At 46.3% G+C, this 104619-nt stretch overlaps 2 protein-coding genes across 3 annotated transcripts; one reads left to right on the top strand and one right to left on the bottom strand.

Moving 5' to 3' along the window:
* The first annotated feature begins 9481 nt into the window (after positions 1-9481).
* RXRG (retinoid X receptor gamma) lies at positions 9482-86417 on the top strand. Of its 2 annotated transcripts, none has more exons than XM_081914912.1 (10): positions 9482-9607; positions 52849-53105; positions 60489-60633; positions 69104-69283; positions 70258-70427; positions 72036-72165; positions 74033-74165; positions 77149-77240; positions 78811-78916; positions 85919-86417. In XM_081914912.1, exons 1-10 carry the CDS (start codon positions 9541-9543, stop codon positions 86064-86066), a joined length of 1428 nt encoding a protein of 475 aa, XP_081771038.1. In that variant the 5' UTR covers positions 9482-9540; the 3' UTR covers positions 86067-86417. The 2 variants fall into 2 exon arrangements, with proteins under 2 accessions (XP_081771038.1, XP_081771039.1); XM_081914913.1 differs by lacking the exon at positions 9482-9607 and adding an exon at positions 31915-32184.
* Positions 86418-98283: 11866 nt separating this feature from the next.
* LOC309373353 (delta(14)-sterol reductase LBR-like) lies at positions 98284-100895 on the bottom strand. The gene is given in 4 exon segments (XM_081917481.1): positions 98284-98503; positions 99054-99584; positions 99588-100454; positions 100458-100895. Coding segments are annotated over 4 exon segments (1815 nt in total). The 5' UTR covers positions 100728-100895; the 3' UTR covers positions 98284-98356.
* Between the last annotated feature and the right edge of the window lie 3724 nt (positions 100896-104619).

Raw genomic sequence — 104619 nt, 5'->3', positions numbered from 1 at the left:
GAATTCATGGTTGCAATTTCATTTGCCCCACACACACTGAAAACTGAGGTTTTGCTGTATATTATAAAATGTTTGGCTAAGCGAGGAGAATCTTGCCATTATATGCTTTACTAGTCCATTTTCCAACTCTGTATTTAATAGTTAAGATAATTAAAACAGTGTGACTAAATGCCCAAGATTGTATGGTGGTGTAATAATCCACTGGAGCTATGAATGTCTAGACTGTCTATAGCTTGCCAGATTAAAAGGTGGCAACCCTACATGAGCTACCCATCAGCTTTGTTGCCAGTGCTGCTACTTTTATGTCTCCCCAGCTGTAGAAACATCTGGCGGAGAAGAGGAAAAGAGCAAGACAGAAGCTTTATGCTGCACTGCTGAGAAAAATGACCTCACTGACATGTCTCTGTTTATGAGATCGGCCGTGCCATTTTAACAAACCTTGCATGCGCAGGTGCCAAGTTTTCTGATCATGTAATAATTTCACAAACGTCTTAGTATAAGAGTGGTTATTTCCTGTAAATAGTTACAGCCGTCCTTTCTTCTGTGTAGATACCAGGGCAGCGTACAATGCAAAAGAGGACTGGGCTCAGGCAGCTTTTTAACGTTGTCTAGAAGAGGGACTTTCCGTTGGCACAGCTTTCCGCAAGTTATACCTGCTGAAATTCCCTCTTCATTCCCTCTTCTGCAAGGTACGGAAATCAGCCCGAATAGAAAAACTGACATATAAACTGAGAGCCTCTAGAGGTCAAAAAAGTAAGGACAAATTTATTTCTGTTTGGCATGATTTTATTGTCTAGATCAATAATGAAGAACAGAACCATTCTCTCTCTCTCTCTCTCTCTCTCTCTCTCTCTCTCTCTCTCTCTCTCTCTCTCTCTCTCTTTCCCCCTGCCCAATAAATGGCTGGGGATGATACAACAAATAGGAATATATATATTTGTATATATTTTGTATATATTTTTTGCAGAAGGCCTTCTCGGTAATGGCACCCGCCCTGTGGAATGCCCTCCCATCAGATGTCAAGGAAATAAACAACTACCTGACTTTTAGAAGACACCTGAAGGCAACCCTGTATCAAGAAACTTTTAATGTCTGACAGTTTTTTATGTGCTGTAAGCCGCCCAGAGTGGCTCGGGAAACCCAGCCAGATTTTTTTTGGGGGGGAGGATAAATAATAAAAGTGTTATTGTTATTGTTATTAGAGCTTTACAAACTAAGGTTCACTGGAAATGCAGCTCGCCCCACTGCAAAATAAGAGATATCCATTGTGTTTTTATTTTTATAGACTTGTTATTGCTGGGGACCCAACTCTTTTGCCCCCCTCCCTGATATTTTTTTTGGGGGGGCACTCCCCAATGTTCCAAAAAATCAGGGCCAAGCATGGAGCTCTTCAGTGGCTGGCTCCTTGTCCTCCTGGGAATGAGGGAGATGCACACTCACACACACACACACACACACACACACACACCATGAACCATGTTATCTTTGTGGTTCTATCTGTTACGATAATGAAGCAATGCTGCTGCAAAGTCCTAGCTTGAAGAGTAAACATGATGGGAATATTGGGACTGCTGTGGGAACAGAGGGGCAGTCATTTCACAGTGCGAAGCACCGGAATTACCTCAGAGTGTAATATGAGCTGTACAGGGAGTACAGGGAGTTTTTGTCACAACACTGCTGGAGTATGGAGAGAGCAGTCATGTTTTTTGTAACGCTGCAAAGACAGAAATAAAAGCATGTAAATACGTTTCTGTCTATCTCTTTCCCCTGCCTGGGGGGGCAGGAAAGAGGGGTGTGTTCTTCTCACGTTTGAGAAGAATCGCCGATCGACACCCTGCCTGCGCTTGCTGGGGAATGCAGCCAGGGAGGTCAACAGGGAATCAAGCCGGGTGCCTGGGACTGCTGCCAGCTTCTCCTGAGAAGGGCTTGAATTTCCCGACACTATCATCACATGGAGGCCCGGCTTATGTGATTTCCTCATCCCTTATTTGGAGGGAGAGAGATCATTCCAACCAGGCCTTGATGTCAGTGGCGTAGCGTGGGTTGTCAGCACCCGGGGCAAGGCAAGTAATTTGCGCCCCCTAACCCGTGGATTTGCGCCCCTAACCCTAACCCCCAGATGTTGCGCCCGGTGCGGCCAGCCCCACCTGCACCCCCCACGCTACGCCACTGCTTGATGTGATCAGCTTCCAGACTCATTCCAGGTTTAACGACCAACGTTCCCTCTGGTGAGACCCTTCCTCTACTAGTGGGCTTACTTGGTTGCAGTGGTAGTGCTGTAAGTGGAGATGCGGGTGGCGCTGTGGTTGAAACTGCTGAGCCCCTTGGGCTTGCTGATCGGAAGGTTGGCAGTTCGAATCCCAGCAATGGAGTGAGCTCCCGTTGCTCTGTCCCAGCTCCTGCCAACCTGGCAGTTCGAAAGCACACCAGTGCAAGTAGATAAATAGCTACCGCTGCAGCGGGAAGGTAAATGGCGTTTCTGTGCACTCTGGTTTCCGTCATGGTGTCCCATTGTGCCAGAAGTGATTTAGTCATGCTGGCCACATGAGCGAGAAAGCTGTCTGTAGACAAACGCTGGCTCCCTCGACCTGAAAGTGAGAAGAGTGCCGCAACCCCATAGTTGTCTTTGACTGGACTTAATCGTCCAGGGGTCCTTTACCTTGACCCTTTTTTGTGTTCTAAGTGGGAGCTGGGTGTAGCCTTCTTTTGGATAGTCCACAATATCCCAGAGTGATGCTAGTTGAGGGCATTGTGGGAAATTTAAAGGGTGTCCATATCCAGTTGCCTTGTGTTGCTTGGAATGGTGCGCCAGGAAAACTTGTGGGGTGAGCCAGGCCCAATTTCCCACCCTCCCCATATTCTTTTGGCATGGTGTAGAGAAGAGCCAGTGCTCTTTGACAGGTGTCACACGGCGTGCTTGAGAGGTGAGCATGACTGCTTGATGCTCTGACCTCTGCAAGCCGTGAGTGACATTAACTGGGAGGCATGTTTGCCCTTTCACACAGCCAGTCACCTGCAAGCAGAAGATGAGATTTCCGCAATGCTTTCTCACATAGCCCAGAATGTATTTTGGTTATCATGACCTAGTAAGCAATTTGCCTTTCTGCTTCTTGATGTCCCTACAGTGGGAATTCCCATTGCATCTATATACGCTACTAATTGTCAGTGCCTTTCTTGCCACAGAGCCTAGGACTTGCCAATCAGAAGGTTGGCGGTTCGAATCCCTGCGACGGGGTGAGCTCCCGTTGCTCGGTCCCTAGTCCTGCCAACCAAGCAGTTCGAAAGCACGCCAAAAAGTGCAAGTAGATAAATAGGTACCGCTCCAGCGGGAAGGTAAACGGCATTTCCGTGCACTGCTCTGGTTCGCCGGAAGCGGCTTAGTCATGCTGGCCACATGACCCAGAAGCTGTACGCCGGCTCCCTCAGCCAATAAAGCGAGATGAGCGCCACAACCCCAGAGTCAGCCACGACTGGACCTAATGGTCAGGGGTCCCTTTACCTTTACCTTTCTTGCCTGGTAAATCGGGTCCTCCATTAAAGACCATTAAAGTATTGCGGTGAGACCTGGAAAACCGACACCCTGTGTTGTGGGTGGGTACGATTAGTCAGCTACAACACTTGATTGGTAGCTCCTTCGTAGCTGCGCCAATGGGACGCAGTCCAAACGGTTCGAGGGACCTATTTATGCCCATGCACGTGACCCAGAGCTTCCTCTTCGGAACACCTGCCCACCTCTCCCTACTTTTAGGGCTTTGCGCTTGACCTTGCTATGCCATCATGTGTCATCTGTCATTGGGACAGGGGCACAGAAGGAATTTTCCCCACTTGGCTGATTGGCTGTTGCCATCTGGGTTTCGCCTGCCACGTAGCAAATCATCACAACTTGTAAGGTTGCGGATAGGCTCTGGTTCAGGTGATAGGGATGGGAGAACGCTCTCGCCATCCCTATGTGAAGGGTATTTCGTTAAAGGAATCCAGGGACTCGATGGTTTGGTCAACCCCTGAGAGGGGGTTGTGCCCGTGCCTGAGTCCAGGGGGACATTTGGGTGGCAGAGATAGCCTGTTCCTGGCTTTTTGCCTAACCAGGTGTTCACCCTTGGCTGACCTGTGCTGGTGCCCTGGGTCAGCGCCACCTGCAAGGGTGCAGGGAGCTAGTCGAACCAGAGCCTATGCAACCACTCACCTTCTGTAATCAATAAAGTTGTAGCCTAAATTCTGCCAAAAATCAAAACCAAAATTTGAGTCAAGTGTGAATTTATTTAGGGGGGAGGTCTCTGGGTCTGAACACGCAAATGGGGAGTTGCCTGTTCTTTTCCCTCGTGGGACACGAGCTGGGATTAGGAAGTCTGGGTACTAGAAACTGGTGCACTGCCTCCCTCTGATGGCCCCTGCACTGGGAGTTAACAGTATATTAAAAGGGAATCCCAGAACTTTGGCTACCAATTCTTGCTTTTTCCTAGTGTGCCTGTTATGTACTGAAGTTCTCACCCTGAGCCAGCAGGGGGATACTGTAGAGAGTTATGCAAATGAAGGATCGAAAGTGACGTTCAGTGATTGGATAGTTTTAGAAAGTTGCTACAGTAACGTTGTACTGGAGCTCTATATAAGCAGGCTGACTGAGCCCTTCAGCTCAGTTCTGTTCTGGCCTCAGAATAAACAAGAGCTGTTTGAAGAATCGCTGTGTCGTCTGATATGTTCACCCCCAACTTAACAGTGCCCCTTTACAATGTGCCTTCAATACACATTGCCTGAGATGGCCGAGTTCGTAAATTATGCAAAATTCATCAGGAAGGTGAAAAAGAAAGCTGGGGTGCCTTTCCAAACTGGATAAATAAGTGTACACACACAAGAGTCTGAACTGGTGGTAATGCAATGGGAAGGATCTTGAGATCATTGTGGATATTGATCTAGAAAAATAGGGGTGGTTGTCTTTTGCTGCCCAACTCCCCAAGGGACTGAGTCCATGACTGGTCAGAGATGAATGGATGGAGGCAGGATGCAGTGAAAGCAAGGTAGATCTTTATTTTTCTGTTGCAACAGAGTTCCCTCCCCTCCTAGCAAGGAGGCAAGAGAGACCCAGAACCAAGAAGAAACATCACTTTTAAGGGTTTGCATCTTGGCGTGGAGGAGGACATCCCTTCTACAAACAGCCATAAATTACATCACATATAAGGTGGGGTTGCTGTGGCTCAGGCAGGCCGAGGTGTGATATTCCTGAGGATTTAGCAAGTTTCACAAAGATCCAGACACAGTTTACACAGAACACTAGCTTTTGATAAGACAATTGGGATGCCCAGTGGCGTAGCGTGGGGGGTACAGGGGGGGCCGGCCACACCGGGCGCAACATCTGGGGGGGCGCGCTCGCCGCCTCCGGAGTCGCCGAAGAGCCTCGGACGCAGGCTGTAGGAGAGCCCCATGTCTCGCGGAACCGACGAGCTGTGCGCGCGTCCGGGCTGAAGGCGTCCGGCAGGCAGCGGCTCTCAGCGCTCGCCGCAGTCCCCGCGCATCAGGGCTGCGGAAGGCGCGCCAGGCAGCCCCTCCTCACAGCCCCGCCGCCGCCGCTGCAGCTGCTGGACCATGTTGCATTTTCCTCGCCTCTCTGCCCTCCTCCTCCTCCGGGCAAGCGGCGTCGTTTGGGCGGCAGCGCCAGCGGCAACTCGCCTCAAATCACCTGACACGGACCCGCCGCCATGGCTACCTTACCGTAAATACCCCAGCCCAGGCAGCAGCAAGAAGAAGCTGGCAGCGGCTGCAGGTTAGGGGGCGCAAATTACTTGCCTTGCCCCGGGTGCTGACAACCCACGCTACGCCGCTGGGGATGCCTGTCAGACATCCCTCAGTGCAGAGTATCTGAGCAAACAATGACAATACCAAGGAACTTCAAAGATATAGGAGAGGAATCCCTTCAGGAACTTCCCCTGACTACGTGTTGTCAGGCAAGGGAGATTAAGGAGGCAGAGGAAATATTGAGTCTTTAGGAGAGCCAAGATGGCTTTTGGGTTGCTCTCCTGTACTACAGTGGATGCTTGGGTTCCAAACGTGATCTGTGTGGCAGGCACATTCGCAACCCGCAGCATTCACACTCCGCAGCGCTGTGTCTGCGCACGCGCGGTTTGCGATTTGGCGCTTCTGCGCATGTGCGACCGCTGAAACCCGGAAGTAACCTGTTCTGGTACTTCTGGGTTTCGGCGTGTCCGTAACCCAAAAAAATGCAACCTGAAGCGTCTTTAACCCGAGGTATGAAGGTATTTCAGACATGTGGTTTATATACTTACGTATGTGTGCAATTATCTTGTGTGCAGTTATCTTACCTTGTGCAATTATCAAGATTGATTCTACATTTGAGACCTTAGAATTCCTATAACAGTACTGTAGCTTCAGGGAAACGTTAACCCTGCGTGCCACAGCGGTGAAACAGCAAACCCATTGCCAGGGAATGAAAAAGGAAGAGGAATAAAAAAGAAAACTGGTTTGCCACAGTCGCAGGGAATAGGTTCCTGGGCCAGACGGATCTTTAGCCTTTTCCAGCAAGATCCTTCTTCTGTTCTTACAACAAGGAAACAGAGAAGCCTGAAGAAAGGGTCAGCTGGAGATATATATAGAAAACAAATTGCCCCACAGTAGCCGTGCTACAGATTCCACTTGTTAAAAGATTCATGCATCTTGCTGGCCACATTACCTGTGGGAAGAGCGTCTTGTTCCTGCAGCCTTGGTTGGTTTCCACTTGGAGCATTTAAATGCACAGCCACCATCTCCAGAGGGGCCTAGTCATCCTATAGTATTTCCAAACAATGGGTGGAATAGCAGTGGTCTCTTCTGAGAAACAAAACCACTGCCCCCATTTCCACCAGCTCTTTGCTGCGTTTTCCCAGAGCGGGATTCGCGTTTTGGTGAGAAGTTACTGGATGTTCAAGTCCCTTGGTTCCCATAGCAACCCATTTCCTCCCTGCTCCTCCACCCTCCGTCCTGCCGAATTGACCTTTTGGAATGTGCTGCTTTCAAACTCTCCCATCTCAGATGAAAACATCGGGGGTTTTTTCCCTCTGAAACCAGAGCTACTTGACATATGAATGCTTTTAACAGTGCAGCTCCAATTGCCGCTCCGTAGAAGAGAAACTATTAGAGAGAGACTGCAAGGACAAAGGAAAAGCACCGCAGGCTTGGCTAGAAAATGATGATTATTGAGAACGGAGGGAGCTTGTTATTATTGCTGGGGGTCTCTCTGGTTTCATAATAAAGTTCTGAACCAGGCAGGTTTCTGCTCTCCAAAGGATACTCCATGTATATAGCTCATTCATTCACAGACTAATATATAAGCTCCAACCAGCATTCCCGTCTCCTCCAGAACAAGGTTGTGTCAGGTTTGTTTTTGTTTTGTTACATAAGGAAATGAAACGAACAGTGGAGTTTGGACATCAGCAGCCAAAGCTTCTCCAACGGCATTTGCACAAGATATTTTGCTCTTGTTGTTTAGCTGTGTCCAACCCTTTGTGACCCCCTGGACCAGAGCACGCCAGGCACTTCTGTCTTCTACTGCCTCCTGCAGTTTGGTCAAACTCATGCTGGTAGCTTCGAGAACACTGTCCAACCATCTCGTCCTCTGTCGTCCCCTTCTCCTTGTGCCCTCCATCTTTCCCAACATCAGGGTCTTTTCCAGGGAGTCTTCTCTTCTCATGAGGTGGCCAAAGTATTAGAGCCTCAGCTTCAGGATCTGTCCTTCCAGTGAGCACTCAGGGCTGATTTCCTTCAGAATGGATAGGTTTGATCTTCTTGCAGTCCATGGGACTTTCAAGAGTCTCCTCCAGCACCATAATTCAAAAGCATCAATTCTTTGGCGATCAGCCTTCTTTATGGTCCAGCTCTCACTTCCATACATCACTACTGGGAAAACCATAGCTTTTACTATACGGACCTTTGTTGGCAAGGTGATGTCTCTACTTTTTAAGATGCTGTCTAGGTTTGTCATTGCTTTTCTCCCAAGAAGCAGGCGTCTTTTAATTTCGTGGCTGCTGTCACCATCTGCAGTGATCATGGAGCCCAAGAAAGTAAAATCTCTCACTGCCTCCATTTCTTCCCTTTCTATTTGCCATGAGGTGATGGGACCAGTGGCCATGATCTTCGTTTTTTTGATGTTGAGCTTCAGACCATATTTTGCGCTCTCCTCTTTCACCCTCATTAAAAGGTTCTTTAATTCCTCCTCACTTTCTGCCATCAATGTTGTGTCGTCTGCATATCTGAGGTTGTTGATATTATATTAGACTTGGTTTTTCCAGAAATCATTTTATTGGCTCTCTGAAGAATCTAGTGGCTGTCTGAAAAATCCAGTGCCTATTTATTTCAGAGGTAGAAACAGAGGTGGTCTGCCCCGTCTTACCACTTGAGGTGAAAGGGAATTGCCGTCTCCTGCTCCATCCCCCCCACCTATACTACTGATCACAGTCTCCACTCCTCTCAGTCTCCTCTTGTTTAGTGTGGAACTCACAGCTGATAGAGATCAAGCACTGTACTCTTTCGGTGCCTGCTAAAAACATTATTATTTAGACAAGCCTACTTGGGTGCTTGGAAACTAGAAGTAATTTTAATCTCTTTTAGTATTTTAACTTAAAATAGTAAAAATAAATAAATAAAAAGTCACCATAACAATAATTTTATTTATTTATTTAAACCCAACCCAGGAAATGAAACACAATTTTAGGGGATATCATACAGCCTGAATCTCCACATGTATTTTTAAAAAAGTTATAAAAATATTTGTGGTTTTGTTTTTAAAACTGTTTAAAAATATATATGGAATTTACCAGTAGCTTACCATCGCCATCTAGTGTCACATTTGTATGATGCACTTAAAAAGTTACATTTGCAGCTGTATAGGTGAGTCATGGGATGTGGGTGGCGCTGTGGGTTAAACCACAGAGCCTAGTGCTTGCAGATCAGAAGGTCGGCGGTTCAAATCCCCACGACAGGGTGAGCTCCCGTTGCTCAGTCCCTACTCCTGCCAACCTAGCAGTTCGAAAGCACACCAGTGCAAGAAGATAAATAGATACCGCTCTGGCGGGAAGGTTAATGGCATTTCCTTGTGCTGCTCTGGTTCGCCAGAAGCGGCTTAGTCATGCTGGCCACATGACCCGGAAGCTGTACGCCAGCTCCCTTGGCCAGTAAAGCAAGATGAGAGCCGCAACCCCAGAGTCGTCTGCAACTGGACCTTATGGTCAGGGGTCCCTTTACCTTTACCTAGGTGAGTCCAGAGATTCTAATTAACTCTTTGCCAAAATAATAATATACTTTACATAGGAGACACTGCGTTGGTCAGACAATGTCTCTCTTGTGTTAGAGTCGAGAGAGGGAGAGAGAAAGAAAGACCCCAACGCAGGTATATCCACAAACTATTCCAGGCAGGTCAAGGTCTGAAAGATAAATTTGTAACTTGGATGAGACTGCTGGGATGTGTAAACATGCCATCATACTCTTTGCCCTTCCGTCAGCGTTGTCTGTCAGAGTTGTTCTGGTCCAACACAACTCTAAAGAAGTAGTAGATTGAAGATGGAGACACAGCAGCAATACACCTGGATGAACCTCTCCACGAGGGCTGATCGGTTTCCTTGTTTCTGTAAGTTCTTCTCGCAGTCTTTGAGTTTATGAAAGGTTATGATTACTTCCCCTTTGTGCTGAAGTTTTTGGCAGAGAGAGATGTATTTGCAAGGTGACTCAGGGAAAAGGTAGCAGCTTATGAAAGCAGTCAGAATTAATTCATGGGGGAATTTCTTTCTCTTTCTTTTTATTGAATTTTGCTTCTTACATACATCCACGAGAGAAAAAACAGCCCAATATTCGAACCACAAATAAAACATATATTAACTAAATATTTTTTCCTCCACCAATTACCAATAATTGATCTTCTAACTTATCAATCATGAACATTCTATTCTTTTGAGATGACTTCCGTCCACCTCAATGTGAGTCATACTTTCCCGCAATTAACTGACTTCTTATATGTTTCTTATTTCTTGGTACTATATGATTCAATTATAGTAACTGTTTTGTATTTTTCAAAAATCAGTCAAAGCATAATACAGGTTTTACTTGCGAACAATGTTTTTTTAAGTAGATTTTATAACACTCCCATTCCTTACGGAACTTTTGGTTTGTTCGATTCCTAATTAATTCTGTCATTTTAGCAAGCTCAATGTATTCAAATAATTTTATCTGCCACTCTTCCTTTGTCGGAATCTCCCTTCCCTTCCATTTTCTGGCATTAAGTATTCCTTTTTATTTTATTTTATTTTATTATTTATTTACGTTCTTATGTTACACCAGTAAAGATTATCATATTGCATTGCAATGCTTAATATCATATAATTTTCAACATGTATACAAAATTTATATATAAAGTGTATACACCTAAAGATATCAAGAAAAGAAAAAAAACAAGGACAAAAAAAATCTATTCCAAAGTCATATCTGTACCAACACTTCGGACTTCCTGTCTATCCCGTTGTATATTCCTTGTTTACAATTGAATGTACTATTATTCTTGTATATTTCTTTACATTTTGTCTAATACATTCCTATAAGTATTCTTGCCACTGTTGTGGCATATAAAAATATCCTTCTTTTATCGCTTGGGATATCTGGTGCTAGAGAAATGCTTCTGGCTTTTAAACAAATGTTTGTTTAAACTTTTTTAAAAAAAATTCTTCATAGATACTATCCCAAAAGTTTCTGATTTTCTTACATTCCCACCAAATCTTCCCAGTTTGAATTTGTTTGCAAAAAATTCTAATCCTCCTCATTTGATTTTGTACCAGCTGTTTGTTGGATTTAGTAATAGCAGGTAGGAAATAGAATATGAAACTTGCAAGTTTGGCCATCTGATGTGTACAAATTTTTCATTAGGGTAAGTCGTCAACGAGAATGGAAAATTAGGCTTTCAAAAAAGTACCTCTCAAAACGTAAACGGAAAAGTGTCAACTTTTTCCAAAACTGAAATACCGTATTTTTCCATCTATAAGACGCCCCCATATTTTGGGGGACTCAGATTTAAGAAAATGGGGAAAAGACACTATCCGTGTATAAGACACACCCTCATTTTTGACATTATTTTTAGGGGGGGGGACCTAGTCTTATACATGGAAAAATACAGTACTTTAATTTTGCTGGATCTCAAAATCAAACCCTTTGCAGATTTAAGGTGAATTGCTACATTATTGTGGGATCGTCATCAGGGAAACATCTAGAAAAATACGGTAGGTTATATGGACCGGCAGCTCTCTGCTCATTTAACCAGGGAAATTCAAGATTCCAAGCCTGCCCACCCCCCATTCAAAAGCAGGGACAGGAAGGCTGGAGCGAGACTTCTGTTTTTATTCCTTATTATCAGTATTATGTTAGTATCCAGTCCACCTTTTCCGAAGGAGCCCAAGGCAGCACCGCACCCATGAGTCTCCTTTCCCCCATGTTATCCTCCTAACCACCTGGATGAGGTAGGTTAGGGAGATGTATAATAATAATTTATTTATCTATACCCTGCCCATCTGGCTGGGTTTCCCCAGCCACACTGGACGGTTTCCAGCAAAAGATTAAAATACAGTAATTCATCAAATATTAAAAGCTTCCCTAAACAGGTCTGCCTTCAGATGTCTTCTAAAAGTCAGATAGTTGTTTATTTCTTTGACACCTGATGGGAGGGCGTTCCACAGTGCGGGCGCCACTACCGAGAAGGCCCTCTGCCTGGTTCCCTGTAACTTTGCTTCTTGCAGTGAGGGAACTGCCAGAAGGCCCTTGGAGCTGGACCTCAGTGTCCGGGCAGAATAATGGGGGTGGAGATGTTCCTTCAGGTATACTGGGCCAAGGCTGTTTAGGGCTTTAAAGGTCAGCACCAACACTTTGAATTGTGCTCAGAAATGTACTGGGAGCCAATGTAGGTCTTTCAAGAATTATGTTATGTGGTCTTGGCAGCCGCTCTCAGTCACCAGTCCAGCTGCCGCATTCTGGATTAGTTGTAGTTTCCAGGTCACCTTCAAAGGTAGCCCCACGTAGAGCGCATTGCAGTAGTCTAAGACCCATACTGATGGGCCCAAGGTGGCAAAGTGAGCTTCAACCCAAATTTACAGGGGGAAAGCATGAAGACTGGTGCTGTTTGAGGGTAATGGCATGTAGACAAATGCAATTTAAATGGGAACACCAACAGCTGCAGAAACACAGTATGCTCCAGTGTGGCTAAGCTCCATAGCACTGGGGATCTGTGTGGATGAAAAAGCAGTCATAGAGTGCTAAGCTTGAACATTTTTATATGTGGGTCCACACAGTTTGTTATGTACTGAAGTTCTCACCCTGGGCCAGCAGGGGGATACTGTAGATAGTTTAGGTCCACATATGCAAATAAGGGATTGAAAGTGACGTTCAGTGATTGGATAGTTACAGAAAATGGTTACTGTTGCGTTCTAGTGGAGCTCTATATAAGCAGGCTGGCTGAACCCTTCAGTCCAGTTCTGTTCTGGTCTGTGAATAAACAAGAGCCGTTTGAAGAATCGCTGTGTCGTCTGATATGTTCACCCACAACTTAACACAGTTGCTAAGTGTGAGACCATCCCAGCACGTAATGTTGTCCTGCCACGACCAGATTCTCACCCTGCGTTTACGGACCACATTGTTGTTCTTTAAGCTGCTGTTAGGGCAAAGCCTAAAAAACACTACATAGCCCAAACGAACAACAGAGAGTTAACCTGACATTTAGATCTGCAGCACAAATCCCCCTTTGTCAATAAAACCGTGTCTTTTCAAGACTGACTTTTATCAGATAACCTTTCTCCATAATTTTAAGTTGTGCTCACTTCGCCATCTGCAGGTCTAAAGATTGGTTTAACTCATGGGTAGGCAAACTAAGGCCCGGGGGCCGGATCCAGCCCAATTGCCTTCTAAATCCGGCCCGTGGACGGTCCAGGAATCAGCGTGTTTTTACATGAGTAGAATGTGTCCTTTTATTCAAAATGCATCTCTGGGTTATTTGTGGGGCCTGCCTGGTGTTTTTACATGAGTAGACTGTGTGCTTTTATTTAAAATGCATCTTTGGGTTATTTGTGGGGTATAGGAATTCGTTCATTTTTTTAAATTTTCAAAATATAGTCTGGCCCCCATAAAGTCTGAGGGACAGTGGACCGGCCCCCTGCTGAAAAAGTTTGCTGACCCCTGATTTAACTGGTATATATTTATTTTTGTTTCTGTGAGGGTGTTTTTTGGGGTTTTTTTACTGCTGAAGATGGAGTGGAATTGGATATACAGTGGTACCTCGGGTTAAGTACTTAATTTGTTCCGGAGGTCCATACTTAACCTGAAACTGTTCTTAACCTGAAGCACCACTTTAGCTAATGGGGCCTCCCGCTGCTGCCATGTCGCCGGAGCACGATTTCTGTTCTCATCCTGAAGCAAAGTTCTTAACCCGAGGTACTACTTCTGGGTTAGCGCAGTGTGTAACCTGAAGCGTATGTAACCTGAGGTACCACTGTACCCTGTTGAGACTGACAGATATGCCTTGTTTATTGTCCGAGAGTCCAGTCATATTTAAAAACACTGCAAGGACAAAACCAAACTAAGTGGCTTAACCAAGAGATGAGAAGGAACATAGATCAGATGCGCTCCTGAGGAAATGGAGTATTTGAGGTTCTTTACAGGTGTGCTAAAGGAGGAAAGGAGACTGCAGAGATGCTGAATGAAGTCTTTGTAACTGGATCACTGGAAGCAGGCTGTGTATGAGGGACACAGAACAGAGGGGATCCATCTGCTCAGGCAAGGCATGTTCTGGAGGAGTTTGTCAAAGAGGACCAGGTTCGTAGTCTGGATTTGCTCATTGATCTTTTTCGCTCAAGACTCATACAACCTCTGTGGCGTGGAACATCTTCTATCAGCTTTTCAGCTGTTTGTTATCTTAGCTGGCTCCCAGTCCATTTCTGTGCCCAGTTCAAAGTGCTGGTTCTGACCTTTAATGCCCTTTACAACTTGGGCCCTCTGATGTATCTGATCGAACACATTTTCTCTCCTGTACCTCCCTGACCCTTGAGACTGTCATCTGACAATCTTCTCTAAGTGCCCCTGCCAAGTGGGGTACAAATCATGAGAGAAAGGGTCTTTTCAGTAGTGGCCCCTCCATTGTTGAATGTTCTCCTATGAAAGACCCAACTGACACCATGGGGAAAGATGCTGGCAAGTTCAACTTGGAAGGAAGGAAGGAAGGAAGGAAGGAAGGAAGGAAGGAAGGAAGGGGTTAAGATGGCAGACATTTCAATCCATCAATCCCCGGAAATGTTGGCTTCAAACCCTTCCGGAGATAATTATTAATGATTTCATGTATCCCCCAATTACTATGACTCTAATAGCAGCCACACAGGGATTGTGAAAGGGTAAATGATAAAAAGAAAATATTATTATCTCCCTAATTATACAACTATATTTTAATCAAAAAATTTCAAGATGGCTATTTTGCCTGCAGCTTGATGTTCTCTCTGTAAACGGTGCATCTCCAGCAGCAGCAAAAGAGTTAAATCCAGATTCAAATGGCCAGATAAATCAATACGACTGTCATGCAAAAATTAATTAACACAGAGACAATTGTGTAAATTCCTTCCAGTAACAAACTGTTAAATTAATGAAGCTATTTCTGAATCTAGATTAACTCTCCTACCACTATCCATGATTTTATCATCCAGGAAAACTGTCCACAAAAGAAACAGTAGTTAATAAATCTTTGCTTAGGAAGCAACTATGGGGTGTGCAAAGGTCCAAATGCAGATTGAAATAGCTCTTAAATCCAGCTCTTTCTTAGTACTTGTTCTCTGCTGTGCTTGGCATTTAGCTTTCTTTCTGAACCGGCTGCATGGCTGATTTAGCTCTCTTCTGCCACTTCTCTTCTTCCCGATTATCCATTCATCTCTTCCTTTACTTCTAATTACAGTATACTGCTGCATTTGTTCCTCCTCCTTTTGTTGCTCTTGTTAGTTTAGCTGGGCAATGTAGTTCAGCAAATTGTTAAACCCATCCATGAGGCCACAGTGAAGGGCGCATGCACAGAAGCTGGTGAGCTGTGGACACACTGGCTGAAATCAGACCGTAGTGTTCGAAGCTGTGCGGCACAGTACAGCCATTGTGGCTTCGGTGGATACAACTCTGTTGTTGTTGTTGTCCCACTATCATCTCTGGTCAGGCAGGTTTATTTTTTTTGAAAATAATTTTTATTCATTTTCCAAACACATAATAAGAAACAAACAAAACACAAAACAAAAACATACAAAACATTTAAACATGTATAATTTCATAATCTTATTTTCGTACACCTTCTTTCCCCTGACTTCCCCATACCTCCCTTTCGCTGCATCCTTATTTTACAATTCTTTAGCAACTCCTCTGGTCAATTATCTATTTAGTTCCCTTTCATTAAATTTTCTTTAATTTGTTAGTTACAGCTGTAATTGTCTGATTCTTACCCCTTGACTTCTTAACACTCCTCGACTTTACAACAATTTTTAAGATATATTTTAAATTTCTTCCAATCCTCTTCCACTGTCTCCTTCCCCTGGTCACGGATTCTGCCGGTCATCTCTGCCAGTCAGGCAGGTTTATGCTATCTGGTCAGGCAGGTTTATGCTATCCTCCCCAAGCCTGTGGATTGCTCTTTGGTCCAATTCAGTGCTATAGAGGGGGTTTCTGCAAGAAAAGTGCCAAGGCGAAAGAAAGAAAGAAACAAAGAAAGAAAGAAAGAAAGAAAGAAAGAAAGAAAGAAAGAAAGAAAGAAAGAAGCTCGCTCGGACATGAACCTGCCTAGAAATGCAGAGGGAAGGCAAATGTGGATGAGCACTTCAAGTTGGTTCAAAGTCTTTGCTCTGCCTTGTTCCCTGCTGTGGAAGGTCATCATACTTCAGCTAGCATTTTGTGAACGTTGGCTGAGTTTGTCTAAAACAGGAGTCTCTTAGATTTGTGCCTTGCTGAAAGCACCTGTAGCAAATCCAACCGGAGCCTGCATAAGAGACACCAGAGTTCACATGAGGTTTTGCTGTCGTTCTTTGGTGACCTTTCTCGGTGACATTCTGAGTTGTTCTTGGAGCCCAGGCAGGATGACTGAGTGCTGCATCTGCAGCAAGAGAGGCCAGCTTCCTTTTCTTTGCGTAACAGAGGGTGAGATGATGGCAGTGTCATTTCTGCCAATAACCATCTCCGCAGACGTCTCTAATGCTGGCCACTTCCTTACCTGTGTGTCTCCATTCAGTCACGGTCCAACTCACAGCCACTTGCATATTGATTGCAGCAATTGACCTTTCCTTACTTATTGCTCCCTGCAGAAACTGGAAGAATGGGCACTCAACAGAAATATCTCTCCATTATTTTCTATTAGGAGAAGAGTATAAAAATCATCTGGAATCACTGGCCCCGTTCAGATATAACAGCAAACAATGGTTCTCCGGTAGGTGAATGAGCTGCAGGCATCGGGTTCCCCTACGCCAACCCATGCAAATAAGAGACCAATGAGACTGGTTTTAGGGTCAAAACAGGCCACAACTTTATTGAATACAGACGAAAGAGCTTTGGCTTGGGCATGGGGCAATTGGAATACTTCTGGCCCACCCGCCGGAAGTGATGTGTGGTCAATCCAGATGGGGGTTCTAAGACTTAAAGGTAAAGGGACCCCTGACCATTAGGTCCAGTCATGACCAACTCTGGGGTTGTGGCGCTCATCTCACTTTATTGGCCAAGGGAGCTGGCGTACAGCTTCCGGGTCATGTGGACAGCATGACTAAGCCGCTTCTGGCGAACCAGAGCAGCGCATGGAAATGCCGTTTACCTTCCCACCAGAGCAGTACCTATTTATCTACTTGCACTTTGACGTGCTTTCGAACTGCTAGGTTGCCAGGAGCAGGGACCGAGCAATGGGAGTTCACCCCGTCGCGGGGATTTGAACTGCGACCTTCTGATTGGCAAATCCTAGGCTCTGTGGTTTAACCCACAGCACCACCCGTGTCCCTGTTAAACAGCACAGGGGATAGAATTGAACCCACATTGAAAGCTCCACAGGGCTGAAAAACACTCCCTCTGGGAACAGCCATCCAGGTAGGACCAGAATCACTGCAAAGCAGTGCCACCCACACCCAACTTGGACAGCTGCTCCAGAAGGATACCATGGTCAATGGTCTCAAAAGCCATGGAGCCTTCACTGTCTAATTTTATCTCCTATGCCAGAGCTTTCCAAACTTTCCACATTGGCGACACACTTTTTTAGACATGCATCATTTCACCACGCATTAATTCAGTTTTACTAGCAAACGAGGTTAAACTGATTGCTTTCCAGGAAGAGCAGGGAGCGTTTGCACAACACACTTACGCACTGCAGCCAACACACTAACATGTCGCAACACACAGTTTCAGAAAGCTCTGCGCTAGGCTGTTTAAGATCTACATGGAACCACTGAGTGGGGTTTTCTGGAGGCTTGGAGTACTTTGTCAGCAATATGCTGATGACACGCAGCTCTACTTCTCCTTTACACCTTCAGGTGAGGCAATGGATGAGCTGCACTGTTGTCTTGCTTGCGTAATGGACTGGATGAGAGCCAACAAACTGAAGCTCAATCCAGTTAAAACTGAGGTGCTGTTAGTGGTTGAATGGATGAGAGGTTGTCTGCTCTCCCCAAGCCTCACTCTCTTGACACTTCCCTGCAAGTAGGACTGGAACCAGTGCAAAGTGGTGCCACCCACACCCAGCATGGACTGCATTTTCTGAAGAATACTGTTATGAGAATTTTAAGTTCTCAGATATAGAATAAATATTCATAAATGCACACATATCTAAATACATAATCTCTGTGTCTGAAATAGTACGGAAGAGCAAACCTGAAACCATTTTGACTCTCCCAGTGACCTCAAACATTCCTCAAATAAGGGAGGCAAATGGGGAAAGCCTTCCCAATGTCTTTTTGCTTGCAAATCCTGTCTTAAGGGCACATTTGTGTATGAATAGAGTGAGCCTGTTATGAACCATTACAAAAGAATGGCCAGGCTGCCTAGGTATTGCAATCAGTAGCCATTATGAGGTATCCTGGCAGACAGGATTTCTATTGCAGACCCACTTCCTATGCTGTATGTATGATGATTTTGGGGTGGTCTTTGGCTAAGGGGGTTGGGCAATGTCAAAGTCTTTAAAGGTCCCTGCACACTTTTGTTCAGGGTCTCTCCCTCCTTGCAAGGAGGGGAGGGAACTCTCTTGCAACTGGAAAAGGAAGATCTGACCCATCATGGACTTAGAGCCCCATGGAGAGTTGGGCAGCCAAAGCCAAACCCCAAATTTTACATCAGTACCATGGTTGATGGTATCAAAAGCCACTGAGAGGTCAAGGAGAACGAACAGGGACACATTTCCCCTGTCTCTCTGTACTGCTGTTTAGAACAGTTTATGGCAGCTCCACGGTTGAACATTGTCCAAAACCTTGCTCTGGCCTTGATACGTATCTGGCCAAAGGACCCTGCCTTTTACGCCTGGGTTGTGATATTTCCCATGCCCATGCCTGGAAGAGGTTCACCCAACCCATGACCCCCTCCGAAAGCCAGGAAGTGGAGGCCTTCCCCCCCCCCCCAGTTGGCTATTTTCTCCTCTTCTTCCACCCGCCCCCCTTCCCAGGGAAAGTTTGCCACACGCTTTTCCATTACATGCCTGTTCATGACCTTTCCGCTCCAACAAGAATGAGTTAGCGAAGCACATAGGCTCCGATTCTTCTGCTAGCACAAAAGATGGGATTGTTGGCAGCCCTGTGGCACAGAAAACATCTAATTGACTCAACTTTCCCTGCTTGGGCTCTGAATGTGTTTTCTGCCCGAGGGTATATCTCAGCATTATAGTGGCCATCTATGAGGATGGGAAATGTCTTGTTCTGTCACAGGCTAGGGCTATGTCCATGTGCAGGGCTGTCTCTGGAATAGCTCGGATCATTTTCGGAACAAGCGCCCCTCACACGGGGCTGGAGAGCAAAACAGTGAGTGGGTGAAGGGAACGACAAGCCTGGCACGAAGGACTGTTTGATGAGTCAGAGAAAACCAAGATGGCCACTGCCTTTCCTCAGTGCATGAGCCAAAAGAATGGAAAGGGAGGCACACCAGTCTCCAGAAAGAGCTTTCAGATGTCAAGGAGATAAAGAATTGCACAACTTTTAGAAGACATCTGAAGGCAGCCTTGTATTGGGAAGTTTTTTATTGCTTGAATTTTAAAAATGTTTTTAGATGCAATGTGGACCCTGCAGGGTGGCTGGGGAGACCTGGCCGGATAGGCAGGGTATAAATGGTACAATTATTATTATTATTATTATTATTATTATTATTATTATTATTATTTCAGATAAATTTGGGGTAAATGGTGAAAAGGGGGACCCAGACTACCTATCCTTTCATTTCACATTGCTACCTGCATTTTGTGACAATGTCCCTCTAGACCAGGGGTCGACAATTTTTTTTAGCCACGGGCTGGTCTACTGACCCTCAGACCTTGTGGCGGGCTGGAGAAGGGGCACCAGGGGGGGGGAGCTGGAAGAAGAGGCAAGGGGGGGGAAGTAGTCTTCCTCCCCACACCCAGCCCCAGCTGCTGCACTTACCTTCCCTGGGGCTGCCACCACCACCACCACCAAAACTGCTTCTTCTCTTGGGTAGATAGAGCAAGCTCATCCGCTCTGCTATCTGGCCTGCAGGGTAGTGGCAGCAGCAGAGGGAAATTGAGCAGCGCAAAAGGGCTGGCTCCGGAGAGGGGCTGCTTAAAATGGCGCTCAGCCAGCTCAGCCCAACCCCCTTCCTCCTCTAGGCAGGGCAGGGAGAAGCCAGGAGGAGGGAGGGAGGAGACGTCGCCATGGTGTGTTTGAGGGAGAGGAGGGGAAATGGAATGGCGCAGGAGGGGAAATGGCGCAGCTCAAATGAACAGAATCCCCACACCAATCCACAGACAGTCCGTGGGCCAGATCCTGAAGGCAATTGGGCCTGATCCGGCCCGCGGACCTTAGGTTGCTGACCCCTGATCTAGACAGCTGCCATTCTTTTGCCCAAATGCACAACACAAACATCCCATAGAGGAGGAGCTTTGGGGTGTGGAATGACAACTGCTAACTGGTGACCACTGAGAGATGTGTGGGTGCTGCCACCACCGAGCCCCAATTTGGACCCCTCCCTCCTTTAAAAATCACCCAAACACTTCTGTTTTCATTGCCTGTGGATGAATCAGTTAAAATGGGGAGGAGTGTTTTGATCCCGAGCAGTTTCAGTTTTGTAAATGGATTATTGTTCAGTCTGCTCCCATTGTTTTAACCGCTTGCATTTGTTTGATTATTTTAGTACACTTAGGAGATTTATTTCCTGATCTGGTTAGCTTGAGCTGTCCAGGGCTGGGCCGCCTATGAGGTGGACGGAGGCAGCTGCCTCAGGCGGCAGAATCGAAAGGGATGCTGCTGCCCATGTGTTCCCCACCTGCCCAATCGCAGCAGAGAACTGAGAAGAAGCGGAAGCATCTTCCAGCAAAATCTTGTGAGAGCCCTGTGAAATCTCAAAAGAGCAGTTCGACAGGGGAAAAGGCTCCTTCTGGAGGTGGTGGACTCTTCTCCCTTGGAGGTTTTTAAGCAGAAGTTGGGTGGCCATCTGTCTTGGTTGCTTTCGTTGAAATTCCTGCATTGCAGGGGGTTGGACTAGGTGACCCTTGGGTACATAATAATAATAATAATAATAATAATAATAATAATAATAATAACAACAATAATAATAATTACATTTGACAGCTGAAGTTCCACTGTATGTATTATCTGGATTCTGTGTTATTAGGTTTTGTAATAAATACACTGTAATAGTAAGAAAAGGACAGCAGGGAGACTGTAGACTACAATTTTCAAAAAAAAAATTATGAAGGAAAAAGGTATCTTTTCTAGTTGTTTCAAATACATGTGGAGCTTCAAGTAAAAAGTTGGCTAGCACAGATAAACCTTGCAGCTGTGGCTTCTGAGTCGGCGTCCGAAATAGCCTTATAGCACCACCTGTGTCATTTATCATGGAGATAATTTGCTGGGAATAATAGGCAGCTGCACACACACAATGGGGCAAATCTGCTGGAGGTTCTTAGGCAAGTATAAGACGACTCAGTGACACAACTCATTAGCGCCCTGAGGATTCATTAGGGAGTTAGTATTCTAACCAAAGGTCCCCTAAGGTTTAAAGAAGCTCTGAATTATCCGGCTGTCTTCCTTGATGGAATGGGTGCATTTTGCAAGGTAAGAATTTCCCTACATCTTCGTGGAATCTTGCTTTGTTGATGTGCTTATAGAAAGGAAGGGACTTTGCTCTGAACGGTGGTGGGGAGTCAAGCAGATATTATTTTCTGAAAATAATGTGCTTCAGCAGATGGGGACTCTGGGGGAAGCGGACTCCTCCGTTTACAGGTACTCTCAGGATGTCCTTGGTTTAACATGCAGCACTTGGTAATTGAATTAGCTCCTGGGGTTTCTGGTGCTAATTTCATTAATGTGTTTCGAGCAGGTATCTCTTTAACACTCATGCCCTAAACACATTCAATAGAAGGCAGAAGGCTTCTTTGAAATCAAACTCGGAAGCACAAATAAACGCCACACCCTGCTTACTACTACAGCAGGTCCTGTAGCATATGGGCATCTAGAATACCTCTGCTCTTTTCTGTAGGTTCCAGGATATATTTATTTAACACAACCCCGCCGCCCACATACCTAGGACTTGGAATGATTGATATAGCGCGTCTACTGTATTATTGGCTTAAAACGCAGCTAGGTCATTCCTTTCCTCAGTTCTGATGGAAGCTGTTTTGGGGAGAAATGTATCAGAATACAGTACAGGCAGCAAGCGAATTGCATGGGGGTTACCTTCCGGCCCCCTGCACACATTGGCGGGGTGCATGTAAGGCCCCTTTCCGCTCCCACTCTTGCCCGATTCCACCCCCTTTGTGACATTTTTTTGGTGACATTTTCAGGTCACGTCTGGGTTCCATATGATGGTTGTGTGTGAGGTTCTGTACATATCAGATGTGCCTTATACAGTCGCTGCCTGTATTTTGTAAGAAATGACAGGATAGAAACAGGATAGCTGTGGATTGTGGCTAACCATATAACACTGGTCCTGAAATACCTACATTGGTTCCCAGTACATTTCCGAGCACAAGTCAGAGTGTTGGTGCTGACCTTTAAAGCCCTCAATGGCCTCGGCCCAGTGGTACCTCGGGTTACAGACGCTTCAGGTTACAGACTCCGCTAACCCAGAAATAGTACCTACGGTTAAGAACTTTCCTTCGGAATGATAACAGAATTCATGCGGCGGCAGCATGGCGGCAGCAGGAGGCCCCATTAGCTAAAGTGGTATCTCAGGTTAAGAACAGTTTCAGGTTAAGACCGGACCTCCAGAACAAATTAAGTTCTTAACTCAAGGTACCACTGTATACCTGAAGGAGTGTCTCCACCCCACTGAGGTCCAGCTCTGAGGGCCTTCTGGCAGTTCCCTCATTGTGAGAAGTGAGGTTACAGGGAACCAAGCAGAGGGCCTTCTCGGTAGTGGCACCTGCCCTGTGGAACGCCCTCCCATCCGATGTCAAGGAAATAAACAACTATCTGGCTTTTAGAAGACATCTGAAGGCAGCCCTTTTTAGGGAGGTTTTTAATGTTTGATGTTTCATTGAGCTTTTAATATTCTGTTGGGAGCCGCCCAGAGTGGGCAGGGTATAAACAACAACAACAACAACAACAACACATCCCAAACAGTGGTGGGCATTCACTAGATATGAAGTAAATGGGAGTGTGTGGGGTTAGAGGCATTCTCTACAACCCCAAATAACATCTACTTGACCCATTTTCTTCATTGGACTCTTACGCTGCATACTAGATTTGAAATCTGTGTTCTAGATTTCCTCTAGATCCCTTACTCCTCACTTGGAGACCTCTGGGGCTTCATTATGTCCACCAAGCTGCCTTTATTACTATGAGTTATCACCAGTTCCTAGCTGCCATGCATTTATGCTCAGACACTTAAAAGCAGGACAGGGCAGGACAATGGTCCATGGTAGCAGATCAGATGGCGGCGATGGAAGAAGTAGCCTCTCAAAGCTGTAGTTTCGATAACTCTGTAGAAGTTATTTATGATTTGCTGATCATTTTAGAATATGGTCAAGGAACGCATCTGAAATGCAAAGAGCCTGATGTCATGGACTGGCTGGTGGAAGGCACCAGCTGGGCAACCCCCAAAGGAGGAAGGGAAGATTGACCAAACCCAAAGAGGGCTCATTAATGGTTTCTCATCATTCTGGAAAAAGTGACAAGGAGGGTGCTGCAGGGTTCTGTCCTGGGCCTGTTGTTGGATGAAGGAATTGGATGAAGGAATTGAGGAGACACTCCTCAAATTTGCAGATGACGCCAAACTGAGAGCTGTAGCTAATGTTGCAGCAGACAGTATCGGGACTCAAGATGACCTTAATGGATTGAAGAACTGGGCCAAAACTAACAAAATGAATTTCAGTAGGGACAAATGCAAGTTTCTGCACTTAGGCAGGAAGAACCAGATGCACAAATATAAGATGGAGAACACCTGGCTTACTAGCAGTACACGTGAAAGGGATGTTTGGGTCTTAGTGAACCAGAAACTCAACAGCAAAAAAGGTAATACTATCCTAGGCTGCCTCAACAGAAGTATAGTGCCCAACCAATGTAAGGAATAGAACTTGGTCAGACCATATCTGAAACATTGGTTCAGTTCTGTGTGCCACAATTTAAGAAGGATGTTGACAAGCTGGAACATGTTCAGAGGAGGGCGACCAAGATGATCAAAGGTCTGGAAACCAAGCCTTATGAGGAACAGTTGAGGGACTTGGGCATATTTAGCCTGGAAAACAGGAGACTGAGAGGAGATCTGATAGCCATCTACAAATATCTTAAGGGCTGTCACATGGAAGATGGAGCAAGCTTGTTTTCTCCTGCTCTGGAGGGTAGGACCTGAACCAACGGTTTCAAGTTACAAGAAAGGAGATTTCATGTAAACGTCAGGAAGAACTTTCAGCCAGTAAGAGCTGTTGGATAGTGGAATGGTCTCCCATGAGAGGTGGTTGTCTCTCCTTCCTTGGAGGTTTTTAAGCAGAGGTTGGACGGCCATCTGTCATGGATGCTTTAGTTGAGATTCCTGCATTGCAGCAGGTTGGACTAGATGGCCCTCAGGGTCCCTTCCAACCCTACAGCTCTATGATTCTGTTCTATGAGATAATGTACAAAAGGCGTCCTATTTGTTAAAATGTGAATATTGGACAATATTGCATACAGAGATGTGTAAGCACTGAAATGCTGATTAACTTTTCAGGCTGACAACAAGGAGCAAACTGAGGCAGAAATGGGGCAAACTGAATGGAAAATTGAAAAATGGAGAGAAACCAAAAGCAACAGATTTATTCATCCCAGTGGAGAGATAGGGAGAGGGAGAGAGGGAGAGAGGGAGGGAGAGAGAGAGAGAATTAATAGAAATAGATTCTGCCTTGGGCATAGGTAAAGGTAAAGGGACCCCTGACCATTAGGTCCAGTCGTGACTGACTCTGGGGGTGCAGTGCTCATCTCGCTTTACTGGCTGAGGGAGCCGGCGTACAGCTTCTGGGTCATGTGGCCAGCAGGACTAAGCCGCTTCTGGCAAACCAGAGCAGCGCACGGAAGCCCCATTTACCTTCCCGCCAGAGTGGTACCTATTTATCTACTTGCACTTGACGTGCTTTTGAACTGCTAGGTTGGCAGGAGCAGGGGCAGAGCAACGGGAGCTCACCCTGTTGCGGGGATTCGAACCACCAACCTTCTGATCAGCAAGTCCTAGGCTATGTGGTTTAACCCACAGCACCACCCACGTCCCATATGGACATAGAAGCCCGCAAATTGTGGATCTAGTTCATTTTAGGTGAGGTGAATAAAACTGAATGGTTTTGACTTGAAATGTAATAAGTGCCTGATTTCTGCAGCATTTGTGATGTCGTGGATTTGGAGTAACTTAATGGAGAGGAGTGTGTTGAATCATTATCAATCATATTTGATCTGGTGCAGCCAACCTTTCTGGATGGAGAGCAAATCCGAACGCCTTAAAGAGGCTGATGTGTCAGGGAAGTAAGTGGATTACACTGGGCTGCTTTTTGTTTTTTTTAAATGAATCTAGGTTAGCATCTGCTTAGTGACCTGCACACTCACACACACAGCGAACAAGACATTGTTGATCTAGGTTGGACTGCCCAATTTATATAAGCTCTATGCAGCTGACCCCTCCCCCCCCCAATAAATTCAGCAAACAAGTGGTGAGGAAGCAGGAACATGCAGCTGTGCATTTGGTGCTCGGGCACAGGCAAACTCGGTCCTTCGGGTGTTTTGGGACTACAGTTCCCATCATCCCTGACCACTGGTCCTGTTAGCTAGGGATGATGGGAGTTGTAGTCCCAAAACATCTGGCTTGCCGAGTTTGCCTATAATAAATAATCATAAATTTTTATTATTTTTACCCCGCCCTCCTCGGTTCAGAAACCGGGCTCAGGGCGGCTAACAAATTTAAAACACTTAATCGTAATACAACATAGGAGCAGCATAAAATACAGTATAAAAACATGAATAACAATAAAATTCAAAAATCAGTTTGGGGAAAATCCATCCAATAAGCATTAGATAGTCACCAGGGCTAGCTGGCTGAATTAGTCCTACTTGGGCCAGCGAGGAGGCCAGGGGAGAATTAGATGTGAGGTCTCAGAGCGGGTGATCTTCATAAAAGGGGAGGGGGAGGGAAGAGAAGGGAAAGAAAAGATCAGGCTGAATTAAAATTAAAGGCCGGGCGGAATAGCTCTGTCTTACAGGCCCAATGGAAGGAGGTTAAATCCTGAAGGGCCCTAGTCTCGTGGGACAGAGCATTCCACCAGGTCGGAGCCATCACTGAAATGGCCCTGGCCCTGGTGGAGGATAGTCTGACTTCCTTAGGGCCCGGGACCTCCAAACTATGGTTATTCATGGACCTTAAGGTCCTCTGCGGGGCAGACCAGGAGAGGCAGCCCCATAAATATGAGGGTCCTAAGCCACAAAGGGCTTTAAAGGTCAAAGCCAGACCTTGAACCTGACCCTATACTCCACCGGGAGCCAGTGCAACTGGTAACGCACTGGGTGAATATGCTCCCATGGCAGAGGCCCTGTGAGGAGCCTCGATGCAGCATTCTGCACCCGCTGGAGTTTGTGGGACAGTTTCAAGGGCAGCCCCGCGTAGAGTCAATTACAGTAGTCAAGCCTGGAGGTGACCGTCACATGGCTCACTGTGGCCAGATCAGGGCAGGAAAGGTAAGGGACCAACTGCTTAATGTGGCGAAGATGGAAAAATGTTGCCTTAGTTGTTGCTGTAACCTGTGCCTCCACGGAAAGGGAGGCATCAAGGATTACACCCAAACTCTTAACGGAAGGCACTGGAACTAATTGGGCTCCCGCAAGAGAAGGGAGTTGGTCCCTCATCCCCATGCCATCCCAACCCAGCCATAGGACCTCTGTCTTTGAAGGATTTAGCCTCCAAGCATATGGTCAGTGTGTCCGCTGCTGAGTCAGTGTGGCCATCCATCAGCGATAGAGCTGAGTGTCATCAGCATATTGGTGACAACCCAGCCCAAAGCTCTGGACAATCTGGGCAAGGGGGCGCATAAAGTTGTTAAAAAGCATCGGGGAAAGGATTGCGCCCTGCGGCACTCCACACACCAAGGAGTGGCGCGACGACATCTCCCTCCCTAGCGCCACTCTCTGTCCCCGACCAGAGATAAAAGAGCACAGCCATTGTTGGGCTGTGCCCTGTATCCCCACGTCAACGAGGCTATATATGCATGCAGAGTTCTTGCATGTGAGCAAGGACTCTGGTTGTACATTCTATGTATTTAGTGTCTGCAGGTCAAGGAATAAAATCTCTTGGAAATGACTGGCAGAATCTGAGACCGGGGAGAAGAGTTGGTGGAAGAAGATTGGAAGAAATTTAAAGACTATTTGCAGAAACATTGTAAAATTAATGAATGTTAAAATGATGTTGGATTGAAATGAAATGGCTTTATAGCAATAAGGTTAAAAAGAATATGTAAAAATGGATTGATAATCAGATGAAAATACGAAGCTATAATATATTAAGATATAGAGTTAAGACAAAAACAAAGAGGGAAAGGATTTGCTGAATTAAACATGTGAACTGGAATGCAAAAAAGGGAGGTGTGAGGAGGTCAGGAAACAAGTAAATGAAATATAAGACACGAAAAGATTGATCTGTTTTTAACTGTTTTTTTATTTTTCATGTATTTTTGTATTTTTTTCTTTTTCTTTTCTTATTCTGTAATTTTCTTTTGTTTGTAAAACTTCAATAAATATCATTTTTTTAAAAAGGAATAAAATCTCTTGTCAGCAAGAGGCAAGCTGTTTTTCTTGAGATCTCATCCCCTTTGCAGCACCACACTCCCAAAGAGGTGAACCGAAAGAGCATTCGAATCATGCAATACTGCTGGGCTTCGGCTTGTGCTCTTGGTTCCACCTCCTCCAGGCTCCGTGCCTGTCTAAATTGTACCCACTCACTGCCCGCCCAAACACTATCCCTCAGGTCCTGTACTGAAGCCCTTGTCTAATGGTCTTAACACCTGGAAACCCAATTGGATGAACATGGGTCACATGCTGCAGAGCACTCACGCAGTTAAATTAAGGGTGAAATGTAAAAAGTCCAAATGCTTGCCAGGCTTCCTTAAAAAAAAAAAAATAGTCATAAGAAACAACATGAAGCATTGCCTTACTGATGCCAAAATGATTTTGGGGAGTCTATATGCTTATAGGTCAAAAGAGCGGTTTCAACCATTTTCTCTCTCCTTTTCCTGTGTTCTCTCTCTCTCTCTCTCTCTCTCAGACTACTGTAAGATATACCATAGGTAAAGGGACCCCTGACCATTAAGTCCAGTTGTGGCCGACTCTGGGGTTCCGGCACTCATCTCGCCGAGGGAGCTGGCGTGCAGCTTCCGGGTCATGTGGCCAGCATGACTAAGCCGCTTCTGGCGAACCAGAGCAGCACACGGAAACACTGTTTACCTTCCCGCCGGAGTGGTACCTATTTATCTACTTGCACTTTGACGTGCTTTTGAACTGCTAGGTTGGCAGGAGCTGGGACCGAGCAATGGGAACTCACCCCATCACGGGGATTCGAACTGCCAACCTTCTGATCGGCAAGTCCTAGGCTCTGTGGTTTAACCCACAGCACCACCCGCATCCCAAGATATAGCATAGTTTATGCCAATTTACAACTGACAGTCAAGCAAGATGGGATGGCTGTGCCAGGTTTATGAGATTATAATGAATAATTTGTTTTGACACAAACAAGTAAATGGGAAGACGATGACCATAGGAAACTGATGTTCACTGGTCCATCTAGTTCAGAATTGGCTATGCTCACTGGGTGAGCATAAAACCACTGAGCATCTTGGGCTTGCCAATCAGAAGGTCGGCGGTTCGAATCCCCACAATGGGGTTAGCTCCCGTTCAGTGCCAGATTTACATATAAGCTAAACAAGCTATAGCTTAGGGCCCCACACTCTTGGAGGCCCGCAAAAAATTTAAAGGAAAAAACACCTGGATGTACATTTCCAAAATATAATATAAAAAACAAATAAAACAAAACCTACAGACAGCAACAGTGTTTTGTGTTGTGTAGGCTCCTATGATGTAAGTAATGGGCCCTGCCTGCTAGCCTGCTCCCTAAAATATCACTGGTTTGCTCAACAAACAGTGACAATCTGTTGTTGACAAAGGACAGCTGGACATATAAAGGGCCCCATTACCTTCAGTAGCTTAGGGCCTCATCAAACCTAAATCCAGCCCTGTTCCCGTTGCTCCGTCCCAGCTCCTGACAACCTAGCAGTTCAAAAACACCAGTGCAAGTAGATAAATAGGTACCACTGTGGCGGGAAGGTAACAGTGTTTCCATGCTCTCTGGTTTCTGACATGGTGTTTCTGTTGCACCAGAAATGGTTTAGTCCTCCTGGCCACATGACCCGGAAAGCTGTCTGTGGACAAACACCACTCCCTTGACCTGAAAGTGAGATGCGTGTCGCCGCCCCATAGTCACCTTTGACTGGACTTAACCGTCCAGGAGTCCTTTACCTTTTACCTTAAATGAGAGACTTTAACAGGGATTGAACCTGCAACCTTTCACTTGCAAAGCCTGTGCATTACCTGCCCCTGCCATCATCTTAAAGAAAAAGGGACCTCAGCTCCAACAACTGAGGCTGGAAGGGACATATGAAAACTGTGAGACTCACCCTATTTTTAAAGCACAATCCGCTCCCATAAAGAATCTTGGCAACTGTAGTTTATCCTTCACAGAGCTACAATTCCCAGCAGCCTTTCCAGGTTCTTGGGTATGGGTGGGTGTGCTTTAAATGTATGGCGTATACGCAGACTTTAGTTGGAAACCTATATCTTTGATTTGGGATACAATCTTTGGAGGATATGAATGATAATGGCACTATCTTGGCAACTTTTAAGTTTTGGCAGATGGGGTTCTTTCTCATATCAGGGGAAATTACATTACTCGCAAGTTTTTCTTATATTGTTTGCTTATTTCAACAATTTATTCAACACTTATCTTAGTTTCTAAGTGGCTTACAATGAGGTTGCAAAAGAGATAGAAAAGATAAAATCAGTCAAAGATGTAAGTTTAATATGCATAAAGTGCTATGCTTGAATGCACTGTATTTAAAAAAAATGCTTTGCAGAGAGGTTTGCATTGTCACTAGAATCCTGAGGGATCTCTCACAGCAGGAAGGTGAAACCTGAGAAATCAGCTCCTTTGTCAGTCAATTGAGCTCAGCTCAGTGCTCTAACAAGCAAGTTACTTAGGATCTCTGTCTGGTACCAGAGAGAGAAAACAATATTGAACTGTATTAAGGACCAAAAAGAAGCCTGGACTGCATTGGTTGCTTGTTTAAGAGCAATGTGTTACTTTGTATTTTGGAACATTTGTTTGTAACTATTTTAAGACTGTTTCCAGCAAAGCTTTGAAACTCATTCTTGTGGTGGGGAGGAAATTCACATCTACTCTGCACAAGGTCTAGATATGGGACTCCACCTGCAGCAACGGTAACAATGTGCAATCCTTTGGTATCCTACACCAAAGTTGTCAAGGGACTAGTACATCAATCCAAGAACGTTGAACTTGGCCTGGTGGCAGTAGGGACCTGCTGATAACAAAATGTGGACTGCAGAGTTTTGGAGACTCCATCAGCGTCTATTGTTGCAGGACATTTCGAAGCTACTTCTCTCACTTTCAATTATTATAAATTTCTGATTGGTGGTAGCATGAAACCTCTAGGGAAGAATATAGAGGTTTGGAATAAGGACTTTAATAAGGTCATTCATCCTAATCAATGGAGGTAAATATTACTGCTGTTGATGAAAGTCTTGATATAAGACTGCAATGAATATAGTTTGAAATTATTCACAGAGTTTATTGGAGGACTCAGAAATGCATACAGTTGAAATTACTACAGCTGAAATTGGAAGTATGTTTTTGGATTATTAGACAATTTCTTGCTTATTTTGGCAAAAAAGTGCCTTTCCCCCTTTTTTTAGACGTTTCTAAATGTCATTATTTATTTTATCTTTGTTATAGTGTATCATTAATAATAATTTGTCTTTGTGACATGTTTAGGTATTTTTTTTTTTTAAAAAAGGTTTTATCTCAATAGGGTTTATTGTGGGAGGGCTTGAGATGAAGTAAAGGTAAAGGGACCCCTGACCATTAGGTCCAGTCATGGCCGACTTTGAGGTTGCAGTGCTCATCTCGCTTTACTGGCCAAGGGAGCTGGCGTACAGCTTCCGGGTCATGTGGCCAGCATGACTAAGCCACTTCTGGCGAACCAGAGCCAAAGTAAATGGCGTTTCCGTGTGCAGCTTAGTGATGCTGGCCACATGACCCGGAAGCTGTCTGTGGACAAACGCCGGCTCCCTTGGCCAGTAAAGCGAGATGAGCGCCGCAACCCCAGAGTCGGTCACGACTGGACCTAATGGTCAGGGGTCCCTTTACCTTTATCGTACTCTTTCTTTAGATGAAAATGAGCTGTGTTTCCATTTTGCCCAATTCAGAATAGTAACATAAATACATGAACAACTGGCTAATAAAATCCATTTTCCTTGTTTGCATTCTACCAAATTTTAGATTTCCGTGTATCACGTTTTAATGTAAATCCACAGAAGCACTTTAATCTCCACTTTTTTTATATATATGGACAGGATTCCTGCACTTTTAACACCTGAACAGTATATTAACACCTCCAACAGGTCTGCCTTTCCCCCAAAATGGAGATGGCACAGGAGAGACTTCTCTTGTTCAATTTGTGCCTTTCAGGCCTGTGTCAAGGACATAGGAAAACATGCCAAAATAAAGGCTGCAGCCATAGGTGGAACTCACACAATGCATGACATCAAGAAAAGTTTGGTTTAATCATAACTGATAAATATTGCCAATTTTGTATGACAGTTGTTCTCTGACATCAACACAGAAACAGCTGCCTGTAACTGTAGCCATATGTCGCCCCCTCAATTAATTACTCCACACAGCATTGATTTTTTTTTATTAGTACATACTTCAAATAATACCCTCACCCTCCCCTTCCCCATTTAATTCCCCCAGCTTTTGATTTGTGACCTATACCAGTGCTGTGATGCATTGATTGGTCTTGTCGCTGATGGATTAAGCTACCAATATAACACACTGCAAGTTTGCAGAGAACACACACACACACACACACACACACAGAGAGAGAGAGAGAGAGAGAGAGAGAGAGAGAGAGAGAGAGAGAGAGAGAGAGAGAGAGAGAGAGAGAGAGAGAGAGAAGCCCTGCCCATAACAGAATGGAAAAGGAACAGCAGCTGAAAACTGCCTGATTCTTCCAGCCACTGTCTTCAGGGTATGCAGAGCTTCTCTCCACGATTTCTTCTCCACTTGAGGAGGCAGCAAGCCTGGAATCGCCGGAGAGAGTTTCAGGTTTGCTAAGCAAAACGGAACACTTTAAGGATCTTGCAGGCACCCTTTGCCATTGCAATGAAGAGATGAACTGAAGATTAAAGATGTACGGGAATTATCCACACTTCATTAAGTTTCCCACAGGCTTTGGGAGTAAGTATTTCACGAATGGTTTCAGATTTCTGGTTTTGGATGCAAAGAGCAATTGAACAACCTAGGCACAGGGGGAAAAATGCCGAAGTGGCGGGAGGAGGAGCAGAAGAGAAGAGAATTAAATTTATGCATTGTTAAATCAGAAGCTGCTTTCTAACTGGGAAGGCGTGGAGTGTTTCTGTGGGGTTTCTTTAAAGTTTGACGAGAGCTTTTGGCTTGTATATGGTGAGTTTGTTATCCAAATAGTCAGTGTGATAGAGTGATGTTGCAGCATCTTACAGCAATTTTACCAAATACTTGCTTGTCAGAAACAGGTGAATGAAAGCCATCTCTTAGCTTCTTTCGTGCTAAACAAATTCAGACTGGGGGGTGGGCACCCGCAAGAACCACAATCGTCTCATGGACATAGTGAACCAGTGTACCGCCTCAGATTATATACGGGAGCCCTCAAAAACTTATCTTCACAAAGAAAACCAGCATGTGGCAAGAGAAGGGCAAAAAGCCTAGTTTTCTATGTACAGAGTTGCTGTTATTGTTAAATGGAGCAGCCCGTAATCTTGCGAGCGCCAAACCTGCAGCCTGGCTGGCCTAAGGACACATTTATCCCCTTACTGAGGACTAGACCCGAGACTTTGGGCAAAGTAAGAGAGCATACCATGGATTTGTTGCATTTAGATTTAGTGAGGTAAGTAAAGGTGCTATATTTGTATGTGACCTACTTACCACAGGAAGTACATAGTGGAGCGGAGCACTAAATATAATATGGAGAGAGAGACATAGAGCGCCAAAGTATTTTTGGATTGAGAGCATCCAAGTTCCGTGTTTCGATGCTCCCCAGCCTTCTTTCTATGGGCTTACTCAGACAATAGGAGAGATGTGGGCTTGCATCATCATCATCATCATCATCATCATCATAATTTTATTTATTTATTTATTTATTTATTATTTATTTATTTATACCCCGCCCATCTGGCTGGGCTTCCCCAGCCACTCCCCAGCAGCTTCCCAAAAAATATTAAAATACTGTAATACATCAAAAATTAAAAGCTTCCCTAAACAGGGTTGCCTTCAGATGTCTTCTAAAAGTCTGGTAGTTGTTCTCTTTGACATCTGGTGGGAGGGTGTTCCACAGGGAGGGTGCCACTACCAAGAAGGCCCTCTGCCTGGTTCTCTGTAACTTGGCTTCTCGCAGTGAGGGAACTGCCAGAAGGCCCTCGGTGCTGGACCTCAGTGTCTGGGTAGAACTATGGGGGTGGAGACACTCCTTCAGGTATACTGGACCGAGGCCATTTAGGGCTTTAAAAGTCAGAACCAACACTTTGAATTGTGCTTGGAAATGTACTGGGAGCCAATGTAGGTCTTTCAAGTCCGGTGTTATATGGTCTTGGCGGCTGCTCCCAGTCACCAGTCTAGCTGCCGCGTTCTGGATTAGTTGTAGTTTCTGGGTCACCTTCAAAGGTAGCCCCACGTAGAGCGCATTGCAGTAGTCCATGCCATCTCCGCCATGGTCTCTGCCTCTCTTTCCTCTTAAAATGCGATCAAACGTACTAGGCGATATCCAGCTAACACGTTCTGTCATGCATAGGGTTGTATCCAATCCGTTCTGTCCGTGAGAGGATTCCTGCATGAGCAACAGAACTTTCCCACCTCTCACATCCCCGTGCAGTCCCAAAATACGCTCCGGAGGGTTGTGGGAAACCCCAGAACAGATTTAGGTGGTGTGCAGGGAAAGGGAAAAGGGGGAGAGTTCGACTGCACAAACTGAAATCCTTGCGCCGACAGAGTGTGTTACTTAGCGCTGCCTTGGGTATAGCCCAATGCATGGCAAGGCATCATTGCGCCGTGTGTTTCCCCCAGTCAACGAATGAGGCGACAAAGCACAGTGATGTCACATACCACTCATTGCATTTACATTTGGGTTTTATGTTGACCAGGGGGCAGAGAGGCCTGGAGCAGTGGCAGGAGTGCCTTTCAAGGGATCTTTAAGCAGCTTAGTACAGTGCCTTTTGGCTCATCTCCATCCTGTCCTGGGGCCCTGATGATGTCTCCATTGAGAATGCTAATGACCTGGCTCAGATGGCTGCTTGGAGGAGCATGTGCTTCATAAAATGTTAGATACTCGGTGCTTTTCTTCCAGAAAAAACTGTGCTGGCACTGAATACCAGGCAGAGGGCCTTCTCTGTAGTGGCACCTGCCCTGTGGAACATCCTCCCACCAGAAGTCAAGGAAATAAACAAGTACAGTCATACCTTGGGTTACAGATGCTTCCAGTTGTGTATTTTTGGGTTGTGCACCACGCCGAACTCGAAAGTACCGGAACAGATTACTTCTGGGTTTTTGCACTAGCACATGCGCAGAACTGCTAAATCATGCTTTGCGCATGTGCAGAAGCACCGAATTATGGCCTGTGAGTGTGCAGATGAGGCGCTGCAGGTTGCGAACGTGCCTCCCGCATGGATCACGTTCGCAACCCGAGCGTCCGCTATATCTGACTTTAAGAAGACATCTGAAGGCAGCCTTGTTTAGGGAAGTTTTGAATGTTTGATGTTTTATTGTGTTTTTAATATCCTGTTGGAAGCCACCCAGAGTGGCTGGGGAGGCCCGGTCAGATGGGCGGGGTATACTGTAAGGAATAATTTTATTATTATTATTATTATTATTATTATTATTATTATTATTATTATTATTTTCCATTGAGTACCTCCAGGGGGAAAAACACTGTAAGATACTCATTATATGGATGTTCTCAGTAAACAAGAGTTGGGGATATTGTGCGAGGCACAGGGAAGGCAGAATTATTGGAATCAGTACTGCAGGTGATGGCAGAGTCAGGCAATAGATTTTCATCTGAAAAGAGGTAGAATAATACAGGACCAGCAACTGTTCAGTAGTAATTCCGTGCCCCCACACCACTCAAAAAATATATTTGTGTATCCCGTGATGGATAATATTGGTCTAATAGAGTTTCCAACATTTTCTCCTTGTCGGGATTTCCTGTAATGTTAGCAGTTACAGGAAATTCTGCATGTAAAACTCCTCTTGGAATGTAAATACAGTGACAGGAAGAAGCTTCCTTTGCTAAATTCCTGCTTCTCATTCAGTTTTGAAATGCATGGGTGCCCTGCTTGAAAGAGAGCGGGTAAGTTGCATGCGACGTTTGGTTCTGGCTGGGTGAAACCCACCTGCCACTATGTCTTCGGAAATGAAATTAAATTATGGGTCATTTGACACTCAAATATTCTGGTGACTGGGAGTTTTGGAAATAAGTGTCTGGTAGTTTCAGATAGCTGCTGGCTGTTTGGCCATAATAATAATAATAATAATAATAATAATTAAAAAAAAAAAAATAGTAGTAGTAATTTATACCCCGCCCTCCCCAGCCAAGACCAGGCTCAGGGCGGCTAACAACCAATAAAAAACAAGTCAATTGACTTAAAAAAAAGTCAATTAAAAAACTTAAAAAAACAAGATTAAAATAAAACATTAAAACATTAAAAAAGATTCATTCATTTATATTGGCATAGAGGCAGGTAGTATGCTGACCTCCTGCCCTGTCCCTCCTTTCTTCATCACCTTCCTCCAAGTTTGACCCTCAGCTGGTGGGAGCTACAGCCATTGTGCCCTGTCCTTCTGGGTACAATACATGCACGTTCCCTAATTCTTTTTACACATGTGGACATGTTTGTTAGAGGCACAGAAGTGCTGGGTGAAGCATTCTGCTATTTGCTTAAATACAAATAAAACATTTTGCAAGGCTGCTTGCTCCCAGTGTTACTCTGGGACATGCACTGCGATTGACAAAGGGCCACGCTCCCTGTTGTTCAGCTCGTGCAACGCTTCAAGATTTCATCGAGCTCTTCCCTCGGCCTCAAAAACTTGCTGCCATCAACCCTGGGAAATAAGTCCCATTGACTCCGTCGTGTCTTTGTACTGTTCCTGTACTCTTATCAGCAGACCGACATGCGTAGAGATTCAACAGGTAAAGTTTTTCTATGCCTAAAACGGCAAGGAAAGCTACGCTTGCTGAATTTCTGCGTGTCAGGTTTCCGTTCAAGGCACAAGAACAGGGCCAGTACATAGAAGTTGCCGGTCCTAAAACTGGGTAGGTTGCATCCAGTGCTGTTGTTGAAGGTGCAGAATAGGCTTCTGCTTGCAGAACAGGATCTCACCTTTCTCTCTCATGCAATGTTGGATTCTGCCCTAGGTGTTTTTGCATGATGACGACTTGTTTAGTGTTTTCCTTTAAGGCCTTTTCTCCTGCAATCTTACTTAGCAGCTATAGGGGTCAGCAAACATTTTCAGCAGGGGGCCAGTCCACTGTCCCTTAGACCTTGTGGGGGGCCAGACTATATATGACTCCACTAACCCAGAAATAGTACCTCAGGTTAAGAACTTTGCTTCAGGATGAGAACAGTAATCGCACGGCGGCAGCGGGAGGCCACATTAGCTAAAGTGGTACTCAAGTTAAGAACAGTTTCAGGTTAAGAACAGACCTCCGGAATGAATTAAGTATGTAACCTGAGGTACCACTGTACGGTTGTGAGTCTAGACCAGGGGTCAGCAAACTTTTTCAGCAGGGGGCCAGTCCACTATCCCTCAAACCTTGCTGGGGGCCGGACTATATTTTGAGAGAAAAAATATGAACGAATTCCTATGCCCCACAAATAACCCAGAGATGCATTTTAAATAAAAGGACACATTCTATTCTTGTAAAAACATGCTGATTCCCGGACTGTCTGCGGGCCGGATAGAGAAGGTGATTGGGCCGGATCCGCCCCCCGGGCCTTAGGTTGCCTACACATGGTCTAAACTGAAGCCAATGGGCAGGTCTGAAACGAAGCCCAAACTCCACCTGTGTGATGGTAGAAAGACCCACCACCATTCCCAATGAAACCGAAAGAAATGGGGGACTCAGAAGGATGCTTTCAGAGAGTAAGCAGTGGCAGCCTGTGAATGAGCCGGCTTTTTCAGTTCCCCAAATCAGGTCAGTATAATTTGCATGTGATTATTCGAGTAGTTTGCTAGTTATGAAAAAGAAGTGGTGGGTTGGAAGAGTTAAGCGATTGCCCTGCCCCTTGCTTTCCCTCTCCAAATTGTCCCTTCCCAACGCTGCTTTGCAGCAAGTAAGTAAATGGGTCACTGGGCTTTCCTTACACACTCTTGCATGTGATGTGTAGTTGAAACATCGAAGCTTGGATAAAAATTGAGGCAATTGTGGACTATGAGAAGCCGGAGTCATTGATCAAGCTTACATATGCTGGAGAGGCTGTGATAGCCTTCATCACCTGCTCTTCCTCTTCTTATGTGCAAACATTCCTTACTGTGTCCCTCTCCCTCCCATGTGCAGCGTGGCGCACTCTTTTCGTCAGTCTTCACACTTTTATAGATGGGTTTATAGCTCCGATGTGCGCAGCGAAAAGAGGAAGCTTACATAGCACTCCCATCAATCAAATAAAATTGCAACATTAAATTCTCCCCAGCAACAATTGAAGGTGTCCAATCTTCAATTGAGCAGTACATGTGAAAAGGATCTAGGAGTCTTGGTTGACCACAAACTTGACATGAGCCAACAGTGTGACGCGGCAGCTAAAAAAGCCAATGCAATTCTGGGCTGCATCAATAGGAGTATAGCATCTAGATCAAGGGAAGTAATAGTGCCACTGTATTCTGCTCTGGTCAGACCTCACCTGGAGTACTGTGTCCAGTTCTGGGCACCACAGTTCAAGAAGGACACTGACAAACTGGAACGTGTCCAGAGGAGGGCAACCAAAATGGTCAAAGGCCTGGAAACGATGCCTTATGAGGAACGGCTAAGGGAGCTGGGCATGTTTAGCCTGGAGAAGAGGAGGCTAAGGGGTGATATGATAGCCATGTTCAAATATATAAAAGGATGTCACATAGAGGAGGGAGAAAGGTTGTTTTCTGCTGCTCCAGAGAAGCAGACACGGAGCAATGGGATCCAAACTACAAGAAAGAAGATTCCACCTAAACATTAGGAAGAATTTCCTGACAGTAAGAGCTGTTCGACAGTGGAATTTGCTGCCAAGGAGCGTAGTGGAGTCTCCTTCTTTGGAGGTCTTTAAGCAGAGGCTTGACAACCATATGTCAGGAGTGCTCTGATGGTGTTTCCTGCTTGGCAGGGGGTTGGACTCGATAGCCCTTGTGGTCTCTTCCAACTCTATGATTCTATGATTCAAATTCGTGGCCATCCAAACTAACCCGCCCAGCAACAGTGGATGTCATGGTTGCTCCCACCGCAACACGTGCTTTCCATGAAGGAGAACCCGATTTGTTTACGTGTTGCTGAAGGCTCTCTACTGCGTGGTTGTACGCTGTGTTCATCATTTAACCTGCTCTCCACTGAACTAAAAGTTAAGAGGGCGGCGGTTCTTTGGGCTAAAAAAAAAAATTAGAGCAATATGGCTGCCTTACCAAAAAAGGTGTTTTATTTAAATTTCAACATACATATTGGCAGCTGCGATGTGAGACCTGGCAAGCTCCATAAAGCCTTGGTATTAATCTGCATATACCTGCATGTGAACTATTATTAATTTTATTTCTAGACCACCCTTCATCTGATGATCACAGGGTGGTATATAACACTGCATAAAATCCTATATGGAATAATAAAAAAATATAAACGCCATGCAAGCCATCTTTAAAGTTCATAAAACCACTTACGCAACAGGCTCCCAACAGTCCTCTCAATAAGTTTTGAGTGTCACTTTTGGCCTTGAATGAATAAATTTGCCTTCAGGAGGTGACTTGTGGGGGGGCACTATTGTCTCCAACAGGAAGGAGTTCTACCACTGGGGTGCCATTACAGATAAGGCCCTGCTCCATATCACCACACTCTACAAAAATGCAAACGCAACACGGTGGCTAATAACTGTTAGTTAGGTCATTGACCTATTCTGGATGCATTGTCCTTTTGAGACTTTGGAGACATGTCTTCCTTTGAGACTTTTGTGAGATGTCTTCCGTTGAGAGATGGTTTGGCGTTCCTCACTACTCATTGGTTGTTTGAATCTTTGCTTGACTTTGATACATATAACAACTTGCAGTTACTTGTATATTTTGTGAGATGTGTTGTATGATATATATATTGTTTTGAAGTGGCTTATTTGTATATTTTGAATGACATCATACCGAATATATATTTACTAACAGTTATTAGCCAGCGTATTGCATTTTTGTAGATTGTCACATTTTGCACCACAGAGGTTTGTGTTTGTCAGGCAACCCCTGATCCAGTGAGAAATCTGCTCCACTTCCCAGTGGGGAGGAGTTGCAGTGGACCACTTGGAGGTTCCCAGCCATGTCATTCGCCTGCCAGCCAATCCGCTGCCTGGGGGGTCGTGGCCGGGCCCCATTTAAACTGAGACACGAGCCGCAGAGCTTCCTTTTGGCTCACTTCCTCGATCTCCCACCCTCCCTCCCTATTTTCAAGTTTTGAATTTGGCCTTGCTATGGACCTCGGTCCGTATAGTTAAAGCCATGGTTTACCCAGTAGTGATGTATGGAAGTGAGAGCTGGACCATAAAGAAGGCTGATCGCCGAAGAATTGATGCTTTTGAATTATGGTGCTGGAGGAGACTCTTGAGAGTCCCATGGACTGCAAGAAGATCAAACCTCTCCACTCTTATGGAAATCAGCCCTGAGTGCTCACTGGAAGGACAGATCGTGAAGCTGAGGCTCCAGTACTTTGGCCACCTCATGAGAAGAGAAGACTCCCTGGAAAAGACCCTGATGCTGGGAAAGATAGAGGGCACAAGGAGAAGGGGACGGCAGAGGACAAGATGGTTGGACAGTGTTCTCGAAGCTACAAACATGAGTCTGACCAAACTGCGGGAGGCAGTGGAAGACAGAAGTGCCTGGCGTGCTCTGGTCCATGGGGTCATGAAGAGTCGGACACAACTAAACGACTAAACAACAATGGACCTCGGTTGGTCCCTGTTCGGGGGCCTGGTAGGAATTTTTCCACTTGGCAACTTGGCATGGGCCATTTGGTTTTCGCCTACCTCGTAGCAATCGTCACAACTTTGTAAGGTTTGGCAGTTAGCCATTGGCTGATCTTATGATGGGGGAGGGGAGGTTTGGCCGTCACCTGCCCCTCCAAGCTTAAGGGTATTTCATTAAAAGAATTTGGGGGTGTGGATATTGTCCGAAGTCCGGGGCTGGGCTAGGGCCATGCCACGACCCCGTCGGGAACCCTGGGGGAGCTCGAGTTGGTTTGCACCAACAGGGCTCCCCCTACCGGTGGTTGACCCTTACTGGACTCCCTGCGTGACGGGCAGGAGTCAGATATAGTTGGGTCAGTTCCAGTGCCTAAGCCAATACCGCTCACATATTCTGTAACCAATAAAGTTGTGGCCTAAATTTGCCCAATAACATTAACCTAATATCTGTGTCCTTGTGTCTTATTCATCAATGAGGAGGTGGTCTCAGGGTCTCGACACGCAAATTCATACACTGGAGCCAAAACCTTAAATCAGATTCAGTAGCAGATAACAAACCAGTGCAGCTCCTAAACCATCAGTTGTTGTACTCAGTTGTTGTTCTGCAATAGCTGCAGCTTCTAGAACATATTTTATTGAAATAATTTTTATTTGATTTTACAAATATAAAATTATAACAATACAACCATACACATCAACAGTTAAAAGATTTTCTGAATCTCTGGGCTTCCCACCCTCCATGAGTCTTATAGTCACACCTTTCCTGCTGCAACTTTTTCAGGAGTCCTTGTTTTATATAACTCCATTATCTCCATAGGACTTGCTACATTACAAGTGTTATTGTAATTCTGCTAGTGTTTTCATCTGTTTGCATGTTCAGACCTAGAGACCTCCCCCCTAAATAAACACACAATTGACTCAAATTTTAGTTTTGGTTTTTGGCAGAATTTAGGCCACAACTTTATTGATTACAGAAAAGTGAGTGGTTGCATAGGTTCTGGTTCGACTAGCTCTCTGAGCCCTTGCAGGTAGCGCTGACCCAGAGCTCCATCATAGGTCAGCCAAGGGTGAACACCTGAGGTAGGTGGAAAGCCCGGGAACAGACTATGTCCACTCCCCAGATGCTCCCCTGGGCTCAGGCACAGGCACAACCCCCTCTCGGGGGTTGACCAAACCAAGTTGAGTCCCTGGATTCCTTTAATGGAATACCCTTCTGTAATGGTTATATGGGGTTGCTCGTGCGTAAGTTGCCGCCACTCCTGGCTAGGTTGCCTGGTTAAACCTTTTCCTGGCTGGACAGCCCTTCACTTCGTGGCTGTTTCAGTCGCTAGCAGAATCCGTCAGTGGGTGTTTCTTGAACTTCTTCCAGCAAAGAAGTTCTTTGACACCAAGTCTACGCCTACTCTCCCTGCGCGGAAGTCTTCTGCGCAGGGTGGGTGTGGGTAGCGGAGGACCTGTGCTCTCCCCGCTGGTCTCCTGCAAAGAGTCCTGGAGCCCCCTCTCCGATTCTCCCATCCGCCCCCCTTTATCCCTGGTGTTACGCTGATTTCCTTCCCCAGCCGATGAGTTCCCTCTCTCCCTGCTTGGCCCTTCTCCATTATCGCTTGGGAGCCTTGCCTCCACTTCTGGCTCCGATGTCAGTTCCCTGACACCTTCACAAGTTGTTTTTTTATAAAAAAAATTTTTGGTTTTCACAACATTATCAACAAACAAACAAACAAACAAACAAACAAACAAACACATAAGACAAACAGACATAAATCATAGCCTTATTGAAAATTACACTTATTAACATTGTTAAGTGACTTCCTCGCTTCCCCTTGGTTGAATTTCATTGCATATTCTTTTATCGGTTTTCCAAATCACAGTTCTTATAAAATTTAACTTAAACATTAACATCCTTAGATCTTCACATTATGAAATTAAACATATTAATTCATCACTTAACATAAATAAAATCCTAAGACATTTGAGTAACTGCATGCTGTTTTCAGTTGATTTAACTTAACATATTTAACTAAGTAATCATTAAATTTAATCAATTCTTCCTGATACGCCTCCTCCTTCTGGTCGCAGACTCTTCCGGTAAAATTGGCTAGCTCCGAAAAATCCATCATCTTCATCTGCCATTCTTCTATCGTTGGTAATTCTTGGGTTTTCCACTTTTTAGCTAACAAAATACGAGCAGCAGTTGTGGCATACAAAAATAATTTAATATCTTTCTTGGGCAATTCCAAACCTGTTATTCCAAGAAGAAAGGCCTCTGGTTTCTTTATAAATGTATATTTCAACATTTTTTTCAATTCATTATAAATCTTTTCCCACAAGTCTTTCACCTTGGGACAGGACCACCATATATGATAGAAGGTTCCTTCCTTTTCTTTACATTTCCAACATAGATTGTCACAGTTATGATATATCTTTGCTGTACCCTTCACAAGTTGTGACGATTTGCAGGCGAAACCCAAATGGCAACAGCCAATCAGCCAAGTGGGGAAATTCCAGGAAGCTTGTACCAAGGATGTTCTTTGGACTCTGCCCCCACATTCTTCTCTCAGACTCTGGGAGAGGTGACATTGGTGCTTCTCTTAACTTCTTCAACCTTACCTGTTCCTGCCTCTTTCCGAGTTTAGCCTCGTTTACCAAATTCCTCTCCTTAGACAAACTAAGTTTTGCTTGCTTATCTAACATCTTTCATTGCCTCCCTCCTCCATTTTTGGGAAGTGGGGGCAGCCAGAACTTTTGTTATGGCGGGGGGCAGGACTTGGTTGAGGGGGCAGGACTTTTGTTGGGGGGGCAGAACCGATGTGATTGGCCAGTTATTTAAGTACAGTGGTACAGTGGCGTAGCGTGGGTTGTCAGCACCCGGGGCAAGGCAAGTAATTTGACCCCCTAACCCGTGGATTTGCGCCCCCTAACCCTAACCCCCAGGTGTTGCGCCCGGTGCGGCCGGCCCCCCTGCACCCCCCACGCTATGCCACTGCAGTGGTACCTCAGTTCTCGAACGTCTCCGTTGACGAACATTTTAGAACCCAAATGCCGAAAACCCGGGAATAAATGCTTCCGTTTTTGAATGCTCCTTAGAAGTCGAACGGCTTCCGCTGAGTGTTTTTCAATTTTCTCAGTTGATTTTGCAGGCCACTCTTTGCGCCTTGGTTTTCAAATGTTTCGGAAGTCGAATGGTCTTCCGGAATGAAAGCAGCTCAGCCTATCTCACACTGCCACAGGTATAACCAAGCTGCCATCTTGACTTGGGTGCTGTTTATGTAACCAACCCTTTTTCATTCTATAACAACCAGTGTATAAAAACAAACAAACAGCAACCTATATGTTCTTTTATTCCAAGCTCTGGTCTATTGCCTTTAGTAAAGGTAAAGGGACCCCTGACCATTAGGTCTAGTCGTGGCCGACTCTGGGGTTGCAGCGCTCATCTCGCTTTATTGGCCGAGGGAGCCGGCGTACAGCTTCCGGGTCATGTGGTCAGCATGACTAAGCCGCTTCTGGCGAACCAGAGCAGCGCACGGAAACATCGTTTACCTTCCCGCCGGAGCAGTACCTATTTATCTACTTGCACTTTGACGTGCTTTTGAACTGCTAGGTTGGCAGGAGGAGGGACCGAGCAACGGGAGCTCACCCCGTCGCGGGGATTCGAACTGCAGACCTTCTGATTGGCAAGTCCTACGCTCTGTGGTTTAACCCACAGCGCCACCCAGTTACCCCCATATATATGCAGGATTTAGGTTTGATGAGGCCCTAAGCTACTGAAGGTAATGGGGCCCTCTATATGTCCAGCTGTCCTTTGTCAATAACAAATAGTCACTTTTTTGTGTTGAATATGGTAATTTATGGACCTAATAGGTATCTGAAGCCATTTGCACATAACAAATAGGAGCCTACACAACACAAAACACTATTGCTGTATGTAGATTTTATTTTATTTGTTTTTTATCTTATATTTTGGAAATGCACACCCAGTTTTTTTCTTTTAATTTTTTGGGGGGGCCCCGAGAGAGTGACGCCCTAAGATATAGCTTGTTTAGCTTATATGTAAATCCGGCACTATATGTGTGGAATCTTCGTGTGATACCCTTTAGGTAAATGTAAAGGGACCCCTGACCATTAGGTCCAGTCGCGGACGACTCTGGGGTTGCAGCGCTCATCTCGCTTTATTGGCCGAGGGAGCGTACAGCTTCTGGGTCATGCTAGCGAACCAGAGCAGCGCACAGAAACGCTGTTTACCTTCCCGCCAGAGCGCTACCTATTGATCTACTTGCACTTTGATGTGCTTTTGAACTGCTAGGTTGGCAGGAGCAGGGACCGAGCGCCACCCGCGTCCCTGTGATACCCTTTGACTCTGAGCTAAATATATTATTACATGCGTCTGTACAGTGGAATGCATGTGCATGTTTGTGTGCAACTTGTGATTAAGGGTGTGCAATAGCACAGTGCTGAGATCAAGCCTCTCTAGAGCCCATAAGAAAGCATTGTTAGGAACAAATGAGAATTTAAAAGTTTGTCCCCAAGACAGGAAGTGCAACAAATCTGGATTTAGTGGGAGAAACTCTCCCTCTTGACAGGTACTAAGAATGTGATAGCCCATTTTTAAATGTCATGTGTGCTGGAGCCTTCTGCAAAGACTGGATTTCAGTTCCTCTGGGCCGCTGCTGTGGATTCTGAAGACGGCTTCTGTTCACTCTCAGGATAACAACATCATTATCTGCCAAGCAAACATTCCAAAAGAATTCTTATTTAATAGAAAGGTCTTTCTCTTTAGATTGCAGTAACTGCAAGGAGCACGTTGACATTGCAAGGCATGCAGTTAAAATGTAACGCAAGGAGTAATATACTGTATTTTTCGCCCTATAGGACGCACTTTTTCCCCTCCAAAAATGAAGGGGAAATGTGTGTGCGTTCTATGGGGCGAATGCAGGCTTCAGGAAGCTATCCGCAAGCCTGGGGAGCCCGGGAGTTCCCGCAGGGCTCCCCAGGCTTGCGGATAGCAGCCTGTTCTGGGGGCTGGGGTCGGGGGAAGCTCGGGCTTCCCCCGCCCCAGCCCCGTGCCTGGGGGGGGGGGGAAATAACATTTTTTTCTTTATTCCCCCCCCCAAAAAACTAGGTGCACCCTATGGGTCGGTGCGCCCTATGGGGTGAAAAATACGGTAGTCACATTACAGTCTCTTTTCTTTTGAGAACTATAGGTCTTTGAAGTGGGGTTGGTGAGCTCCAACATAATTTTCACTAATGGTTACTATCTCACTCCCGGAACAATGGTTCCCAAGAGAAGTGTACTAGTTAAATATTCTGACCAGGCAATTGGGTCAGCACCTGAACCTTCCACTGCCTTGACTGCTACAACTATTTTCATTGGGTTGATTGGTCGCCATTAAACTTGGTGCACTTCCTCCGCAGATTACTTTGCTGTTGGGTGCTGGCTCAATCTGCCTTCCCAGCGCTACACTTGTACTAGCATGATAAGGGATGCCAGTGGTGCTGTGGTCTAAATCACTGAGCCTCTTGGGCTTGCTGATTGGAAGGTCAGCGGTTCGAATCCCCACAACAGAGTGAGCTCTCGTTGCTCTGTCCCAGCTCCTGCCAACCTAGCAGTTCGAAAGCATGCCAGAGCAAGTAGATGAATAGGTACCACTGTGGTGGGAAGGTAAATGATGTTTCTGTGCGCTCTGGTTTCCATAATGGTGTCCCATTCCACTAGAAGTGGTTTAGTCATGCTGGCCACATGACCCAGAAAGCTGTCTGTTGACAAACGCTGGCTCCCTTGGTGAAAGCGAGATGAGCGCTGCAATCCCATAGTCGCCTTTGACTGGACTTAACCATCCAGGGGTCCTGACAGTTAAGTCCAGTCGTGAACAACTCTGGGGTTGCAGTGTTTATCTCGCTTTACTGGCCAATGGAGCCGGCATTTGTCCGCAGGCAGTTTTTCTGGGTCATGTGGCCAGCATGACTAAGCCACTTCTGGCGAAACCAGAACAGCACACGGAAATGCCGTTTACCGTCTTGCCGGAGTGATACCTATTTTTCTACTTGCACTTTGACGTGCTTTTGAACTGCTAGGTGGGCAGGAGCTGGGAGCGAGCAACGGGATTCCTGGGTCTGATAGGTGTTAGAATTTAATCAATTTTTGGAGTGTTAATAAGGCTGCCAGACACTGAATTTAGCAAATCATTAAAATACCGGCCAAACTGGAACTCGCCTGGGAGGGCAGCCATTAATCAAAGGCAAAGGGAAGCTAATGGGCCATCAGGCAAGACTCTGTGCTCCCCACTCCACTTTAGGATGATTAGCAGAGAAAAAGCTGATTGGAGAGTTTAGGGTTTGCTATTGAGGATGCTGTGAGCTGGAGGAAAACAGCTGCAGTCTGTGAAACTTGGCAAGCTGGAGGGAGGCCTAGCCATGGCTGGTGTCTTTTTGGCTCCAAGACTGCTGTGGCTAGGGGAAAAAGAAGAACATATTGGGGTGTCAATGCTGTAAGCTCCTCCATCACAGGCTCAGGCTGCATGTTGTTGTTGTTGTTTAGTCGTGTCCAAATCTTCGTGACCCCATGGACCAGAGCACGCCAGGCACTCCTGTCTTCCACTGCCTCCCGCAGTTTGGTCAGACTCATGCTGGTAGCTTCAAGAACACTGACCAACCATCTCATCCTCTGTCGTCCCCTTCTCCTTGTGCCTTCCATCTTTCCCAACATCAGGGTCTTCTCCTGAGGTGGCCAAAGGACTGGAGCCTCAGCTTCAGGATCTGTCCTTCCAGTGAGCACTCAGGGCTGATTTCCTTCAGAATGGAGAGGTTTGATCTTCTTGCAGTCTATGGGACTCTCAAGAGTCTCCTCCAGCACCATAATTCAAAAGCATCAATTCTTCGGCGATCAGCCTTCATTGTGGTCCAGCTCTCACTTCCATACATCACTACTGGGAAAACCATAGCTTTAACTATACTGACCTTTGTCGGCAAGGTGATGTCTCTGCTTTTTAAGATGCTGTCTAGATATGTGTAAATAAACCATATATCATAAAGGAACCACAGTCTCCAATCGCAAACCCTGGACCCCTGGAATCTTTGCTGCTTATAGAATGGGATGCTGTGCAACAATAGATTCTTCTAAGAGGGATGGGAAGCTGGTGACCCATGGGCTGGATCTGGCCTTTGAATCCTTTCTAACCGGCCCAGGACTTTCTCTGCCCTCTTCGCAGTCCCACTCCTTTCCCCCAGGTTTTTCGCAGCAATCTTGTGGCAGCAGTGATAGGAAACCCAAGGTGCTGTTTGCTGCTGCACCCATAGTGACCAACTCCCTGTCTTGGTCACCCCGCTCTGTGCCCTTCTGCAGAGCTTGGCAAAGACGACTATGTTAAGTAGTGGGTGAACATATCAGACGACACAGCTATTCTTCAGACAGCTCTTGTTTATTCACAGGCCCAGAACAGAACTGGCCTGAAGGGTTCAGCCAACCTGCTTATATAGAGCTCAACTACAAAGCAACAGTAACAACTTTCTGTAACTATCCAATCACTGAACGTCACTTTCAATTCCTTATTTGCATATGTGGACCTGAGTGAAAACTATCTACAGTAGCCCCCTGCTGGCCCAGGGTGAGAACTTCAGTACATAACAGAGTAGGCTAAGCTTTTGGGGCACACTGTGTTCATTGACTGCGCTTGGGCAGGATCTAAGGGGACCTGCTGCCCTCAAGAAAAGGGATCTTTGGGGAAGGGAGACTTGCGCAAGTCGGGAGATTATGGAGATATTTCTGCGTGGAGAGTACAGTATTTTTTCTTGTTGTTGGGGGGCTAGATGTAGAGTTGTTAAATTTGCCCGTTGAACTGGTATAAGCACGTATCCAGGCTGGAGAGTGTCTGGGTGGAAAATGGAGAACTGAATATATTGTGGGTGGGTTTTGCTCCATTTGGAGCAAAAGGCTAGGGAACATGAGACAGCGAATGTCTGGATGCAGAAGTGAAAAATTAATGGGGAAAAGTGCCTTGGGGTTGTGGGGGAGAGGACAGGGATCAGTTTCGTTTTTGTCTGGTAAGTGGCCAGTTAATAATAATAAAAAATAATTTTTTATTTATACCCCGCCCTTCCCGGTACAGAAAACCGGGCTCAGGGCGGCTAACAACAAATTTAAAACACTTAATTGATGCAACAAAAAACAGCATAAAATAAAGTATAAAACATGAATAACAATAAATTCAGAATTCAAAAATCAATTTAGGGGGGAAATCCATCCAATAAACATTGGAAGATCACCAGGGCTAGCTGGCTAAATTAGGGCTCCCCTGGCAAGGAGACCAGGGGAGAATTAGCTGTGGGATCCCAGAGTGGGTAATCTTCATAAAAAGGGGAGGGGGAGGGAAGGAAGGGGAATAAAAGATCAGGCTAAGTTCGAATTGAAAGCCAAGCGGAATAGCTCTGTCTTACAGGCCCCGCGGAAGGAAGTTAAATCCTGCAGGGCCCTGGTCTCATGGGACAGAGCATTCCACCAGGTCGGAGCCATCACTGAGAAGGCCCTGGCTCTGGTGGAGGATAATCTGACTTCCTTAGGGCCCTGGACCTCTAAACTATGATTATTCATGGACCTTAAGGTCCTCTGCAGGGCATAGTTAGATGGATGTGTGTGTGTGTTTGTATCGCTGGATGTGTGAATGGATTGTCACCGACCCTCATCCATCAGAGTACATTTCAGTTGCTTTTAACTTGGAAGGGGAAAATGTGTAGGGTGGCTCTCCTGGTATAAAGTCTAGTCATTCTTAAACAAAAGACTTCCATAAGGATAGAAAATTTCCTCAGAGTTCCGCACATTGATGTACAATATTGCTGCATTTTTCATAAGGAGAAATTTGAAGGAAAGTTTGGGTTTCCTTCTTAGGCAAAACATCTGAGGAATTCAGCGGGACACTAGTGTTTTATTAAGACTAAAGGTAAAGGGACCCCTGACCATTAGGTCCAGTCGTGACCAACTCTGGGGTTGTGGCGCTCATCTCGCTTTATTGGCCGAGGGAGCCAGTGTACAGCTTCCGGGTCATGTGGTCAGCATGACTAAGCCGCTTCTGGTGAACCAGAGCAGCGCACGGAAACGCCGTTTACCTTCCCGCCGGAGCAGTACCTATTTATCTACTTGCACTTTGATGTGCTTTCGAACTGCTAGGTTGGCAGGAGCAGGGACCGAGCAACAGGAGCTTACCCCAGCACGGGGATTCGAACCGTTGACCTTCTGATCGGCAAGTCCTAGGCTCTGTGGTTTAACCCACAGTGCCACCCGCGTCCCATACTTCTGTAGTGTTAGCTTTTTTTGCTGCTGCATCACACTCTTGGCTCATATTAAGCGTGTGGTCTGCTAAGAACCCTAGATCCTTTTCACATGTACCACTGGCAATCTAGGTGTCTTATATTTGTGCCACTGGTTCTTCCTGCCTAAGTGCAGAGCCTTACATTCCTCCCTGTTGAAATTCATTACCCCGCCCTGAACACATAGGCCTGTGTCTTGCCCTGGCAATTTCCATCAAGCAGTATTTCCTTCGCTTGAGTTTATGAGTGAAGAATGCCACCATGGACTTGTCTTGTGCCTTCACCCTTGAGTCAAATAGCAGCTTCATAGATGGGGAGATGGTTTTAGGGTGGAAAAGACTCTGCAGATGCTCCGCCCCATCCTCATGTTGTTGTTGTTTAGTTGTTTAGTTGTGTCCGACTCTTTGTGATGCCATGGACCAAAGCAAGCCAGGCACTCCCGTCTTCCACTGCCTCCCGCAGTTTGGTCAAACTCATGTTCATAGCTTCGAGAACACTCGTCCTCTGTCGTCCCCTTCTCCTTGTGCCCTCCATCTTTCCCAACATCAGGGTCTTTTCCAGGGAGTCTTCTCTTCTCATGAGGTGGCCAAAGTCTTGGAGCCTCAGCTTCACAATCTGTCCTTCCAGTATCCTCATAGCTGTTCTTAAAAGGAGGGGAGGGGAGCTAGGCATATTAAATACAATTACACATCTAGCATATTGTCTAGTTCGGTCTGCAGAGGAGAAGTTGCTCAGCAGAAAGGTCACCACTTACTCTCTGTAGCTGCCGCGAAGTTGCTGTGACGGCACGCCAGCCCGATTTGCCTCTCCCCCTCCCTCTCCCCCACAACTTCAATATTTATTTATTGCAAAGATGGTTCCTGTGACAGTGTTTGTTATTTTACCTGAAGTAACAGTCAAATCTGATTCAAAGGGAAGATGCACAATAAAAGATAACAAAAGGTCAGCTTCTTGAATAACATTAAAGACATTTGTCAGAGTCAATGGAGTCCGGATTCTCCTGCGATCAACCCATTTCAGGTTTAATTCTGTGCATGGAATGGAAAAGGTCCTCGTCTGTCTGTCTTTCTCCCTTTGAATCAGCTCTCCCACTAGGCATGGAATGGCAAAGGAATCAAACCACAATGGCCTTTCAGAGAGCCCTGTTATTTTCACCATTTGGGCTGTTATATGAAGCATGCGCATCGGAAAAATGCTTCTTTGAGGGCCCTGCAAACTTCACTCGGTGCCCTTTAACTTGGTGACTCCAATTAAGATGCTTGTTTCAAACCTTTGAAGCCATAGGCACCATTGAGATTGAGATGGAATTGGGGGGCAGAGGTGGACAGAAGCCTTTCCTCTCTCATTGTTTTCTAGCTGACAATCGTCCCCTCTAGTTTGCAGATATCCGGCAACAGTGAACGATAGAAAACTGATCAAATCCTCCTTATCTGATAAACCTGTTTAACAGTGACTGGTTTTTAGGGGTAGAAAATAGTATTATCTTCACGATGAGCCATTGTGCACAAATGACTCATGAGGATACAGGCACCACAAGAAGCTCATCTTCAAAACAAAAACAAAAGTGACTTCTGCATGGCAACTATTTTGTACAGTCCTTGAAAAGTTTCTTTTGGGGGGTGGGCGGGGGGAAGGAAGGGCTTGTCCAGACTTGCACTTTCCAGGCATAAAGGTAAAGGGTAAAGAGACCCCTAACCATTAGGTCCAGTCGTGACCAACTCTGGGGTTGTGGCGCTCATCTCGCTTTATTGGCGGAGGGAGCCAGCGTACAGCTTCCGGGTCATGTGGCCAGCATGACTAAGCCGCTTCTGGCGAACCAGAGCAGTGCACGGAAATGGTGTTTACCTTCCCGCCGAAGCAGTACCTATTTATCTACTTGCACTTTGACGTGCTTTCGAACTGCTAGGTTGGCAGGAGCAGGGACCGAGCAACGGGAGCTAATCCCGTCACAGGGATTCGAACCACTGACCTTCTGATCGGCAAGTCCTAGGCTCTGTGGTTTAACCCACAGCGCCACCCGCATCCCCTTTCCAGGCATAGTCCGCACTTAAAGCTCAGTATTCGAGCACTTTTTTTTTTTGCTCCAGAGCTTTCCCTGTGAAAACTCGCTCTTTAAAGCTGAATCGGAGCAAATGGGAACTCCCCAGAAAACCTGAATTGCTGTTTGCTGGGCTTCCGATTTAAAGAGCAGGTTTACGTGGGAAAAGCTCTGGAGTGTGAAAGAGAGATAGAGCACTTGGACACGGAGCTTTAAAGAGCAGATGTGTGCCTGGAAAGAGCGGGGGGGGGGGAAGGACAGAGAAACAACTGGAAGAGTTTGTAGTTTTGAATTCAGACACACAGAAAGAATGGTAAAAGTTATGTGTTTAAGCTGTAGTTGGGTGAAAGCTGGTGTGTAGTTGCTGCTGTTTGGGAATCTGTTGCAAAATTAGTAGTTTCGCTGCCTGCTGTAGGATTATGTTTGCACGGACAGGCAGAGACCCCCCAATCCCGGGCGACACCCAAGTGGAATAATGACTCAAGACAATGTGTTATAGGATTAAAATTTGGCCACAACTTTATTAAAGCTTCAGATGTAGGAAGACCTTGGCTTAGGCATTGGGCGTTTATCCCTCCCAGTCCCCGGCCGGGGATCTGGGGAACATCAGGGTTATCCAGAATGTGTGGGGATTGGGCTGGCTCTGGAGAATGTCTGTTCAAGCAGAGAGCCTGCCCCCCATTTTGCCGCCGTCGCAGGGGAGAGCAATGACAACCTCCAGGCGTATGACCAATGCCTGCCCTCAAAACAACCCCTTTAATGGGGGAACCCTGGGATTGCCACTGCAGTGGGGGCGTGGGTCACCGCTTCACGCCCCCAATTTAGAGGACCCCCCCAATTTAGAGAAGATAGACTAAAGGGTTACGCCCAAGGCCTGAAACCGCCAAAGTTGTGATGTTTTGCTACGGGAAAGGCAAACCTGCCAATGCAGGAAAATTCCTTTGCGGCCCTTCAACAGCGACCCTGATGTAGCAGCGCCCGCGTACCTGTGGAGAAGAGGTTAACCTGCAAAAGAAGGCTTAACTGGGGGGGGGCAGAGTGGGAGAAGCTCTGAAGCCGACTGAGAACCCCCCAGGTAAGTTCCACCCACTATTGTGTGGGCAGGACGGTCCCTTCCCTTACCTGGCCAACTCCTGGCAACGCCTCCCCAGCTGGGATTGGTTAACTGGCAGAGGTAGGTGGCTACCTCCAGGTGTCTGGCTGGGGGGGGGGCGAATCCAGGCTGTACTGCGGGAGCTGCATGGGATGGGGGGGCTGCACGTGACCACGCAAAATGCACCCCCCCATTTGATGTGGGGAGCGGTCATTACCTCCAAGTGCTCTGCATTTACCTTTTTGTCGCCCACCTTCATGGAGTCTCTCTTTTCATTTCAGATTCTCCAGTTCACAGCAATTCTGCACCTGCAAATCTGGGATCGGGCCTTCCCACAGGGAATTCCTTAGATGGCACGTCCAACTACCTTGAGTCTCCCCTCAGTGCTTCAAGGACTCTCTCGTCGCCTATGAGCTCAGCAGCATCTGTGAATACAATGAGCTCTCCGTACAGAGTGCTCACGTCCTCTATGGGAGCGCATTCCGTTCCTTTGTCTTCACCAGCGGGCGTGAATTTTGCTGCACACACTAGCCCCCAGGTCGGTATCAACTGATATTCTTTTTTTATGCAGTTTGGTAAACTGGAGTTTTCATGAATATGCCGTATGTTAGGCCCAGTTCTCAATTATTTGTGGAATTTCTTGCATGTGGCAGGAGGTTTTTCTGCCATAGATGAATAAAGCAGTTGACGTCCCTATTGTGTTCCAGACAGACAGATATTCTGCTCCAGATATTTCAGAACACTTCTGCTATGTTCTAGAGACTTGTGGCCCTCCAGATGTGGTTAAATTCAGATGCATCAGATGCAGACAGCATGATGGAGAAGCAGGAGTGACTGGAGCTGTGATCCAATAAGGGCTATAGATTCCACATTGCTGTTCTACAGATTGCCCCAGTTTGAAATTTGGAAATAAAAGCTAAAGAAGTTCAGCTAGCTTCAGGAGTGCACCAAGTAAATCTCTTCTAGAAAATCAGAGGGAAATGCTGGAACAGATTTATAAGTTGTTTGGGGAAAGGAGAGGGAGGAGAAGTTCTAACAGACAACTAAAACTCCTTGCACTTGCAATAATAATGCAATAATAATAATAATAATAATAATAATAATAATAATAATAATAATTTATACCCCGCCCATCTGGCTGGGTTTTCCCAGCCGCTCTGGATGGCTCCCAACAGAATATTACAAACACGATAAAAAATTGAACATTTAAAACTTCCCTAAACAGGGTTGTCTTCAGATGTCTTCTAAAAGTCAGGTAGTTGTTTATTTCCTTGACATCTGATGGGAGGGCGTTCCAACAGGGTGGGTGCCACCACCGAGAAGGCCCTCTGCCTGGTTCCCTGTAACCTCACTTCTTGCAGTGAGGGAACCTCCAGAAGGCCCTCGGCGCTGGACCTCAGTGCTGAACGATGGGGGTGGAGATGCTCCTTCAGGTATCCTGGGCCGAGGTTGTTTAGTTCTTTAAAAGTCAGCACCAACACTATGAATTGTGCTCGGAAACGTACTGGGAGCCTATGTAGGTCTTTCAGGACCAGTATTATATGGTCTCGGCGGCCACTCCCATTCCTGCAAGGAACTGTTTGGTTGGATGCCTCCCTAAGAGATTTGATCCCCCCTCTCAACACTGTTTAGCAGCCCCCACTCAACTTCATCTCTGTGTATGGTGCACCCTTTGCAAACCTGGTGCCCCTGCTTTCAGCCCCAGCCGGCACACTCGGAGGCAGAGGAGCTGCATGCCACGAATGTACATGGGCAGTGAGGGATGGGCGCACAGTGAAACAATTCATTGCAAGTCTCGCAAAGCATTTATTTATAAGGCCGTAACAGATTATGCTGCCTTCTTGCTAACCACAGATGTAACAAATCCAAACCCAGCCTTGGAAATTTTGTTCTCTCCTTTTGCAACCGTTCTCTGTCCTCCGTGAAGCATATTCCACCCCCTTAAGCCAAGATTAGGCAGTTTGCTGTGAGTCCTGTAAGAACAACTTCCCTGTCTCTCAATCTGGCAACTGGCCATTTCTACCTGGCCTGGAAGAACTGGGTTCCTTTTACAAAGAGTGCTGCTGCTGCTTAAGATGGGCTTTGCACCAGGGTGGTCTGAAGGAGTATTGAAATCTTTGCATCCCCAGGTGTGAAAGGGAAGAAGTGCCTACCTGCCTTTCAACAGGCCTCCATGATACATCCCAAGTGTTGACTGAATTATTAGAGCTCATCCACACTTCCACTTGTCCCAGGGCCAGAGAGCTTTCCCTGGGAAAACCTGCCCTTTCTCACTGAATCAGAGCAAACAATGATACGCAGAAAACCAGATGGATGTTTGCTGCAATTCAGCAGCGAAGAGTGATTTTTTTTCCCTTGGAAAAAGCGGCTGGAACAAGCAGAAGTGTGAACAAGCCCTTGTTCTCACATTCTTTGTGTGGTTTGCGACGTAAGATTTAGAAGAGGTGTTCAAATGTTGCTTTTGCTGCCCCAGTATCACCTGGCTGGGGCAGATCATCTGGTAAAATGTGAACAAATCCCCCCCAACCCTTTTGCAAAACATGGACTCTGAACAGGGGCGGCAGTTCCAAGCTGTCGTGCTGAGTAGCTCGAAGGAGTGCGGTTCACTTGCTTTCCTGCTAATGGGATGAGGCAGCTGGTCTTTGGGGATTAGCAAGCAGTCAGCTAATGGATTTGGGTTCAAGCAGCTGTCCCAAGTATCATACATCACTGAGCTTAATGTGCAGGAACCAAACTCCAAAGACTTTTAAGGAGACGCCGGTTCCCCCTGCCCTGTACTTTGGCTGGGGAATATGGGAGGGGAAGGTGCTAGACCTGCTTACCAAATTCTGCTTTTGTTTTTGAAGGAAGCCCTGCCCGAATTATGTGGCCCTTATCCCCCCAACTTGCAAGTGGGTGGCAAGATTGCAGGTCTACTCTCATAGCGTGGAGATGCTGTTCCAGATGTCCCTGGAGCTAAGAGGGTGGTCGGCTGGGTTTTCACATTTGCTTTTACAACTCAGAGCGCTTGGAGACAATATTTGCTCTTCTTCCTCCTCCTCCTCCTCCCGGAACAACGAACTGCTTCCCAGAAACTGTGCAGCAAGAGGGCAGCAACCCAAACTCCACAAAAATTGACCGCGTTTCAGCGCTAGCCAAGTGAGCATTTCCTTAAGGCGATGCTCAGAAGCATAGCTGCCAACTGTCCCTTATTTGGTGGGAAAGTCCCTTATCCCAGCACTGTGTCTGTCCCTTATTGCTGTCCCGTATTGATGATGTCCCTTAAACTTCCCGGGTTTCAAAGGAAGCAGCTCCTCTCCCTCCCTCCCTGCCGGCCAGGGAGGAGGCAGGCTCCAACTGTTTTGCTTGGCTGCGTTGCTCACCCAATAAGGAGTCTAAGAACGACTGGGTGGTGGAGCTTCCATGCTTTGTGCCGATCAAATCATTGAAAAGCATTGCCTGGGGACTCGCCTTTGCTCAGCGCTTCCCAGCAGAGAGGTGATGGTGGTTTTCCTTGCTGCATCCCCTTTGCCGGGTTGCTGTGCTGTGGGAACCACCGCTTGAGGCTTTGTTTGGCTGCTGGCTGGGCTTTCTGCCTTTGGCTCGGAGGGGCTCAGAAGTTGAACCTACCTGTGCTCTGAAAATTCCTTATTTTGGCTGCTGATCCCTTATTTTCGAGGCTGATGGTCCCTTATTTTCAAATCTGTAAGTTGACAGCTATGCTCAGAAGGTTAAGGTGCCTCATGGCACTGAGCTGCCTCAGGTAGAAGGGTTATCCTTCAGTGGCTGCTGATTCTGTATCCTGCTCTGGAAAGTGGAATGGGTGGTGGACTTGTGAGGCAACTGCTGATCACTAGAGTGCTCCTGGTAAGCTGTGGTGCAAAAACCCCCCACATCTTCTGACTGTTGTTGCTCTTCCGCGTGATCTGTCTCTGATTCCCCCCCTCCCTCCAAACAACAGCAGTTCATGAGTGCAATTGCATTGTCCAAATTCAATGGCAATGCGCTCTATGTGGGGCTACCTTTGAAGGTGATCCAGAAACTACAACTAACCCAGAATGCAGCAGCTAGACTGGTGACTGGGAACAGCCGCCGAGACCACATACCACTGGTCTTGAAAGACCTACATTGGCTCCCAGTACATTTCCGAGCACAATTCAAAGTGTTGGTGCTGACCTTAAAAGCCCTAAATGGCCTCGGCCCAGTATACCTGAAGGAGTGTTTCCACCCCATCATTCAGCCCAGACACTGAGGTCCAGCGCCAAGGGCCTTCTGGAGATTCAGCACCTTGGATTTGTGCCTGAAAGCAAACTCTGGTAACTAGTGTGGTGGGATACATTCATTGAGGTCCAGCGCCGAGGGCCTTCTGGCAGTTCCTTCACTGTGAGAAGTGAGTTTACAGGGGACCAGGCAGAGGGCCGTCTTGGTGGTGGCACCCGCCCTGTGGAACATCTTCCCATCAGATGTCAAGGAAATAAACAACTATCTGACTTTTAGAAGACGTCTGAAGGCAGCCCTGTTTAGGAAAGTTTTTAATGTTTGATGTTTGTAATATTGTTTAATGTTTGTAATATTCTGTTGGGAGCCACCCAGAACAGCTGGGGAAACTCAGCCAGATGTGTGGGGTATAAATAAATAATTATTATTATATGCACTGTACTGAGTTAGGCTGCAGCACAGCATAGTGGTGTCAGTCTCCGAAAGCTCATTGCCCTCACGGGGAGCTGTCTCTGGCCTTTTAATCTGCCATCTTGAAAACACACTTAACTATTCCATACCAAATATGCCACAATAATTATTTCTCAAACAATAATGAACTACATTGCAAAATTGTGGTCATTTTGTTTCCATGCCCAGGCTGTGTCCAGATTTCCTATTTTGTGGGGTGTTTTTTTAAAAATTATTATTATTCAGCTGCCCACTACCTAGAGAAATTTAGCTATTTAGTAACTAATAGACACAGCCAATAAGTACTGTACATCCTGATTATACTACTGTTCTCATCAGCCTTTCTCCCTGAAGAAGAGCTTATGTCTTATATGCACCAATGATTTCTGCTTCCCTAATTAAAAAACAAAAAGGACACCCTGGAATGTGATCTCCCTTGGTTTCCAGAAATTAAACAGTACAGTAAACTGCATGAATATAGGGACATGGGTGGCGCTGTGGGTTAAACCACAGAGCCTAGGAGTTGCCGATTAGAAGGTCGGCGGTTCAAATCCCTGTGACGGGGTGAGCTCCCGTTGCTCGGTCCCTGCTCCTGCCAACCTAGCAGTTTGAAAGCACGTCCAAGTGCAAGTAGATAAATAGGTACCACTCTGGCAGGAAGGTAAACGGCGTTTCTGTGTGCTGCTGTGGTTCGCCAGAAGCGGCTTAGTCATGCTGGCCACATGACCCGGAAGCTGTACGCCGGCTCCCTCAGCCAATAAAGCAAGATGAGCGCCACAACCCCAGAGTCGGTCACAACTGGACCTAATGGTCAGGGGTCCCTTTACCTTTACCTAAACTGCATTAATTCATGTAACACCTCCCCCCACACTTTATAGAAGAGGTGAAGCTAGGGGAAGTTGGAGTAGCCATGTGTTGGTGATGGGGGCTTCATCTTTCCCTGCCTGCTGTTTTTCCAGTATCACTCGTCCCCTTCACAAGACTATCTTTTAGGTGGACTGCAAGTTGCATCTTCAGACACGGGACATTTTTGAGCCCTGCTGAGCGAGAGGAATTTCCTTGGGTGGGCCATTTTGAGCAGAGACAAAGGGCAGGAAGAGGAACGAACACCCGTACTCCTAGGAAACTTCGCCTGCTTAAAATCTCTTGCAAGGTTCTAATAATAATAATAATAATAATAATAATAATAATAATAATAATAATAATTTTTATTTATACCCCGCCCTCCCTGGCCAGAGGGGATGTTAGATCTTTTCCAAAGCATCAATAAAAGTTTCTTGATGAGCTGCTACATGCTTGGATGTAGATTTTGATCTTTCATGGGTTTGGCTTTTAAAAAATACATAGAAAACACCAAAATATTGCTATCCTTTGTTCTTGAGAGGTATGTGTGTAAGTCTACAAGTGTAGTTTATAGAGCTGAAATAATATTAGGAAACCAGTTGAACGGCAAAAGCCACAAGATGACGCTTGCCCCAAACCAGCAAAGTGCAACAGATTTGGCTAGACTTCTTGACTTCTACTGGTGCTTTTCAGTTAAACCCCCCACATCACACTTTTCTGAGCCCAAAGGAATACACTAGTAAAAATGGGATAAGCACATTCACGGTCATACATTTGAGTGCCGAAAACTTTCAGAGCATTCTGGAGCTGACCAAAGTGTCTAGAAGTCTTGGGAACTTCCTTTGGCTTACTTGCTCTAAACAAATGGTTTTCCTACCTTGATCAATGTTGTTCTCTTTTGTGCTTCATGGCCTATGGATTGATTAATGGGTTAATTGGTGCATGAAGGATCTTGCATTAAAGCAGTAGATTGATCTTAATACCACTTCCAGCAGTATAATTGGATATCAGTCAGGAGCTTTTCTAAAGTTGCATCTGGCCCCAATATGGAAACTTATTAGGTTGGAGCAGTTCCAGGGAACGCTGGGGTTCCTTGTAAGCATGTCAAAAGTTCTCTCAATTCTTGTCCGAAGTGAAACCTCTGAGGTTCAGGATAACTACCAAGGAATTCTAGTGGATGTGTTCGGAGATTTCACATGTGTATGAGTTTTTGAACATCACATGGTTATTGTACATCACTAAGTATTTGGATGGGAACACGGGTGGCGCTGTGGGTTAAACCACAGAGCCTAGGACTTGGCGATCAGAAGGTGGGCGGTGATGGGGTGAGCTCCCGTTGCTCGGTCCCTGCTCTTGCCAACCTAGCAGTTCAAAAGCACGTCAAAGTTGCAAGCAGATAAATAGGTACCACTCTGGCGGGAAGGTAAACGGTGTTTCCGTGTGCTGGTCTGGTTCACCAGAAGCGGCTTAGCCATGCTAGCCACATGACCCGGAAGCTGTACACCGGCTCCCTCGGCCAATAAAGCGAGATGAGCACCGCAACCCCAGAGTCGGTCATGACTGGACCTAATGGTCAGGGGTCCCTTTACCTTTAAGTATTTGGATGATCAAATTCTCTACTGGAATATACATACAAAATCAAACATAGAAGGCTGGTGCTTTTACTACCATATAAGGCTATTTGAAGGATGCACAAATCACTAGCAGACATAGCAAATGAAGAAGTATAATTGGAAAGTGTGCAGAAATGTCAGAACTAAAGCAAATGCGATCAGCAGAAGACACATGGCCTTCCAAAGAGATATTTGCAAAGGTGCATAGGCAGAATCTGAAGAAATTTCATTTCCCAGAGTCCCCAGATAGCAAGGTTTGTAAACGAAAGATTTGGAAATGGTGGGTACCAGAAGAGGGAAGAATGCTTATCGTTTTCTTTTTTTGGGGGGAAAAATGATTCTAAGACACAGCTTAGCTGGTTGTAACTCAGAAGAACAGAATTTCAGGAGGCACTCAACCTTCTCCCAAGAAGCACTTTCCCCAAGAGTCTTATGGAGAAGTGAGTCGTGCTATGTCCCCTCTTCCCACTTGTTGTTATTCATTGGATCTGTGGCAGCGGCTTGGCAACTTAGCTTAGAAATGCCTGGTTGCGCTGTCTCAAGTGCCTTGAGCAAGTTCTGGCAGGCTCACAGCCAGACCCTGCTTCTACGATCTTGCTGGTGAACGGACATGGTCATAAGTGGCTGCAACAGCTTCAGAACTTGCCACCCAATCATGGAAATCAGGGTGTTCATTCGTACAGCTCAAATGTGGAAGAGATGCTGGCTGAATCCTTTCCATGAGAACTGTTAATGTGAATGTTGGGTCACGGTCATAGCATCAACCCAAAGAAGCATCTCTCTCTCTTTCTCTCTGGGTCTCCACCTTCTCTTTTTAGCTTAATGTCATGAATAGCGTCAGCAGCTCTGAAGACGTCAAGCCTCTGCCGGGACTGCAAGGGATGGGAGCCATGAATTACGCATCCACAAGCCCAGGATCGCTGACCAAGCACATCTGTGCGATTTGCGGGGACAGGTCATCAGGTACCAAACCTATTTTAAGCTCTTGACAGCAGCTTGTATATGAAGATACTTGGCATCTTTAAGGACATTGTGTCCACCCCCGCAAAATAAGATTGTATTGATTGGTTTTGGTGCGGGTGGCGCTGTGGTCTAAACCACTGAGCCTCTTGGGCTTGCCAATCAGAAGGTCAGCAGTTCGAATCCCCGTGATGGGGTGAGCTCCCGTTGCTGTGTCCCAGCTCCTGCCAACCTAGTACTCCAAAAGCACACCTGTGCAAGTAGATAAATAGGTACCACTGTGGTGGGAAGGTAAATGGCGTTTCCATGCACTCTGGTTTCCATCACGGTGTTCCGTTGCACCAGAAGCGGTTCAGTCCTGCTAGCCACGTGACCTAGAAAGCTGTCTGTGGACAAATGCCGGCTCCCTCGCTCTGAAGCGAGATGAGCACTGCAACCCCATAGTCGCCTTTGACTGGACTTAACCATCCAGGAGTCCTTTACCTTTTACCTTAAATGAGGTTGAACCTGGGATTGAACCTGCAACCTTTCGCTTGCAAAGCCTGTGCACTACCTGCCCCTGCCATCATCTTAAAGAAAAAGGGCCCTTAGGTCCAACAACTGAGGCTGGAAAGGGTCCTTTACCTTTTTTTACTTTTATGCCTAATCTGTAGTCAGATTTTCCAGGGTATTACAGTTCTGAGCACTGTCATTCTTTATGGAATTGAGTGTTAACATGGGAGCTTGAGAATCTCACACTTAAATTTTTGTCAAGGCAAATTTCAGGCTCCCTTGAGGTGTATAAGACATGGAAGCAGCCAGAAGCCTTGGCTATTTCATGCTACATGACCTTGCCTCATTGATTTTCTAGTTGAGGTCAGTAATTCCTGCTCCTGGCCTTTTAAAAAATCTTCTCCCCAAAGACCAAACTCTTTGAAAGCACAGTATTCAGCAATGCATATTCGGCATGTTGCACACAAACTTTCTGATTGATGGATTGAGGACAGACAAGCATCCCTCCCCACCAAACAACAAACAATTAATTTATTGAATTCATTATTCCAGTACGCAACGGTAGCCGCTAGGATACTGCTAGCGCAAAACTGGAAAACTCCTAACATCCCAACCGTCAGAGAATGGCAAATTAAATGATTCGAGTATATAGAACTAGCAAAGATGACACAGAAAATCAGACATCAAAAAAGCATAAAGTTTATTAATGACTGGAACAAATTTACAACATACATTGATGCAAATTTAGGAAATATTAAAATCACAGTAGGTGAAATATAAAACCGGCGACGTACAGATTTAACCAAATGAAACTGCAGAGAGGTATTGTGTTTGTATAGCACAGGGGTCTGCAACCCGCGGCTCCGGAGCTGCATGTGGCTCTTTTACACCTTTGCCGTGGCTCCGGGGCCGATACTAGCGAGGGGAGGAGGCGCATTGTGCGCTCTGACACTCCCCACTGTGGCGGGTGCTGTACTGGCTGTGACATTGCATGGGGGCGGTGCGTGCGTTAGTCACGCACCGTCCCGACGTCACCTTCCCACCCGCTACATTGAAAGGGGGCATGTACGCTGGTCACTGCATTGAAGGGGAGTGAAGAACACACACAAAAAAGGTAACTTGTTGATTTAACATTTATTTCTATGAGGAGGAGTAATTCTGAGGGGTCAAACAAAGAAATAATAAAAAAGTGACAAAAAGTTATTTTTATAATGACGAGTTTTGCGGCTCCCAGTTTTTTTCCCTTCGGAAACGGGTCCAAGTGGCTCTTTTTGTCTTAAAGGTTGCAGACCCCTGGTATAGCCCAAACCGAGATGGAGGGAAGTCAATTAGTGTTTTAGAGATGATTTGTTTGTTTATTTGCTATGTGTGTTGTCTTCGTTTTTTGTGTGTGTGTTTTTTCGTTTGTGTGTTTGTATTTTTCTATGTTTTGTTTTTCAATGATTTTATGTTTTCTGTAGTAAAGAACTCAATAAAAAGAAATTAAAAATAATAATATTGAATTCACTGCCACAAGGCAAGGTGATAGAAATGGGTGTAGCCAGGATTTGGGGAGCGGGGCAAAACTGAGCTGTGATGCATTTGGCCAGTTAGTTAAATATTTTTATTTATTTACTTGGTTTAGGGTGGCAGCTGTCCCCCTGCCCCCTGGCTACAGCCATGGTGACAGGCACCATCTTAGATGACTTTATAGCAGGGTCCTATACGCTTCTTCTGAGAATCAAGTCCCATTGAGTTCCATGGGGCCTTCTCCTTAAAAGGTGATTTAACAAACCCATTGCCAAATGGAGCCAACATGTTCAGGGGCTATGGCCTCCAGGCCTTGCTTTTAGCAGGCTAGTTGGAGGCATCTGTTTGATCTCATTTTGGGAAACTGGACTGGACGGATCTTTTTGCTTAACCCCGCAAGGGGAGTGTCAGGGAACTGCCATCTAAAGCGCCGGGGGCGCAAAGGCTCACTGAGGTTGAGAGAGGAGTAGCAGCGGAAGAGGGAACCAGTAGAGGGCGAGCAAGAACTCCAAGGGAAAGTGAGTCGGAGGGATGGCTCAGAGACGCTTCCAGCGAAAACAGTGGGGAGGTCTCAGGACCTCCTATAGGGACACCCACACCTCGCCGGAAACTGTCACGCCGAGAGGCCAGACGACGTGTTTCCGTTAAAGAGCTTTTATGTTGGAAACGATTCCGAAAGCAGCCACTTTCGGATTCTACTAGTGATTGACGCAGCCATGCTGGAGGGGCTCCGTCACAGGCAGAGGTTTGAAAACCTGATCAAACTCTGAGGGACTTGCATTTTACGCACAAGCAGCTCATCGTCCCATCACAGCAATCCGAAAGTCACCGAAAGCCAGCTTGTGCAGGGAGAAGCATCATGAGCAACCCAGCCGGAACCGGAGGAGCAGGAGCAGCTGGAGGGGGTCCAAGCCTGGAAGAAAGGTACAGGGCGTTGGAGATCCAGTTGGCGCTGCAGACGGCGAGGCTTGAGGAGAGGAGGGCTCAGGATGCAGAAAAGGGAAAGGAGAAAACCACCCCGCTCGCCAGAAAGGTGCCAGGATTGGTGCAGAAATTCGGGGGGGATCCCAGGAACTATCATGCCTTTAGAACAGAGATGCAATACGCTCTAAACTTGCAGTTTGATGACTTCCCCGACGAGGAATCGCGAGTGGCTTTTGTGATTGGCCATCTCGAATCCGGGGCGAAGGATTGGGTTAGACCCCTGATGGCAGCGAATAATGAGATCCTAAAGGACACGAGGAAGTTTTTTCGTGCCATGGACCTGATGTTTTCCAGCGATATTGAGCAGGGGGTGGTGCGAAGGCAGTTAATGGCTTGCCAGCAAGGAAGCAGATCTGTCCGTGAGTACTGGACTGAGTTTATTATGCTGATTCATAAATTGGGGTGGGACCTATCGGCGGAGCCCATCCAAATGCTTTTCGAAGAGGGGCTTTCTTCAACCGTCAAAGATGAGCTTTCCCGGGGGCCCAGGGCGGAGTCTATGGATCAGTTAACCAAATCTGCGCTGTGCATAGGAGCGCGCCAGGAGGCGAGGGCTTTGGAAAAGCGGGAAGGGAAAGGAGACCGTTGGAGGGAGTTCCGCATTCCAGACATTCCAGAGCCACCTTTCCCGCCGGCAGAGCCGATGGAAGTTGGAACAGCGCGGGCGCGCGCAGTTTCAAATCCCAGTGAAGGGCGGAAGAAGGAGGGAAGGAGCGCCAAGAGATGTTATCTCTGCCAACAGCCAGGGCACTTTGCCAGAGTCTGCCCACAAAGAAAGGAATGGCAAGGGATGGCAGGAGCTGTTGGGGGAAAGGAAGAGGAAGGCAAGGAGCAAGTAAAAGCCAACGCCTGGCTGCCACCGTCGGGGCACAGCAGCCAGGCCAAAGAGCAGTGAAAGTGCCCATGCCGGAACCTCCCAGACCCGCTTTAGTGATAGAGGTGTTACTAGAACTGCCAAACGGACACCCACTAAAGATCAAGGCGCTTTTGGATTCAGGCAGCTCCTGTAATTTCATGAGTAAGGAGTTTGCAGCTGAGCACCAGATACAGACCATCCCTTTAAGTAACCCCTTGCAGGTGACTACGATTGACGGCAGAGAGCTGTTGGGGGGAGAAGTTAGCCAACAGACTGTCCCGATGATAATGAGGGTGGCAAGGCACACCGAACAGATAGCGTTTAATGTGGCCATCCTGGGAGGAGCGCCCATCATTTTGGGGATGAGCTGGCTGGCGCTACACGATCCGCTAGTGGGCTGGCATCAGAGGGTGGTCTCCTTTGGGTCAGCGCATTGCCTAGAACACTGCAAGGAGGGGAAGGTTTCGGGAGGAGACAGAGTCACCCTAGCCGGGATGGAAGTAATGGACAAAGGGAAGGTGCCCCCGCAATACGCAGATCTGAGCAACGTATTCAGCGAAAGGGAAGCAGACAAACTGCCACCGCATAGACCCTTTGACTGTCAAATCAACCTACTCCCTGGGGCCCAACTCCCAGTAGGCAAGCTGTACGCCATGTCAGACAGGGAGATGCAGGAGCTGAGGGAGTTCATTGACAAAAACCTGAAGCGAGGTTTCATCAGAGAGTCCCGAGCGGTGGGGGGCAGCCCAGTGTTTTTTGTGGACAAAAAGAACACAGACAAACCGAGACTGGTGTGTGACTTTAGGGCCCTCAATGCAGTGTCGGAGCCCCTGGCTTTCCCTATGCCCCGAATTGATGACATTTTGACCAGAGTAAGGAAGGGAAAGATTTTTACAAAGCTGGACCTGCGGGGGGCGTACAATCTGATACGCATAAGGAAGGGAGATGAATGGAAGACCACCATGTTTACCCCTTTGGGAGCCTTTGAATACCTCGTTATGCCCTTCGGTCTACAAGGGGGCTCCGCGTGTTTTCAAGCTTTTATAAACCACGTTCTGGGACCTTTGCTCTACAAGAATTGTGTGGCCTTTTTAGACGACGTGTTGGTGTATTCGGAAGATGAGGAACAGCATGTGAGGGACGTTCGAGAAGTGTTGGGCAGGCTGCAAGCCAACCAGCTGTGGGTGAAACTGGAGAAGTGCCAGTTTCATACCAAGGAGGTGGAATTCCTGGGGTACCGCTTGTCAGACAAGGGATTGGCCATGGATCCAGGCAAGGTCCAAGCGGTACGGGAATGGAAGACACCGAAGACCAAGAAGGACGTGCAAAGATTCTTGGGGTTTGGGAACTTTTATCGGAAGTTCATCAAGAACTTTGCCCACTTGACGGCGCCCATCACCGACTGCCTCAGCAGCAAGAAGAAATTTGTTTGGACGGTAGAGGCGGATCGAGCCTTTGAAGAACTGAAAAGGGCTTTCGCCTCGGAAGAACAACTTCTGCATGTGGATTTACGAAAACCCATGAGAGTGGAAACCGATGCATCCGACCGGGCGGTAGGGGCGGTCCTTCTTCAACCGGGGAGGAGTGCGTCGGAGTGGAGACCGTGTGCCTTCTTCTCGCGGAAGCTGAATAAATCCGAGAGGAATTACACGGTGTATGACAGGGAACTACTTGCCATTCACGAAGCATTCCGGAGGTGGAGACATTTATTAATTGGGGCACAACACAAGGTGCAAGTGTGCACCGACCACAAGAATTTAGAGTATTGGAGAACAGCTCGAGTGCTCAACCAACGACAAGTGAGATGGGCACAGGAATTCTCCAAATTCAACTTTGAAATTTGTTATGTGCCAGGCCCAGAAAACGTCAGGGCGGACGTGCTCTCACGCAAACCAGAGTATTGGGAAGGGGAGGGGGTGATCGAAGAGAGACATGTCATCCCTGAGGACCGCTGGGTGTGTGGGGCGGCGCTGGTGGGGCAACGAGAACTGGTAGAGGAAACGGAAAATGATGAATATGCCCAGGATAAGCTCAGAGGTCTCAGGGGGGAGGGCGAGAGCCCCGGAGGTTTTGAGGAAAGAAATGGGGCATTGTATTACAAAGGGGCACTGTATATACCCGAAGGTGAATTGAGGGGGAGAGTACTCAAGCAGTTGCATGATAGCCCCACGGCGGGACATTTTGGACAACACAAGACCATGTGGTTGGTTACCAGGGAATTTTGGTGGCCTAAGGTGAGGGAAGATGTAAGGGAGTATGTAAGAGGGTGTGACCAATGTCAGCGAGCCAAAGGGGAAAGAAGGGCGCCGGCAGGGTTATTAGAACCATTACCCACACCAGAACGGCCTTGGGAAGCGATATCAATAGATTTTATGACGGATCTGCCAAAGTCCAAGGGGAAAACAGCCATCATGGTAGTAGTAGACCTGTTAACTAAGATGTGCCACTTTGTAGCATGCTCACATGCAGTCACAGCGGAAGAAACAGCGAAGTTGTTTGTAGAACACATCTTTAGGTTGCACGGGGCTCCCTTGAGGGTGATCTCAGATCGCGGCAAACAATTTACTTCCAGGTTCTGGAGGAAGCTCATGAGCTTGCTGCACGTGGAAGTCAATTTTTCAACTGCCCGGCACCCTGAAACCAACGGGCAGGCGGAAAGAGCAAATGGCATTCTTCAACAATATCTGAGGTGTTATGTCAATGACAGAGAGAACGATTGGGTCGAAAAGTTGGCGTTGGCAGAATTTGCCTACAATAATGCGGAGAATGTGTCCACAGGGATGAGTCCCTTTTTGGCTAATTACGGGTGTCACCCCAGGGCATTTCCAGGGGAAGGAGGGGAGAGATGGAGCGTCCCAGCGGCTGAACATTTTGTAGAAGAGATGGAAGCGATCCATCATCAGCTCCAGCTCAACTTAGAAAGGGCTAAGGCACAATATAAGAAGCAGGCAGACAAGAACAGAAGGGAAGGTGAAACCATAAGGGTGGGGGATCAAGTGTGGTTGTCAACCCAAGGGTTGCCGTTCAAAGGGGGTTGTAAGAAATTGAGGCCCAGAAGATTGGGACCCTTTAAGGTCATTCAGCAGGTCAACCCGGTAGCTTTCAAACTCCGATTACCCAACCACATGAAATTGCACCCAGTGTTCCACAGGTCGTTACTGTCACCATACAGGGGGGGACGTGAAGGGGAGTACGTCAGGGGACCAGCCTTGGAAGAGAGGGAACGCCGCAACCTCGATTCCAGGTGGAAGGGAAATCAGGTGGAGTATTTGGTGGCGTGGGAAGGGGAACCGGAGTCAGAAAACACCTGGGTGAATGCAGAGGAAGTCAATGACGAGGTTTTAACAGAAACGTTCCACCAAAGGTTCCCGAGGAAACCTCAGCCGATAGCAAGGTTTAGGAGGGAGTATTTCGGCACCACCGATGAGGAAGAGGAAATGGAAGGGTTCGCGGAGTCGGAGTTGGAAGAGGGAGTGGACTCCGATGACGAAGATTACCGAGAGAGTAGGAACAGCAACAAGTGGAGGGAAGTGTTCGCGACGTCGGAAGACGAAGGAGGTTCTTTCAGGGGTTTTACCTCCTCACCGCCAGTAGGGGAGGAGACGGGAGGGGGTGAAGGGGGCCCTGGAGGGGAGGTGGATGTCAGGGAACTGCCATCTAAAGCGCCGGGGGCGCAAAGGCTCACTGAGGTTGAGAGAGGAGTAGCAGCGGAAGAGGGAACCAGTAGAGGGCGAGCAAGAACTCCAAGGGAAAGTGAGTCGGAGGGATGGCTCAGAGACGCTTCCAGCGAAAACAGTGGGGAGGTCTCAGGACCTCCTATAGGGACACCCACACCTCGCCGGAAACTGTCACGCCGAGAGGCCAGACGACGTGTTTCCGTTAAAGAGCTTTTATGTTGGAAACGATTCCGAAAGCAGCCACTTTCGGATTCTACTAGTGATTGACGCAGCCATGCTGGAGGGGCTCCGTCACAGGCAGAGGTTTGAAAACCTGATCAAACTCTGAGGGACTTGCATTTTACGCACAAGCAGCTCATCGTCCCATCACAGGGAGGGAGGGTGGTCTCTAATGTTCTTAAGAATCTTAAAAACTACTTTCTGTCCCCAACCTTAGTTTGGCTTGGCAGACAGGTTGAATGTTGCCAGGAATTGGGGTTTCTCAAGAAGAGAAATATACTATGAGGCATCCTGTTTCTGCTGGTTAAAGGATTGGATACTTTTGGACAATACAGATGTGTTGGATTTAGAAGGATATGATAACAGATTCGGATGGCACGCCTATTTGTGGTATGATAAGGTTAAAATTCATAGAGGCTTCTTAACCCACACTATAAGGAAATCAATTTGTGAGGTATGGAATAGATATAAAACGTTGCTAGAACACAAAACTCCATGGTGGCTTTCACTTGTTTAGTCGTTTAGTCGTGTCCGACTCTTCGTTACTCCATGGGCAGGGGTTGCTAAATCAACACCGTAGAACAGAGCGAGAGAGGCGAGTTTTAGTGTTGCCCAGGGCGCCGTTGAAATTTGAGAGCTCAAAGTCTACCACTGCCTCTCTGCACCTCCGTCGAATTGCTTGCTCTCATCTCCTGACCGCGACGTTCATTGACATGTGCTTCTGCCTTCTTGCCAGGGAAGCACTATGGGGTATACAGCTGCGAAGGCTGCAAAGGCTTCTTCAAGCGGACCATCAGGAAGGACCTCATCTACACCTGCCGCGATAACAAAGACTGCCTGATTGACAAGCGCCAACGGAATCGCTGCCAGTACTGCCGCTACCAGAAATGTCTAGCGATGGGGATGAAGAGGGAAGGTATGTCCGTTTGGGGAGGCACAACACACACGCTCCATCCATGGTTGCGCTGGCCAGAATAATCTGGACAGTTGGTAGCCCAGAATCTCTGCTCTATCACTGCACTGGATGACCCAGTCCCACAGCAGTTGGGAGTGAATACACTGCAGGGCAAACATATTTATATTTATATTTATATTTATATTTATATTTATATTTATATTTATATTTATATTTATATTTATATTTATATTTATATTTATATTTATATTTATATTTATTTATATTTATATTATTTAGTGCTTTTTTCCTTTAAAAATGTTTAGGGGTACTCTCATTTTGACTTAAGAAAATCACAAGTTCAAATCGGGAAAAATAAACACAGTAAATGGACAAAAGTACAAAGATTCACAAAATGTTTAGGGGTATGTATACCCCTGCATCCCCCCCGAAAAAAGCACAGATTATATTTTATATTTTATAAATTTATTTATTTGGTTTTTCAGATTAAAATTTTACAGTCACATATCAAACATACAACATAGATACAAGATTCCAAAGCATTTTCTGGACTTCCCTCCTCCCCTTTGTGGGTCCTACTGTTAATCATTTCCTCCTGCATCTTTTATAATAATCCAAATATTTTACCCTTCCATTGTGTCCAAAATTCACCATTAAACTACAAATGTTATTCCAATACTACTAACAATTTCAACTTTATAAATTACAAAATTTACAAAATAAGGAATTGAAAGTGACGTTCAGTGATTGGATAGTTACAGAAAGTTGTTACAGTTGCATTGTAGTTGAGCTCTATATAAGCAGGCTGGCTGAACCCTTCAGTTCAGTTCTGTTCTGGCTTGTGAATAAACAAGAGCTGTCTGAAGAATCACTGTGTTGTCTGATATGTTCACCCACAAACTTAACATGCCTGAAATGTTTGGACTGGGGCAAAACCTGGTGGGTTTTTTTAATATATATTTTTTTCTACTCAGCGGTTCAAGAGGAGAGGCAGAGAAGCAGAGAGCGGAGTGAGAATGAAGCTGAGTCTACAAGCAGCTGTGGCAGCAGCAATGAAGACATGCCTGTGGAAAGGATTTTAGAGGCTGAAATGGCTGTTGAGCCCAAAACCGAATCTTACAGTGATGTGAACGCTGACAACTCAGTAGGTGGCTGCTTGGGACTGGGCTGTTACTTGGACAACTTATTATTACTATTAGTAGTAGTAGTATTAATTAAATTTCTGTTTATTAAATTTGAGAGTGAAGAATAATGAGAGTAATTCATACATGCATGCCCAGAGGGCCAAACTACCGTATTTTTCGCTCCATAAGGCACACCTGAGGGATGCGCGTGGCACTGTGGGTTAAACCACAGAGCCTAGGACTTGCCAATCAGAAGGTCGGCAGTTCAAATCCCCACGACTGGGTGAGCTCCCGTTGCTCAGTCCCTGCTCCTGCCAACCTAGCAGTTTGAAAGCACGACAAAGTGCAAGTAGATAAATAGGTACCTCTCCGGCGGGAAGGTAAACGGCATTTCTGTGCGCTGCTCTGGCAAACCAGAGCAGCGCACGGAAACCCCGTTTACCTTCCTGCCGGAGTGGTACCTATTTATCTACTTGCACTTTGCTGTGCTTTTGAACTGCTAGGTTGGCAGGATTAAGACCAATAATTTCTGGTTTGCACAGTCTCCTTGTATAGAGTCTTTTGCCTGCAAATTATTAAATGGCCATTACCAAACCATGGTTGTGAGTGACACCTACCAATATCTCAAGGGGTTGCAGCCTGTGTTGCTGCTAAAAATGGATAACAGAGAGGAAAGCTTCCTCTGCTGGTCATTGCCCGTAAAGTGCCTGAGATAAAGTGCTCTGTTATTGTCCAATAAACAGAGGATGAGAAAAGTGCTGGTAACTTGAACCAAAGGTGGCAACAGTTAAGAGTTTTAAATGAGAGCAAAAAGCGATAAAATAAAAGCATTCCTCCCAGTGTTGTGTACACAAATCACTTTTGTTCTACGGCCACTTTTAGTCAAAGAGATTTTGTGGGCTTTTGAAGCACAGCAGAAATTTGCAGATGCTGTTTATTGGAGTAATAATAATAATAATAATAATAATAATTTTATTATTTATACCCCTCCCGTCTCGTTGGGTTTCCCAAGCCACTCAGGGCGGCTCCCAACAGCATATGAAAAACACAACAAAACATTAAAAACTTCCCTAAACAGGGTTGCCTTCAGATGTCTTCTAAAAGTCAGATAGTTGTTTATTTCCTTGACATATGATGGGAGGGCGTTCTAGAGGGTGGGCGCCACTACTGAGAAGGCCCTCTGCCTGGTTTCCTGTAACCTTGCAGTGAGGGAACCACCAGAAGGCCCTTGGAGCTGGATCTCAGTGTCCGGGTTGAATGATGGGGATGGAGACGCTCCTTCAGGTATACTGGAGGAATTCTAGGATCACTGTGTCCATCCTTTGGGCACCAATGCCTGATTCAAAAACCTTTTTTTGCCTCCAAGCATTTTTATGGGTTCAGTATTTGGGGTGCTTTCAGTAACGGGGAGCAGGATGGCTATGACGACCAGTGGCATAGCGTAGGGGGTGCAGGGGGGCCCGGCCGCACCAGGCGCAACATCTGGGGGTTAGGGGGCACAAATCCATGGGTTAGGGGGTGCAAATTACTTGCCTTGCCCCGGGTGCTGACAACCCACGCTACGCCACTGATGACGACGAGGTGGCGGCGGTTGAATTTACTCACCCATATGCCTGCTTCTCACTTAGACCAATGATCCTGTCACCAACATATGCCACGCGGCTGACAAGCAACTCTTCACGCTGGTGGAATGGGCCAAGCGAATCCCACACTTCTCAGACTTAACGCTGGAAGACCAAGTTATCCTCCTCCGAGCAGGTATGGATCTTGGCCCCCTCACCTTGCCACTGCTGTACTTCCTTCAATCACCTGAGGCAAGTTTTTATTAAGAGCAGAAACCCAACATCTGGAGCGCTCATGTAATGCCGATTTTACTGCTTTGCACCATTTCAGACTGCAGGTGACAATGAGATCGCACTTTAACCATTCCCTCGTTTGAAAATAAATAAATAGGGATGTGTCGAAAACAAAGAGGGCATTCTGTGGACACCTTTGCCCCCCCGTTAAATAAGCCACTCTGTTTTGGCAATGGGGTTTTGATTATTTTTGAGAGGGGGAGGGACAAAGCAGGGGATCCTGGTGAGGGGAGAGACTCCATCAGGCAAGGCCTCTTTCCACCTGCCTTGCCCCACCCTCTGCTTCTCAATGTGTATTGTATTGTTTTATTGATTATAGTTTAGATATTATTGTAACTGTTGAGTGGATTTCTGTTTAACCTTTATATGTTGATATTATTATTTTATACTATTCTAATTGATTGTTGAATGCTACTTTTTTGTGAAGGCTGCCTATTTTAAAGTTACTTTTTATTGTATTAGATTGTTATAAGATGTAAAAAATAATAATTTTTGTTTTGTTTCTTCAACTTGTAAACTGCCTTGAGTATTGTAAGATAGAAATTAAAAATGATGATGATGATGATCCTGGTTGCAAAGTGGGGGAAAAATGCTGAATCATTCCATTGGCGGCCAGTTAGCATTCCTCTGACTGATTTGGCTTTTAAGCATCATCACGTAGCTGTGACAAATCTGCTGCATGAATCTTCTGATACATGGCTTTGTGGGGGCAAGTTACATGTGGATTTACCTTGGTTAGAAAAACATCAGTTTCGTGTTTTTTTGTAAGACAACAACTTCAATCTTCACGTGGATCATGGGATCAAACAGGTTTACTACTAGAGGGTGAGCAATTTGGGAGAAAATCCCCCCCCCAGCCTCTATGCAGCGAAGCAAAAAATCTAGGTGTAGATGCCCACAAATACGTTTTTGTCTCCTGCGTCCTTGCCTGGCAGTGCTCCTAAACTGCTGTTGCTTCCTAATCACAATTTTCCCACTTCCTACTCCATTGCCACTTCTTTATGGAGAAAGTTTAATAATCTGGCAACAGAGTTCTTGATGGCAATATTTTATTTTTCCATTTCTAATGCACCCAGAGGCATCCATTTCTAAAAACCTGTACCAAGAGTATTTTTTTATTTTATTAAACTCATAGAGCTAATTTGGAGAGAGAAGTTTTGACATACTGATTAAGAATTCCGTATTGCTTCAAAGCCTGCTCTTGATGGGGTTACACCCCTTTCGAAGAAGCAGGTATTGATACTTGCAGGTACTTCTGCATCCTTTGCTGTCACTTGAGACTTATGTGCAGGGCCAGATTTAGGTTTGATGAGGCCCTAAGCTACAGAAGGTAATGGGGCCCTTTATATATCCAGCTGCCCTTTGTCAACAACAAATTGTCACTGTTTTTGTGTTGAATGTATGCTATATGGTAATTTATGGACCTACACAACACAAAACACTGTTGCTGTATGTAGGTCCCAATGAACTCCCCCTTTTTGCCCCTCCCAGAGCTGGTTTTATAGTCCCTCTGACTCCACCCCCTGGGTTCTGATTGGGCAACTTGTTTAACTATTTCACCTCCAGCGCTCTCGTATCTTAACATCACAGGGCAGTATACAAATTTAAGAACTGAATAATATACAAGCAAGCAAGCAAGCAAGCAAGCAAGCAAGCAAGCAGGCGATAGCTTTCCTACACCCAACACAGATAAATCCACTTCACATTAAGGGCTTGTAAGAGGCAAGTCCCATAATATGCATCTGTTTCACTCCTGTCTTCTCTTCCAGGTTGGAATGAGCTGCTGATTGCCTCTTTTTCCCACCGCTCTGTCTCCGTGCAGGATGGCATCCTGCTGGCCACTGGCTTACATGTGCAACGGAGCAGTGCGCACAGCGCCGGAGTGGGCTCCATTTTCGACAGGCATGTTTCTGAACTCTTGTTTTGACGTTAGCACTTTTCTACGTTCACGGCTTCTTTGAGTTGATTTGGTGGAATAAAAAGCTCAGTTAGGAGATAGCAGAAACCACGGGGTTAAAGCTGACCAAAAGTCCAGAGGTAGCATTTTTATCCATTTACGATGGGGTGGAAGGTTCACAGGCGACGAAGGACTTGCTCACAAATTTATTGACAGCTGCACGAATTATTATAGCCAGGAAGTGGAAAAGGCAAGCAGAATATAACATGGAAGAATCGTACAAAGAGGTTTGGAAATATAGCTATTAATGATAAATTAACATGTGCAATTAAGGTAAGACGGGGAATATGTAGGAGAAATGATTTTAAAGAGATATGATGGGTGTTTGTAGAATGTGTATTGCTAAAATGGAGGCATGAGAGGTGTTGAAATTTTGGGTGGTTGGAGTTATAATGGAATGGTTTTGGTGGTGGGGTGCACATTTTCCTGCTTATTTATGTATGATTAATCATTAATTTAATTTAATAACGAGCAAAAAAAAAAAGGAAAAAATCACGTGAGTCGGCTTTTGAAACAAAATACACCTTCACCATAAACTTTAGGGTGGCGGATGCTATTTTATCACCCAATTTATTTATTTTTAATCATTCTTTTAATTACTGCTTAAATGGTTTTCTGGTTATATCATTCAATTAAAAAAAAAAAGATGAGAAGACAAATTTTAACAATATGGTGGGCAAGGATTTCTTCCATCATTTTTTTGTAAAGGAATGTTATAACTTTATTTCATTTAAGCAATTATAGCAAAAAAAATAAATGCTATATGCAGTTCACTGCAGATGGTGACAGCAGTCATAAAATTAAAAGATGCCTGCTTCTTGGGAGAAAAGCAATGACAAACCTAGGCAGCATCTTAAAAGCAGAGACATTACCTTGCCAACAAAGGTCCATATAGTTAAAGCTATGGTTTTCCCAGTAGTGATGTATGGAAGTGAGAGCTGTACCATAAAGAAGGCTGATCGCCGAAGAATTGATGCTTTTGAATTATGGTGCTGGAGGAGACTCTTGAGAGTCCCACGGACTGCAAGAAGATCAAACCTATCCGTTCTGAAGGAAATCAGCCCTGAGTGCTCACTGGAAGGACAGATCCTGAAGCTGAGGCTCCAATACTTTGGCCACCTCATGAGAAGAGAAGACTCCCTGGAAAAGACCCTGATGTTGGGAAAGATGGAGGACACAAGGAGAAGGGGACGACAGAGGATGAGATGGTTGGACAGTGTTCTCGAAGCTACCAGCATGAGTTTGACCAAACTGTGGGAGGCAGTGGAAGACAGGAGTGCCTGGCGTGCTCTGGTCCATGGGGTCATGAAGAGTCGGACACGACTAAAAGACTAAACAACAACAAAGCAAAAAATAATATATTTTTTTAGTGTTAATCAGAAGACTGATTTAAAAATGAGCAGAATATAAAATGATACCTGCAGAAATGGACCTGATTAATGTGTGCTGAGCTGTGGGAGTTCATTTTCCTGCTAAGTCACTGCCTTTTGAAAGGAAGAAGGGTGGTGCTTAGGAAAAGTCAGTGGCGTAGCGTGGGGGGTGCAGGGGGTGCCGGCCACACCGGGCGCAACATCTGGGGGTTAGGGTTAGGGGGCACAAATCCACGGGTTAGGGGGCGCAAATTACTTGCCTTGCCCCAGGTGCTGACAACCCACGCTACACCACTGGGAAAAGTCACTGAGTGCCTTCGTGCCTTCCAGGTGTTGTTCAACCCCATTGAACAACACCTCCCCATTTGCCCTGTTCAGCATGGCCAATGGTCAGGAATGATGGGATAAGCCAAATTGTCCCTGTTTTTTGTGTTGAATATATGCTATATGGTAATTTATAGACCTAATAGGTATCTAAAGCCATTTGCACATAACGAATAGGAGTCTACACAACACAAAACACTGTTACTGTTTGTCGGTTTTATTTTATTTGTTTATTATCTTATATTTTTGAAATGTACATCTATTTTTTTCCTTTAATTTTTTTGGGCCCCCCAAAGGCCTGGAAGCGATGCCTTATGAGGAACGGCTAAGGGAGCTGGGCATGTTTAGCCTGAAGAAGAGGAGGTTAAGGGGTGATATGATAGCCATGTTCAAATATATAAAAGGATGTCACATAGAGGAGGGAGAAAGGTTGTTTTCTGCTGCTCCAGAGAAGCGGACACGGAGCAATGGTTCCAAACTACAAGAAAGAAGATTCCACCTAAACGTTAGGAAGAACTTCCTGACAGTAAGAGCTGTTCGACAGTGGAATTTGCTGCCAAGGAGTGTGGTGGAGTCTCCTTCTTTGGAGGTCTTTAAGCAGAGGCTTGACAACCATATGTCAGGAGTGCTCTGATGGTGTTTCCTGCTTGGCAGGGGGTTGGACTTAATGGCCCTTGTGGTGTCTTCCAACTCTATGATTCTATGAAGAGAGTGGGGCCCTAAGCTATAGCATGTTTAGTTTATACATAAATCCGGCTCTGTCCCTATTCTACGTTAGACCTGCGCCAGCTAATCGGAGCCTTCTGCCTCTGAGCTTTCTGTTCTACTACTCTCAATGCACGCTGGGTCCTGGGAGAGGGGGGTCAGGAATGCTTTCCAAGGACACTGAATCTCTCAGCTGTCTCTCCCCTTGTGCTTATTCTTCTTGCTGCTCCTCCTCTTCCAATATTTCCAGCTTCTCCCCTCTGCAGACTCTAAATTATGCCCTTCTGCAAACCACTGATCTAAATCTATACTGTCTTCCTGTTCTCAGGAAGGGTCAGGAGAAGGGGGGTGGTCCTCACCATTCCTCCTCAGTCCAGCCCCTGACAATACGGATGCCCCTTGAAAAGTGAATGAATGAAGCCTGGCCATTCTACACTGTGTTGTGAAGGGACCTCAGACTGCTATTTGCACACTGAGTGCATCAAAGCAGACTTTGACTCTTCAATTCCCTCTCTTGTCTCTAATACAGGGTCCTTACTGAGCTGGTATCCAAAATGAAAGACATGCAGATGGACAAATCTGAGCTGGGGTGCCTACGAGCCATTGTCCTGTTCAACCCAGGTATGTGTGGATGCCTGGGGAAGCTGGTCCAGGGTCAAATCAACTCGTGAATAAATCTAGCCCTGGGTTCTGAGCAGCGGTTCTTGCTGGTTCTAGGGAAAGGCCTTCTTGGTGACCTCTTCTCTCAACTGCCCAGCTTTGCCATCACTCCCTCATTCATCCATGTGGCACTGAGGTAGCCAGGTTAGTCCAGTGGCAGGAAAATACAGAAGAAAAATGGTGCTTAAAGAGAATGGAAATGGAGCAATGCATGGAGAGAAATGACTGAACAGCAATGGGGATGGCAGTAGAAAAGATGAATAAAATGTGTAGTCCTCATATTTTAAGGAAGGGGATACCACTTTAAGCCTGCCTAAGGCCATCCTAAGGGATGCGGGTGGCGCTGTGGGTTAAACCACAGAGCCCAGGGCTTGCCGATCAGAAGGTCGGCGGTTTGAATCCCCACGACGGGGTGAGCTCCCATTGCTCAGTCCCTGCTCCTGCCAACCTAGCAGTTCGAAAGCACGTCAAAGTGCAAGTAGATAAATAGGTACCACTCCGGCGGGAAGGTAAACGGTGTTTCCATGTGCTGCTCTAGTTCGCCAGAAGCGGCTTAGTCATGCTGGCCACATGACCCGGAAGCTGTACATCGGCTCCCTCAGCCAATGAAGCAAGATGAGCGCCGCAACCCCAGAGTCGGTCACGACTGGACCTAATGGTCAGGGGTCCCTTTACTTTTTTAAGGCCACCCTGTTGCCATGTAATGCGCATGAGGCAGTCTTTTTTTGGTTTCTGGCCGGTACCACATAGTAAAGTAAAAAAGGTAAAGGACCCCTGGATGGTTAAGTCTAGTCAAAGGTGACTATGGGGTGTGGCACTTATCTCACTTCAGGCCAAGGGAGCTGGTGTTTGTCCACAGCTTTCTGGGTCATGCAGCCAGCATGACTAAACTGCTTCTGGTGCAATGGAACACCGTGACGGAAACCACAGCGCATGGAAATGTTGTTTACCTTCCCACCACAGTGGTACCTATTTATCTACTTGCACGGGCCTGCTTTTGAACTGCTAGGTTGGCAGGAGCTGGGACAGAGCGACGGGAGCTCACCCCATTGCGGGGATTCGAACCGCTGACCTTCTGATCTGCAAGCCCAAGAGCAGGCTTCCTCAACCTTGGCCCTCCAGATGTTTTGAGACTACAGTTCCCATCATCCCTGTCCACTGGTCCTGCTAGCTAGGGATCATGGGAGTTGTAGGCCAAAAACATCTGGAGGACCGAGTTTGAGGAAGCCTGCCCAAGAGGCTCAGTGGTTTAAACCACAGCGCCACCTGTGTCCACCTTTACCTTTACCACATAGTATATATTAGGGACAGCAGTGTGTCTTCTCAGAGGTCTCTTTCAGGTAGATAGGTAATATTATTGCTCTGCCTGTTTTTCCAGTTAATTACGGTTTCACAGCTAACATACACCATGGAGTGCGATGCTATTACAGTTCACTTGGCCATTCTGCAACCTACAGATAAGGAGTGGGCAATAGCTGTGCTGTTTTTTAATCATGATTCCCCTCCCCTCCTTGCTCTCTCACCCCATCAGATGCCAAGGGTCTGTCTAGTCCTGCAGAGGTGGAATCGCTACGTGAGAAAGTTTATGCAGCTCTGGAGGCATACACCAAACAAAAGTATCCTGATCAACCGGGAAGGTAAATAGAAAGAGGCTCAGCACCATTCTTAACACAGAATGCTGTTGGAAAGTGCAGAATACCAATGATGGTGCTTCTGTGTGTTTGGTTGGCTCGGAAACATTCAAAGGACAAGAGATCCAAAAGAGATCCAAAATCAGTAGTGGGCAACAACCTTTATAGATTTAGATCTGGAGATGACCTGTACTTGGATCAGTAACAACCTAAAACCCCTTGAACATCACATTGAATTCCCTAGAGGAAAAACGAGATCTAAATTTATTAAACAAATAAAAAGATCCAGAATTGACCGCCAATCCCAAATAGGGATGTGAGAAGGCAGCTGTTTCTGTTCCAACCTGTATCCATCACAATCACCGCCGCTTACTTTCTGCTGTGGTTTGGTTTCCACCAAATATGACATTCACTGGGCTCATTTCCAGGCAAAAGGTCTGGACTCTAAAGCTCCATGTCTGAGCACTCTACACACACACACACCTGCTGTTTTCCCTAGGAAAACCTGTGTTTTACCACTGATCACAGCAAACAACCATTGGGTTTTCCCAGGAAAATGTCAGGATGAAAAAGGAACTGTTCAGATGCAGACCTTTAAAGCCCAGATCCGTGCCTGGAAAGAACAGTGCGAAAGGAAGTCTGAGTGAGTCCTGAGTCTTGCACTCCTCTCTTTAAGGCAACTTACATTCATCTCATTGGAAAGGGAGCTAGTGTCAAAACAACATAAAAACAGTCACTTTTGAACTGAAAAAGCCAACAGCAATGTGAACAAACACTGGTTTTTTTCTGTTTTTGTTGCTATTATCCAACATCGCATTCGTTTATTTACTCCAGAGCAACAAGTTAGAAATGAACGAGGAAGCTGGGCATGGGTTTCAGCAGGGAAACGAGAAGTTAGAGGAGCAACTTTCTGTTCTGGTGGCCTGAGATCCAGTGGCGTAGCGTGGGTTGTCAGCACCCGGGGCAAGGCTAGTAATTTGCGCCCCCTAACCCCTAACCTGCCGCCGCTGTCAGCTTCTTCTTGCTGCTGCCTGGTCTGGTCTGGTGTGATTCTCTCCCGTGTTCAGCGCTGCGCTGGGCGGCCGCTGCACTGTCCCTCCCCCAGATAGTCCCTCGCTCTCTCTCCGCACCGCACGCCTGGCACCCACCCCCTCCATAGTGGGCGGCGACCCGGCGGCTCGGATCGGATTCGCACAGCCAGCACTGCAGTGAGAGAGAGTGAGTGAGCCAGGTAGGGGCAGAGAGCTGCAAGTGCGAGCGCCCCCCCATATGTTGTGCCCGGTTTGGCCGGCCCCCCCTGCACCCCCCATGCTACGCCACTGCTGAGATCATGTTGCGTTCTGAGCCCAAAGGAAGGACTGGACCCTGATAAAAGTGAGACACGAGGCTTTGACCAGCAAGGCTCTCGGAGAGAGTGCATATAATCGTCTCTCTGTGCTTGTCCATGTTTAGCCCCAGGCCCAGGCCGTTTTATTCTTAATCTGAGTGTTCGTAAGAACCAATCAGATTTCCTCTGAGCATTTAAACAAACCTCAAGTGGACAAAGTTAAACTATAAACACTAGTTAGGCATGCATACTCTGGAGTAACTGAATGAAAAAGTTAAACTATAAACACTAGTTAGGCATGCATACTCTGGAGTAAATGAATGAAAAACTACAAAGGAGCGAATACAGCAACCCCGGAGGTCATAAACAATCAGTACACATGATAAGAAGGATGGCCAGGAGGACAGTGACCATTATCACCTTAATGTGAAACCTGTTTCCTGGCCCTAAGATTAACATCCTAAGATTAATATATAAGAAAGCTACATCGACGAAACTGCCCATTATCTTTGAGGACCCAGGACCCCTGCCTGTCTAAGTGTGTACGTGAGTTGTGAAGAGAGAGAAATGAAACAGGGATGCAGGGGTGTAGATTGATCAAGAATCATATCAAAATAGTTTAAACCCAGTCAACGCAATGCTTTCATTGCTGACACAGATGGCTTACTCTATATTTGTTATAATTCCTCATAGCATTCCCACCTGATCACTACAAGATCAGAGCCTTTGCCTCCTGATCTCAGCCACTCCAAAGTTGGCAATCTCTCTTTAAGAAGACTGCAGTGCCCTCCTGTCTCTGCGAAACCTCTACATAAGAAAATGACAGAGGGGGGAGGAATTACAGGCAGACAGTGGAGATCCAACTTTGGAGGTGACTTTTCTTCTGGATTTCAGCTTCTCTTTCCTCCCAGTAGCCTTTAGAATAACTCAGTGTTTTTCAACCTTTTTTGGGCAAAGGCACACTTGTTTCATGAAAAAAATCACGAGGCACACCACCATTAGAAAATGTTAAAGAATTTAACTCTGTGCCTATATTGACTATATATAAAGTAATTCTCTTGAATAGGAATCAAATAAAGACAAAGAACGTATTTTATAATTACTTTATTATGAAATAGCAAGTAAACAGAAATGTGAAAAATTATAAAATACTTCATTTTTAAATCTTTCGAATTTTTCAATTTTCCCACGGCACACCAGGCAACATCTCGTGGCACACTAGTGTGCCGCAACACTGGAATAACTACTGGTACATTATCCAATTCTGCCATCTGCTGGTTAACATGCAAATGGGAAGTCATTAAAAGTTATCTTCTGTGTATTTCTCCTACACCTTACTCTCTCCTCCTCTGCCAACCCTTTTTGGGTGATTTTGGTATTGAATAGATTTGACAGGAATTGGGGCAAATGTGGAACAGTGGTTATTTATATTGCGTATGCTGTTTAATGGCTTTAATGTTTTGTGAGCTGCCTCTAGGCTGGAAGGGATGAAGTAAAATATTTTAAATTAACGGTGTGAAGCCCAACAGCGCATCAAAACCAACAGCACACAACAGAGGCCACGAGATGTCCCTAAATGGTCACCCAAATATTTTTGGGGAAAGGTGAATTTTATACCCTCCAAGAGGTGACGAGTGGAACAACTCTCCACCTCGTGGGTACCAATTTGCCATTCTATTAAAAAGCAACTCCAGTCAAGGTTCCAGCATAGGTTGGCAGGGCCTGGTCCTCAGGTTGTAAATGCCAATGGGATTCATATGGAGAAAAGTGGAGTTTATAAATAATGTGCATCCAAGGTGTGAAAACCTTTCAGGAGGGGATTCAGTGCCTTGGATTTGGGCCTGAAAGCAAACTCTGGTAGCTAGTGTGGTGGGATACATTCAGTGAGGCCCAGTGCTGAGGGCCTTCTGGCAGTTCCCTCACAGCGAGAAGTGAGGTTACAGAGAACCAGGCAGAGGGCCTTCTCGGTAGTGGCACCCGCCCTGTGGAACACCCTCCGGTCAGATGTCAAGGAAATAAACAACTCTCTGACTTTTAGAAGACATCTGAAGGCAGCCCTGTTTAGGGATGTTTTTAATGTTTGAAATTTTATTCTGTTTTTAGTGTTCTGCTGGGAACCGCTCAGAGTGGCTGGGGAAACCCAGCCAGATGGGCTGGGTATTATTATTATAATTATTATTGTTACCAATATCCAAAAGAAAATCAGGAAGCACCCGAGTTCTCTTTAAGTCCAACCCCATGTTAGGTACATTATGCAGTTGTCAGTCTAAGAAGGCTGACCCATTTTAAGCTCTAAAATACAGATAAATGTTTTGGTAAAAGCAGAGGGGGTGTCGTTTCTGAGTGAAATGAAGTTTAGTTTTCTTTTTCTACGTCTTCCTGCCATCTGCAGTGGATTTAAAGCTAAAATGAAAAACCTAGACTAGAGACCATCACACAACCTGCTTCCTCCCTATTTCATTTTATTGATATGGTGCCTTTCTATATACCGTATTTTTTGCTCTATAAGACTCACTTTTTCCCTCCTAAAAAATAAGGGGAAATGTGTGTGCGTCTTATGGAGTGAATGCAGGCTGCGCAGCTATCCCAGAAGCCAGAACAGTAAGAGGGATCGCTGTGCAGCGATCTCTCTTGCTGTTCTGGCTTCTGAGATTCAGAATTTTTTTTCTTCTTGTTTTCCTCCTCCAAAAACTAGATGTGTCTTATGGTCTAGTGCGTTTTATAGAGCGAGAAATACGGTATATCCTGCTCAGAGCTGTTTACACACACACACACACACACACACACACAGAGAGAGAGCAACAAGTCACATATCACAATATCAAGACATTTTCGAAAGTGCGTAGTAATAATAATCAGCATTAAACAATTCAAAAACCAAATTTAATTCCACCAGAGTGTAGCTATGTCTTGTTCTGTGGGTGCTTGAGGCACACAGAGGAAACAGCCAGTATCTGGTGAAGTTGGGTCGCCGTAGTCAAGGTCACATCAAACAGATAAAGCCTGGTCAAGCTTTCTTAGGCAGCGGGTGTGGAAGACCAGGACCTTGGATAGCTCAAAATGAGCCCTGCTAGCTAAATCTCTCCCCTGCTGTAGTTGCAGGAAGCTGTGGTCTTGGCAGGGAAATGCAGCCAACTGTAGACTGACAAGACCCATCCTGTGGTTGGTTCCCCAGAGGAGATGGCTGGGTTGTTAAAAGGCTACTGCCTGATTTTACAGTTGGTGTGCCCTGAAAGCCTGGGGAACTGGACATGTGGCAATTGGTGCATCCTACAAATCCGAGGATAGTGCCAAAACTGTGTCTGGAAGGCCCCAGACTAGCAGGAAGAGGCCTGAGCCTTCTCTGCCTTTGACTGCAAAATCCAGGATTGTGAATCTTGGCAAGCTAATGCAATAATTAAGCCATAATCACAACATGTATATAAAACCAGGGGGCAGTTTCCAGCTAGTGTTCTGTCAGTGCAAGGCGTTCTGCTTGTGCAATGATCCTTCCCCCCTCCTCTCCCCGCCCTGTCCCCAAATCTGCTCCGGGAAACCCAGGTGGAACGTGTTGTTGTGCAAGCTGAACCCCTTGCGCCGACAGAGCACATTGCTTAGCACAACAGTGGACACTGCAGCACAGAACACAATTCGTAATAACAATGACATGTCGACAGTCCATACAAACAGTGCACAAAGCACAGCCAGAGATTAGAGCGGGGTCGCCAAGGCTTACCAGGCATGGGCCAGATCACTCCCACAGAGATCCTCCGTGGGCCGGGCCGGCGCAGCACGATGCTGGAAATCGCGTCTGTGCATGTCCGCGGTGCCGGAAATTGCTTCTGTGCCTGCCCAGATGCTGAAAATTGCACCTGCGCAGGTGTGGTTTTCAGCATCTGGGCAGGCGCAGAAGCGATTTCCGACACCATGGACATGCGCAGACGTGATTTCCAGCATCTGGGAATGCGCAGAAGTGGTTTCAAGAGCTGCAGAAGCGAGTCCCCGCACCGCACAGGGTTTAGCACAGTGCACGGGGGCTCGCCAGGCAGGCGGCTTGGTTTGGGGGGGGGGCTTGTGGGCCGGTTAAGCAGCCTTCATGGGCCACTTCTGGCCCATGGGCCTTAGGTGGCGTAGCGTGGGGGGTGCAGGGGGGGCCGGCCGCACCGGGCGCAACATCTGGGGGTTAGGGGGCACAAATCCACGGGTTAGGGGGCGCAAATTACTTGCCTTGCCCCGGGTGCTGACAACCCACGCTACGCCACTGTGCCAGCCCCTGCATTAGAGCAACTGACAGACTTGCTGTTAATGGCAAAGCATCTCCACTATAGCAATATCAGGCTGGGAAGGTCTGGCTTTAACCACCTGCCCTGTGTATGGATCACTTCTGCACACAGAAGAGGGAAGAGGGAGGCAGCACTCCAAATCTTAGCGAGCTTTCAAGAAGGGCTGCGATGTGGACAGGCCATTTCCTGCATGTGTGTAGTCAATGTGTGGACTGGAACATTAGATTCCACCGGCTGCATTACCTGCACCATGGGTGGCACTGAGAGTAATAGCCAGCAGAGTTCATGGAAGGAGCTTCCATTTCCATGAATTTGTGCCTACACGAAATACTCACTTGAAGAGTATTGGTAAAGTGAATCATGGATGAAACAGGGCAGCAAGCAGGAAAGCCCCTTTGGGCAAAAGAAATTCCCGCAAAGCAGGAGTTTGGGCTGGATAACCCATGGGGTCCCTCCCAACTCTACAATTTGATGATTCTTACCCACCCATGGCAGAAGACTAAGCCCCTGGCCTTTGGAATTGAACCAAACAGCCCTGAAAAGGGCTTAATGTGAATTGCATTAGTGTGTCTTTGGTAGGACAAAACGAATCCTTGCTGACCCTTATGTTTCAATGATGCCATATTCGCAGCCAGCAACAGGTCTGCAGATACCTGCAGATATTTATTCCTAATGTGGGCTATAATTTAACGGATCTAACTTTTTGGCTGACACTTTCTAGCTTTGCTGTAATCAGCCGACATTATTATGTAGTTAAGGGACGCGGGTGGCGCTGTGGGCTAAACCACAGAGCCTAGGACTTGCCGATCAGAAGGTTGGCGGTTCGAATCCCTGCAATGGGGTGAGCTCCCATTGCTCGGTCCCTGCTCCTGCCAACCTAGCAGTTCAAAAGCACGCCAGTGCAAGTAGATAAATAGGTACCGCTCCAGCGGGAATGTAAATGATGTTTCCGTGTGCTGCTCTGGTTCGCCAGAAGCGGCTTAGTCATGCTGGCCACATGACCCGGAAGCTATACGCCGGCTCCCTCAACCAGTAAAGCGAGGTGAGCGCCGCAACCCCAGAGTCGGTCACGACTGGACCTAACGGTCAGGGGTCCCTTTACCTTTTTATAATGTAGTAATGTAGTTCAAAGGGAAGCCTAAAATGCTGAAACAGCTGCTTCTGTCCACAATTGTAATCATGTATGCTGGCTCTGTGTGTGTGTGTTGTGGGTAACAAAACTTGTGGCATCCAAAGTTCCAAGCAGCACATTTGACTTCGGCTGATGTGGGCCCAGGTGCAGTAAGAGCCTTGCGTGAGGCCCTACTTCAGATCCAGCGAGTGAGGTGGAGCTCTTTTTTTGTCTCTCAACATAGCACACCCCTTGGCATTCCCCGATTGTCATTAACTTCAGGTTTTCTACATCTCTGGTTCCTTCAGGTTTGCCAAGCTCCTCCTGAGGCTGCCGGCCTTGCGATCTATCGGCCTGAAATGCCTGGAGCACCTCTTCTTCTTCAAGCTGATCGGTGACACCCCCATCGACACTTTCCTCATGGAAATGTTGGAGACACCTCTGCAGATTACTTGACCCTGAAAACGGATTGAGGAGGTGTGGAAACGAAGGATGAGACAGAGAGGTTGAAGGCTAATGATGGTTTCCACTTAGGATGGTGTGGTCCTGGTCTACTTGTGCCCATTCCCATTCAGGGTGGGGGGAGTAATAAGGGGATGGTGGCATCTCTGTGGGCATTTAGTGTCCAAATGACAGGTTCCTATGTGGCTATGGCTGTGTTTGCTTTTATCCCTGGCTGGCAGCAAGGTGGGCCAGGACATCCTATAGGTTGTCAGTAACAAAACTGGTGACACCTGTACAAATAAATGAGTTTAAATTATTTTTTCACTTCCAATAAAAATGAGAAATAAAATAATATATGAGGAACTGGTGTGGAAATTGCTGTTGTTGCTTGCGGTTCCTTCTTACCCAAGGAAGGAAGGAGGAAGGTAAAAGGGTAAAGGTAAAGGACCTCTGGACGGTTAAGTCCAGTCAAAGGCGACTATGGGGTTGTGGCGCTCATCTCGGTTTCAGGCTGAGGGAGATGGCGTTTGTCCACAGACAGCTTTTCTGGGTCATGTGGTCAGCAGGACTAAACTGCTTCTGGTGCAATGGGACACCATGACGGAAACCAGAGCACACGGAAACGCCATTTAAATTCCTTCCACAGCGATAAACCTATTTATCTACTTGAGCAGGTGTGCTTTCGAACTGCTAGGTTGGCAAACGTTGGTGGAAGGCGCTCCTCTCAACACAGAAAGGCCAAGGATGTGGGTCTGGTAGGCATGGCCCAACTTGGCTTCCACAGATATTTTTTAATGTGCCTGAAAGAAAGTGGCTTGCGAATCAAGGACTTGATTTAGCAAGGGGGATACAGGAACTCCTTTCCAGAAAGCAAGATCATTATAATCAATATATCTGAAGATCAGTATATCTGAAGGAGCATCTCCACCCCCATCGTTCTACCCGGACACTGAGCTCCAGCACCGAGGGCCTTCTGGCGGTTCCCTCACTGCGACAAGTCAAGTTACAGGGAAGCAGGCAGAGGGCCTTCTTGATAGTGACACCCGCCCTGTGGAACACCCTCCCGCCAGATGTCAAAGAGAAAAACAACTACCAGACTTTTAGAAGACAGCTGAAGGCAGCCTTGTTTAGGAAAGCTTTTAATGTTTGATGCATTACTGTATTTTAATATTTTGTTGGAAGTGGCTGGGGAAACCCAGCCAGATGGGCGGGGTATAAATTATTATTATTATTATTATTATTATTATTATTATTATTATTATTATTATTATTCTCCAGTTGGAGAACAGCCTTTACCAAAGGTGTCATGAGCTTTGAAGATGCTCGAACTCAAGACGAAAGGGAGAAACATGCTAAGAGGAAGGCACGCTTGGCAAACCTTCACCCGGGAACCAATGTCCCCACTGTGGAAGGATGTGTGGATCCAGAATTGGCCTCCACAGTCCCTTACGGACTCGTTGTTCAAACCGTGTTTATGGAAGACAATCTCACTCGGCTATGAGTGATCGCCAAAGATAATTCACTCACCCCTTCTTTCCTTAGCGGCGGGCAGGCGCCATTTTGTGGTTCGCCTCAGATGCCCAAATGTCTTGAGCCAGCTCTGGCTGGTATGCAGCATGGGATCCTTAAAGTTGTGCCTGTGGACACTATGGCACCCACCCTCAGGCACCCCCCCCCTTATTTGTTTTCAAAATGGAGCTTCTTCTTTTTTTTTGCTGTGTGTGTTTGATTGGAGTTGTTTTGTTCTTTGCACATCCGGTGCCGGATTTATGTATAAGCTAAACAAGCTATAGCTTAGGGCCCCACGCTCTTGGAGGCCCCCCAAAAAAATTTAAGGGAAAAAACCTGGGTGTCCATTTCCAAAATATAAGATAAAAAACAACTAAAATAAAACCTACATACAGCAACAGTGTTTTGTGTTGTGTAGGCTCCTATGATGTAAGTAATGGGCCCTGCCTGCTAGCCTGCTCCCTAAAATATCACTTGTTTGCTCATTTCTATATCAATTACAGTGGTACCTTGGTTTGCAACCGTTTTAGATTAGAACCATTTTGGGTTACAACCACGTCAAACCCTGAAGTGTGTGTCCCTTTTTTTTGGATTACACCCCTTTTTTTTATTACAAACAATTTTTTTTGGAGGGAGGCCCCATTGGCAAAAGGGCGCCTTTGGTTACAACCTGTTTTGGTTTACAACCGGACCTCCGGAACAGATTATAGTTGTAAACCAAGATATCATTGTACTTTGATAAAATACATATTTTGTTATGTGCAAATGGCTTAAGAAGAAGAAGAAGAAGAAGAAGAAGAAGAAGAAGAGGAGGAGGAGGAGGAGGAGGAGGAGGAGGTGGAGGAGGAGGAGGAGGAGGAGGAGGGAGGAGGAGTTTGGATTTGATATCCCGCTTTATCACTACCCTAAGGAGTCTCAAAGCGGCTAACATTCTCCTTTCCCTTCCTCCCCCTGTGAGGTGAGTGGGGCTGAGAGACTTCAGAGAAGTGTGACTGGCCCAAGGTCACCCAGCAGCTGCATGTTGAGGAGCGGAGACGCGAACCCGGTTCCCCAGATTACGAGACTACCGCTTTAGATACCTATTAGGTCCACAAATTACCATATAGCATATATTCAACACAAAAAACAGTGACAATTTGTTGTTGACAAAGGACAGCTGGACATATCAAGGGCCCCATTACCTTCAGGAGCTCAGGGCCTCATCAAACCTAAATCTGGCCCTATTCACATCCCACAAATACATCATGCAAACATGTAAGAGTGTTGTGTTGTAAACTCTCCAGCAGGCGGCAAGAGTGAATTCTGGGAGATCGATCGATCTGCCGTGACACCTGATTACTTTATGATCGTCAATCAGCAGTTTATAACGGGTCCGGCACACTTCTTCACAGCTGCGCCACTGTTGCTCCCTTCAGGTCACGGCTTAGCAGAGTTGAACAGCGGTGTAAAGCAGTCCTTTTCTCGATGCAAGCATACACAGACAGGTTCGTCTATTTACAGCTCTTTATTAAAACATTTTACCAACAAAGACCGGGGCTTCTTTCAGCCATATCCAAAGGCACGTCTTTCTCTCACAGATACACAGAGAGAAGAAGTGAAAGTACAGGAAAAAAAACTCCTCCTTCTTAGCTTCGAAAGCTTCTGTCTCCGCCCAGCTTCTGTAAGCTGACGTCAGCAGGTGACACACACCAGGGAATTTAACCAGATAAATTCTGAACCATCACACCCCCCCTTGTGTCCCTGCGTGATACCTGTGCAACATCTTCAGTAACACCTTGTGAGATCAATTCCTTCCCCAATGCCTTGCGCCTTCCCTTGGCAAACCTGTTTGGCATTTGTGGAACCACCTCACAACTCTCAGAATCGCACTGTGCGAAACTTACCCACGCACCTGTGGCCTGGTACCTCTCTGGTGGGATACCTTTAGTAGTGCGACTGGACCTCCTAGGCACAAACTCAGGTGTTTCCTCTGACTCACTTTGATCAGCAGGTGTGTCCTCTGCATCATGGGACTCTCCTTCTGACTTAAAGCGTCTTCGAATCCTCTCCATTACACTCACAGGAGAACTAGGCTCACTTTTGGGCAGTCTCTTAACAGCCTGTGAAGATGCCCTATCCTGCTCCTGACCCTGGTCAGTGACCTGGTCGTCATCAGCAGCCTCAGCCTCTTCTTCCGCCTCATCAGAACTGTCTTCTGGGTCAGAGAGACATTCTGAGAGAACATCACGCCTGACAGGAGTCTTTGACTTTACCTCCTCCTCTAAGAACTCAGCGTGTTTACTGATCAGCACCTTACTCTGATCACCTGACGGGTAAGCAAACCGCCATGCACGGGCTTCTGGCTCATACCCACAGAAGATCATTTTCTGGACTTTGGCTCCATCTGGCCCTCGCAAAGCCTTAGGCAAAGTGACAAGCGCAGGAGTCCCAAAAGTCCGCAGAAAGTGAACCTGGGGTTTTCGGCCATTTAACAAAGAGAACGGTGTGTCACCTACCAGTGAGTTGTAGACACGATTCCAGGTAAATGACACAGCCCTCGTAGCCTCCACCCAAAACTCAGGAGGTAACCTGGCTTCTCTCAGCATCACCTGTGCAGCCTTAACCAGAGCTCCACTCCTCAGCTCTGCCACCCCCCTTGCTGGGGTGAAGTAACTGTGTGGCGTATCCCTCTCTTCAGAAAGAACTTCTGCAACGCAGAACCAGTGTACTTAGCATTTCTGTCACTGATGATCGCTTGAACCCTGGTGGAGAACCTCTGTTCCACCCCCTCAATCCAGCTCTTGATCAGCTGTGCTGCATCCTCCCTGGATTTGAGACCGTGAGCCCAGGAACTCTGCGAGAAATCATCCAGAAAAGTTAGCAGAAACCTGGCCCCCCCTAGACTCTGTGCCTTGACAGGACTGGACAAATCTATGTGTACCAGCTCAAAAGGTTTAGTGGCCACACGTTCCACCTTTGGGTAACTGCACCCTCTCACCTTTGCTTGCTTGCAAGTGTCACAATTAATGGCACTTTGACAATTTCTAATTTTACAACCTGTAACAACCTCAGGTAACACCTGCAAATCCTCTAAAGGATTGTGAATCGTTCTCTGATGCCATACGCATGCACATGTAACATTATGAGCGGGAATTGTAGCACGCTGGTTGGGAACTGTAGCACGCAACGCTTGTGCTTTCTCAACCTTCCCCTCACCCCCAAGAGACGTTTTAAGAATGAAAAGATCATTCTGTCCCTTCCGCACTTTGGCCAGTAACCTCCCCCCTTTGGATATTGTGCAGACATCATTTTCAAAACAAACTTTGAACCCCTTACTTAACAAATAAGGCACAGATAACAAACAGTGATGAACCTCCGGAACAATACAAAAATCCACCGTCTCCTGTAAAACAGAAAGATAGGCATTAGTACATTTGAGAACTCTAGTTTTCTGTCCATTCGCGAACTTAATAGTTTGTCCCTTCGGAACTGCCGTGCAATTCCACCTCTCGACTGCAGGGGTCTCTGGAACCATGTTGCGGTTAGCTGCAGAGTCTATTACAAAGGCCATTTCGGAATTTTTCACTCGGCCGTCTTCAAACACTGCCATACTCGCAGAAACTTGATAAGACTCTTCCTGTTGTTTACCACGACCACCTGGCTCAGCTCCACGCCTGCCTGTCTTCCCAGGCCTGTTGCCATGGAAACCCGCCTGATTCCCATGGGAAAAGTCTTTGCAAACATCCTGCCTTGGCTCTCTGCTCCGGTGGGGGCAACTGCCACGTCCACGTTGAACTCCAGTGGAAAAACACTGCCCGGGGCTCCTCCCAGCTGGCCTAGCCTTCCTCCTTCTGGAACGGCGCCTTCCACCAGTCTGGCCCCCCCTGAAGCTCCTCTCTGCTTCAGCACAAAGGGAAAGTTGTTTAAACTCGCCTTTGGAACTCTTCGCCCCCCCGATCTGCTCACTAGCGCTCCTAGAGGCCAAGACATCGGGAACAGGGCCTGTCAGTCCAGCCTCTCCAGGACTCAGTCCATCACACAAACGTGTAGAAGCATTGCAACAGCTCCCCAACACTGTCTCAGCTCCCATTGGGCTTTCTGGGCATCCTTCAGCCCCTCCTGGGCTTTCTCCAGGGCTTTGGCCTTTCGCTGACGCCTCACACAAGCCCTTCAGCAAACTCCAGGCAGCCCACGCTGTCGTTACGCCCTCCAAATGAGGCCTCAGTGATGCATCAACGCATGCTTTGAGCATCTCTAGCTCTTGATGCAGCCTCTGGCTATCTTCAGCCAACACAGCCCCACAGCTTGCTTCACCTGCTCCAGCTGCTGGCCGGCCAAGGGGTAATTTTGGCTCCCATTGGTTTGCTTCCCAGAGCCCTTCGACTAAGAACCATCCCCTTATTCTTCTGGACCACGTTGCCCAACTCTTTAGAGTGAGCTTTTCCAGCGGTATATTCTGGCTTTCAGCCATCTTCTCCCGTTCTCCCAAGGTGCCCCAAGCTGTACTTACTCCGTACCAGCTGCTTGGCTCTCCCTTCCGTGGAGAAACGTTATCAGCTGCGTCTCAGCTCCCAGCTTTTAGCTGCTTTTCAGCTCCAACTCTCTGTATCAGAAGCTCTTACTGTCTCACGGAAGCAGGCAATTAATCATTCTTGCTCTCCGGCACCCACGCTGACTTCAAAGCGTTCCTGGAGCTCACACCGACTGCTTTACGAGCGTTGGCTGACCTCCATAACCTCTGGGAGATCGATCGATCTGCCGTGACACCTGATTACTTTATGATCGTCAATCAGCAGTTTATAACGGGTCCGGCACACTTCTTCACAGCTGCGCCACTGTTGCTCCCTTCAGGTCACGGCTTAGCAGAGTTGAACAGCGGTGTAAAGCAGTCCTTTTCTCGATGCAAGCATACACAGACAGGTTCGTCTATTTACAGCTCTTTATTAAAACATTTTACCAACAAAGACCGGGGCTTCTTTCAGCCATATCCAAAGGCACGTCTTTCTCTCACAGATACACAGAGAGAAGAAGTGAAAGTACAGGAAAAAAAACTCCTCCTTCTTAGCTTCGAAAGCTTCTGTCTCCGCCCAGCTTCTGTAAGCTGACGTCAGCAGGTGACACACACCAGGGAATTTAACCAGATAAATTCTGAACCATCACATGAATTTGGGTCTTTTATTTCTCAAGGAACTTCAGCAAAATTGAAGGCTGCTTGTAGCTCCTTCTGGTCTCCATAGCACCAGCCAATCAGAAGTGCAAGTAGGACCCTGATTATTCGTGTGGCAAAGAAATACTCCACCCCAGTAGTGATCTCTGGTTACATGCTCTGGTTATCTCCCGCTTGGACTACTGCAATGCGCTCTACGTGGGGCTACCTTTGAAGGTAACCCGGAAACTACAACTAATCCAGAATGCGGCAGCTAGACTGGTGACTGGGAGCGGCCGCCGAGACCATATAACACCGGTCTTGAAAGACCTACATTGGCTCCCAGTACGTTTCCGAGCACAATTCAAAGTGTTGGTGCTGACCTTTAAAGCCCTAAACGACCTCGGTCCAGTATATCTGAAGGAGCGTCTCCTCCCCCATCGTTCTGCCCGGACACTGAGGTCCAGCTCCGTGGGCCTTCTGGCGGTTCCCTCACTGCGAGAGGCCAGGTTACAGGGAACCAGGCAGAGGGCCTTCTCGGTAGTGGTGCCCGCCCTGTGGAACGCCCTCCCATCAGATGTCAAAGCGATAAACATCTACCTGACATTCAGAAGACATCTGAAGGCAGCCCTGTTCAGGGAAGTTTTTAATATGTGACATTTCAGTGTATCTTTTATCTTTGTTGGAAGCCGCCCAGAGTGGCTGGGGAAACCCAACCAGATGGGTGGGGTACAAATAATAAATTATTATTATTATTATTATTATTATTATTATTATTATTATTATTATTATTATCTCAGCCAGGAACTCTGGGGCTGCACATGGACAATTTCAGTCAGTAGGGACTGACTCTGCTGAAAGTACCATACTACATACAGTGGTACCTCGGGTTACATACGCTTCAGGTTACATGCGCTTCAGGTTACAGACTCGGCTAACCCAGAAATAGTGCTTCAGGTTAAGAACTTTGCTTCAGGATGAGAACAGAAATCGTGCTCTGGCGGCGCGGCAGCAGCAGGAGGCCCCATTAGCTAAAGTGGTGATGCAGAAAGCAGGAACCCGATACTCTGGAGCATATATTCTTTTCCTGTGATTTTGGCAGTTGTGCCAGAGGACAATTATTTGAGGCCCTAAAATTTAATAGACAGATTTTTACACAACCAACTGTTCGGGACCTGCTGGCGGACAGCGATGACCAAATTACTTTAATAGCGGCTGAATTTTTAAGTGCTGTCCATGAAGAAAGATTGGGCCATGATAAAGAGACTTAGTGGTTTTTATTGGTAGGTGATGTTGCTATGTTGTATTATATTATCTATGTTCATCGATTTATTTCTTGGAGTTAAGAAACTGGGATAAACTGTGTTTGCTGAGCCTGTATTTTATACAGTCTGTATATGATGCTTGTTAGTTAATGTGTGGTGTGCTATGCCTAATAAAGGATTTTGAATTGAATTGAAAGCTAAAGTGGTGCTTCAGGTTAAGAACAGTTTCAGGTTAAGAACAGACCTCCGGAACGAATTAAGTACCGGTACTTAACCTGAGGTACCACTGTAGTTGCTAATAAGTCTAGCAGCAACCATTCAGTGATTCACTCCACAAAGGGGAAGAAAGTTTCAGTCTTAATCTTAAAATATTAATCTCCATTTCTGACTGCACCTCTGAGCTCCCAGTATTGCTTGTGCTCAAGGTGAAACAGGCTCTTTTCTTACTTACTGGGGGCATCTGGGGAGGAGGCGCAATTGTTGCAGCAGCCATTTGTTGGCCAACATATTATAACAGTTACAGCTTGGACTACTGCAATGTGCTCTACGTGGGGCTACCTTAGAAGGTGATCTGGAAACTACAACTAATCCAGAATGTGGCAGCTAGACTGGTGACTGGGGGCGGCCGTCGAGACCACATAACACTGGTTCTGAAAGACCTACATTGGCTCCCAGTCCATTTCCGAGCACAATTCAAAGTGTTGGTGCTGACCTTTAAAGCCCTAAACGGCCTTGGCCCAGGATACCTGAAGGAGCATCTCCACCTCCATCGTTCAGCGCGGACACTGAGGTCCAGCTCCGAGGGCCTTCTGGCAGTTAACTCCCTGCAAGAAGTGACGTTACAGGAAACCAGGCAGATGGCCTTCTCAGTTGTGGCACCTTTGCATCAGATGTCAAGGAAATAAACAACTTTCTGACTTTTAGAAGACATCTGAAGGCATCCCTGTTTAGGGAAGTTTGTAATGTTTGATGTTTTAGCGTATTTTAAATATTTTGTTGGAAGCCACCCAGAGTGGCTGGGGAAACCCAGCCAGATGGGCAGGATATTAATAAAATAATAATAATAATAATAATATGCAAACATTCTGGCTCTGTCTTGGCGATGCTTCTTTGGTCACTTACAATGAGTGCACTACCAACCTCCACCACTTGGTGGCTTGTGTTTTTCTCCACAGCTTTACACTGGGAATCCAGTCTTTACCTGTTTTTCAAATGTCCACGGGCCTTATTCTCTGCTGAATTTGTTTAGGATTGCAGCCTAAGGTACGTCACAACAGCGGCACGAAAGCGGCCTTCCCATATTTTACCCCATGCAAGATTTAAAGGACAGGCACCATATAGGTTGGGTCCTTAACATGCACAGTTGTCACTTGTCTGGGGTTGCAGACAACCATCTGATGGGAAAGACTCATATAGTTGGTCTTGCTAGCCTTTAGGTCACACACCAGTGCTATGGGATGAAAGCACAGCAGGAAAATACAATTAATACCAAAGACGTGATTGAAAAAGAGTTCTGGGGGGGGGGGAGGAACCTTTGGAATTTACTTTCAAGCACTAATTTCTAAGAAGCACAATTTTAAATTGATGTCCCAGTTGGTATATTGTGATATTGGGAATACAAAACAGAATCCCTGTGGTATATTCTCCTAATGTGGAAAACCACAATGTCAAGTAGTTTCACATTGTCATGAATGCCCATGAGTGCAAGATTTTTGGATGACAGAGCTTGCAAGAGGTGAGAAAATATTGCAGACTGCAGTGTCCTTCCAAAACATCATACTTATGACAAAAAATAAAAATGTGCAAACAAGTTTCCACACCAGAGGGGACTGCAGATGTATAACAGGCTATTTTTCACTCCATGGACTTCCTGCAGGAAAAGGAAAATCCAGATTAATTTTTTTAAGGTACAGTATGGCATTTTGAGGGACGCGGGTGGCACTGTGGGTTAAACCACAGAGACTAGAGCTTGCAGATCAGAAGGTCGGCAGTTCGAAGCCCCGCAACGGGGTGAGCTCCCGTTGCTCGGTCCCTGCTCCTCCCAACCTAGCAGTTCGAAAGCACGTCAAAGTGCAAGTAGGTAAATAGGTACTGCTCCAGCAGCCAACTGTAGACTGACAAGACCCGTCCTGTGGTTGGTTCCACATCCCCAGAGGAGTTGGCTGGGTTGTTAAAAGGCTCTTGACTGATTTTACAGTTGGTGTGCCCTGAAAGGCTAGGGAACTGGAGATATGGCAATTGGTGCATCCTATAAGTCCGAGGATGGGATGTGGGTGGCGCTGTGGGTTAAACCACAGAGCCTAGGACTTGCCGATCAGAAGGTCGGCGGTTTGAATCCCCGCGACGGGATGCACGTCAAAGTGCAAGTAGATAAATAGGTATCGCTCCGGCGGGAAGGTAAACGATGTTTCTGTGCGCTGCTCTGGTTCGCCAGAAGTGGCTTAGTCATGCTGGCCACATGAGCCGGAAGCTGTACGCCGGCTCCCTCGGCCAATAAAGCGAGATGAGCGCCGCAACCCCAGCATTGGTCACAACTGAACCTAATGGTCAGGGGTCCCTTTACCTTTACCTATGGCATTTTGATGGTGAGGGTTTTATGTGAAACAAAATAAGAAAATTCATTCCAGTAGCACCTTAGAAATCAGTGCAAAAAACTTGTGCGTGTGACCAGCATCAATTCCACAAAATGCCTACATGGAAACACCCTAGAACTCCAAAATTTGGGGATCAGTGGCTTACACATCTTGAAACCACATCTTACACTGTAGGCTGTGTACACACTAACATGTCTGTAGCACAAAATGTTGTTTTTCTCAATACAGAAATGTTTGTGTACATCTAGACTCAGTCTAGACCTTCGCATTGATTACGTCATCCATGGACACACTGCAGTGAGCTTTTGTTTTTGGAATGAAACCAGTTTCCTGTTGTTCAGGAGCAAAAAATATACAATAAATCTAAAATGTGTGAGGACCATGTAGGGGGGGAAAGTGCCCAGTCTCCATGGATTCTAGAACAAAATGTCTCGTGTTCACAGCCATATTCTCAAAAAGTTTTGCAGTGTTTCTCCCAGCCAAGACTGTATGGTCAAGCACACTGTAGACCTTGGTTATACCCTCTTACAGGGACTGAATTAGTAAAGTTTGAAAAATTATAACCATGGCCAAACTCCTCCATTCTGAAGGAAATCAGCCCTGAGTGCTCACTGGAGGGACAGATCGTGAAGCTGAGGCTCCAGTACTTTGGCCACCTCATGAGAAGAGAAGACTCCCTGGAAAAGACCCTGATGTTGGGAAAGATGGAGGGCACAAGGAGAAGGAGATGGTTGGATAGAGTTCTCAAAGCTACCAGCATGAGTCTGACCAAACTGCGGGAGGCAGTGGAAGACAGGAGTGCCTGGCGTGCTCTGGTCCATGGGGTCACGAAGAGTCGGACACGACTAAACGACTAAACAACAACAACATGGCCAAACTCCATTATTATTATTATTATTATTATTCAATGTTACAATATAAAGAAAAGCTATAGTACAAAGCAATGGTTTATAATAGCTGAAAAAACTGCCTATTTTTTCACAGTCTGTACAACATGCCACACCCTGTATCATTGTTTTTTGTCACTTGCACTTCTTGAGGTCTGACACTCTCAAAGAATGAGCTGTAAGGGATTTTAAAATATTCTCTTAAATCAATGTACTTTTTAGAGCACATAGTATAAGGAATACTATTATGGAAAAACTTCAAGAGGCATATGACAACCATCGCTCAGACTTAAAATGGGATTTTGTTCTCCAGAGCGAAGGGGTAGAGAAGCAACTCCTGTCCATTTGCTTCCCCGGAAGCAATTCCTGCTTCTGCAACAGCCACTAGGGATTCAGCCTGAGAGAACCAGTTATAAGAGACAGACCTGAGTGAGAACTACTATGATTAGAAAGCTGTAGCATCGGAAGTCGCTCTTCATTGGACTTTGTAATGTTTACTATTTTCTGGTGCATTTTGGCCAAGTGCTCTGAAGTTAGCCCAAAGAATGAAAAATACAAAAGTTACACAAAACAAGCAAATTTTCAGCATTAAACCCTAAAATGGTCTTTCCTATGTCCGGAACAGATAATTAACATCATCCAGCATATACATTGCTTGACAGGCTTTTAATGTGCTATACAACTAATTTATTGCTTAACTGAAGTGTGTAATTTGAAATGGGGAGATGGCTAAAAATATATGGAAAAGACTATTTTTAGTAGTTTATTGGTAAAGGTATCTGCAGCTTTACTATCTGATCACAATTTTTAAGAAAACCTAGCAGAATTAACGTATACCAAGTGCAATGGTATGAGGTATGTGGTTTATTGCAATGAAGATTTGACCGCAGAAGCTGTGCATTATCCACCAGTTTGAAGACACTCAGTAGATATATGGAAATATGCGATATGGTACACGTTGACAGTATTTTTCCCATGCTAAGCCATATTTTTTCTTACATTGACGTTCATCACGGGCTTCTCGATGAATAAGCAAACCAGTAAAGTATATGACATAGAAATATGGTAAGATGTGTGAGGAGATTTCACCCCTCCCATACCCAAGAATCTCCTGATCATCTCCTGAGGTCTCTGCTGACTCTACAGAGAGGAGGAGCAATGTACTGCTCTCTACTTAATTAGTCAAGTGAGTGAGTCTCTGTGAGAGAGAGAGAGTCAGTCAGTTTGTCGGAGAGTGAGTGCAAGAGATAGTATTTAGAGATAAGATTGCTGCTAAGAGCAGCTGCAGGCACTCAGAGTAGCATTGATGTATGCTCAGAATATTTAGCTCTGTATATAGTTTGTATTATAGCTGTAGTTATAGAATAAAAGAAGATACTTTACAGAGCTGCTCTCCGAGTGGTTTATACTCTGCAAGACTCTGCAAAACGCTGCTGCGCAACGACTGCATTATTGAGACAGTGAATCTGGTGCTCTCAGCTCCAAGCTGTGAGTCCACAGCACTGTGACCAGTTCCTGTGGGAAAGGAGGTCTCTGGCAGTGCTACCCAGCTCGCCCAGCCCAGTCGGGGCTGTAGTGCATGAGTCCAGTTGGTACACTGGCTCAAGGGCAATGCTGACAATGTGGTTGATCCCACACAGTAAGGACCAAGCCAGAGCCATGATGATATCTCCAAGGTAGTTTGGATGGCGCACCAAGCCCCACCAGCCAGAGACCAGGAGGTTTTTTCCAGTTGCAGTGGGAATAACTTTCAAGTGGGCAACTTTTGGATCCTTTGGATTTCTTCGAAATATGTTTTTTTGTGAATTCGCACCACGAAAAATGTAATAGCCAAGAATATTCAAGGCTACAATTGCAGAAGCTGATAACCAAGAAAGTTCATTTGGATGTTTCACTAAATAGAAGGCTTGCAAGCTGTAGAGAAAAGGAACCCACACCAAGTCTCCAAAAGCTAGCATGAACCCAAAACCATCATGGATGATGTCCATCGTTGTCAGAATAGCTTCCTCATTCCAAAGTGCATCCACCACATAAAGGAGCTGGAAACTATTAACCAGTATCATGGACAAAGATGGCATATTCAGATGTTGCACTTTCATCTCAGTCAACAGCATTGCCAAGTTAATAACAACCCAGCCAATTAGCCCTGGTCATAACTCACAGAAGTATTTCAGGTCAAAATTTCTGATCCGAGGATTTAATTCACGTCCCATAAAAAAGTCATAAAATAAATTCCCAGAATTCCCCCCAGGTGACAATTCTTGTTCGGATGCTCTTAATGAACGGGCATAGAGATAAATGCTTAACACCACAGAAAAAACTGTAGCACAGACAGCAAATATATAGGAAAACTCCATTTCAAAATACAGAGAAATTCCTACAGCTGCAGCTGTTAGGATAAAAGCATAGAATCCATTTATCCTGTATTCCAGTCTCATTCCATTCAAAAGTGGGGTCCCTTCTACAATCTTTCCTATTGGGAGTAAGTAAAACAGAGCTTGGAGTAAGAACCAAAGAAGAAAGACATCAAACACTCTTGTCTCCCATAAACTTTCCAAAGCTGGAAGGGAGGGAGGAAAATTCAGAACACTGGGGTCTTTCTGAGTACACATCAACAACAAGTAAAATACAGTTCCAGGAAGGAGAAAAATAATTAAAAAGGCACCAATTTTTCCTCCAAACTCTAGTTCCTTTGTCTTCATGCATACTTTTACAACAGGTTTGGGTTTCTCAAAAATTCTCTCTTCTGAATACATTTCTTCTGTTCTCTTCTCCTCCTTTCTTGAATGCAAATTGTAGCGTTCGAGGATACGCTCTCTGGCACGCTCAGATTCAATTCTCTGGCGCTCTAGAGTTTTGTGAGATGAGTAATTCACTTCTGTGATATCTGGCTGCCCATTATACTGGTTGGTATTGTTTTCATTTAGTTTCAAAGGAATCAAATTAGGTTCCCCAATCATATTCTTTTCATTTTTTGGTTCTCTGCTTTGAGAGGAAGAACGACGTCTGTGTTTTGCTGGTCAACCAGGTGAACGAGATCTAGAGCCTGATCTAGATCTGCTACCACTGCGTCTTGAAGGAGAACCGGAGGAAGAGCTACTTTTTCTAAATCGAAAAGATGACATAGACCTCATATCGCTTTCTTTTAGCTGAAGCTCAGTTCCATCTTTATATTTTACTGTGTAAAGATGAGTTCGGTCGTCATAGCTGGTTACTTGTACTTCATAATACAGAACACTTCCAGGCCACCGGCCCATTACCACTTCTTCATCAGCAAACTTTCTCCTGGGCATGTTTCAATCTGGTCGCTGCGCCCCCGCCGCGTCGTCTGGTATGGAGGTCTCCGCCGAGCAACGCGAAGCCTGGGCAAGCGGGCGAAGGAAGGGGGCGAACTCAACGGCAGCAAGAGCCAACCGCCTCAAGCGACGGTTACGGGAGCGAGAGCGGGCGACGTTCCAAATCCCTCCATTATTATTATTATTATTACTCATTTCAGTTCTATACTGCCTTACATTTTTAAGAAAGAAATCTCAAATTGGTTTGCAACCTACATGAAAACACCAAATAAAACAATCCAACATAAAACATTGCAAGTCAGATATAAAGTATACATTCAAAGCGGTACAATTAGCAGGAAATTAAAATATCTTAAAGATTTCAAAACAAAACATTACCAAGGCCAACTGCAGAATGCACATTTAATGCAGTGAAGTTAATTTTTAAAAATCTCAAACACGTCAAAATGAAACATTTCACCAAAGGAAGTCAAATATAAAAGGTACATTTAAAACAGCATCATTAGCAAGAAAATGAAATGTTATCTTAGGCACAGAACATATCTGCTGCTCTTGCTGCCAATGGTGGTTCGAGCTTGGTGGGGGCTGTGGAAACCTGGTCTTGCCAAAGTTCAGGCAACTTTCTCAAAGTCCGGTTTCCCTTTTTCTCCAGTCTAGAAACAGCTGAGGAGAGAAAAAGGAACCTGTTGCATTGCAATACAGTGGTACCTCAGGTTACATACGCTTCAGGTTACAGACTCCGCTAACCCGGAAATAGTGCTTCAGGTTAAGAACTTTGCTTCAGGATGAGAACAGAAATTGTGCAGTGGCAGCGGAATGCCCCATTAGCTAAAGTGGTGCTTCAGGTTAAGAACAGTTTCAGTTTAAGAACGGACCTCCGGAACGAATTAAGTACTTAACCCGAGGTACCACTGTATAGGAATGTGTCTTTTGATGACTACCCAATTATATGCATTTCCCGCCCTTGTTGGCTTTCTTTTAATATCTGTATGTTGTTGTTTTACCTCAACCCTTTTTGGTAAATGTCCAGTTGTTGAATGGGACACGGGTGTCGCTGTGGGTTAAACCACAGAGCCTAGGACTTGCTGATCAGAAGGTCGGCAGTTCGAATCCCCATGACGGGGTGAGCTCCCATTGCTCGGTCCTTGCTCCTACCAATGTAGCAGTTCGAAAGCACGTCAAAGTGCAAGTAGATAAATAGGTACCGCTCCGGCAGGAAGGTAAACGCCGTTTCCGTGCACTGCTCTGGTTCGCCAGAAGCGGCTTAGTCATGCTGGCCACATGACCCAGAAGCTGTACGCCGGCTCCCTCGGCCAGTAAAGCGAGATGAGCACCGCAACCTCAGAGTCGTCTGCGACTGGACCTAATGGTCAGGGGTCCCTTTACCTTTACCTGCTGCTGGTGGTGCAATTGCCCGGAGCCGGTTCTTCCTTTCCCAAGTTCCATCATTGCCCACATGGAGGCACCCAAAGACTCCTCTGATGAGTCAGCAAGCGAATTGCGGACATTCCTCAAGATGTTGAGGAGGGGCAGCGCAGCCCAAGCAGCGGCTCGAGCGCCTCTTCCTTCTCAAAAGCTCTAAAAGCTACCCCTGAAGCCACCTTGCGCCTTGGTCCCTCTCGCCCGGTATTGCCTGGCGTGGCAGAGGCTCCCGTGGAGCTACCCTAGACTTGCTGCCTGAGATGTTTCAGCCAGAGCCCCAACTCTCTGCGCGCAAAGCGCTGCTCTGCTTCTCAGTTCCCACGTTTCCCCAGAATTCCCCCCCCCCGCCTCCCCGTTGCAACAATGCTTTGTGGATGCTTGACGCCATGCACGGCGAAGGGGAGGCGTTGCTTTCCCTAGAGCTGCGCCGCCCTGCTGCGTAAACGCCGTGGCTTGGTTGTGGTCCACGCGCCACGCCACTAAGGCGGCGCGGGAACTGGCTGCATACCCACGGGCAGCCGATAACAGAACCCTGCTCTTTAAGTTACTTTTGCCAGTTGGTATACCGCCTCGTGCTCTGGAGAAGGCAGGATGTGGAAGCAGAGAAGGAAAGGGCGACGATTGGGTTGGTTGTCTGGAAGGATCCTTGGAGGTTTTGCGCGCAATATCCAAGAGGAGGAGAGGAGCAAAGGTTCCCGAGGTCTCTCGCGCCATCGCGCAATTCTTCCTGGAGAGCTCTTCTCAACTCCCCTGCCTTCCCTTTCCCCTTCTGTGGAATCAGCTATAACGCATAGGCTCCTCCAGTCCCAACCCCGCTCCGGCACACATCCCTCCTTCGTATATTGGTTCAAACCTGCTGTTAAAACGCCCTCATCAGAGCGCGTTGGAGTCTATTGCCCTGCACACTTCACAAGGAAATACATCCCATTGCAATCTGTGGGAACTTACTTCTGAGCAAGCGTCTATATTGTTCAGGGGCGCCAGCTTGAACAAAATATAGGGTGGGGGCAGGTAAGCCCCGCCTCCCGTTATGGATCACACGACTTGGCCCACGCGCACCACTGGAATGGCTTTTATTGCGAGGGCCGAAGTGACCTCGGCCCCTAGGAGTTGGCTCCTGTGAGATTGTTGGTCAAGAATGGAGCAGGAGAGAGGATGGGAGCTGAAAAAACAATGCATTTCAAGTCTCAGTCAGTCACTTAACGTGGCAAGCTGCGATGGCAGTGGGGGTGCAGTGGTTAAAGTGTGGGATTAGGCCCTGGGAGGCCACGGTTGGAATCCTCACTGGCCTTGGGCCAGTCAATGCCGCAGCCTAACCTACCTCACTGCTGGCCACATGACCCGGTAAAACTGCGGACAAACGTCAGCTCCCTCGGCCAGTAAAGCGAGATGAGCATCGCAACCCCAGAGTTGTTCGCGACTGGACTTAACTGTCAGGGGTCCTTTACCTTGACGTACCTCACAGGTTTGTTGTGGGGATTAAATGAATAGGGGGAGAACCGTGTGTGCCACCTTGGTCATGGGCGTAGCCAGGGTTTTTGTTAGGGGGGCAGCCATTTGTTGGGGCAGGAGAACCTCAGATATGTATTTATTTGATTTTGGTGGACTTTGGAGGGCAGCTGCCCCCTTGGCTACGCCCATGCTCCTGGTGCGAAGACAGGATATAAATGCAAGAAATAAACAACAACAACATAATGCTTTTATCACTCAATCATCATCATCTTCATGCACTGCTATTATTAGGTGTTGAGGTGTTTGGCGTTTCCAAGAGCGCACTTGAATTCCCTGCTCTTATTTGGAACGAAGGAAGCCCCATGGGAATGAATGGGACTTCCTTCTGAATCGACCTGAAAGCGCCTGGCACGCGCATCCACACGTGACTGCACCTCAAGGTAGAACTTGGTCGTACTCATGAGCCCTCGTAAAGGCTTGTGTGAGTTCCTGGACTGACGCGAAACCCGGTGTCGTCGACGTCCCTGCAGCAACTGCCCAACAACTTTGATTTAAAAGAGATAAAAAAAAGGAAAATAGCTCAACCACTTTGGCTGCCCCCCACAACAAAATTCCTGGCTACGCCCATGGTGGCGAATATGGACATCATACCAACCTCGGGCAGCCCTGGTGCTTGCCAAAACCCCGTTTTATCTGTAAAAAGATATAGGAGTGTTAAACTTTTTTCCACTGTTGGTTTGAGGCGGAGTTTCTTGATTTTTCGGTGGGCTGCGGACGTTGCCTGCTTTCTTTGTCTTTATTTGGGTGTGTTTGGGTGTTTTGCTTGCTTTGGGAGGGAAGGACGGATTCTGAGCATCCCCGGTTTCTTCTTCTCCTGCGAAATGCGTATATTAGGGTGCCTGGGGCTGGGTCTCCCCAAAACTAGGAATCCCTTGTGCAGAGGTTTTCGCGTACCGGTTCCTTCGCACGTGGATCGGGATCGAAGCCAATGTAGCCTTAACTGGGCTGTGGGTCA

This window comes from Podarcis melisellensis (assembly GCF_964234715.1).
Source record: "Podarcis melisellensis genome assembly, chromosome: 6".
NCBI classification, from domain to species: domain Eukaryota; kingdom Metazoa; phylum Chordata; class Lepidosauria; order Squamata; family Lacertidae; genus Podarcis; species Podarcis melisellensis.
Note: the sequence above shows the minus strand (reverse complement) of the source record. Positions and strands in the feature narration are given on the sequence as shown.

Excerpts from the sequence above, each read along its gene's own strand:
- RXRG (XM_081914912.1), top strand. The coding sequence starts at position 9,541 with ATGGAGACACAGCAGCAATACACCTGGATGAACCTCTCCACGAGGGCT. Across the intron at positions 74,166-77,148 it reads GTGGGCTCCATTTTCGACAG|GGTCCTTACTGAGCTGGTAT; the intron begins GCATGTTTCTGA and ends TCTCTAATACAG. Across the intron at positions 78,917-85,918 it reads TATCCTGATCAACCGGGAAG|GTTTGCCAAGCTCCTCCTGA; the intron begins GTAAATAGAAAG and ends TGGTTCCTTCAG.